Raw genomic sequence first — 144,179 nt, forward strand, 5'->3', positions numbered from 1 at the left:
CTACTAATTAGCTTGTCTACTGCCACATGCAAGTCCTATTAGGTTATAACAATCTTTTCCCCAAACCATCTATCTTAGTTACCTCTATGAAAGTATTTATATTTAATAAATTAGTTAACAGTCATATTGAATCTATCCGGTCACTCATACAGAGTTAAAAGGAGCAAAAAGGAATAGTATGTGTAAACAATGTTGGACTTGGTTTCAAAAAAATAGCCCCATTCTCAAATGTTTCTTTTTTTACTTTTTTGCTTCCACTATGGAGAAAAAATTCCTTGCAGTAGTATATTATATTTATTTATGTTCATATATAATATGAACTCTATAACTTAATTCATAAGTGAAACCCTTTTATCTAAGTAAGCTCCTTAGCTTAAGCACACATGCTATGGAGCATGTTTCATTCAATCCTGGTTCATTACTAGCTTCTAGACGTAGTTGCCAGTTGAGTTCACTTCTTTCTAACAGCAATTTAATAAAGCTGTCATCTGTATATTTTTTATTATTATTATGGTTGTTTTCTATGCTTTGGCCTATTTTAGAAATAATCTTAAATTTAAAACCATGTTCAGCATTTTGATCACAATGTCTTGCTAGAGCATTATCAGTTTTCTTCTTGTTAATTGCATATACATGCTTATAAATTCTGTCTCTTAAATGACAGTCGGTTTTACCAACATAAAATGCTGGACATTGTTGACATTGGGCCAGGTATACAACTGATCTTGTATTACAGTTATAAATTTCACGAATATGAAATTTCTCATTTCTAATTATAAAGCAATTCCCACTGTCTATATACCTACAATATTTACACACTCCACATTTATGTGTACCTGCATTATTCTTTTTAGCTTTATGGGGTGGGCGAAGGTAAATATAGCTTTAAAAAATAAATAAATAAATGGAGAAGAATGTGACCTGATAGGTCACTTCTAGAATAAGAAGTTATTTAAACATGGTTTTAATGTTGGTTTGTTGTCTGAAGAAGTCTGGATAGAATCCGGACAAAAAGCGCTTAACATTCATGGTTTTTTTTTTTTTATGTTTGCAGTCTTCATTACTAGTACGTGCTAGTATTTTTTATACTGTTTTTTAATTTGTTTACATAGTACTGGAAGTGTGTGAATAAACCTTTTGGAAGCACTACTGCCATTTGGGACTCAGTGCTTTTGTGTATTTTAACATCTCCAACATATTACTTCTTTGGAACAGTTAAATTTGGCAATTTTATTAGGAGCATAAAAAGCTCTATGCAGAAATTTCCAAGTGAAAATTTTCCAGGTTTGTAAATTAGAGGTTAATTTAATAGAATACAAGAGATTAGCTTTATTTTTAACAGATAAGTATAATGAATGCTCTATGTTGATAAAATTCCAATAATTTTGATTAGGGTTGGCCTTATAGTTAATTATAATTCTGTATAATTTTGATATTAAGTTTGTCCAATCAAATCCATTATATAAAACTTCATGCATAAAAAAATATGAGTTTAGGAATAGATTTAAAGGAGGAACTGTCAGTTATTCTGCATAGATCTTGGGCATAGGGTTGCAAGCTACTAAGAACTAGCCAATCTGAAGTTGATAAATCATATAAACTTTTTAACTGGTGTATGTCCAAAGCCAACCAATTTTTTTATACAGTGGAACCAGCATGCAAAGTTTTTAGATTCCCAAGTGTTAGGTGTATTTATATGAATTTTGTTTAAAAGGTTTTTAGTAGAACTAAAGGGGAATAATAACTCTAGCCATAATTTTAAATCAATATTATTAATGATAAAACTTCTAAATATATTGTAAATGTAATTTATATATTTTAAATTAGTAGATTTAGAAGAATTATATTGCATGTTGACACTTAGAATATGCCAAAGTTTATTGCTTTGTTCATTTAATGGCAACTTTTTTGTTAATTTGTTCTCATTTAAGAAGATAGTGGTGTATAAAGACTTCCATGCTGATGTAAATTTTGGATCAATCCATCTTATAAATGTTTTGATAATGGAAGCTTTAATGTAAAAATCTATGTCTGGGAAATTAATACCACCCAACTCCCAAGGTCTTATGTGATTAGAAAAGGCTAGTCTATTTTCTTTTGGAAACCAAAGAAAATTTATAAGAGTTTTATTTATTTCTTTTAGAAAATTTTTGTTGGGAATCATAAGAATAGCTTGCGCAACATAGTTTATTTTTGGGAGAAAAACCATCTTGATTAGTTGTAGTCTATCTTCAAATTTTAAAAATAGTTTGTTCCATTTTTCACTATGTGTATTTAAGATTTTTATAATATTGTTATAGTTTATTTTTAATGTTAAATCCATATTTTTATAGTATTATCCCTAAATAATTTTAGAGGAGGTCTGTTTTCCAATTATATGATTTATATTTAGGTGAGTATCATCTTTTTTATTTAATAACATGAAATTAGATTTTGTTTTGCTAACACGGAAACCTGAAATATGATAAAAGGCATCAGTTTGTAAGTCTAGTTCTTGTAAATATTCATCTGAGTTTATTAGAGTAAGGGGAATGTCTTAAGTGAAGAGCATTATTTTAGAATTAAATTGACCATAAATGTCAATACCTTTGATTTTAGGATTGTGATGAATTACTGACAAAAATATTCTATTGCAAGTGTGAATAAGATTGGGGACATAGGGAAACCTTGCTTTGTACCCTTAGTAATTACAATGGCTTCTGAAGTGAATGGACCGAATTTTATATAGGCAAGATTATTTTTGTAAATGGTTTTGATTAATGATATGAATTGTGTAGGAAAATTATACATTTCTAAGACTTTAAAAAGATAATCCCATTTTAGTGTGTCAAAGGCTTTTTCAATATCAAGAGCTACTATAAGGGCTTCTAGATTGTCAGTTTTTAGAATATCAATAATAGTTACTATTATCTGGATGTTATCGTGGGTGTGTCTATTGTAGATAAAGCATGTTTGATCATCACTAATAACATGCATTAGAGATGTTTTGATTCTACTGACTAGGATGGACATGAAAATTTTATAATCATTATTAAGTAGTGAAATTGGCCTGTAAGAATTGCATTGATTTGGATCTTTATTTTCTTTTTGATAGGGGTGAGTGAATATCTCCATGAAGGAGGAATTGTATTTTGCATATGAACTTCATTTAGAGCTCTATGTAATATTGAGATTGCAGATGTAGGAAGTAATTTGTATATTTCAATAATAATTCCGTCAATACCAGGAGCTTTATTGTTTTTACTTTCTTTAATTTTTTCTGATAGTTCTTTAGAAGAGATTTTTATTGAATATCTAAGAATATTTTTTCTGGAATTTTTGTTTTTATTTTTAATAAATCCAGGTCAAAATTAGGGGTATTATGAGGTGAATCTATATTTCTAAAATGCTCTGCAAAATGAAATTTGAAGTTTAAGAATAAGTGAACAGTGATCAGACAGGGGACATGGAATTATGGAAAAATTATTTATTTTCATTCTCAAATCTTGAACTACAAAGATTTTATCTATTCTGGTTTGGGTATTAAATCTGTGGTCACTATGTGAGAATAATAATAAGCTGTTTTTTCTGAAGCTAAACTTATCAATTAGGTTTAAATTCTCAGTCCATTTATTAAGAGATTTCCCTATGGGGTAGATCCGACAGGTCTTTTGTTAGTAGTCTCAGAGTTGTCTAAAATACAGTTAAAGTCACCTCCTATTATCAGATTACCTTTTGATACTCTATTAATATGGTCTATGTGTTCTTTGATTGTTACCACTCCAATGCCAGGAAACCAATATAAGTTTACTAGTGTCCAGGTTCTATTACCAAATGTTAATATTACAATAGCTAAAAGTCCATCTTTATCTTCATAATTGTAGATTATTTGAGGGTTAGTAACATTTTTTCCATAGTATTAAAACTCCTCTAGTTTTTTTATTATAGGAAGAATTAGATAGTTTAAAATATTCATTTGGATTCCATATATACTTATCATTTGTTTTAAAGTGAGTTTCCTGCAGAAATACCACCTGTGCTTTATTTAGTTTTAGATATCTTAGTAGATTGGACTTTTTCCTTGGATTATTTAATCCATTAATGTTTAAAGAAAGTAGAGTTAAATTTATCTTGATTGTTTAAGTTTAAAATGTATTAGTAGTAGACAAGGGTGTGTAATACTTGCATCAGTCAAAATATGTGTAACATTCTTGCAGGAATTATATTTTAGTGTCAGATTTATGTTTCCTGAAGAAAAATATAAATTTAACAAATACTGAGGCCAAAAAGGAAATGGAAGGTGAGTAAATAGAAATATTACATGCAGATATGTAAGCAATGACTCTAAAAGTCCCTCAAACAAACATGGAGTGAAAAACACTCCTAATCTGGAAAAACAAACAGTTCAACCAGATTAACCTTCATATCTAGATAAAATTAAGGAAGAGTGAATGTTACAAGAGCTCCAATTTATAAATTTTGGAGATAAGAAAAACATAAATCAAACAAATTAATAATATAATTATGTGAGTAGTGAAAGGAAAAATAATTACTATTAAATAAAAGAGAGACATTTATTGACAAATAAATAGTTCCTGTTATAATATAGAGTGAAATGAGTAGATCTTATGTCAAGTGCTATTAAACTATATTTTGGAGAAGAGAAATTGCCACTATGTTAATATTATTCAAACGTATTAAGTAATATAACTCTTTCTTCAATTATACAATATAATTTGATATTCAATAATTGCATAGATATTGAGAATTGAGAAACTAATACAAAAGCAGCACATACATGAATATTAATATGTCTCACGAAAATTATTTTTCTGTGTTTCCAAACAACTATAAATACAAATCCAGACTCAAGTTCCCCAAACCATAAATCTTATATTAATAAGCTGATAATTAAAGTGTAAAAAACATAGATTATCATTTGTAAATTTATTATAAATAAATTAAGTTAATTGAAATGAAGAATGAGAGGCGTAGAAACCTATGTTTAGTAGTGTCTGTGAAGGGAAATATTTTTAAGAAAAGTAGAAACCTATGTTTAGTAGTGTCAGTGAAGGGAACTATTTGTAGCTTGATACTGAATCATGTTGGCAGAGTTCTGTATAACTTGAATTCATAAAAGTAAAACAGTTCAACAATATTAAACATTTTCAACTTTCCTTACTTTTCCTATATACATTCAGAAAGATATGTATATAAACATACTGCGTTACATATTTTATATTTCACACTGTTTCCCAGAGACATTGTTCAGTAACATCATACTATATACTTATATGAATATTATCTCAGAGTTTAAGAGAAAAGAAACTATGTAATAATTAGATAATAAGAAATGACTCATTTATTCTGTGTTATAAATAAGTTCACAAATGCATTTAGGAGGCTATTTAGGTGCATATATATGTTAGGTTATACTTACCAGAGCCAGATTTAGAAACAGTGTTCACTTTATTATTTTACCTCTCTCTGTGCTCTAGCCAATTAATGCAACCCAAATTCTTACAATTCCTTTGAGCAATCTCTTGATACATAGTGCTGTGTCACTTGTTTAAATAGTAAAACAACTGCCAAATTTACAGAGATTAACTTTCAACACTCTCTGTCTTCATGAAACAGAGTGCAAGAGAGAAAGGAGGTGCACAGCAAGAATGCTCCATTAGTATACTCTAGATATCAAGTTTGGTGAGCACCAAAAATAGATATTAAAATCTCATATATTATTTAATATATTGCCAGCAACATTTTTGTAACAGATTATACAGAAGGCATAAAGTATATATTTTTTTCTCTAAACTGTGCACATAAAATAGACCTAATAAATTACTTCACTACTAGGAATTTTAACTCTTGTAAGGATGCATGACTAAAGCAACAAAAGAAAAATTTGCCATGGACTCCAAAGACAACCATAAGGCATTCTTTAGCTATGTCAAGAATCTAAGAGGCAATTCTCAGATCTGCTCAGAGTTAGTACAGAATGGCACAAAATACACTGAACTGACCGATATAGCCAACATCCTGGCAGACGGGTTCAGTGCAAACTTCACCCCCCTCTCACCCCCAAAAGAGCCCATAACTATACCAGAAGAATGTAGTGCCCCTGAAATCACAGACACTCAGGTTAAAACAGCCCTCTCCAAAGCCAAAAACACAGCATCAATGGGACTGGACGGTGTCCCAGGCTGCGTCCTACATGAGCTCAAAGATGAACTAACCCCTCACTTAAACACACTGTTTAAACTCAGCCTCTCCACAGGCTACATGCCCACAGAGTGGCGCACAGCAACGGTTATTCCACTCCACAAAGGTGGAGCCACACTGGACCCCGGAAACTATCACCATATAAGTCTGACTAGCTTGGTCTGCAAAGCTATGGAGCACATCATCATGGATCTCATTAATGGAGACATTGGAAACCTCCAAAAACTGGACCCTACCCAGTTCGGCTTTGTTAAGGGCAGATCATGCCTCCTAAACCTGGTGGACTTCTTTGACACAGTTACCAAGGCTATAGACAAGGGAAAGGTTGTCCACACAGCCTACCTAGACCTCACAAAGGCCTTCAACACCATTCCTCACTCAGGTATTATAGACAAGCTCACCAGCCTGAACATAAACCGCTACGTCATGAGATGGGTTGCCAACTGGCTCATGGGCAGAACCCACATGGTATGAGTTGTGGGAGCTAGGTCTGACTCTAAACTGGTTACAAGTGGCATTCCCAAGGGCTCAGTCCTAGGACCCCTCCTGTTTGGCATTTACTTCTCAGAGGTACAGGCAAGCACAGGAGGACTATGGCTGACCAAGTTCTTAGATGACTGCAAACTAGGGGCTATAATGGGCTGACACAGACATCCTCCAAAAGGGTCTCACTGAGACAGATACCTGGTGTCAAAACCATGGCCTCAAGCTAAATGCCAAAAAGTGCATAGTCATCCCCTTTGGAAAAAATCAAAGTACCCACAAACTACCACATAGGTGGTAGCCCCCTAAATACAGAAGATGTGATAAGGGATCTGGGGACCCAAGTAGATAGTAACCTCTCCTTTGATAATCACATTGCCAAAGTGATTAAAAAATCCCTCTATGTGGCCCACCTAATCACAAAAGGGTTTGCATCCAGATCAAAAGAGGTCATTGGGTCCCTCTATGCATCACTCATCAGACAAATCATAGAGTACAATGCCCCATTTGGGATGTACCTTACAAGACACCTGCAACAACTGGAAAGACCACAGAATTACCTCACCAAGAGGATCACTTGCCTCAAACAGATGCTCAATGCTGCTCAACTGAAGAAACTCCAGCTGTACTTGGTTGCATACCGCCCACTCAGAGTTGATCTCTGCCTGATATACAAGGCCATGTCCAACCCAGAATTGATGGACATGCTCCACCTAAAGAAAACCATATCCCCTCGAGCCACACGTTCCAGGGATCTAAACCTCACCACAACAATAAATAGGACATGCTGGAGGGATAGATTCCTGTCCCAGAGACTTCCCATGCTCTGGAACAAGATTCCAATCTACATTAGGCAGAGCTCCTTGCTAACCCTCTTCAACAGAAACCTTGACGAGTGAATGGGAAACCAAAAGTTTACCCCAGGGATCACTTCAATGGCTCTGCTGGACAGAGGCGCAGGGAACTAATCTAAGGGAGCAGCAAAAGCCAACACATTCCAGCTAGGCTTATAAATGCCTTCGGGCAGATAGCCTAGTACCTACCTATGAACCTATGAACCTATGAATGATTGCAAGGACGTATATATCGGTACCAGCACACTAAATACATCACTCAAAAGGCAAGAGATTGTGAGAAAACCTAAGGGATTTTGCCTGTAATCTGGTGTGCCTATGAAAATTGAGGCTAAACAACCGCAGCTCTAACTTGAGAAGAGAAGGGAACTAGAATAGTATGTAGAATCTTGAGTAGGCATCACAGAAAATGAGTTGTTCCTCCCCACATTAATACATGACGCCGAAGTATATTACTATTTAAAAAAATTGGCGCCATTGTTCATTGAGTGTGCGTAGTGCTAGGTTGTTTGTGAGCGCTTGAGAAGTTAAAAAAAGGTGTATGCATGTGCATATGTAGAAAGCCATTAAAATATGAAATATTACCATTTTCCATTAACGATGCCTTATACCAAAAATATATTAGTTTTTAGATAGAAATGAATATCAATAATCAAATTATGATAATTAGAATTAGTTTTAAACATTGCTTGAAATGAATAATAAATAATCAAATCATGTAGGAGGTAACATAATATAGTATTTTAAATCAGATACTATAATTTAAAACATTTTATAGTACTGAGTGTTGGTTTATGAATGATCTAAAGTAATTATAATAAAAGTATCCCTTTGAGTGTGAGACAATGTTCACTTTGTTTTCTTAAAATATGTGGTTAATAAAAAAAAAAAAAAAAGGATGTGGTAAGTGTCATTTGAGCCTGGTTTTCCTCATTTGCTATGCAAGGAAATGTTTCTAAGTGTCACATTAATTATATAAGCACTTTTCGTTGTCAGGAATAAATATCAGACTTGTGATAGATATATTATAGTAAGTATAAGTTTAGGCACAAGCATAAAAGTCTCAGAGTAAATATATAATGTAATAAACAAAATACATACTTTTTGAAATAAAGTCCAGTCTTTGAGAGATTTGGAAGACGGTATGCTTTTAGAATCAGTTCTTTGTTTCTTTTCCTTACATCAGACCAAGTATTTTTTTCTGGAGATCTTTTCAAATTGGTTGAAACAGACCAGTCCATTTCTTCAGGAATTGTGATGATGCTGTTATTCTTGATGTAGGTGGAAGCTTATTCGATGTTGTTAAAAGTTTTTAAGTCATTTGAGTAAAGAATTCTGATTTTAGCAGGATAAACCATTTGCGCTTTTATTTTATTTTGCTTGAGAAGTTTCACTAATGGCCATGTTTTTTTCCTTAATCCTAACACTTTTGCAGAATAGTCATTGTTAAATCTAATCTGACTCTGTTTATATATAATGGGACTTTTCCTCTAGGCCGATTTTAGTATGAGTGTCTTATCCAAAAAAAGAGAGAAACTTTACCACAATTGATCTTGGTGGTGCATTTGGAGAAGAGGGGATAGATTTTTCCTATGGCTCTGTGAGCTCTCTCTATTCAATTTGATAGTCCCACTTTTAAATCAAGCACTTCAGGAAGCCAGGAGTTCAAAAAGGTGATGATGTCTTCACCCTCAGATTTTTCTGGAAGACCAACTATTCTTATATTAATTCTCCTCTCTCTGTTCCCTAAATCATCTACTTTATTAAGTAGCCAGTTATTTTGGTGAAGTAAGAATTATGTCTGATTTTCCTCTTCTTTGAGCCTCCCATCTATGTCATTTAGTGATGTCTCCATATCAAGTAATTTATTTTGTTGCTGCTGTAATATTTCTTTTAATACATCTATTTGCTTCTGGCAGTTTTCTTTGAGACTTTCCAAGTTATCAGTAAATCTATCCATTTTCAATGACAGTTCCTGTAATGTGGAAGACATCAGCTGAATCTAATTTTTCAGAGTAGTTTCTGAGTGAAAATTCTTTGAGCTGGCCATTACCAAACAGTTGAAATGTTCTCCAGTATATTTTAACAGGAAAAACTCGATAAAATTTCTTGAAATTTGAGAGTTGTAGTTCTTAAGTTCCTTGATGTTATTTTACTATTTTTAGTTAAAGAAAATATTTTTTTCCTGTTTTCTAGTACTATTTTATGGAGCTCTTAAAGATGCTGCCTATCTGTTTGCCATCTCCTATGTTGTTTTTTTGATAGGTAGATTGTGCATTTTGCCATTTTACTGATTGTTGTCTGTTATTGAGGTAGGAGGTAAACTATTTGACAGAATTGGGGGAGCATCTTAGTTTTGATATTTGGTGTAGTAGTTTATGTGATACTGTGTCGAAAGCCTTTGACAGATCTAGTAGGATTACTGAGGTATAGAGGCCAGTGTCAAGAGCTTTGTTAACAGTATCAGTGAAAGAGAGCAGGGCTGTAATTGTGCTGTGCCCATAAATTAATACAATCAGGAAGGTGAATCAAAGAACTCATGCACGTTTGTATGGTTCTAAAATGGGAGCAAAGGACCTATGATTTGAAAACAGCCCAAAGGTAAACTTTATCCACCACTAATATGATGCATTTTCTTTAAATATGGGTTTCAATGCCATTTCAATGAATGTGAGTTTCAAAGGCAGAGAAGTTTTAATGCTAAGTCTGTTTTCATTGTGAGACTGTATTGCTTTGTTTATCAAATGTCTGTCAGTGTGTGTACCATAACATTTGAAATAAAAGTTTTAAATTAAATCCAAATATCTGTAATCATTGTAGAAATAAAGAAGAAAATAGTATGTACCCTGACAGGTTTGAACAGTGTTTATGGTAACTAGGGAGAAATAACCAAGTAATGGGACACTGGAATGTCTGCAGAGCTGGGGTGGCTGTGTAATGGGGATATGATTCATAACCCTGCCAAGGGCCCAATTTGACCATGATCCAACTCTGCAATGACTGGATAAAGTATAAGTGATGTATAACATTTCCAACTGAAAATATATCAATACAGTTTGTTTCATTTATATAAATGTATGATTGCCTATTTCATAAGTGATAATTTAATAAAGATGTTTCTTGTTTAAAAAAGTCAAGGCTTCAACCCTCTGACAGGACTGATATCCTCCAGGATGCCTCCAAAATGTAATTTTACTCTGGCAATATATCTAAGAATAGTAAAATACACCTGGACATTTTTCTGAGCTTCTGTTAGTGTGATATCTCAGTGTATTTTTGTGGTGTATAAAATCAGATAACTAGAATGATAGGTCTTTGTAAAGAATCATATTTATCACTAGGCTTCCACGAAAGCAAAATTAAGATATTTAAGTCTCAATTCAGGATTTCAAACTGTTTCGATTTGTCTGCATAACTGAGCTGCAAGGCATTTATCTATTTTTCCATGTTAGAGATGTATACTTACAAAAAGATTCAGATGTTACTGGTTTATTTTATGGTATATTTTGGGTGAGGCAGGGAACACTTTCATATAGTATGGCAAAATAAGTACTCAAACATTTCACCAGAACTTGAATGACTGAAGCCAGTTGGTTAAATATCATAGAATAAGCAAAGACTTGGAGTTAGTTAAACTTGTTAAGGGTACATGGGGTACCTTGTTACCTAAATAAATAATCAGACTCAGATCATTCTCATTTTCAGTTACAACAAACAGGATTCAATCAGAACAACTCTGAATTACAGTATCTACCCAGCAAAAAAGTTTTGGAGATGTGGTGTAGTGTCTAATTAAAAGTCCAGATCTGAGGTTGTGGTGGTCATGCAGAAAATTAAACTTACCTTAAGTGAGACTGCCTTAGATAAGGGTAGTTGTGCAGAAAAATAAGCTTACCTTACATGAAACTGCCTTAGATAAGAAAGAGAAAATAAATAACATTTCACAAGTATATATCAGAATTCATTTGGATACAAGATCACATTTGGGCAGACCAGGCTACATGTTACAGTCATTATTTGTGAGAGATTTTTGTGGCATAGCATTGTCCTGTATAAGTTGCAATGGGATAATAATAATAGGTTCATAGGTAGGTACTAGGCTATCTGCCCGAGGGCCTATGTAAGCCTAGCCAATAAGGTTCCCTGGCTTACGCCACCGAAGAAAGTTATTTTCCTGTGCCACTGTCGAGCAGGGCCACAGAAGTGATCCCCGGGTGTATTTCCTATTTCCCATCCACTCATCAAGATTTTTCTTGAAGAGTGCTAATGAAGAACTTTGCTTGACATAGGTGGGTAGCCTGTTCCAGAGTATGGGAAGTCTCTGGGACAGGAATCTATCCCTCCAACATGTCCTGTTTATTGTGGTGACAAGGTTTAGGTCCCTAGAGCGTGTAGCTTGGAGGGACTGGGATTTCTTTAGGTGTAGCATGTCCAACACCTCTAGGTTTGACATAGCTTTATATGTTAGGCAGAGATCACCTCAGAGTAGGTGATATGCTACGGAGTAAAGCTGGAGTTTTTTGAGACGGTCAGTGTAGGGAATCGGTTTGAGGCCAGTAATCCTCTTTGTGAGGTACTTCTGTGGCCTTTCCAGCTGCTGCAGATGTCTTATGAGGTACATTTCAAAAGGGGCATTGTACTCTATAATGGGTCTAATGAGTGTCGAGTAGAGGGGAACAATGACCTCTTTATTCCTGGATGAAAACCCTTTTATGATGAGGTGCGCCACGTAGAAGGACTCCCTGACTACTGTGGCAATGTGACTATCACAGGACAGACTACTGTCTACCTGGGTCCCAAGGTCTCTTATCACACATTCAGTGTTAAGTAGACTGCTGTCTATGTAGTAGTTCATGGGTACAGAGTTTTTACCAAAGGGGATGACAATGCACTTTTTGGCATTGAGCTTGAGGCCATGGCTCTGACACCAGGCATCTGTCTCAGAGAGGCCCTTCTGTAGGATTTCCACATCATTTGGGGACTTGATTATGGCTCCTAGTTTGTATTAATCTGTGAACTTTGTTAGCCAGAGGCCTTCAGTGTTAGCCGGTACTTCAAAGAAGTAGATACCAAACAGGAGAGATCCCAGGACTGAACCTTGTGGTACTCCACTTGTCACTGGTTTGGGGTCATATTTGGAGTGTGCAAATTTTACAGTGTGGGTTCTGTCAGTGAGCCAGTTGGCAACCCATTTTGTGAAGTAGGGATTTATACCTAGTTTAGTGAGTTTAGCTATAATTCCAGAATGTGGGAATGGTGTCGAAAGCCTTGGCGAGGTCAAGATAGGCTGTGTGAACCACCTTACCCTCATCTATGGCTTTAGTGACTGCCTCAAAGAAGTCGATCAGGTTCAAGAGGCATGATCTGCCTTTCACAAACCCGAACTGGGTGGGATTCAGAGTTTGGAGGTTATCAATGTCTTTGTTTATGAGTTAGTGTAGAAAAAACGACCAAAAACCAAGAAAAAAATCCAAAACAGCCTAGTAGAAGGCAGGAAACACACCAGCAAAGGTTCCACTGTTTAATTCCACCAAGTAAGACACGAACATATAAAAACTGCAGATTAACGCTCTTGACAAAATTGCGTTTTCGTCTCCAATGACAAAGACTTCATCAGATAATACTGAAATTAATAAATTATATGCATTATAAATACTGTTGTTTTTCAAAAAGTATCCAATCAGTCGATGTGCATCAAGAAACAACCAATCTGTTACTGCCTATCATGAATATTAAAAACACATATCATTAAAAATAAATGACCCAAATTTACATATTGTTAATAAAAAATACACTTTTAAAATATAAAATATCCAAGATATATAGAATTGATATTCATATCACAAAAATTGATAGAGTGCAGGAAAAAATTTTTTCTTTTATATTTGAAAAAAGACTTTTCTATTTAAGATAATGAGACACAAATTCATTGCAAATCATTACTTTTTATAAATGAAAAACACCATCTAGTGGTCGTGAATGCAAATTACAAGTAAAGGTTTTATATTTGTTGTTTGTTGTTTTTAAATGTCAGCAGATTTAATTTTCAGTACTGATGTTATTGAAACACTCTCATTTAAGCCTGGTTTTTTTGTAGCATTGAGAAAAATTTGCCACCATAATTCCCTATAGGCTACTCTTTCTTCCCATAAACCTCCCCTTAAATCCTTTTTGACCTGTTCAATAACAAAAAGTTGAAAACAGCTTCTTCACACTCTTTTGTATGCCTATACAGGGCATTAGTGTCTTTAGCCTTGGAAATCTCATAATAGTGTTCGTATATTCTCCTCCACAGAATGCGTTCAGTCTTTCCTATATAGAAGGAATTGCATTTTTACAAATGCTTATGTAAATTACCTTGGTCTCACAATTATAAAACCTTTGCTCTTTATTATTATGTTATTCCTACTAGGAATAATTATTTCAGCATTCGACATATATTGGCATTGGTTGCAATGACCACACTTATAACTACCTTTCTTTTCTTGTCCATCTATTCCATAACTTATTCTATTATGCTTTGATTGGGATTCAAAAATATTCTTTATACTCCTAGAATTTCTATATACAATTTTTGGCATCAAATTATTGATGCCATTTATATCAGTTAAAGCTAAAATGTTTTTCCATTCATTTCTAAATATTTCACTAACTCTAATGTTGGACACATTGTATTCCATAATTAAAGCTTGTTCAAATCCTGGTTCTTTTCACTACAAGTTGTTTTATTTTCTACCATTTGGATAATATTGCTTTGTCCCTTTATTGGCTGAAATTTGGTGTTTCTCCCCATTTCCACCTCATTTCTCAACTTCATTATGAAATTGCTTGGGTAGCCCCTTTCTTCAAACATCCTGGTAAGTAAGTTGCATTCTGCCAAAAAATCTTCACTAGCGCTGGTCATTCTACTACCCCTCACAAACTGACCTTTTACAATATTTTTCTTACAGTGTGAGGGGTGTGCGCTAGTGAAGTGAAGCAAGGAGTTGCAAAAGGTTTGCTTCCTAAAGATCTTAGTTGCAAAATCACTTCCTGTCTTGTATATTTCAACATCTAAGTATTGCAACTTCTCCAATGAAAGAGTATATGTAAATTTTAAGAAATCTGTGGAATTGTTGATATAGTCAAAAATTCGTAAAATTTGTCTACCCCTGCTATCCAAAATATGACTATATCATCCAAATATCGCCGATACAATGTCCAACATTTGTTGTAAATAGAATTGATTATATATTCATCCTCCCACTTAGCTAAAACTGTATCTGCATAAATAGGTCCACAAGCTGCACCCATTGCTGTGCCTTGGACCTGTTGATAGTATTCTCCTTGGAAAGTAAAGAAATTATATCTTAATACCATATCCACTAAACTTATAGTTACACTTTTTTCAGCCTGAGTCAATTTTGTATCTCTGTAAACCATTTCTTCAAACATATTAAGGCCTTCTTGGTGTGGTATACATGAAAAAAGATCAACTACGTCCACAGTGACAAATAGTAGGTCTTCATTATATAATTGTGAACCAATGCATCTTAAGAAATCCCAAGAATCTTTCAATATATATGGATTTTCACTACTTATGTGTTTTACCTTATTGTCCACAAATTTTGCTAAAGGAAGTGTTTTAGACCCTGCTGCCGAGACAATAGGTCTCAAAGGAGGGTCTTCCGCATTCTTGTGGACTTTAGGTATTCCAAATATTATTGGTATTCTTGGTTTTGCTAATGCAAAAATTCAAAGGTTTTATTGTCTATTGATCCTTCATACAATAAACTATCTAATAAATTGTCAATTTTGCAATATGCTAAATTTATTTCATTAAGTGAGACCAAGGTGTATTTAACAGTATCATTTATTATAGAATTCATTTTTCCTTCATATATAATATTTTCCATGAAGACAATACCGCCCCCTTATCTGGTTTCATTACTCTCAAATCTCTGTTGTTGCTTAAGTCATATAATATTTGATTTTCCTGCTTAGAAAGATTGAATTCCATAACCTTTTCTTCATACAACTTTCTAATTTCGTTTTCCAACATATTATCAAAATTTTTTATTTGAGGATGTAAGGGTGGGTTGTATGTACTTCTACGAATCAAAACTGAATCCTGAGGAGGCAGATTATACTTAATATTTGAATTGGTAGAAGCAAACAAAACACTGAAATTGATTTTCCTTAAGAAAAGCTTCATATCTATAATAGTTTTCACCAATTCACCCTTAACAGAGGGAATAAATTTGAACCCTTTACTTAACAAATGAAAATGTGTTTCAGTAGGAATAATATTGCTGAAATTGTAGATGGTAAAATTTTCAAAAGTATGCTTAGTACCATTAACTTCAATAGTATTATGATGTAACTCAGAATCAGGGGTGGGGTGTATTTGGACTAATACCTCCCCCTCCCCCTTCTCCCCCCCCTTTTTTGAAAATTTTGATATCCATCTTGTTTATTATAAGAATTGAACGAATTTCTCCTCAGGGGTGGGAATTCACTATCGTATTCTAAATGAACCCCTACCTGACCATCATTTTCATAATTTTCATCCAAGGTATCACCACTATATTTGTAATAATCATTTTCTTAAAGGGTGGTTTGGGATAATGGGTGTTATTCTCATACTCGTTTAAATCTCTTTTTAATTTACTTATTTTCCTTTCTATGACATCGCTGCATTTCCATTCAATATCATCCTTTACTTTATAGTATTTGTCCCTTTCTTCCCTAATTTGAAAAATAAGATCTCCCTTAATAAGTTGATCTAAAGTCTCTATTTCACTTTGCAACAATTCCTGCACTCTTTTGTTTTCTTGAATAATCAGTTTTAAAACTTCGAGACCACATTGGTTAAAAACTTTTGTTTATGAGTTCCATGATGATACGTTCCATGGCCTTGCAGACCAGGCTCGCCAGGCTAATAGGGCGATAGTTCCTGGGATCAGTGGTGGCTTCCCCTTTGTGGAGTGGGATAACTGTTGTTGTATGCCATTCAGTGGGCACAAAGCCTGATGCGAGGCTATGATTGAACATGGTGGGGAGCCAGTTCATTCTGAAGTTCATGTAAAATGCAGCCTGGGATGTTGTCCAGTCCCATGGATGCTAGGTTTTTGGCTTTGGAGAGTGCAGCTTTCACCTGCGTAGTTGTGATTACAGGGACTCGGAATTCTTCCTGTATAGATATGGGCCCTTTAGGGGGTGAGGGGGGGTAAAGTTATCACTGAACCTATCTGCCAGGATGCTGGCAATATCAGTTGGTTCTGTAATTTTTGTGCCGTTGTGCTGTAACTCAGAGCAGATCTGGGTGTTGCCATTGAGATTCTTGACATAGCTATAGAATGCGTTGTGGTTATCCTTAGAATCATTGGCAATTTTGCTTTCATAGCTAGCTTTGGAGGATCTTATAAGGGATCACAGCTTCTTACTGAGGCTGACCAGGGAGCTCCTCCACTCATGGGATTTTACTCTCTTTTGCAACAATTTCTTCCTTCTGTTGTAGAGTTTGTTTATGGCAGGGGCCCACCAGATTGGCTTCCTTTTTTTGGAGGATAGCATCTTGGTTCTGTTTGGTATAGCATGATCCATGCAGTCATGTAAGTGCTTATAGAGTGCATTTGTGTAGGATTCAGCAGTCATAACTGTACTGTCCATCTGCACGGGTGTCATGATGTTCACCTCTTCTGTCTTAAGAAGCATGAAGTTGGCTTTGGAGAAATTTTTTACTGTGGTTTGCTTAATGGGGGCTGGAGGCGAGATGTGGATATCAAGGGTGATTAGCTTATGGTTGGATCGGACCAACAAGGAGTTGACTTCAGGTGTGGAACACCAGTCACTCATCTAGGTAATGACTAGGTCTAGGATATTGTTGCCCCTGATGAGGGTGTGGATAAGTTGATCCAGGGCATTGGAGTTTATGAATTCCAGAAAGCATTGTGTGAAGGAGTTGGTACACAAGTAGTTTTCCCAGTTAATGGCGGGGTAGTTGAAATCGCCCATTATTAGGGTGTTGGGTTGAACCCTAATATTTTCCAGTACATCGAGAAAAGAGGAGTGGGAATCCTGGGGCATGGTGGGGGATCTGTAGCAAGCTACAATTTGGATTGCAATTTTGCCCAGAGTTAGTTGCACTTGGATAACCTTGGATGCATTATGTTGAGCAACTAGCCTGGAGGTGTGGATATCCTTAATGAATATGGACACACCTCCGCCTTTGGTGTTCCAGTCCAGGTTACACGGCCGAAAAGTGTGTTATGAGTTATAGCCTGGTAGTGTAGGGGTGCTCTCTGGAGCCTTGAACCAGGTCTCAGTCACTGCACAGATATCAATGTTCTCCATTTTAAGGAGTGCCTCGAGTGAGTGCATTTTGAGATTTAGACTTCTAGTATTGATTAGCATTACCCTCAGTTTTTGCTTGCCTGTTCCTGTTACGATGGTGAATTTGTCATTTGAACCTTACCTAAAAAAGGCACTACAGAGGCAGCAAGAGCCTTAGCCAGTATCCAGAATCCCAGGTGGACGGGTGCAGGCCATCTCTGGCAAAGCATCGCGGTCTGTCGACCATGTCATACCAAGCAGACAGATACTGGATCCCCTTAGAATGACACCAGAAGCTTAGCCAGTTGTTGAAGTCAATCATTTTGTCTTTGTACTGTGGTATCATTCTGGGTGATGGCAGAATTCTACTCAGGGCTAGGGTCATACCTGCCTGGGCTACAAGATCGGAGAGCTCTTCCATGTCTCTTTTCATGTAGTCCAGGGAAGTACATCTCAGTTCGTTCACACCAACATGGGCAATGACAGAGTCATAGTTGTACTTGTTGTAGAGTGACCTGAATGCATGGGTTACATGGTGGATCCTGGCACCCGACAGGCAGCTGACAGTAACCTTCTCCTTGTTTAGCCTGGTGAGTGGGACATCAGTGTGCCTGACTATAGAGTCACCTATGACTAGTGTGTTGGATATGTTGTTTTGCCTTATTGGCATGGTTGAGTGGCACACTGAGTCTGTGGGCTATGTGCCATTTGGATTGTGTTGTGGGGGGTGGAAGTTGCTTGCATTTCTGCTTTGGAGGTCTCTGTTGCTTGGGCAGATTATTATTGAGAGCCTCTGTGAATGTTTTTTTGTTTCTATGTGTGGATTTTGGTGGTGTAGATTTAGTGAGACTATGTGATAAGTGTGGTGTCATGCAAGTGTTTACCTTCTCCTCTTGAATGTCAAGTTCAGCCTTGGTTGGATAGAGCTTTACCTCCAGTTTGGCTAGATAAGTGCATCTTTCACAGGTTGTAGTGTAGGGTGGTAGGAGGAGAGGGTTGTCTGTGTACATGAGGGCAATTTCTGCATTGCTCTGAGATGCCCAGATTCATCAGATAGACAGGAGAAAACACTGGGAGCTGACCCTTGGACGTTTCTGAATAAAAAACTATTTTCCTCTAGATAATTTAGGAAAGTGATTACAAGAGCTGTTTTTTCTCTAAGCAAGTGAGGAAAGTAAGTGCAAAAACTGTTTTCCTCTAGGTAATGAGGAAGGTTGAGTGCTATAGTAATTAGTAGCTTATTTAGTGCTTACAACAAGTACTGAACAAGTGCTGAGCACGAATAAGCAAATTCAAGTGCTAAAACTAAGAATCTGTATCTGCACTAGACTAATTACAGGAAAGAAATAAGTGCAAATGAGGGCTTTCAAATCAGAAAGTTGAGAGAGATGGAAAAGATTGCCCAGATGGCCAATAAGTACAATTTCTGGGCTAGAACCACTCCTTATGTGGTAGACAGGTTACCTAGTGCTTACCACTCCCACTGACAAGATAGTATGCTTCCTTCCAACACAGAAAGGCTTGGGGGGGGCTCAGAAGCTTACATACAGTCCTGGATACAGCAAATCTGTATCTGGACTACACTAGTTACAGGAAAGGTAGGAAACAGGCTTACAGTTTTTTTTTTTTTACAGAAAAGTAGCTAAAACAGCAGTAAAAACAATTCAAATACAGTGCAAGCTAGCACACTTGAGTATGTAGCAATATTAGACCAAACACAGTTTAAAAAATACAATTAAATTAAAAATGACTAAAAGCACGTGCAGAAGGAGTGTAATAGGTGGAATTTGGTAAAGGGATGGGACTGGGAGGGGTGTCCCAGATCAAATCTACAGTGGGGCGGGCAACTGCAAAAGCCAGCAAATTTAAACAACAAACCAGAAATAGGGAGGGTGGGTGGGACAAAATACTTTCAGCAGAGATCTGAAAAACTATACAGTGAATCAAAAATAACAGTGCACAACTCTGAATAAAATTAGTCCAGCAACAATTTACAGTACACAATTCTGAAGAACCAAAACAACATACTTAGCTCTGTATGTTTCCAGATAGTTTGAAAGGAGCTCATTTAGACACAGGTTCCAGCAATGATATGCAGGCTATTAACTAACAGGTTCTATTGTTATGCAAGTAATCCTTCAGAGAGTCAGATGACACAAGCTGTAAAAACCAGTTATACCAACTTAAGACACAGTAGCAAATAGGGGGAGGTGGGAGAAAACACTTTCAGCAGAGATCTGAAAAAGTATACAGTGAATCAAAAATAGTGCACAACTCTGAATAAAATTAGTCAAGCAACAATTTACAGTACACAATTCTGAAGAACTACAAAATATACTTAGCACTGTATATTTCCAGATAGTTTGAAAAGAGCTCTGTTAGACACAGTTTCCAGCAATGATATGCAGGTAATGTCAGAATTAATTTTGTATGTAGTAGGCAAAGCATGTTACAGCACAAATGGACAATTGGATATATAAATTCACATTGCTGTTACCTCATTTATTTCAAGTATTATTTTATTATTTAATTGTTTTTTTTTTTGTCTGCGTATGTTTCTTTAACTAAGCTCCCACTACTGGGCAAGGCACATTTTTCAGAGGAGACTCAAGGATGTTAAGCACCCAGGACATGCAAAAATCAAAATAAAATAATAAAAAGCAAAAAGAAAAATGGTGATCCAAAACATAATTTGATATTACCATATAACAAGAAAAATTGCTATGCCTAACTTAAAATGTGTTTAAAATGCATATATATACATATATATATGTGTGTGTGTGTGTGTGTGTGTGTGTGTGTGTGTGTGTGTGTGTGTGTGTGTGTGTGTGTATATATATATATATATATATATATATATATATCTATATATATATATATATATATATATATATATATATATATCATATATATATATATATATATATATATATATATATATATATCATAGGTTCATAGGTGGGTACTAGGCTATCTGCCCAAAGGCATTTATAAGCCTAGCCAGAATGTGTTGGCTTTCGTCATCCCCTTAGATTAGTTCCCTGTGCCTCTGTCCAGCAGAGCCACTGAAATGATCCCCGAGGTAAACTTTTTGTTTCCCATCCACTTGTCAAGAGTGTTAGCAAGGAGCTCTGCCTAATGTAGATTGGGATCTTGTTCCAAAGCATGGGAAGTCTCTGGGACAGGAATCTATCCGTCCAGCATGTCCTATTTATTGTTGTGGTGAGGTTTAGATCCCTAGAGCATGTGCTCGAGGGGATAAGGTTTTCTTTAGATAGAGCATGTCCATCACTTCTGGGTTGGACATGGCCTTGAATGTCAGGCAGAGATCACCTCTGAGTAGGCGGTATGCAACTGAGTACAACTGGAGTTTCTTCAGTCGAGTTGCATAGGGCATCTGTTTGAGACCATTGATCCTCTTGGTGAGGTACTTCTGTGGTCTTTCCAGCTGTTGCAGGTGTCTTGTAAGGTACATCCCAAATGGGGCGTTGTACTCTAAGATGGGTCTGATGAGTGATGAGTAGAGGGGCACAATGACCTCTTTTGATCTGGATGCGAACCCTTTTGAGATTATGTGGGCCACTTAGAAGGATTTTCTAACCACTTTGGCAATGTGATTATCAAAGGTGAGATTGCTATCTACTTGGTTCCCAGATCACTTATTACGTCTTCCATATTTAGGGGACTACCACCTATGTCATAGTTTGTGGGTACTTTGTTTTTTCCAAAGGGGATGACTATGCACTTTTTGGCATTTAGCTTGAGGCCATAATTTTGACACCAGGTATCCGTCTCAGTGAGACCCTTTTGGAGGATGTCTGTGTCAGCCGGAGAGTCAATTATAGCCCCTAGTTTGCAGTTGTCTGTGAACTTGGTCAGCCATAATCCTACTGTGCTTGCCTGTACCTCTGAGAAGTATATGCCGAACAGAAGGGGTCCTAGGACTGAGCCCAGGGGAACACCACTTTTAACCAGTTTAGAGATGGACCTAGTTCCCGCAACTCTCACCATGTAGGTTCTGTCCATGAGCAAGTTGGCATGCCATCTTGTGACGTAGGGGCTTATGTTCAGGCTGGTGAGCTTGTCTATAATACCAGAATGGGGAATGGTATCGAAGGCCTTAGCTAGGTCTAGATAGGCTGTGTGTACCACCTTTCCCCTCATCTATAGCCTTGGTAACTGTCTCAAAGAAGTCCACCAGGTTTAGGAGGCTTGTCTCTGTTAATGCATTCCATGATGATGTGCTCCATAGCCTTGCAGACCAAGCTAGTCAGGCTTATAGGGCAATAGTTCCCGGGGTCTGTTGTGGCTCCACCTTTGTTTAGCGGAATACCCATTGCTGTGTGTCACTCTATGGGTATGTAGCCTGTGGAGAGGATGAGTTTGGACAGTGTGTTTAGGTGAGGGGTTAGTTCGTCTTTGAGCTCATGTAGGATGCAGTCTGGGACACCATCTGTTCCCATTGATGCTGTGTTTTTGGCTTTGGAGAGGGCTGTTTTAACCTGAGTGTCTGTGATTTCAGGGACTCTACATTCTTTTGGTATGGTTATGGGCCCTTTTGGGGGTGAGAGGGGGGGTGAAGTTTGCGCTGAACCTGTCTGCCAGGATGCTGGCGATATCAGTCAGTTCAGTGTATTTTATGCCATTCTGCACTAACTCCGAGCAGATCTGAGCATTACCACTTAGATTCTTGACATAGCTAAAGAATGCATTGTGGTTATATTTGGAGTCCTTGGCAATTTTTCTTTCAAAGCTCACCTTGGATGATTTTATGAGGAATCTTAGTTTCTTGCTGATACTGATCAGGGATGTCTTCCCTTCTTGGGATTTTACTCTTTTCTCTACTAGTTTCCTCCTTCTATTGTATAGTTTGTTTATGGCAGGGGTCCACCAGACTGGTTTCCTTTTCTTGGAGGAGTGAGTCTTGGTTTTGCGTGGGATGGCACGATCTATGCATTCTTGTAGCGGCCCATAGAACGCATTAGTAAAGGATTTTGCAGCTTGGACAGTGATATCTTTCAGCATGGGGGCTTTGAAACTTTCCACCTCGGTCTTAAGTAACGTGAAGTTTGCTTTTGAAAAGTTTTTCATGCTGACTTTCTTGTCAGGGGTTGGGGGCAGAATATGTATGTCCAAAGTAATCTGTTTATGGTCAGATCTAACCAGCGAGGGGTTGACCTGTGGTGTGGAACACCAGTCACCTATGTTGATGATGACCAGGTCCAATATGTTGTCACCTCTGGTGGGAGTGTTGACCAGTTGAACCAGGGCAAGGGAGTTAGTAATTGAGTAGTTCTCCCAGTTAATGTTTGAGTAATTGAAATCACCCAATATTAGGGTATTTGATAGGACCTTTATGTTTCCCAGTGTTTCCAGAAATGCGGAATGGGGGTCCTGGGGCATGGTAGATGATCTGTAGCAAGCTACAATTTGAATTGCAGTTTTGCCCATTGTTAGCTGTACGTGGATGATCTCTGAAGCATCGTGCTGTGCCACTAACCTGAAGGTGTGGGTATCCTTGATGAATATGGATATGCCCCCGCCTTTTGTATTTTGGTTTGGGTTTTGTGGCCGTAATGTATGGTATGAGTTGTAGCCTGGTAGTGCTGGGGTGCTCTCTGTAGCCTTAAACCAGGTTTCTGTTGCTGCACATATATCGATTTTCTCCATACTAAGGAGTGCCTTGAGTCCGTGCATTTTGAGGTTTAGACTTCTGGCATTGAGTAGCATTACCCTCAGTTTTGTGTTACTTGTGCTATTTACAGCGGTTTGTTTTGTCTTTTGAGCCTTGCCTAAAAAAGGCACTATGGGGGTGGCAAGAGCCTTGGCAAGTGTTCAAAACCCTAAGGGTGACAGGTGCAAGCCATCTCTAGCAAAGCAGCGTGACTTGTCGAGCATGTCATCCCAGGCAGACAGACACTGGATCCCCTTTGAATGGCACCAGAAACTTAGTCAATTGTTGAAATCGAGAATTTTTTCTTTATACCCTGGTATCATTCTTGGTGAGGGCAGGATGCTACTCAGGGTCAGGGTCATACCAGCCTGGGCTACGTGATCAGAGAGCTCCTCCATGTCTCTTCTCATGTAGTCCACACCAGCATGGACAATGACAGAGTCATATTTGTACTTGTTCTGGAGTGACCTGAGTGCTTGTGTTATGTGGCGGATCCTGGCACCTGACAGGCAGCTAACAGTAACCTTCTCCTTATTCAGCCTAGTGAGTGGGATGTCAGTGTGCCTAACTATAGAGTCACCTATTACTAGTATGTTGGGTATGTTATTTTGCCTTAAGGGCTGTGATTGCATGACACACTGGTTTTGTGAAATATGTGATTCATGGTTTGTGTTGGGGGGTGGAGGTTGCTTGGATGTTTGCTTTGGAGGTCTCTGTCTATATATATATATATATATATATATATATATATATATATATATATATATATGGGTCTCATTTCAATGAACAAAATTACATTTCTACAAAATGTAATTTTGCGAACACTTTTTCCCAAAAGTGCATTTTTTCGAAAATGCATTTTTGCAAAAAAGAAACTAAGTGAAAGCAAAAAAAACACACACGCAAAAAACAACACAACACTAACCACATTTATGCAGGGGGGTGAGCCCCCCCTGCACCCCTACACCCCCGCTACTTATATATTCTCACTCCGAGTTCACACTACAGTGTGAAGAGGGAATATTTCCTTATCCCGCTGTGCCACAATCTAAGCAGCAACCTCTGTTGCTGTTCGCTTAGCTGCTTTTTTGCGAAAATGCATTTTCGAAAAACTGTACTTTCACAAAAAAGGGGTCACCGAATTAAGTATCGTAACTATGGGTCCACTTTGTTTCACTGAAAACACACCACTGAAACTCATTTCATTGAAAACTCATTTCACTGAAAATCAGTTGCCTGAGCACAATTCACTGAAAGCACACTTCACTGAAAGCTCATTTGACTGAAACTCATTTTGGTGAAAGGTATATGCCCTGTTCCCCACTGTAGTGTGTTCTTGGAGTTAGTATATATAGCAAGGGTGGATGTGGGGGGCTGTGGGGGTGTGTGGGAGTTTAACGCTGAAAACCATACACATGGATACTTAGTTGAAAGAATATCTCTTTCCAGAAGATAATATATACCCAAACTATGTGGGGGTCTGTGCCCCCTACACCCCCCTTACTATATATACAAGCTCCAGGATTGCACTACATTGGGGAACAAGGCATCCTTAGAATGAGCCACTTTTTTAGTTTTAGCCCTAAAATCTGTTTCTTTGAGCACAGCACTTATTCAGAACTTGTTGTAAGCACTAAATAAGCTACAAATTACTACAGCACTCAACTTTCCTCACTTGTCTAGAGGAAAACAGTTTTTAGTACTTAGCACCTATCCAGGCATGTCTAAGGGTCATCTCCCGTTGTTTTCTCCTGTCTCCCTGATGAATCTGGGCATCTTGGGGCAATGCAGCAATTGCCTCATGTACACAGACAACCCTCTACTCCTACCACCCAAAACTACAACCTGTGAGGGATACACTTATATAGCCAAACTGGAAGCAAATCTCTCTTCACCCAAGACTGGACTAGACAGTCAAGAGGAGAAGGTAAACACTTGCACCACACCACACTGATCACATAGTCCCTCAAAACCTACACCACCAAAACACACACATAGAAACACAAAACACACACCTACATTTGCTGAGGCTCTCAATAAAAATCTGCTCAAGCAACAGAGACCTCCAAAGCAGAAATGCAAGCAACCTCCACCCCCCAACACAACCCAAATGACACATAGCCCACAAACTCAGTGTGCCACTCAACCATAGCCCATAAGGCATAACAACGTACCCAACACTCTAGTCATAGGTGACTCTATAGTCAGGTACACTGATGTTCCACTCATCAGGCTAAACAAGGAGAAAGCTACTGTCAGCTGCCTGTCAGGTGCCAGGATCCGCCACATAATGAACGCATTCAGGTCACTCCACAAAAAGTACAAATATGACTCTGTCATTGTCCATGTTGGTGTGAATGACCTGAGATGTACCTCTCTGGACTACATGAAAAGAGACATGGAGGAGCTCTCCGATCTTGCAGCCCAGGCAGGTATGATCCTAGTCCTGAGTGGCACCCTGCCATCACCCAGAATGATACCACAGTACAAGGATAAAATGATTGACTTCAACAATTGGCTAAGCTTCTGGTGTCATTGTAAGTGGATCCAGTATCTGTCTGCCTGGGATGACATGATCGACATACCATGATGCTTTGCCAGAGATGGCCTGCACCTGTCGCCCTTGGGATTATGGATACTGACTAAGGCTCTTGCCACCCCTATACTGCCTTTTTTAGGGAAGGTTCAAATGACAAATTCACCACCTTAACAGGTACAAGCAAGCAAAATCGGAGGGTAATGCTACTCAATGCTAGAAGTCTAAACCTCAAAATGCATTCACTCGAGTCACTTCTTAAAATGGAGAACATCGACATCTGTGCAGTGACACAGACCTGGTTCAAGGCTCCAGAGAGCACCCCTGCATTACAAGGCTATAATTCATACACACCTTTCAGCCACCTAACCTGGACTGAAACACTAAAGGCGGAGGCATGTCCATATTCAATAAGGATATCCACACCTCCAGGCTAGTTGCTCATCATAATGCATCCGAGATTATCTAAGTGCAACTAACTTTGGGCAAGACTGCAGTCCAAATTGTAACTTGCTACAGATCACCCACCATGCCCCAGGATTTCCACTCCTCATTTCTTGATACACTGGAAAATATTAGGGTACAACCCAATACCCTAATAATGGGCAATTTCAACTACCCCACCATTAACTGGGAAAACTACTCATGTGCCAAATCATTTGCTCAACATTTTCTGGAATTCGTAAATTCCAATGCCTTTGATCAACTTATCCACACCCCCACTAGGGGGAGCAATATTCTAGACCTGGTCATTACCAACATGGGCGACTGGTGTCCCACACCAGAGGTCAATTCCTCGTTGGTCAGATCTGACCACAAGCTAATCACCCTAGACATCCACATCCCGCCCCACCCCCCATTAGGGAAACCACCATAAAAAATTTCTCCAAAGCCAACTTCATGCTTCTTAAGACAGAAGTGGCAAACTTCATGACATCCATGCAGACAGACAATAGAGGTACGACTGCTGAATCCTACACAAATGCACTTTATAAGCACTTACACAAGTGCACGGATCGTGCTATCCCTAACAGAACCAAGATGCTATTGTCCAAAAAAAAGGAAGCCAATCTGATGGTCCCCTACCATAAACAAACTCTACAACAGAAAAAAAAGAGTAAAATCCCATGATTGGAGGAACTCCCTGGTCAGCCTCTGTAAGAAGCTGAGATCTCTCACAAAATCCTCCAAAGCTAGTTACGAAAACAAAATCGCCACTGATTCTAAAGACAACCACAAAGCATTCTATAGCTATGTCAAGAATCTCAATGGCAACACTCAGATCTGCTCTGAGTTACAACACAATGGGGGTTTATATCAGAACGTCAAAGGCTGTAAGTCTGAAGCTCAAAACTTCGATTCAAGCCTAGAAGAGCAAAAATATTGAACAGTAGAATGGAGATCGCTATAGAGTGCGGGAAGGGAAGATTTCCCTTTACTGCACTATAGTGCACTCTCAGAGTTGGTATATTTAAGTAGCGGGGTGGCTTGCCCCCCTGCATAGAGTGCTTTTTTTTTCTTTTTTTTGGGGGGGGTATTTAGTATTTTTTTTTTTGTAGATTCGATTTTGTCAGCTTTTGAGGTTTGCAGTTCAAAGTTGTGAGCTTCGGACTTATAAGCTTTCGATTATCTGATATAGACCCCACAATGGCACTAAATATACAGAACCAACTGATATTGCTAACATCCTGGCAGATAGGTTCATTGCTAACTTTACCCCCCTCTCATCCCCCTAAAGGGCCCATCTCTATACCAGAAGAATGCAAAGTTCCTGTAATCACGGCTACACAGGTAAAAAACACACTCTCTAAAACCAAGCACACAGCATCCATGGGATGTTGTCAGGCTGCGTTCTACACGAACTGCAGAATGAACCGACATCCCACCTAAGCACCATGTTCAATCATAGCCTCACCTCAGGCTTTGTGCCCCCTGAATGGTGCACAGCAATGGTTATCCCACTCCACAAAGGGGGAGCCACCACGGACCCTGGGAACTACCACCCCATTAGCCTAACGAGCCTGGTCTGCAAGGCCATGGAACATATCATCATGGATCTTATACACAAATACATTGGTAATCTCCAAACTCTGGACCCCACCCAGTTTGGGATTGTAAATGGCAGATCATGTCTCCTAAACCTGATAGACTTCTTTGAAGCAGTCACCAAAGCCGTAGACGAGGGTAAGGTGGTTCACACAGCCTATCTAGATGGCTTTTGACACCATCCCCCATAATCGAAACTCCTAATGATGTGGACATCCTACAAAAGGGTAGACAAACTTGTAACACCAAAACTAGCTGAGAGGCTTCGGTGGTGTAGAGATGTGTAAAAAAATATTATTAAGCCGATCCAAGTCTAATAAAGTTATATAAAACAGTTTTATTAAACCAAAAAAAAATAAATAAATAATAGTTAAATAATCAAAAACATCAAGCGCTTTCATCTCCTGTATAGGAGACTTTATCAAGATAGAGCATGTCCATTGAGACATTTCCTTTATAACATAAAGGTTAACTGGTATTAAACTTATGCACCAATCACATTCATTACTACCGAATAATACATATAACATGAGGTGCATTATTTAAAGATATATCTAGCCAAATAACTGTTTATGAAGCATAGTAACACCATTTACTTGCAGTACATAGAACTTATAACAGTATATATTATGTTGCCAGACATTGACAGTCTTACATAATCAACAGAACTAAACAAATTTGAGAAGTTATTAAAGCTTGAAAATAAAAACAGGTTAAAAATGAGCTAAAAAAAATATATATACATATATATATATATATATATATATATATATATATATATATATATATATAAACATATATAAGTAACGTCAGGGTCAGAATGCACATGAATATAAATATAGAATATAAAAAGTATGATATAAAAATGTATTCAGATAAATACTGTGGAAAATAATAAATATACATGTCTATGTGACAGATACATTCTAAAAACACCTATAAAAGCACTGATTCAATATGGTAAAATACTTAAATAAATACTATAAAAAAATTCACATCTACCTATACTAAAAATGCTTATAAATATTTATGTTTATAAATATTATGTGCAAATGTGAGATAAATAACAAATAAGTATATACATATTTCTCTATAAACCCGTATATGTGCTATTAAACCTATAGTACCTAATACTTGTTCTCACCTTATAACATTCAACATGTTATCTACCTATCTAGGGCTTTCAATTTCAAAAAAACAAGTGATTGAAATAGAATCATTCAGACCTGGCCAATGAGTGGCATTCATTCTCAATTGCTATAGAGTTTCATTCCTTTCCAAATATACTGGCCATGGTCCTCCCCTTGGGTTAGACTCCATTGGTTCTATCACAGCAAATTTAAAGCTATGACCTGGTTATTCATTACAGTGTCTTGCCAAAGTGTTAGTGTCTTTTCTTAGTTTTATACCCATCAAGAGTTCATAATACAGTTTTTGAACTTTCTTTCCATCTTTCCAGTATAAAAACAGGAACATTTACAACAAAAGGCACAATAAACAACTTTTTCTGTATGGTAACAACACTTTTTCTTTAAGAATCCTACAAAAGGGCCTCATGGAGACAGATGCCTGGTGTCAAAGCCATGGCCTCAAGCTCAGTGCCAAAAAGTGCATTGTCATATGATGAGGTATGCCATGTAGTAGGATTTCCTGACTGCTGTGGTGATGTGGTTATCAAAGGTGAGACCACTGTCCACCTGTGTCCCTTAGTTTCTCATCACACTTTTGGTGTTTAGTGTACTGCCACCTATGTGGTAATTCATGGGTATATGGTTTTTCCCAAAGGGGATAACTATACATTTCTTGGCATTAAGCTGGCACCAAGCATCTGTTTCTGTAAGGCCCTTTTGTAGAATATCCACATCATTTTGGGATTCAGTAATGGCTCCCAGTTTGCAGTCATCTGCGAACTTTGTTATCCAGAGTCCCTTAATGTTAGCCTGTACTTCAGAGAAGTAGATGCCAAACAAGAGCGGTCCCAGGACTGAACCCTGTCACTTGTCTGGAGCTGGATTTGGAATCGGCTACTTTTACAGTCTGGGTTCTGTCAGTAAGCCAAATGGCAATCCATCGAGTGATGTAGGGATTTATGCCCAGCTTAGTAAGTTTATCTATGATTCCAGAGTGGGGGATGTTGTCAAAGGCCTTGGTGAGGTCCAGATAGGCTGTGTGGACCGCCTTACCCTCGTCCACAGCTCTGGAGACTGATTTGAAGAAGTCAATCAGGTTCAGGAGAAAAGATTGGCCCTTCACAAACCCAAACTGGGTGTTTGAAGGTTGCCAATGTCTTTGTTTATAAGTTCCATGATAATGTGTTCCATGCCCTTGCAGATCAGGCTTGTCAGACTGATGGGATGGTAGTTCCCGGGATCCAAGGTGGATCCCCCCTTGTGGAGTGGGATAACTGTAGCTGCACGCCACTCGGTGGGCACAAAGCCTGAGGTGAGGCTATTATTAAACATGACACTTAGGTGAGGTGACAGTTCATTTTGTAGTTCATGTAGTACACAGCTCATGATATCATCTGGTCCCATGGAAGCTGTATTCTTAGCTTTGGACAGTGCAGTTTCTACCTGTGTGGCCATGATTACCGGAATTTGGCAATCTTTTGGTATTGAGATTGGTCCTTTAGGGGGTGAGGGGGGGTAAAGTTGTCACTAAATCGATCTGCCAGGATATTGGCAATATCCTTGGGATCAGTATATTTAATGCCATTCTGTTGTAGCTCAGAACAGATCTGAGCATTGCTATTTAGATTCTTGACATAACTATAGAATGCCTTGTGGTTATCTTTGAAATCTTTGGCAATTTTATTTTTGTAACTAGCTTTTGAGGATCTTATGAGGGATCTCAGCTTCTTACTGAGGCTGGTAAGAGAGTTTTTTGCATCCTGGGATTTTCCTCTTTTCTCCAACAGTTTCTTCCTTCTGATGTATAGCTTGTTTATGGCAGGGGACCACCAGACTGGCTTCCTTTTTTTGGAGGAGAGCATCTTGGTTCTATTTGGGATGGCACAATTCATACACGAGTGGATGTGCTCATACAGTGCCTTAGTGAAGGATTCAGCAGTCGAACTTTCAGATCCTGTCTGTGTGGGTGTCATGAAGTTTGTCACTTCTGACTTGAGTAGCATGAAGTTGGCTTTGGAGAAGTTTTTTACAGAGGTTTCCTTACTGGGGGGTGGGGGTGAGATGTGGGTGTCAAGGGACATTTACTTATGGTGAGACCTAACCAATGAGGGGTGACCACTGGTATGGAGCATCTATCTCCCATGTTGGTAATGACCAGGTCTAGGATATTGGAGCCCCTGGTGGGACAATGGATTAGTTGATCCAGGGCATTGGAATTTATGAATTCCAAGAACCGTTGGGAAAAGGTGTTGGTACCTGAGTAGTTTTCCCAGTTAATGGCAGGGTAGTTGAAATCACCCAGTATTAGGGTGTTTGGTTGTATCTTCATATTTTCCAGTATGTTTAGAAAGGTGTAGTGAGAATCTTGGGGAATGGTGGGGGATCTGTAGCAAGCTACAATTTGGATTGCAGTCTTACACTGTGTAAGTTGCACCTGGAGAATTTCAGATGCATTGTGTTGGGCAAATAGCCTAGAGGTGTGGATATCCTTGGTGAATATGGACACTCTTCCACCTTTAGTGTTTCGGTAATGGTTTGGTGGCCAAAAAGTGTGGTAAGAGTTGTAGCCTGGTATTGCAGGGGTGCTCTCTGGAGCCTTGGACCAGGTCTCAGTTACTGCACAGATATCGATGTTCTCCATTTTAGGAGTGCCTCGAGAAACTGTATTTTGAGGTTTAGACTTCTAGCATTGTGTAGCATTACTTTCAGATTTTGCATGCTTGTATCTGTCATGGTGGTGGTTTTGTCCTTTGAACCTTGCCTAAAAAGGCACTATAGGGTTGGCAAAAGCTTTAGCTAGTAACCTGAATCCCAGGGGTGACAGGTGCAGACCATCTCTGGCAAAGCATCGTGGTTTGTCGATCATGTCTTCCCAGGCAGATAGATACTGGATCCCCTTTGAATGACACCAGAATCTTAGCCAATTGTTGAAGTCAATCATTTTGTCCTTATACTGTGGTATCATTCAGGGCGAAGGCAGGATGCTACTCAGGGCTAGGGTCATACCTGCCTGGGCCACATGATCCGAGAGCTCTTCCATGTCTCTTTTAATGTAGTCCAGGGAGGTATGTCTCAAGTCATTCACTCCAACATAGACAATGACAGAGTCATATTTGTACTTGTTGTGGAGTGACTTGAGTGCATGCATTATGTGGCGGATGCTGGCACCCGACAGGCAGCTGACTGTAATTTTCTCCTTATTCAGCCTGGTGAGTGGGGCATCAGTGTGCCTGACTATATAGTCACCTATGATTAAAGTGTTGGGTACATTGTCTTGCTGTTGTTGGCTGGCACACTGGTGTTGTGAGCTATGTGTCACTTTGGTTGTGACTGCTGCTTGTTTTCATTTCAGCTTCGGAAGTCCTTGTTGATTGGGCAGGTTAATATTAAGGGCCTCCACATATGTGGATTTAGTGTTGCTATGTGTGCGTGTTGATGGTGTGGGTTTTGAAGGGCTATATGTTGCTTGAAGTGTAGTGCTGGTGTTAACCTTCTCTTCTTGACTGTCTAGCACAATCTTGGCTCTCTCAGCTTTGATGCTGGAAGCCAGGAATGTCATAAGTTTTATACCCACCTCAAGGATTGGATTACTGACACTGCAGTTAAGCATTAGGGGCTGTTGAACTCCTGAGTTAGTGATCCTTTGCATGAAACCTTAAACTGAGTTCTCATCTGCTTGAGCTGGTGGTACCATAAGTGGATGTAAATGCTCCCATGGCTCCTAGTGAAAAGATTAGGGGCTTTATTTATACAATTTAAACAAGTTATAATCCATAACATAAATAAACTACACTTAACAATATAACAAAAATTAAGACAAGAAATGGCTATTTGTATTTACATTTCCTTCCCATCACCCCACCCTTTATTTCACAACCACCTTTAACTTTTTTAGCATACCACACAGCCCATATTTTATTGTATAATTATTTCTGACATCTCATATTCCATACCATCCATAAATAACTGACTAGCAATTTGTAAACTCTATCAATTTTCTATTTATACTATCACAAATAGCTTAAAATGTCATATCCATGTTTAAATTGATAAATTTCCTAGTACTAAACACCCTTTCAATTGAATACCAAATGTCTTTAATTCTTGAACATTGTAAAAAAAATCCATAGTTTCTTCAACTTCATAAATATTACATTTTCTATCTTTTAGTTGTTTAGATTTTAAAACTGCCTTTGCTGGTAGTTTTTCAATAGTCAGTCTCCATAAAAAGCTTTAAGTCTAAACTATTTTAAATAATTCCTGCATTTCCATTTTAGCTTGTTGTAGTCTATCACCTTTACTCTTCCATACTTTTTCATAATAATATTTCTCCATTATATATTCATGCCATGCTTTGCTTATTTATACCTGCTTATTACATACTAATTTCCATTGTTTAATCTTCTCAGAATAATTTTGTTCTTCATTTATCAGAGTGTTCTTAATTTCATTATTCATATCTGATATCTCTTATATTTTATCAGCAGATCAGCAGCAATCTACTGACAGAATCATACTGTACTTTGTTTTATACATTGTCCAATAAATACACACACACACCCACACATATATATATATATATATATATATATATATATATATATATATATATATATATATATGTGTGTGTGTGTATGGAAGCCAAGCAAATCCAAACCTCCACCTTTCTCATCACACTATACAATACCCCGTTTAACAAGATTTAATCTTTATCCTCATAAAAAAGAAATATTATTGGCTTACTCACAACCAACTCATACTTAATCCTAAAAAAAAAAAAAAGCTTCTCATATTTCTCCCAAAGTCCCTTTCTCATCATAAATCATCATTTACCATCTCATCACGTAACAACACTGTCATAAACGTTGATATATACCAAATGTCTGGGTATTATCACTGACAACTAACTTAAATTTGATCTTCATATATTGAATTTCATTAAAAAAACTAGGACTACTTTACAGAAATAAAAAATTTCCCACAAATGATTCTAGACTCTCTCTTGCTTATGCATATCTTCTTCCTAGCCTTCTGTATGCCTCACCTAACCTGACCAACTTACAATAATCTCTAAAGACCAAGCTTGAACTCACTTACAACAAAATTGCCTGATTCGTAACAAATTACCCTTACAACTGTCATCATTGCCATCCATTACTAATTTTAAACTGGCTTGAATATCCCCATAATCTCTTACTCCCCCAGCTCTCCATTCTTCACTCACTCCATACTCCACAAACCCACTGCCTGCCCCCCTCTCCTCTCTCATATCCCTGCACACCCCCACCTGCTCTCTTTGTAGCGCTGATCAATTTCTCCTAGCAATCAATATGCCTAAAAAAAAACCAGTAGGACAACACCTATATAGCTACTCAGCTGACCTAGCATGGAATAAACTCCCACTGAGCATTAGAGATCTTCCCCACTCACACAGCTTCAAAAAAACATTAACTGAAACCCTACTAAAAACATGGATCTGTACATGTCTTAGCTCTAAAAGACTTATTTTATTGTGCTCATTCCCCACTTTTCTCTACTCTCCTATCCTTACACAAGCTTCTCCCATGTAAACTTTCTATCTGAACACCACTCTACTTGTACCTCTGCTTACTCACCTACACTTCCCTTCACTGTTTCTCTTCCTGCAATTCTTTTCATCTTACACCTACATTTCTACTTGCTTCCTCTCTTCTCCCTACAACTGACATCTGCACCGCAATCTACATAAGGTATAGATGAAGGCTTAATCTCACTAAATGTGTAAAACGTTTATCTTAAAACTCATGTATGCTAAAAATGTTTTGTAATTACTCCTAACTATAATTTTTAAATCTGTATGTACATGGGGCTCCCCCCCAGGCCTCAGCTGAAAATGAGCTCTTGCTCAGTCAAACATACCCGGTAAACAAATGTCAAATAAATAAATGTTCAGCAACTCTTCTTCCATGTCACAGATGAATACACAAACACTTCCAATATACTCCAATTTGACCAGTATAAAACTATGCACTATATAAACCTTTTTAAAGTAAGATAACTTAAATGTCTTCCACATATGAGTTGTTTCTCTAACTCCATCTCTAGACTTTACCCATTAATCAATAATGATTTGTTTTTATTTCCAAACTTTATACCTATTACATTAAATTCTGCTATTGAAAAATAAACTCTAGCTATACTCGAGCATTCTGTAAACTCTTATTTTATTTATTTTAGACCAGCTCAACTCCTGCTGTTTTCAATTTTAGTGATGCCTTCTTTAACCCAATCTTTTCCATTAGCTATAATGGCTAAGTGAACTGCATTAGCCATATGTAATGGAATCTGTACTGCCCCACTAAATAGAATTGCACCTTATCTTACATTTTTCTCAGCTTTTGAAATAACAACATTCATCACCAAGCAAATAGTATACCAATTAGTGGACACTCTTTGTTTTACCCCTCTTTTTATGTGAATCCCTTTACATCCATTTACATTCATTTATCACTGCATTTATGTAAGGATTATAATCTACAGATTTAGCAGTTCTAGCAAACCTCATCCTCAATCCATATTGTTCCAAAATTCCCACCATTATTTCATGTTTCACACAATCATATACTTTTTCTACATCACATGTAACCAACCTCATATTACTTTCATAATTTACAATTTTCTTAATAACTTCATTCAGAATAAATAATACATTCATACTGCATCTTCTTTCTATACCATAAATGTATTCTCTAATAACATTTTCACTATCTTTTCTATCCTTCTTTGCAGTATATTCAATAAAATTATAAGTTTTATAGTGTATGTTGTGTAGCAAAAACAATATTTGCAAAGTAAAGTGCTATATGTAATCTAGGTCTGCACTTTATGGAAAAGTCATGAAAACAGAAATACCACTTGGAAGAATTCATTATGGAAGGCAGTATTAAAATTACATTCATTCTAGTCAGGTTTGCAAACATTCATTTAGTGAAACAGGCAGTCATCATTTTTTCCCGCTCAGAGATTAATGAAGCATCAATCCATCAAAGACTGAAACATAAATACAACCCTTTGCCAACCACGTCCGAAAAGGAAAATGAGATGCGCCTGATTTACATAATTCAAATTATTGCCTAATCTGAAGCCGTTCATTTTCTAGGTGTCAGTATAAACGTGATGTAGGTATATATATGTTTTTGTGAGGAAGCAAGACTTCTTAATGTTGGGGCTGTAGAGGTCAAAGTCCCCAAAACACTTTTGTAGGGCATTGAGTAAAAAGTTGGAAGATAACAATGCAGGTACTATTATGTTTGCAACTGTGTATTTTCTTTTTGCACTGTAGTAGTGCTGGGGGTATGTTACACTGAAATGTTTTTCTAGGGTTATCAACTTGACATGTTTGAGGTTTTAATTAGTCACTTACCATAGTATGGATTTTTTTGTTTTGTTTTATTATATTTGCATTTTATGGTTGATCTGTTACTATAACTCCTGTCGTGCACAATTGGGACTTATGTAATAAAAGATGCTATGGAGAGCTTTATTGAATATTGTTAAGCAGAGGACCTAGGCACACTGGAGTGGCAAGAGGAAATCAGTACAATAGGTCCAAGGGTTCACACCTTTACTTAAAGCAGTCAAACAACCGTGTTTATTGAATTCACTGTATGACAACCAAATGCTATGCAACAATAGGTTAATAAACAGAGGTGGCGAAAGATATGAAAACACATGTAGAATAAACTTAAACAAAATCAGGTAATCAAAACATATTCTATGATAGCACATGTACAGAGAAAACACTGAAACATTATATCACACATTCCAAGCATAAGGCTTCCTCAGTCAATGTACCTTTATCTGCTTTATTTTGTGCACTCTGACAACTTTGTTTTCCAGACTAACTAGTCTTTAAAAAACACATTTATTTTTAGACAAATAGGTGAGCTTTGTTTTTGTGTGAACCAGACACCTTTACCAGTGATCTGTACATGTATATACTGACTGAGAGTAGAACTTTGCAGTGTTCAAAACAATTGTAGTTTATATATACACGTCATTCAACTTATCAGAGACTACTTGTCCTTCTTACTTCAATGACAATAGTAATAGCAGTAGAGTCAGTGAAACGATAAAACATGGGTCATAGGATCATAGGAAGTTAATAGGCTATTGGCCCTGAGTCCCTTACAAGCCTAGCCAAGAATTTAGCCCATGTTCCAACAAGTCAGCACCCTATGCCACTGTCCAGCAGGGACAAAGGTGGAATCCCAGGGGTGTATTTTCTGTTCACCATCCAGTTATCCAGGCTGCACTTAAAAAGGGTTAATGAGGCACTCTGGCTTATGTGTAGGGGGAGTCTATTCCACTAAATGGTGCGTCTCTGGGACACAAATCTGTTCCACCAACAAGTCCTATTGATGTCACAGACCAGGTTGAATTCACACGTGGGTTACTCGAGTGGAGCTTGACTTATAGATATGCAGCAGTCCCATCAGGGCAGGGTCTGAGATTGCTTTGTATGCCAGACACAGATCACCTCTGAGGAGTCTGTAGGAGACTGAGTAGAGAAACAGGGCTTTTAGCCTATCTGTGTAGGGTAGATGTTTGAGACCCTGGATTCTCTGGGTGAGGAATCTTTGTGGTCTCTCCAGCTGCTGCATCTGCTTTGTGAGGTACATGCCGAAAGGGGCATTGTACTCAGTAATGGGTCTTATAAGGGAAGAATACAGGGATGTTATGACCACCTTGTCCCTGGATGAGATACCCTTACTAATGAGGTGGGTCATGTAGAAAGCTTTCTGTACAACTGTGGCAATATGGTGGTCAAAAGTCAGTTTGCTATCAACGTGGGTGCCCAAGTCTCTGACAACTGATTGTCTGCTTAGGACCTTATTATCTTTCCTGTTTTTCTTTCCTGGAAAATAACCTACTGCATTCCTTATTTCCATTTTTTTTTTCTGAGAGGTACAGTATTTTAAAATAAAAAAAATATTCATACTGCTGAGCTTCATCAATGACTTCACTCTTATACACAAGGATGAAGTTTGACATGAGTCATAAGTTAAATGAACTGCAATAATCTTCCATTCCTACCAATCAAAAAGCCTCAACAATCACTGAGGTTAAGGATGGACCAGGTCTTGCAATATCAAATGGCCAAATAGCTGCAGTCCTATATTAAGTGTTAACTGAATATCACCTGTACTGAGAACATTTAAAAAAAATATATTTCTTAAGGAAAGACCAAAACATCACTTCTGCAAGGTAAAACTATGCTCCTGATCAAAAACAAGTTTCTCCTTCACTGTGAACTAGCAAACTGAATAGCGTGTTACCTGTTTTAAGTGCAAAAAGAAGGACAAGATTCTCTGTATTATTAAAGGCAACAATCTGGGTAAGAGATTCTCAGCTTGATAACTGGGAAAATGACTGTGAGTATGCCTCAGATAGGATAATTAAGGTAATATATTGAACCAGAAAAGTCACTGACGCTGAAGCTGTGCCAGCAATATTTGAGCTTGATTAGCTTTTTCCAGACTTAAATGACTTGGAAATACTAGCTGAAGTTCCAAGGGGGCCATAAGTCTGATAAGTGTTCCTATTAGCAACCTGACTCAGCATGACATTTCTGTAAGAAACTGGACAATTTGAGTGTTCTGCACCTGATTAAGCCACTCATCCTACGCTACTGATAGTGATGATACTGAAGCTTGTAAAACTAGCCAACAGAGAACTGTGATGTCAGCGCACAGAGCAAAGGGAATAATCAGTAATATGGCAAGTAATTCATTTGATAATGTCACTGCTAACAGAAACTGCAGTGACCTAGAAATCTCAACAGGCTGAATGAAAAACAGAAAAGATTATCAATCAAATGCTAACAGCAGTCACACGCATTTTCAATGAGCCTTGAAAATCTTGGCCAAACAAACCTATTAAAAATGCAGATCAAGTTAAAGTGTTAGCCAATTTGGAATATATGCATAACAATGTACTATCCATTGTACAGAGAATCGAGGGAGTAGGTATGTAAATTGTAAGACATGATGGGTGTTCATTTAGATATCATGTTCAAAGACAAGGGAACTGGGAGGCACAGTGGCAAAGGTTGACGGCAGTGAGACCCTGAAGTCATACATCAAAATTGATAATATTAATACCTGGATTACTTTTTGAAACTTATTAAATGAGCATGTTAACTATGAGTGAATTCATTTTTTAGTTTCAATATACAGCTAAAAGCTAGACTGTAAAACATGACTGCTTATTTAAAAATAAGATTTTATTAGACAGAATTAGGGAAAAAAGATCAACTTATTATCATTGCATGTGGTATGTATTTGTAAGGAAAGCAGTACCTAAGACTTTGCATACATCACAAGGTCTTAAATAAAAAGACTATTACTGAAACGCATGCTGTACCACCACTCCAGGGCACCTTTAATAGTTTTTATGGAAAGTCACTAATTTATCCCTGGGCAGGAGAAGAATTATTCTACCAGTGCCCCAGTGGAGACAGATATCATGTGATAGCATTTATAAAATAGTGGGTGTCCCCTTAATATGCTGAAGACTGCAGCACCCTATCAAGGATGGACTGGACAGTGCTATGGAATGCTTAGAATCACTGAGACACAGGACAGAATCTAAGCACATTGGCTTCATATCTGATTGTACTGACAATCTGACTGATAATGAAGTGTTGTTTGTGGCAGTAATAACTGATAGGCAAGAAGGTGCTAGTGGGAATGTCAGGAGATGTTGATGCAGGGCTAGAAGGGTGAAGGAAGTGACACCATGAGGATGACACTGAAAGGCATGTTTATAAACTCTGGCAAGAAGTAGTGAAATTCTCATTTCAGATGTGATACTGGCTTACATCCTTCTAAGTTGGGAACTGCTGATTGAGGGCTCAGTGTCTGTTATTCTAAAAGTGTATTAATTCTGGTTTATGCACTTGGGCTTCAGGCCAGTTGTTTTACATTAAGAGGGTTTGTGGTCTGCACTGTAGTGGCAGAACAGGTAGCTTACATCCTTCTAAGTTGGGAACTGCTGATTGAGGGCTCAGTGTCTGTTATTCTAAAAGTGTATTAATTCTGGTTTAAGCACTTGGGCTTCAGGCCAGTTATTTTACATTAAAAGGGTTCGTGGTCTGTGCTCTTGTGGGAGGAGAGGCTGGACTCTGCCCTTCTGAGCTAGGAATTTCTGGTTAAAGGCTTATAGTGCCTTACATTTGAACTGCTTCTACTGAAATTATTGGTACACACCTTTTGTTGTAGTATATCAGATAGATCCAGGCCTGCTGAATCTAGCTTTGTTTGTATAACTTGAGCACTAATCCAGGCATTCATACTTACTGCTTGGTAGTAACTACTTGATTAAGCTATCATTCTAAGTCTTCTTTGATTAAGCACTTGGGCTTTTTAGACCAGTTGTTTACATTAGCAAGGTTTGTGGCCTGGTCTGCACTCTTGTGGGAGGAGAGGCTGGACTCTGCCCTTCTGAGCTGGGAATTTCTGGTTAAAGGCTTATAGTGCCTGCATATTTGAACTGTTTCTTACTGAAATTGGTACACCTTGTTTGCTGTAGCATAGACTAGATCCAGGCCTGCTGAATCTAGCTTTATTTGTATGCTTGTTTGTTTGCTTGTTATTTCCCTGAAACGCTAATTCCACCTAAACGCGGCTTTTCAGTGCTTCTGTGGATCCCTAGTGATATCTGCATTGCTTACTGTACTTATTTCCTTGTTTCACTTGAAAGAAAGTTACTGTTTGTCATTTTTTGCATTTAAGTTACCTGTAACACATTGCATTTAAGTTACCTGGCAGTTGCTCACTAAAGCAATTATATAAGTCAGCACTAAAATATTAAAAGCACTACACCCTCACAAACTCCCCTTGAGTACCTCGTTCCCCATTGGCCCTTTTTTTCAATTATAAAGGAATTCCCAATACTATTCTAGCATGTCCAAAGGTCAGTTGTCAATCTCCTCTCCGGTCCAACTGGTGAATCTGGGAATCTTCAGGCAATGACTGCCTCATGTACACAGACAACCCTCTCCTCCTCCCAACAAATTCCAACACATGTGAGAGATGCAACCATATAGCCATACTGGAGGCTAAGCTCTCTCAACTCAGTACTGGCGAAACCAGTCAGGAGGAGAAGGAAACCACACTCACTACAATTCCAGTCTCACATAGACCTACCATTACAGCAAACCAAACACATAAACACACAAAAACATACTCAGAGGCTCTAAATAAAAATCTGCCTAAGCAGCAGAGTCCTCCAAAGCAGACACCCAAGCAACCGCTACCCCAAAACAAAACACGTGCAACACATAGCTCACAAAGCTAGTGTGCCGAACAGTCACAGCCCTTAAGGCTAAACAACACACCTGATACACTTGTAATAGGTGACTCTATCGTCAGGCACACTGACGTCCCGCTCACCAGGCTGAACAAGGAGAAGGTCATGGTGAGCTGCCTGTCGGGCGCTGGGATCCGCCACATAACACAAGCACTCAGGTCACTCCAAGGCAAGTACAAATATGACTCAGTCATTGTCCATGCTGGTGTGAATGACCTGAGATGTACCTCCCTGGACTACATGAAAAGAGACATAGAGGAGCTCTCTGAGCATGTAGCCCAGGCCGGTATGACCCTGACCTTGAGGTAGCATCTTACCCTCACCAAGAATGATGCCACAATATGAAGACAAGATGATCAATTTCAACAATTGGCTTAAGTATTGGTGTCATTCAAAGGGGATCCAATGCCTGTCAGCCTGGGATGACATGCTCGACAAGCCACGATGCTTTTCTAGGGACGGCTTGCACCTGTCACCCCTGGGCTTTCGGATATTGGCAAAGGCTCTTGCTACCCCCATAGTGCCTTTTTTAGGCAAGGCTCAAAAGACAAACCCACCTCCATAGGTATCACAAGGGATAAGAAACTAAGAGTAATGCTACTCAATGCCAGAAGTCTAAACCTCAAGATGCAAGCACTCGAAACTCTCCTTAGCATGGAGAACATCGATATCTGTGCAGTAACAGAAACCTGGTTCAAGGCTCCCAAGAGCATCCCAGCACTACCAGGTTATACCTCATACCATGCTTTTCGGCCCCAAAACTTGGACCGAACCACAAAAGGAGGGGGAGTATCAATATTCGTCAAAGATACCCACACCTCCAGGTTGGTGGCACAGCACAAAGCATCAGAGACTATCCATGTGCAACTAACAGTGGGTAAAACTGCCTTCCAGCTTATAGCCTGCTACAGACCACCCTCCCAAACCCAGGAGCCCCATTTGGCCTTCCTGAGAACACTGGAAAATATGAAGGTCTCTCCAAACACCATTATATTGGGCAACTTCAACTACCCAAACATAGACTGGGAGCATTACTCTAACTCCAACACCCTAGCCCAAAGGTTCCTAGAATTTATAAACTCAAACACTATGGAACAACTTGTTACCACTCCCACAAGAGGGGAAAACATACTGGACCTGATCATCACCAACATGGGGACTCTATGCTCCAGACAAGAAGTGTATCCCTCACTGGTAAGATCAGACCATAAACTAATCTCACTGGATATTCACATCCCGACTCCACCCCCTGCCCTGAAAACCACAGTGAAAAACTTCTCTAAAGCAAATTTCACACTCCTCAAAACCGAGGTGGAATCCTTCAAAGCCCCCGGGCCTGTGGAAAATATGGCCCAGACCGCAGAATCCTTTATAAACGCATTCTATGAACACCTTCAGGAATGCATGGATCACGCAATCCCAAATAAAACCAAGACCCAATCCTCCAAAGGCAGACGTCCTGTCTGGTGGACCCCAGCCATAAACAAACTATACAATAGAAGGAGGAAGCTACTACATGCTAGAGCAAAATCCCAAAAAGGGAAGGCATCTCTGCTCAGTATTAGCAAAAAACTACAGGCACTCATAAAATCGTCTAAGGCCAGCTTTGAGAGAAAAATTGCACAGGACACTAAGGATAATCACAAGGCTTTCTTTAGTTATGTTAGGAACCTGGGTGGGAATTCCCAGATATGCTCAGAATTAGTACAAAATGACAAAAAATACACCGAACCCACAGACATTGCCAACATCCTAGCTGACAGGTTCAGTGCAAACCCCCCCTCCCCACCAAAAGGGCAAATATCTATCCCAGCAGAGTGCTGCCCCCCTGACATCTCAGATGCTCAGGTAAGAGCTGCCCTCTCCAAAGCAAAAAACACAGCATCAATGGGACCAGACGGTGTCCCGGGCTGCGTCCTACATGAACTCCAAGAAGAGCTAAACCCAAACATAAAACTACTGTTCAATCTCAGCCTTACTACAGGATATGTACCCAAAGAGTGGTGTACAGCAACAGTGGTCTCTCTCCACAAAGGTGGTACCTCAACGGATCCTGGAAACTATTGCCTCATAAGCCTGACTAGCTTGGTCTGCAAAGCTATGGAAAGGATCATCATGGACCTCATAAATAAAGATATTGGGGACCTACAGACACTGGATCCTACCCAGTTCAGCTTTGTTCAGGGCAGATCCTGCCTCTTAAACCTGGTTGATTTCTTTGAAACAGTCACCAAGGCCATTGACGAGGGGAAGGTGGTCCACACAGCCTACCTGGACCTCGCAAAAGCCTTCGATACAATACCCCACTCGGGCATTATAGATAAGCTCACCAGCTTAAATATAAACCCCTATCTCACTAGATGGGTTGCAAACTGGCTCAAGGACAGAACCCACATGGTTAGAATTGCTGGAGCCATGTCAGACTCCAAACCAGTTACAAGTGGCATCCCACAAGGCTCAGTCCTGGAACCTCTCTTGTTCAGTATATATTTCTCGCAGGTACAGGCCAACACGGAAGGACTGTGGCTGACCAAGTTCGCAGATGACTGCAAACTGGGCACCATAATTGACTCTCCAGCCGACACAAGCATCCTCCAAAAGGGCCTCATAGAAACAGACAACTGGTGCCAGAGCCATGGCCTCAAGCTAAACGCCAAAAAGTGTATAGTCATCCCCTTTGGCAAAAACAAAGTGCCCACAAATTACCACATAGGTGGTAATCCATTAAGTACAGAAGAAGTAATTAGGGACCTGGGGACCCAAGTTGATAGCAATCTCTCATTTGACAACCACGTGGCCAAAGTGGTTAGAAAAACATTTTATATAGCCCACCTAATCATGAAGGGATTCACATCTAGATCAGGAGAGGTCATCGTGCCTCTTTACTCATCCCTCATCAGGCCCATAATTGAGTACAATGCCCCTTTTGGGATGTACCTTACCAGACACCTGCAGCAACTGGAAAGACCCCAAAAGTACCTCACCAAGAGGATCAAAGGGCTCAAACAGATGCCATATGCTGCCCGGTTAAAGAAACTCCAGCTCTACTCAGTGGCATACCGCCTGCTCAGAGGCGATCTGTGCCTGACATATAAAGCCATGTCCAGCCCGGAATTAATGGACATGCTGCACCTCAGAAAATCCAAATCCCATCAAGCTACGCGTTCAAGAGACTTGAACCTCAGCACTGAAATAAATAGGACATGCTGGAGGGACAGATTCATAACCCAGAGGCTCCCTTCACTCTGGAATAAAATCCCAGTCCAGGTTAGGCAGAGTCCCACGTTGACTCTCTTCAAGAGGAATCTTGATGAGTGGATGGGAGATCGTAGGTTTACCCCGGGTATCACTTCTGTGTCACTGTTAGACAGAGGCACAGTATACTAACCTCGAAAAAGGGTATAGCAAAATTAATTTAAAATGGGTGGCGAAAGCCAAACACATTCTGGCTAGGCTTATAAATGCCCTAGGGCAGATAGCCTAGTATGAACCTATGAACCTATGAATACTAGAATATAGGACAGAGGTCTAAACATCACTCATGCAGTACATGCACTTCTGTATACCATTCCTTTTCAAAGATATTATGGTGGCTACATGGTTCTATTATTATCAAGTAAGATGATCAGAGGAATGCTAAAAGAAATATACTGTGAAAACAGACTGACGTCCTGAACATGGAGGGGAAAAACAGACTGGGATGACAATCTTAATCCAAAAAATTCTGAGATGGGGGGCCAGTGGTTAACTCAAAATAAAGGTCAATGCAGGAAGGGAAAGGGACTCCCAGATGATTAAGACCATATTCAAATTTGAGATGTGAAGGAATGCTTTCTACAATGGGAGAAATGATCCTCCTTTCCTGTGTGTTACAAAGTAAATCAGGGAAGACATTTGAGGACGGGAGGTGTAGCTAGAGAAACAGTTATGTATAGGTAAGCTTATCTTTCAGACTGACTTGTTGGATAGAAAAATCGCTTTATAACTAGTCGGTCTCAAATATAAATAATTTGAAAACATGGTACAGTGGTAAACTCAAATAGTGAGCATCAAAAATAGAACTACAAGTATCCTAACAAATTAGTTTGATGTATTTGCTATATATCACAAATTATAAATAAGTGCATAAATACATTGTACATCACCAGGAGAATAGTTTCTTAGCCAGCCCTTCTGCATTGTTGGAGGATGGTGTTTATGAGTTACCTTTCTTAATGGAATGAAACTCTTCCAGGTCTTTCTACCATTTGCCCTAAAGTCATCAGAAGGAGCCAACAGCATCAGTCACAATCACTTACCCATCTAGTTTGTAGAAACATTTTTCCTATTTGGAGCACTTCAGTTTCTCACATCTATTTGGAGTGGTGACACCCGCTAATGGAAATTAATGGGTTTTCTGGAAGGCATTTAGAAATATCTCCCTTTCTAATGTTAAGCATACATATATCTGTTTTACTCATACATCTCTATATGGTTAAAATCTGCATCATTTTCTGCCTCATTTATGTATCTTTTTAAGAAGGCACACCATTCTCCTTTATGTGGGTTTAGATCAGACCAGGATAATTCATGTATTTTAGTTAAAATGTTACAATCTAGTTTAATTTGCAGTCTCCAGACCTTAGTAGCTCATCAATGAGTCTGCATCCATTGATAATGAAAAGCACATGCCTTATTGCCTAATCAATAATCAAGCAAGAGTTTGACATTTTAAAAGTTCATTGCTAGTCTAATTGGTAATGGCAAATTATTCTACTATGTAGCGCCATGTGCAAAAAAATCTCCTGTTTGAAACCTGAATGAAAAGTGTTTATTTCCACCATCAAGTTATTGTTCCTTGTAGCATATGGGCTAGTTCAAAAATAAGTCTTAGAATATTCACAAAGGCTTTGTTTCTAGAGTATTTATAAACACATAACATATCACCTTTAAACAACACATATCCATTGCTGAATAATTTTTATGTTTAGCAATCATTCTTTATAACCTATTTTTGATAAACTCTCTATATTTGTACTGAAGTGCATATCCTGTCATGTTTTCTAATCTTACCTAAATTACAGGCACAGAACAATGCTTGATGTGTGGAGTGGCCATAATTTTAAGTAAGGTTAGCATAATGTGTGCACATCTTGATGAAAAAGTATAAAAGATGTCATATATCACTAAATAACATTTCCTGGTTATAGTACATTTACATTTGTCATAAATGATGAGGTATCCACTGACAGCCCTGGATTTTTAACACAATCAACCACTTCTAAAATCTCACTGTTGAATGAATATTGATAGTATGCATTCAAATAGGCTATAGTGTATAGTAAATCAATCTTTTGGAGTGAAAACAGTATAATTCTGTAGTATCCCACAGAAATAAACAATGAAAATAATTCTGTAAATGTTCTTTATCTTCCATGCTTGTTAACGTTAACACTATATTATTATCAAACTTGCTGGTCTACACACAGTCAGGCAAGAGTAAGGATGACATAAATATATTAAACAAATACAGGTCCAAGACGCAGTCCTGTGCACCCCTCCCCCACTGTACCACGCTGCTATTGGACAAAATGCTCTCTACTCTTATTCTACATGCTCTGAACTCATCCAAATTCAAAATACTCCGTACTCTTATCCTACATGTTCTGAATTCATCTTAATTATTGATTCATTTGTATACCCATGAATGATATTCAGGCACAGTGAAGTTTCTAGAATAGGGAGATGCAGGCTAGAATCAAAAGTTTTTGAGCAGTCCATTGCTTGGTTATCATCCAATGTGCAAATTATGTTGCTCTAAAAATTCAGTATCTTACCCAAGATTCACTATTAATAAAGCCACATTGGTCAAGTTTGTTCCCTATGTGTGAATCTGATAAAATATTTCTTTCTGAAATTGAAGACTTTTCTAGTTAAGAAAGTTTTCCTCTTACTGCCAAAGATAAGCAATGTTGAAGTTAGTACATATAGACAGCAGTGGGGTGTGAAGGGTGAAGCTTCCCACCCCCATATAGGGATGCAGGGGGCTTGCCATGTCTGTAAGTTCAGTTGGGTTGGAATGCTTTGCATGTTAATGTTTTTGATCCATTTTCCAGTAAAAGCATTGAGACAAGTAATAATTCAAATAAAAGCATGTGCAGAAAGCAATAAAGGAGATAAGAGATAGGAATCTATCTTTTAATTTAATTTAATTTTAGCTTTACCAGCTTCTCTTTTGCAGCATTGTCTGGAGCAATACAGTGGTTTGTGCTATATAACCAAAACTATCTCTGTGTCACTTAATTTAGTAGGGGTGGCCATTAATATAATAGACATAATTAAACTAAAGTGCCCCACAAGAAAATTGCAACATTTTGAAATGTTAAGAAACATCATATAAGTGCCCTGCTGTGGACAATGTCAAAGTCAGTCTGCCATGATTTCTTCCACAGGGTACTGGTCACTGCTGATGGTTTGGCACTGATGCTAAATAAGTAAAAGAACATAAATATAATTATGACAAGATCAAAGCAAAAAATAATTAAGGTTAACAAACTATGGGAGCCATTTATAATCCGTCAATTATAATAGGCCGCAGAGGTAGCTACAGCTTGTTACAGAGGTGGTGAACAGGGAATATATCTCAAGATATGAACTAAGAAACTGTTATCAGCAGTAACAGTAACTGGTATCAAGGATTCATAATTTCACCATAATATTAAAAAGTTTTTGTAATAGAGATCCTGACTACGACAGTTAGTGAAGTCAGTGATTGAACTATCTTGTGAGGTCAGGTTTTCAATAATTTTCACAGTGAGAAGAACATTGAAAAATTTAGGCAATGTGTTATGCTACTAACCAATTAATCGCCAGTATTCATTCTTGTGTCCTTTCAGTATAGGGTCGATGTGCATATGTTGAGACCTTTAGACAGTGACTGTTTCTAGACGACTAGTGAATAGATTTATAAACACTTCAGTGAGGACCATTGCCAAGTACTCAACAGTTATGGGATAGCTTTCAGCCAGACATCTCATTTTGTTGGGGTTTGTTTGTTTGTTTTTGTATGATGGATAATTTTAGAGATATTTCATGTTTTTCTTTTCACAGAACTTCATCTTATCAGTAATGTAATATTATCTTCCTCTGCCCTAATGCTAAAGAGGTTACTCTGTATCCCATCCAATAAGAAACAAGGAGCGCTCTCCTTTAGATATCATGTCCTTTCTTCTTTATTCCATTCTTCCATAACTGTAGCTTATTCCTGAAATCTGATCACAGTCATCATGGTCAAATGGATGTCTTACTTCCACGTCTACCTGGTAGCCTTCTTTTCTTTCATCTGTCAGAACCACTTTGTTGTACTTAGGACATTGAAAGTAGGTTTGATTACCTACTACCAACAGCTCTCCGAAGTCTGTATCTCTGGCCACACATATGAAAGGCCATATTTTGAAGCTGGCTTCCAGTACAAAATGGTGAATGCAATCCAGGAGGTGCATCCAGTTCCTTAGTCAGACACTATCCTCTGGCTTATTTCAGTCTACAGCACCCCCAAGAGACTTCATAAACTGGATCCTATGAGTTACTAGGATTTATGGTATAATCAGGCAGGATATCTGATACAACTGCTGCATCTAGCTAATAGATCTTGGGATGTCAGAGAGACTGAGTACTTTCCCCAGTCTTATAATGATCAGACAACATACCTTAAGATTCCCCTAACACTCGCTTGCATCTGCCCACGTGATACTGTTAGTTAAGGAGTTTACATGTTCAAAGCCTGGCTGACTGAGCTCCAAATTGCTGATTACAATTCATTAAGCCCGATTAAATGCACTAAGCGTGTTCGAATTTCCTCATGCAGGACCCATGGTAAAGCACATCCAGCAGCTATAATGGATCTTATTATGTCCTCAGGTGATACAGACAGAGGATGGAGTACTGCAGAGGTTCTTATGTTTGGTTGCGGACAAACTCTAACCTAGTGAATATTACAGGTTGTCCCATTCAGAGATAAGGTTTAAAAACAATTCACTACAGTCATTACTTTGTCTTCTACAGATAAACCTTCCGAACTGTTTTGTACTGCTGACTAGTTGAGCAGCCTAGTCTGTTTTTTGACCTAGTGATCTTTTACATCTGTGCAATATGATGAAGTAGGGTCATTTTATAAAAAGGTAAACATTCATCTGTCTGACCAAAGACATGACTTCTGGTCTCCATGAGCCATTGTGGATTCTCAGACAGCATATCAGCCTCTCCTGGATAGTTTGAATTTCAACTCATACATGTTTACAGTGTCATAAAAAAGATTTTTGACCTGCATCCTGATTTCTGCAGAAGTGACCTCAGACCAACTAGGTGCCCGTTTCTCAGTTCTTAGTCAGTTCATGTGCAAATGAAAATTTTATTTTCCTTAAAAGTGGTTTAGTGATTACATTACATACAAAATAATCTTTTCACCACCATGATTTTTGAATGTGTTTGTACATCTTCAGGGTTCTTCAGAGGAATGATGGAAATTTAGTTAGAGTAATGGTTAAAAATCATCCCTGATTTTGGAACTTTGTTCTCCCATTATTTTTGGTTATGTCCAGAATTCTTGTGCAAAAAGTGGAGGTCATTCTTTGTAGTTTTGGAATGAAACTGGTGTTATCAATCTGACTTAAGAGGTATAGACTGGTTAGGAAATTTAAGATTTTAAGATTAATTTAATTTTATTATCTTAATTCTTTGTTGACTGGGTAGTCCCAGTAGGTCAGCAGAGTCTTTTCAGCAGAGACCTGAGGTGTCATTTATAGTAGTAGGAGACATTACATGTTTGTTTGGGCATTACTTAGGCCCCTGTCTGTCAGAAACAGCATATGTGTTCTTTAGTGTTGCTTTTGTTGATTGCTTTAGAGATTGATGAGGATAGGCATTGCCATTCATAGGCTTAGAAGGTCTCTGAGGTTTGGGAAGATGAAAACCTTATTTGTATGTGAGATTTTAGCCTCCAGTTTAATTGTGTATGTGCACCTCCCTCATGCAGTGTTTGCTTTTATAAGGATTAAATGGTTGTTTGTGAATATGAGACAATTCCTACATTATCTCAGGATGCCCATATTTACCTAGCTGGCTACAGAGTCATTTGAAAATTACATATCCATGTTGTTCGGATCTGTATTTGGTGGGGCTAGTGTTGGTTGTGGACTGGGTTATAATGAAGTCTCCTTGTGTGGTTGTAAGATTTGATAGTAGTGCTGTTTAATGAGCAAACTTGTCTCTGTGCAATGGCTTTGTTTTAACCACACTAAGTTGCAGGTTTCAGTTCTAAGGGTAGATTTATACATACAACTTACTTTCTGGCCATTTGTGTCTACACAGGACACTGTTAACCTGTACAGACTATCCTCTTGATGTAATAACACCAATAAATATAGCTTGAGAGTATCGTGCTACGACAAAACAATTTAAACAAACTACCGTGACCAGTTTCAAGTATTAGGGACCTTTAGAATGATTTAGAGGCAAAATCAACAAATAAATCAAAAATAAAGAAGTAGCACTCCAAAAATGTAACTGAAGTACAGAGCAACAAAATAAATCTCTTATCTACCAAGGATGGAGCAAGATTAATTTGGGGCCCCCTCACAGTGTGGCAAGGGTGCAAATCAAATAGGAGCTCAGGGAAAATGAGCAGGAGACAATTTGTAGTAAGGAAGATTTACTCAAATGCAATGCTGGTTTGCTGGGTGGGCATTTAGTACTGTGGATATATGGAAAACAATGGGCAGGAAAATGCTTCAGTAGGTTACACAACAGAATATAGCAATGACAGAGGGGAAGGAGGGACTTAGGAAGTCAGATTATCACAAGAAAAGGGTGGGAGGGGTGGAAAAGGGTAGAAGAGTTGGAAGAAAATAAAAATGGAGCTGTACACCTCTATGCAACTACTGCAATCCCACCACAGATTAAGGCACCAAACTCTGGAATGCAACTTTAAGCAGGTATACATAACTATAAAAAGTACTGAAGCAAAAATCCTGGAGCAGAATTCACAATACTGCCACTATCACAATCCTAACACCGTCTAAGGCACCAGACTATGTAGAACATTACCAGTAATGCTGTAATAAATGACTAAATGATGCTCAGATCTGGAGTAGTTCACAGTCTTGCCACAACTGTGAAATAAGCTACAGAATTGAGGCCCCAGACTGGGCTCAAATTTCAAAAAAAGCTACCTTTTACATGTAATTATACTTATGGAAATAGAAGTACAGTGTAATGTATAGACAATGTAACATCTTGTAGTAATACCCATATATATATATATATATATATATATATATTTATTTATATATATATATATATATATATATATATATATATATATATATATATATATATATATATATATTTTTTTTTTATATGTTATCTTGGGGTACTAGGGGTGACCTTGAAGTTGTACAAACTCTCACTGATCATCTTCACTGTAGATTCTACTCAGTGATCATGATGTTTTACAAACTCATTCATCATACTATATCTGGCTCTAGGAAACAAATAAGCATTAGTTGGTTATACCTACCCATGGGCTACTGCTAGGTGTACATAAGTTAAAACCTCAAATTCAGGTGATAAATCTATTGTGCAGTCTGTTTTTGGTTGATTATATACGTATCCATTGTAGGCCACTTCTTGTTTTGCATCATATTTTGCCAAAAATCCTGTACACATCAAACCTAGAGGTCACCCATCTCCAAGGCCTGTTACCCCACTGTCATACAAGATACATATACTACCAATCTGTCTCTGTTTATGTGTAGAGACTGGTCAACTATTAAATATACCAGTCAATGCACAGATAATAGTTGTATAATACATCTGTTTTCCCCTTGCCTCACAGCCTGCAATGGGCATGTGAATCCTTAAAGTGTAAACATTACAGCACCAGCTAGTATTATCCTGCAGAATGACATTTATTTCTTCATGGTCAAATGCTGTGCTAACCTGCTTAATTACACCAAGCTTATGTCATATGTGCTTATCTTTTAACGTCCTTTATTTCAGCAAATTTCCATTTTTAACATTATGGCTTTTCTAATGCAGTTTTAACTCTGGACATAGGTTTCCATTCTGTAGATTTTCAGTGCAACAGATCTGCCTATGATTTGGTACATGCACACCAATGGACTGTTCTGTACTGAAGTGTGTGTGTGTGTGTGTGTGGGGGGGGGGGGTGCCCTGCCGTACCTGTTTTGTCTGTAACAATTTTCATTCACAGAAAGTTAAGAGATATTAAATGGTCAATTTAAACACTGGTTACAGCCCTAAAATGTGACACCAGGCTGTCATGCATCATTTATGTAATGTTTAATATTTAAGTTTGTGTTTCTATAATCTTGGTATGGTCCAAACAACTACAGTCCCTTTTTTGTCTCCATCAGAGTAACAGAATCTGAGCAAAAATGTTCAAAATTCAAAGTCTGACCTGCAATGTTTTGTATGATTATTTTAGCATGTTTTATTTATTTACTAATGTTTGGACTACATGTTTTAGCATCCCATCTCAAATGTCTATTTACTCAACAATGATCAACTGCCTAATACAAGCTGTTTATTGTTGACATGTTGTATATTGCTGCATTGTGGTTGCTGTGACTTTGCTATCTAACCAATATATACAATGTAAACATACTGGTACCTACTGCCTCATGAGAGCTGCTTAGTACAGTAACTGCTGTACTTTTCTGCATGTCTTAAGAATGAGAGAGCAAATGTTTAATCTGTGTAACTAATCTACAGAAAATCTAACACAGCTGAATTTATGCACAAGGAATTATTAACTGCTGGACAACTACATTAAATGTCGCTATTGCTTTCAGATAATGATAGTTTGTACACACATATTTAACAGTGTACTACTGCTTGGTTATTTGAATTTCTTTTTTATGCTTATACAAAGCGTTCTCCTGTGGTGTTTTATCCAACTTATATCTCTAGTATCTAACAATACATCATTCCTTATTCAGTTCTCCTGGTACTAATACCATCTACATTCATAGCTTGGCTAATTCTGCAAAGTATGGTCAGAGACTGCAGAACACAATACCAAGGAATTTAGCTGCAGCTCACATAATTAAAACCCTCTGTTACGTCTGCAGCTGATTTGTTCCTATACCCGTAATTATGCATAAAACAAAAAATAAGAAAAATGTGAGTGAACTATAACACAGCACAGGATATGCTGTTCGTATGAATTAATCATTTTTACTTATAAACCCTTGTGGTAGCATTTAAGTGCATCCAAGATACACTTCCTACATATCTCTGTATGATTACACATGGAACTTCAGCAGTGATTACATCCATCCTCTTTTGTAAATGTTTAGTAGTGCTTGCAGTTGTTATTTTGCAGCTTAGAATGCCCTTATGAACCTCCTTTGTATAAAGTAGCACATCACCATCAAATTCAATTTATGTTTAATTACTTGTTTGTCTTTTTTAAAGTTTAAATATTATGCTGCTAGGCTACTGAACTATTCCAGACTAAAGCATTGCATACTTATCTTTCGATGTCCCTCCTTCCTGCAAACTGACACTTCTTTAAAGAAATGTATGCTATTGTAATGTAGTTTTAACTTTAAACTTTTCTTGAATTCTTACGATGTGGATTTTGACTATGGGAGACCACCTTAAGTACGTACCAACTCATTGTCTAGTACTGAAGTGCAGCGGTTGTAAAAGGCTCTGCTAACATGTATTATCTGCTGGCATTCTCATCCACCTGAAATTAGTAGTCTGTGGATAATATTCATAGGTGGCCTTCTGTAGTGCACAAGTGGAAAACAAGTCAGAAACTGTTGCTACTCTGCTGCACAGTGACTTGAAAATAAGCAGTGATGGTAGTTTCAAACAGGGCTGCCAGATACCTTTTTGAAACTCCGCCCTCTTACCTCAAATAATCAGCACCAAAACAGCCCAATTTATATAACAGTCAGCCCATCTATAACAAACACACCAAAATGGCATCACATGTAATCACGTGACTTCAGAGCATGACTTCTTCTGGAATACAAAAATAAGTAAGAGAGTTAGATAGCTACTATGTAAACAGTTCAGATTTTACACCTGAACACATTACATGTCTGTAGTGCTGACATGCAATTGAATTCTGAGAATTTAATAAAAATTTCATGCCAACCAAATTACAGCAACAAAAATCATAAACCAGTCCAAAAAGAACGCAACCCACAACTACTCAAAATTTCCAACAATCAACTTTTGAAAGCAGCCCAATCGGGCAAGAAAACTGCAGAACTGGCAACACTGGTTTCAAACTACACGCAAATTCTATATTCTGTGGGTGTGGCCCATGTAAATAAGGCCCATGAGCACTGTGGTGCACTGCTGGTCTTGTACAGCACAGAGATTCACAGATCAACATACTGTGCAATAGTGCTGAAACTATCTAAGTATATATGGTTATTAGTCTTCTATACCCATTTTAAGCCATGATAGTAACTGAGCAAGGGAAGCCAAGTAGAGCAGAGCTGCTTAAAACACAGTGTTTCTAGTGTGGTCAGTTTTCCCTGCTCAGATGACCTCTTGGATGAGAGCTTCTATGCAGGATTTGTTTGTATGTATGTGTGTGTGAGTGTGAGGAGAGGTATGCTTGTATGTATATATATATATATATATATATATATATATATATGTGTGTGTGTGTGTGTGTGTGTGTGTGTGTGTGTGTGTGTGTGTGTGTGTGTGTGTGTGTGTGTGTGTGTGTGTGTGTCAAAACATGAAAATTAGGTCTTAATGCTTTTTAGCCCCATGTAGCTGATGCACGACTTTCAATTTCATTATTGCTCAGCAGTGAAACATTGCATTCTGAGGAGGTGTCTATGAATCCCACTCCATGCTTAAGATTAAATATGGATTATACTCCCAATGTGCAACTCCATGTTGTGTTTAGTATTTTATTTATTGCTCCCGTGCATGTTGGCATGGCCCAAATAGTTGTTGCCCCTTCTCTATGCCACCCACTCCCAGGATGATTACATTATTTTGAATAGTTCTTCATTCATTACACAGTCTGATTCTAAGTTTTAGATGATTGGTATGTTTTTTGTCATTACTGTTGCTTGGTCTGTGTATATAATACAGCATATTTGCCCATCTCATTTCATATGCTTGTTTGTGCCCTCATTACCAACTACCCAATGTGGTCTGTTTATTATTGTTCCTGTGGCCAAGGCTGCCATTAAGCATAGGCCAATAAAGCATCCGAGTAGGGCACTGCTCTTGTGTTTCTCTTAGGGGAGCTTTTTGTGTACATGTTATTTATTTATTTATTGTAACAAAAAAAAACACTGCATTTCATTATTATTAAAAATAAACAAACAACAGAAAAGATCCACTTCCAAAGCACTAGCTCTACACCCTAGGGAGGAAGTGCCATTCATATAGCCATTCATTTTGTTGGCCTCCTGCTCATCCAAAACAGAAACTACCAAGCTCTACTAGATAGGGGCCAAGGGTACTAGCTGCTAGATCAAGGGCCTAGGGAACTAACCAAAGGGACAGTGAATACCGCACAACATGGCTGGGCTAATATATGCCTTCGGGCAGATAGCCCAGTACCTACCTATGAACCTAAGATAATGAATCAGGCAGATCACAGGCAGGAAACACCAATAAGTCAACAAGTTCAAAACTGAAAGTTAGGTGTGAATAGAAGGCTTGGCTAAAGCTCAGCGATGCCATGAGATAAATATATATGTTTTACTACTGTTACTGACAGATAACTTGTTGTTTGGGAAGGCTGGGGGCTGGCTGTTCCTCAGATGTCCCTGATTTTGCAGAGCATGCCTTATTTTGTCTAATTTGGTTGCCTTGTCCCTCATACTTCTCAACTGCCCTGATTTTGGCAGAATGTCCAGAATTTTGCCTCATTCTTATGTTTGATCTATTCCATATACAATTTGTATTTTCTAGAAAATTATTGAACACTTAAATCACTAAATAATGACAGGCATTTCATTTTCAGACTTCATGCTAATACAAGACATTTTATTCTAGCAACTTTTAAAGATTATATCAACAATATTTAAAACTGTTCCTGATTTGGAGCCTTTGACTCCCATCACTGTTTCATTATTTGCAGTTCTGAATTAACTGCAATTAACCAACAATAATTATACAAATAATGTCAATGCATGCAAGGTTTCTTACCACTATGGACCTATCCAGCATTGCTCTTGCACATCATTAGTCCCCAGCTAGGATATTACCCAGACATTTCCTAAGTTTGATATATTGATGAATGAGTGATAAGATCACCAGACTTAGTCATCATCACTTAAGTCTTGATTGTTTGAATATCTCAGCCATGTTGACCATTTCTCAATAGTCATTTGTTTACTTTTCCCACTTACTGACATTTCCATTTCCATTTTTTCAGTCACCTTATTATTCCCTTTAATTCCAGCACATTTGGTTCTTCTAGAATTTTCTCCCTTCTGTGCCCAATAAATAGAGAAGAGCAATACACAGAATCTCCGCCCTAAAAAAACAACTGACTTAATACCTCTTTGTAAGTCTCCAACTTTGGGCAAGTCCAGAATATATGTATCCAATATAACAACATCCCAACATTACATCTCCTATATATCTGGGAGACCTGTGCAAACATTCTATGGAGATGCGCCTGTGTATAGAAATTTCCATGCAGGTATCCTATACTGCCTGGCTCTTGTTGCATACTTTGCTAAAAGTAATACCCATGTTCCTCTCTCTTCTCCATTGTCCCTTATGCCAATTCTATCCCACAATTCTCTACAGCCAAGATACTAATATCATTTCTAAAAATGAATAATTCCAAGAATCTCTTCATAATAGCCATATATATCCCCCAGGTAATAACATTGCCATGCTAGAAAACATTCTTGCCTGGACAGTAAACAATATTAGAAATTAAACAATTATTCTGGGTGATAGAAACATAAACTGGCTAGATCTTACAAACCACTCACCATTATCTAATATCAACCTCTTCAACTTTACACAGCTTATCACAGATATAACCAGGCCTAGCAGAAGCAAAGACAGTGGCTCAATCCTTGATTGGATATTAGTCTCTAACGCAAACAAAATTGCAGCACCACTCACACTTGCTGCTTGCCTTGGTGACCACCGGCCTGCTTGAATTCTATGGAACACCTCCTCAACACCATGCCACCATCACTACAACCAAACAAGAAACCTAATCAATTTTAACCCTATAACCTTAAATGAAACTCTGAGAAACATAATTTGGAACATATGAAAAACCCTCCCCTTGATGAAGCTGTACAGTTCTTCAATACCTCTTTTCTTGACATCTTAAACAAACTAGCCCCACTAAGACAAAAATGGGTAAAAACCAACCATACCATATGGTTCTCCAGATCTACCAAACAAAACATGTCTGCCAGGGACAAAATGTGGAAAAAATGGCAAAGATATAAGAATCCTTCTGATCTCTTGCAATTTAGACAGCTTTGAAATCAAGTAAAACACCTAGTTATTATTGACAAAAAAAAATATTATCCAGGCCTCCAAAAGATCCACAAACAAAACCCCAAGAAATTCTGGAATTCTATATAATCTCTGCTAAACCCTGGTACCAAAAGCAACCCATGCCCAACACCAGATAAAACACCTAGTGAAATAGCAACCCTGTTCAACTCACATTTCATCAATCATACCTCATCGATACCTTACCCCAAGCCAACTGTAACTCCAACTCATCTCTACCAAACCTCTCATAGCATAATTCTACTATCCCCTCCCAATCTACCTTCTCATTCTCTCCTATACCCACTGCCACTATAACAAAACTACCTGTCAAACTGAAACCTGGCACTAATGCTCCTGACAATCTACCTCCAGAATACCTTCAAATGTCCGCTAAAGCCATTGCTTATCCCATAAGCATGCTTAACAGATCTAGTCAAGAGTGCTGTCTACCTATTATCTGGAAAAAAGCTTACATTGTTCCCCTTCACAAATATGGTAACAACACAGACATCTCCAGTCTTCTTCCCATTGCTATACTCTCCCCTTCTCTAAAATACTTGAAAAATGTATTCATAAGCAATTATTAAATTACTTCAAAATCAGCTCCTCTCCCTGACCAAACATGGTTTCAGACCAGGCCACAGCATGACTACTGCTCTTATATCCTTCATGGATACAGTCAATCGAGCTTGAGATGCTGGTAAAATGGTATCCTCATTCTTTCTTGACCTCTCTAAAGCCTTCAATACTGTCTCCCATCCTCTACTCCTCACTAAACTCTCTAATTTAGGCATTTCCCTTCCTTCTCTAAATTGGTTCACTAACTACCTATAAAACAGACAGCAGTCCACTAAATGGCAAAACTCCTTCCCCCATTCCTTGTCTCATCCACAGGCATTCCCCAAGGCTCCATTTTAGGACCTGTTCTTTTCAGTATTTTCATTAACAAGTTTCATTCCACTCGTACTAATGGATCGGTAGTACAATATGCAGATGAGTCAACCATTATCTGCTCTGCCAAATTTGAATGCCTTTACTTCCACTGAAACCTGGATGCTAACAATCATCTTGCCCTAAACCTCAACAAAACCGCAATGTTAGTATTTATTCCCAAGAAATCCACCCCATTAATAAGACAGATTTTATCATATATTCTCAAAACAAGACTACCACAGAGATTGCCTCTCATGCAAAATTACTAGGGATTATCTTGGATGAAAACCTAACATTTGACCTCCATGTGCATAATAGTGTCAAAAAAAATACACCAAAAATTAGGTGCCCTCTACAGACATCAACATTTTCTTAACCATTCCAGAAAACAAACCCTTGCCTTAACCTTTCTCCTGCCTTCTCTCCTATAATGTGTGCCTCTCCTAACCAATATCTAGTCTTCCCTAAAAAGCAAGCTGAAGTCTTGCTACAACAAGGTTGTCAAGTTCACAACCAATGCAAAATACTCCTCACATCACTGTTCCTCCTTTCAGTTACTTAACTGGCTTGAACTCCCACTTTGCCTAACTTAACTACAATTAACTATAGCACACAAAATCATTTACAATCTAACTGCCCAGCCCTCTTATCCATTTTAACTCACTACCACCCAAACAGACCATTCAGATCAGAAAACCAACTTCTCCTTGAAATACATAAACCAAAACTCCCAGCTGGCCAAATGATCTACTCATTCTCCATTGCTAAACTATGGAATGTTCTCTCTTAGCTATCAGGACTACTATAAATGTTATCTCCTTCAAAAAATCTCTGTGGCAACATCTTACCACCCTATGGCACTGTAGATGCCCTAATTCACATCCCTCCAAAACCTGATTCCTCATATTTCAACTAATATCACCTTTATTCACATCTTCCTTCCCTCTCATATGGCCTTACTACTACAGAAACACCTATTTATTCTACCTAATAGATACCCTAAACTCAATACTCATGCCTAGTAATATAGCACTGGCTTATTCTACTATTTGTTTCTGTAATAGAACTGCGTAATCTATTATATGCTTCTTCAACTGTGTTTGTACCTTGAATTGCATTTTTTTATTACTTGTGTTATAATGCATTTACTATTGTGTTTTGTACAATGTCATTTATTTCTACTAACTGTTTTGAAAAATATGTACATTCATACTAACTGCCATGTGGAGCTTTTCTCCCTGGGCTTGCACTGAAAATGGGCTCTTCCTGGCCCAGTAGACTTTCCTGGTAAACAAATGCCAGTAAACAAAATAAATAAATAAATAATGCCACCACCCATTTTTGGATTACTTTCAATTTAGATTAAGAGGTATATCCCTCATATTTTTACAGGTAAAACAATGAGGATTATAGTCAGTCAAAAGTGCCAGACATTGGAGTTGTGTGCTTCTCCTTAGAAAAATATTTGTTGATGCAAAACATGTCATACTAACTAAATGAATTCCAGTAACATGCTTTTTGGTCATTATTTTGACTTTGCAGGATTGATGGGATTTCTGTAAGGAAACTTGGAATACTTTAATGTTTCACTACTGTTTCCACAGAGTAAAGCTCTAATACAGTACACTGTCATTGATTATAGTTATAACTGCTGGATGGGAGTGGGATCTGTGTCAAAAGTAACTGACCCTGTTGTTGGTCTTGTCAGTCTAAAGAGTCACTATTTCACTTTACAGGACTGAGGTGTATTTGCAGGATCAATGTGATTTGTGAAGCAACTTGGAATACTTTAATGTGTGGCTATTGTTTGCATGGACGGTCACAGGGTTGAAATAGAATACATGGCTATCATTTTATATCACAATCATCTGAAACAAACACATAATTAGCTATAATGCATAAAGCAGCTATAATTGTTGATGGTGTCTGTACATGAAAATTACTATTTGCCTGCTGTTGCTTACTCATTATTCTGGTTTGCAGTATTAATGGTAAATGTGTGAAGTAACTTTGAAGTAAGTTGGAATACTTTAATGTTTAGCAACTGCATGGAGCAAAGGAGAACTACATTGCATTTTTATTTATTTATTTAACATTCGTTACCAGGAAAGTCAGATGGGACAGACCCCATTTTCAGAGAAGGCCCAGGGAGAAAGGCACCAGATGCATGTATTTCGAATGTGTGAGGAAATCAGAGCACCTGGAGGGAACCCACTTGCATGCAGGGAGAACATACACACTCCGCACAGAAGGCACCCCAGCCAAAAAGTGAACAGGAGAACTTCTTGCTGTGAGGCAGCAATGCTAACTGCTGCACCACTGCGCCACCAATGCCGTGTATATTTCAAATTTCTTCCCTTACAGTTTTTGTTTATGCCATCATACTTGGTCATCTTCTTCCAGATGTCTGAACTGTACACAGAAGTGACTATAACTGTCTGGTGAGGGTGGGGGATATCTGCACCCTCTTGTGATATGCTCAGTATAAATCACTTTTCAAAACAGTAAGGCATAAAATACATCTCAGAACATCCAGACTGTCAGAGCTTCTGGCGGCATTGTTGTCCCCGTCCCCCCCCCCCCACTCCAAGACTGTATAAGTGGATTTTGACACAGGCTTAGAAAATAGACTCTGCCCTGAAACCCAGGTATTCTAAAACTAGTTCTTCTCACAGATGTACATAGGAGGTCAATGTAGCTTGTGTGAGGGGCTAGAAAACACGTCTGTATTTCTTTAATTTTCTTTTCAAACCTCAGTGATGTGCACAGAGACAAACTTGTGTAGGAGCAGGTTACCTTCCAAGAGTAACAAGTTAGAAAGATCACTGTCATCATTTTTTTTTACTTTCCTCACAATCAAACATCATATGCATACAACAGGTGGGAGTATGAGGCAGGTTGCTACATTATATGCATACAACAGGTGGGCGTATGAAGCAGGATGCTGCATCATATGCATACAACAGGTGGGCGTATGAGGCAGGATGCTGCATCATATGCATACTACAGGTGGGAGTATGAGGCAGGATGCTGTTTTTGTATGTCTCACAACAGCTGGTTGAATTGTTATGTTCTATTTGTTTTTTCAGTTTTGTCCCAGTCTGACAGAGAAGTATACATACAGTGGCTGTCTTCTGCTGATAGGAAGCATACTTCGAGTCAGTATAACAGCATACTATTGAAATATACATGACTGCTGCCATTGTGCTTTCAGTTTCATCCCAGTTTAAGAACGAGGGGGACATGCACAGAAAGTGACTATTTCTTGGGTGGTGTAGAGAGGCAGGTACTATTCTGAGATATAATTTATGTATCCTCACAAATATTAATCTTCCCAGTTTTTTGTGAATTGATATTATGTCATTAAGCCATGGATACAACTTATTTTTTTCCTTGAAATAAAATAAAAAAAAGACTGAATTTCATTTCTTACACTTTTTGTTTATACCATCGTCGGATCAAAGGGTTGGGAAATTTTTCTGATATGCACATCACAGCATATAAAATCCTCATGGCATTTTGTGGCCTAGCTAACCCCGGACCCTGACTTAATGGAGTTATTTCCTCCACAGTCATCAGTGTGCAGTCTAGTCTCGTTAGGATGTGTTAAGTGAATGGATGAATGAATGAAGGCAGAAATGAAAAAAATAAATAAATAAAAGAGTGTGAGAAAAAGAAGAAAAAGTAATCTGGTTATTGTGGATAGACCAGGATGGGCAGAGGGGGCCATTTCATCCAAGTGTAGTCTTGGTCAATTAGGGTCTATTGAAAGAATGCAGGAAAAAGCAAAATTCAAGAATAATGCTGAATTTCTTTCCTTAATCAGGATTATTGTTCAGGCTATCATTAGATCAAAATCAGAATCAGAATCACATGTACTGGCCAAGTATGCATGCATACAAGGAATTTGACTCCAGTTTCAGTGACTCTCCAAGTATGAATGACATAAACAACATACATAGAACCATTAAGAACAAGACAAGTGACATACATGCAACTATTAAGAACAAGACAAAAAAGTAAATATACATATACATAAAACGTATGTATATACCTTGCATACATTACATATATACATATATAGATGAAAAGGTTAAAAAAACTTGAAATGCACTTCAGAGTATCTTGAATCCCCATCTCTTCTGGGGGCCTAGTGGCCCCAGTCCATTGGCTTAGTTCCCTTATTTCATCCACAGTTATTACAGTGAAGTCCTGGCCAGTTAGGTTGGGTTGGAAGGATGCAGGACAACTCAAAATTGAAGAATACGACTAAAGTTCTTTCCTTAATCAGGATTTTCAGGCCATCATTGGATCAAACAAGTTAATGCAAAAAAACTCTAAAATGCACCTCACAGCATCTAGGACTCCCGTGGCTTCTGGGAGGAGCCTAGCAGCACTCAGACTCCAGTGTAATGCAATTATTTTCTCCACAGTTATTAGGGTACAATTAGGATGTGCCGAATAAATGAATACAGGAAAATACTGAAACAGTACAACAAAATGTGAGAAAAACAAGAAAAAAGTAATCTACATCATGTGAGTACACTAGGATGGGGCAGGGGAGCAGTGAGTGATGTATGGGGGTCTGCCATGAAGCCCTTTGCCTAAGACAGCAGATCAGCTAAGGCCGGCTCTACCTGTGGCTCATTAATGAATTTATTTTGTGAATACACTGTATAACCTGTGCAGTTGAGCTAGATGGCTTGCTACCTGTTAGCCTAATGAGTACTGCTTGGTGCCATAATCATTGTTGTCTACTGTATGAATTAGAGGATTTACACACTTCACCTATTGTAACTAATGTAGAAGAATTTCAATGGCATCACTCAGCTTATGCACATAGAGTAATGATAAGCCAAAGCAGATGCCAGAAAACTTTTCTATAGCTGGTCAGATATAGGTAGCCAGTATTAGTTGGAATTAATATATGAGAGCATTCCACCAGAGGCAATATATAGTATTGTTTTCTGTGCTTTCGCAAGGTGTTTTAGTGTGCTGGTTTAACCTGCTTATACATTACTCTCTTCTCAGGCCTCTTTGTAGTCATATTGGCTAGAATTATAGCTTTGCTATCTCTACAGGGTAAGGCCAAAGAACACAGAACTCAATATTAAGGAATTTAGTTGTGATAGACATAACTAAATCACTCTACTATGCTTGAAGCTTGGACTTTTCTGTTCCCATTATTCACTCAGCATGGTTTCAGACCAGGGCACAGCACCACTACAGCCCTCCTCTCCTTCCTTGATACAGTTAACCGGGCATGGGATTCTGGTAAAATAATCGCTTCTCTTTTCCTCGACCTCTCCAAAGCTTTTGATACCATTTCCCACACTATCATCCTCTCTAAGCTATCTACCCTCCACATTTCCCCACCTACCCTACAATGGTTCAATAGCTGTCTCTCCAATAGGCAGCAATCCACCAAATGGCAACAGTCTTAAGCTCCCTTCCTCAGTACTTCTACAGGGGTACCCCAAGGCACCATACTTGGTCCTGTCTTATTTAGCATCTTTATTAACAACTTTCACACCACTCTTCCACGATGCTCAGTAATCCAGTATGCTATTGACTCTACAATAATATGCACTGCAAATTCCAACTCTGAACTCCAGCAGATCACCCAGAATGCCCTCACCTCTACTGAATCTTGGATGCTTAACAATCATCTTGCCCTAAATCCAAAAAAAAAACTAAACTAGTAATTTTTACCCTTAAGAAAGCCTGATTGAATCTACTTTTCTTCTCTCCCCTCCCCTGTTTCTTTTTCTCCTGCTTCCTTAACAATTACCCCCCATATCTTATGAACAACACTACTAAAAAGTTTTGCTAATGTTCTAATGCTTTAGATTTTGATTGACTTCACATGACCCCTACTAAAGCATTAAGACTTGTTTATTTCTTACTTCTACTCTAATGAAACCTTACATTGTTCACAATTTATTAATTTTTTCTTATCATGTCTTATTATGTAATGTGAAACTAGTCATTTTTAGAATATTTTGAATGTATTAATTCACTCATGTTGGAGCTTTTCTCCTCAGGCCTCTACTGAAAAGGGATATGTATCCAGCTAGACAAGCCCGGTCAACAAATGTAAATAAATGTAAATAAATAAATAAATATAAATAAAATAAGAAAACCACTCTCCAAGATAAAAAAAACTCTTCAGTATATAAACCCAAGACAATAGCACTATAGAAGTTGCCCCACACACTAAATTACTAGGCATTATTATAGATGAAAACCCAAACTTTGACCTACACATAAACAGTAACATCAAAAAACACACTAAAAGCTCGGTATGCTGTACAGGCAGCAACACTTTCTTAGCCTCTCTACTAGACAAACCTTTGCAACTATATTTTTATTACCCTCTCTCTTTTATGGTGCCCCTCCTCTCACTAATATCCAAAAGTCTACAAAATCCAAACTTTACATGTGTTTTATTTTTATTTTATTTTACATTTGTTGACCGGGCTAGTCTAACTGGATATTTGTCCATTTTCAGTAGAGGCCTGGGGAGAAAAGCTCCAAATTTTAATACAAAGTAAGAAATCAGTCAACCTAAAATTTAAGACAGTCCAAATCAGCATGCAGATATAAAAAATATAATAAAAAACTAAAAACGATAAAATATAAAAATGTTTTTTTTTTTTTTTTTTTTTTTTGAGATGAGCAGAGAAACAATATTTGAGATGTACTTAGAGTAAAAGAAAGGATAAGTGAGAAAGAGGAGGGGAAAAGATAGGAAAGGTATTGGAGATATAATAGGATGAGTAGAGGATTAGATGATTTTCATAGAGCTAAGAGAGTTAGTTTTAAGAAGGCAAACATGCACCTAAGAAGAGAGGAAAGAAAAGAAGCTTTTGAGTACTTGTTCAAAGGGTAAGTTTCCTGTCTTAAGGAGTGGCTGTGGAACTTTAGAAAACATTTATTGGGTTATTGGGTAGAGAAAGGGGAAAGGGAAAGGGAGATGGGAGACAGAAGGGCTAGCTAGTCAGGGTTAATACAGGGGCAGAGCCATTTGTTATTAAGTTACAATTTGAGATTCTTCTTGAAAATAGGAAGAGAAGTCAGGGATGTGATATCAGCAGGTAAATTGTTCCAGTGTTTCCCAACTGAGTTGGAGAATAAGCCATCTCCTGCAGTGTTTTTAGGTGTAGTAATGTTGATCAGAAGTTTGTTAGAGGAGCGTAGATGTTTCAGGTTATGATAAGGGGTAATAAGGCTGGTGAGTATTGGAGTTTTGGTGGGTTGGTACAGGGTTTTGTGGGCTATTACCAGTTGTTGAAGTATAATCTGATTAGGAAGTTCGAACCAGCCAAGTTGTCTTAGATTAGTGCAGTGGTGGGTTCTAAAAGGAGATCCGGTAGCAAATCTAGCAATGTTGTTGTAGGATATAACTAGTTTATTAAGGTTTTTTTTTTGACAGGTTGGTATAAATAGGACATGCATAGAGTAAAGTAGAGATTAGATGGGTCTTGGCTAGGGTAATTCTAGTAGTTGGGGTAAGAAATGGTTTAATTCTATATAGGGTTCCTATTTTTTTGTTCACACTTTTTATAGTAGAGTTAATGTGATTCTCAAAATTGAGTTTATTATCAATTGTAATTCCTAGTAGTTTTGTGGTTTCGGGGGAAATACTAGTATTGTTGTTTGAAGTGATTGAGAAATGTAGGGGTATTTGGTTACGTGTTGGGGAGAAGAGTAGAAGTTTTGTTTTCTTAGGGTTGAGTAGGAGGCAGCATTGGGAAAACCAATGTTCAACTGTGTTAAAGGCTTTTTGTGTAAGAGACTGAAGTTCAGCATGAGAGGTAGCTGTGCAGATAATAGTGGAGTCATCTGCATATTGGATACAGTTAGAAAAAGGGATAGCTGATTGAAGGTCATTGATAAAGATGGAAAAAAGAAGTGGACCTAAGATAGAGCCTTGTGGGACACCTAGGAAAATAGGAAGGTAGTCAGATATTGAGTTTTTCCAGAGTACTGCTTGTTGACGGTTTTTGAGGTATGATTGAAACCAAGTTAAGCTGTTAGGATCCAGTGATAGAGAATTGAGAATGTGGAGGAGCATTTTGTGATTTACCATCTCAAAGGCTTTAGACAGGTCAATGAATAGTGCAGAAGAAAGATCGTTTAAGTTGTGGTTAGTGTTGATGGTGTTTGTGAAGGAGAGCAGTGCAGTGGTGGTACTATGGGAAGGTCTGAAGCCATGTTGACAGCTAGCAAGTAGGTTGTTTTGGAGAAGATGATTTAGTAATTGTTTATGGATACATTTTTCTAAGATTTTGGCAATAGGGGATAACAAAGCTATGGGACGATAGTTAGATAGATCAATAGATTTTCCCCCTTTGTGTAGTGGGATGATGTGAGATATTTTCCAGATATCAGGGACAGTTCCTTCATTGATGGATCTGTTTATCAAAATAGAGATAGGAAAAGCTACAGCTTTGGCTCCTATTTGCAGAAACTCAGCAGGGAGTTTGTCTTCAGAGGGTGAGGAGGGCTTTAGTTTTTAAAGTAGTGAAGAAATATATGATGTAGGGATGGGATGGAAGTGAAATGAGAGTGGTGTATTAACGGAGAAGGAGTGCAGATTTGAGGTGTCAGGAGATAGGTGACACGCCAGTTTTGTATAGTATTTGTGAAGTAGGAATTAAAGGAATTAGCTATTTGTATTGGGTTTTCAGGGTTAGAGTCCTGTGGGTTGGGTGTGATTGTTTGGCCTGGGGATAGTAGATTATTAATGGTGGTCCAAATTTTTTTAGGTTCCTTATTGGATATTTGTTGTTGGCGAAGGTAGTAGTTCTGTTTATCAGATAGTATGGCTTTTTTTGTTTTGTTCCTACATTCACGAAAGGTTTGATGGTCAGCTTGTTTTTTGGAAGTACGCCATTTTGTCCAGTTTTTGTTTCTGGTTATGATTAGTTGCCTAGTATTGTTGGTTATCCAGGGAGCAGGTTTGGTTTTTATTCTAATCTTGCGTATGGGAGCATGCAGATCTAAAATAGATAAAAATGTGGAGTTGAAGTATTGAACAGCATCATTGAGAGGTAGTGACTTTAGAGGAGTCCAGTTACAGTGATGTAGTTGTGTGAGAAAGAGTTCTGAGTTAACTCTGTGTTACAACAGAATAGCCAAATTTGCCACCAAGGCCAAATTCTTATCCCACCACTGTAACTCACTGAAACAATTAGGTTGGTTGGAACTCCCCCACCATCTCTCATTCATCCAACTAACTACACCACACAAAATAATCTACAGACCCACAGACTGTCCTGCTCTCTCAAATCTACTTGCCAAATACCAACCCAGCAGGCAACTAAAATCTGAAAATCATCTACTTCTAAAAGTAGAAAAGCCCACCTTACCAGCTGGTCAACTGCTCTAATTCACTGTCGCCAAACTATGGAACTCACTTCCTCCTTCTATAAGAAACACAGGCAGCACCACCACCTTCAAACAAATACTGAAAAATCATCTCAACTCTTCCCGGCTATATACCTGCTCTATAACCTAACCTCTTCCTTCTCCTTATATGATAACTAAACTCCTATGTCTTTTTACTACTAGTGACTGATGATACTTTCTCCATATTTATTTATTTTTTTCTTTCATCACTTGTTGATACTGGTGCAATAATGCTGATTAATTTATCTCCATTTTTACCACTCTGAATTCATCTGGCAACCAACTAAATTCCTGCTTTTATGTATATATTCTGTATATGCTACTGTAATCAAACCAACTAAATTCCTGACTTATGTATATATTCTGTATATATTACTGTATCCACTATGTATAACACTGTTTCTACTTATGTACCAATTAATGTTTACATTTTTTTCTGCATCTATGTTCTTTGCGGAGCATTTCTCCCCGGGCCTCCACCAAAAATGGGCTCTTTTAGGCCCAGTGGACTTTCCCGGTAAACAAATGCAATAAATAAAAATAAATAAATAAAAATAAATGACTCTTGTATAAAAAATAATAAACTCAAAACTGAATAAGTTGTTGTTATAAATTAATCAGTTTTATTAAAACTCCAAATGGGTGCACCCCTACCGCTTTGCCAGGTCGAAAATTTAACAGTTCACAGATAGGAATATTTTGATGCATCTCTTATGATTCTTAATGCTAGGAGCATTAATAACATTGGAAAATGTATTACATTCCCATAAGACTGATGTTTCTATTGATTGTGTACCATGGTTAAAGAACAATCCTGTTTGATTACACAATGAATGCAACCAGCAAAGAATTTCAGCTCCAGATGCAAATATTAGGTAATGGCTGTATGATATAGCTTATGTTCTTCATATCCAGCTGTCTCCTTGAATATTCTGATAAAACAAACACTTAACACTGCACCATCTAGCATCATTTTGCAGAGCAGTGAATATGTCTGACTTAATTTTTCCATGCTGTGCTAAGCTACTTAATTATTAGAAGTTTCTGTAATACATGACAATTATGTTTAATGTGCTCCCTCCCGGCAAACTGATATTTTAATGCAACTTAGCCAGCCATGCTTTTCTAATGTATTTTTTAATATTAATCTGCTCTTGGTTTCCTATGCTATGGATTTTGACTGCAGCACCCCTAGCCTTATAGGTTTTGGAGCATGCATACAAAGTATTTTCTCTGCTCAGAAGTACAAGTGTGGGTACCTGTTGTTGCATTCCATATTCACACCCACCCCAGGACATCAGGCCTACAGTTCTGTTCTATACTCCCTCCTAATAATACATACATGTTCAAACACCACATAAAATGAACAAAATTCAAATAGCTTTCAAAACAATATATTCAAATAGAATAGTTACAATGTCTTTATTATTCAATATTAACCTAACAGACTATTTTGAATAGCTAGGACAGCACAATATTTCTAGCCATTTTTGGCAGTCAGAATTATATCATAAACATATTATAATAACAATACATGATCTCTACAAATCCAGTCTCCCATTTTTCCAAGAATCCCAAATAAGAAAAGAGCCATTAGTACATACTTACATTTCTAAATACACTTGAACATGAATGTGGGTCTGTATAAGTTTATCAAAGTTTGTATGTCACAACCAGTTTACAGCAGGCAATTTATTACCTCTCAATAGACTGTCACAATATAGCATAATATATTTAACTGAGGTGATCTGAAGTGTAATACTTTGCATGTGGCTGCAACCACCAGAAAGGCAACACAGTCTTTGTTCACAAAAGGTATTATTATTATTATTATTATTATTATTATTATTATTATTATTATAACTATTATTATCATTATGCATTTATTTATTTGTGCTCAAGGCTGTGGCTTCCATTCCCATACTAGGTAAATCCAAAGCTTATCTAAACAATCCTGTCTTGGTTTGTAATTTATTTATCTTTAATGTTAAAAAAGAGGCGCGAATGAGAGAGATATTGAGTAGAAGCTACTGTGGTGATGTAAAAGCTTTTGTATGACTTTTACAATTGGTACAGTCAGAATAGCAACTTTATTCTATTTAATTTAATATGTAGTTGTATACTGTTTGTGTGATTTTTCTCTTCTAGAAGTTTTATTTAAAATTTCTTTGAATTTCGTGGTAACTGATTTTGGTTATCATTTTCTTTTAGAATTCTTTATTCATTTGCAGCTAAAATGGATTGCTTAAACAAGTATGTCGTTAATGATTTGCTAAAACACAAGTATCTTGTAAAGTGTACTAAATGTTATGTATATTTAAAGGTAGCACTTTATAACACTGGTGATCTGTGTTCCTCATGTCAAAAGTTGGATGATTTGCTTACCTTTATTAGTAGTAAACCTAGACTTAATGATAACCATTGCACTTGTGCAATTGACACAGCTTAGAGCTACATATATTAATGACTGGGGTGGTGAGATAAATCACATTAGGCAAATAGAACACATTTAGGAAAGGAAGTATCTTACTCAACCCCTATCAAACAAGATAACACTACTGTTAACTTTGGAATTCTGGATTCAAGTATTTGGCAATCTGAGGATTCAGGCCATTTAGAAAAAATATAAAAAGAAAGAAAAGAAGTTCACAACAAATAACAAGGAAGAAAAAGAAACTGATTAATGTCCATAAAGCAAAGAGAATACATACTAAACATGACACTGCCTTGTTATGTAACACTCAGATTACAGGGAATAATATTTTTTTTTTGCTAGAAAAAACTTTAGCCTACAAAAACGCATCAGTTTTCAAAAGAGATGGTAAAAAAGAGACAAGGGGCAGCTGAAATGGAATAAACTCAAAACTAAGCATGAAATGATTTAAGAGCATTACTGTAGGAAAAAATGGCTCAAGCTATGGATGTACAAAGCCAGCTGGATGAGAGCTGTTTGCTTGTAAATGCAATAATCGATGAAAACAGTGGGGTTAATAAGACTAATGATGATGAAGGTAATTCATTTCTACTGATTGATAGAGCAGATATTATTGAATTAGAAGTTGAAGATTCTTCAGAACTGGTTAGACAACATATTCTTGTAATTGGAGAATCAATTATTAGAGGAACTGATACTTATATTTGCAGAGAAGATAATGAACATCAAATAGGGTTATGCTTGTCAAGAGCAAAAATAGAGGTTGTTTGAAGGTAATCAGAACACCTTCATGTAAGGAAGCATGGATCTGTTTTTACTCATGTTGTTAAAAATGATCTGATTAACTCTCTTGACTGTTAGTAGGGAATACAGCCCTCTTAGATGGCATAGCATGTACAGCTGTTAGGACATGTCTTACAAATCATATACAGAAAGGAGAGTAATTTTGCAGTGAGTGAAAAGATTTTTGGCTAAATACTTGCATGAAAAATGCCCTATTTAAAAAAATGGAAATGTGTAGAGCATCCAAGCCTAATTTTGGGCACAGATGTGTTTAGATAGGATGGCATGCTCATGCAAGATCAGGGAAGAGAATTTTTGTAGCAGATATTTTGCAATATTTGGCAAACAGAAGGCAGGATTTTGGCCAGCTTGAAAATTTAACAATTCACAGATAGAAATGCCTGATGCATGTCTGATGGTTCTTAATTCTAGGAGTATTAATAATATTGGACAATTTATTACATTCCCATTAAGACTGATATTATTATCGTTTGTGAAACACGGTTAAAGAACAATGACTACAAAGCAATATTTTACTGTAACAGACATTTCAACAAAAATTGAAGTGCCAGTGTTATGATAGGGATTAAAGATTATTCAGTGATAACACCAATTCTGTAGATTGTGTAAATGTGACAATAAAGACAACCCTGGATCAGATAACATGTGCTGAAGTGTATAGACCACCAAAATCAAGTGCCGATAACCTAAAGGAATTCATAATAATAGTGCCTGTGGTCTTAATTTTACCAGAAACAGACTGGAATAATATTGATTCAACAATATTAGTAAGGAAATTATTTGCAATGTGTGATCAGGAACAACAATTGTTTCAGATTGTAAAAAAGCCTACAAGGGAATAGAGCATACTAGACATTGTGCTCCTAAAGAAATTACTGTTACTTCAAGTCAAGTTTTATCACTATTGATGTGTAGCAATCATGGGGTTATAAAGGTGAATTTTTGATAGATAATTCTTGTAAACTAAAATTTAAATCAATTTACAGAAGATTAACAGCAGATTATATGGAAGCAAATCTAATTAGAATGATGTATTTAGGGGGAAAACTGAAAAAGAAATGTGGAAAGCTTTGAAAGAGAAAATTAATGAAAAAAAATGTAAAAAAAATTACATCAGGATCAAGGCACACAACTTCAGAAGGATATATGTCCGTAAGAGCAAGATATTTGATTAAGGGGAGAGAGACAAAAAATATAAGAAATGGAAAAGAGAACAAACTATAACTTTAAAAACTGAAATAGACAAACGAGAAATAGACAAACACGGGACAGCTTAGAGTAAGCACCTCATTGGTTCTTTTGAGCTTTTTTTAAAGTTGTCTCAGGTTTCACCTCTCTGTTACCTAAGAAGTTAAGTTTGTGAGTGCCTCTGCCATTTCACACTGAGCTAATCGAAGGAAGGACACTGAGCAAACTTGGATCTATAATAAATAACATTAAGTATCCTGTTTTTTTGCTTATTTATTTGAGTTATTTATAGCACTTTGTCTACTGCATACTTTTCTAGCTAGTTTCACTGTGTGTGAGGTATTAACTGGAAATTGTTCACTTTTATTAAGCATTTATTTGGGTTGTTTCATTCTGATCTCCTGCCAAGGACAGTGTCATATAACTTGTTTGCAGATAAAAGCTTTCTCTAGAGGCTCCTTTATCTGTTTAAAATGTTCATTTAAAGGTTCACTGCTGCTTTTCTGCTGTGAGAAACATTTCTGCAGTTTGTTTCCCACCCTCCCTCTGTATTTGTATGCTGTTCTTATAGTTGATGGCTTTGCAGTTGCCCGCCGCTACTGTAAATTTGATCTGGGACACTCCTCCCAGTCTAGTGTTATTACCTCATTCTACCTAATACAGGGAGAACATTTGAGAAGGCCAATCCACTTAGTTTCTGCTCCTCCTTTCTCTCTTTCCACTTAAAAAATAAATAAATAAATTCTAAGCTTATTTCCTGTGAGTAGTCTAGTCTGGATACAGATTTGCTGTGTCCAGGACTGTTTGTGGGCTTCTGAGCCCCCAAGCCTTTCTGTGTTGGAGGGAAGCCTTCTAGCTTAATTTTCTTTCTTAGAACTAGCCAGTTTTTTAGTTTCAACACTCAAGTCTGTTTCTTTGAGCTGAACACTTGTTCAGAACACGTAAGCACTAAATAAGCTATAAATTACTAGAGCACTCAACTTTCCTCACTTGCCTAGAGGAAAACAGTTTCTAGTATTTAACAAATAAGCACCTATCCAGGCATGTCTAAGGGTCAGCTCCCGGTGTTTTCTCCTGTCTACCTGATGAATCTCGGCATCTTGGAGCAATGCAGCAATTGCCTCATGTACACAGACAACCCTCTCCTCCTATCACCCAACACTACAACCTGTGAGAGATGCACTTATATAGCCAAACTGGAAGCAAAGCTCTCTTCACCCAAGACTGGAGCAGACAGTCAAGAGGAGAAGGCAAACACTTGCACCACACCACACTCATCACATAGTCCCTCAAAACCTACACCACCAAAACACACACATAGAAACACAAAACACACACCTACATTCACAGAGGCTCTCAGTAAAAACCTGCCCAAGCAACAGGAACCTCCAAAGCAGAAACATAAGCAACCTCCACCCCACAACACAACCTAAATGACACATAGCCCACAAACTAGTGTGCCACTCACCACAGCCCATAAGGCATAACAACGTACCCAACACTTTAGTCATAGGTGACTCTATAGTCAGGCACACTGATGTTCCACTCCCCAGGCTAAACAAGGAGAAAGTTACTGTCAGCTGTCTGTCGGGAGCCAGGATCTGCCACATAACACATGCACTCAGGTCACTCCACAACAAGTACAAATATGACTCTGTCATTGTCCATGTTGGTGTGAATGACCTGAGATGTACCTCCCTGGACTACATGAAAAGGGACATGGAGCAGCTGTCTGATCTTGTAGACCAGGCAGGTATGACCCTAGCCCAGAGTAGCATCCTGCCATCACCCAAAATGATACCACAGTACAAGGACAAAATGATTGTCTTCAACAATTGGCTAAGTGTCTGGTGTCATTCTAAGGAGATCCAGTATCTGTCTGCCTGGGATGACATGATTGACAAACCATGATGCTTTGCCAGAGATGGACTGCACCTGTCACCCCTGGGATTCTGGATACTGGCTAAGGCTCTAGCCACCCCTATAGTGACTTTTTTAGGCAAGGTTCAAATGACAAATTCACCACCGTAACAGGTGCAAGCAAGCAAAATCTGAGGGTATTGCTACTCAATGCTAGAAGTCTAAATCTCAAAATGCACTCACTCGAGGCACTCCTTAAAATGGAGAGCATCGACCTCTGTGCAGTGACAGAGACCTGGTTCAAGGCTCCAGAGAGTACCCCTGCATTACCAGGCTATAATTCATACCACACCTTTTGGCCATATAACCTGGACCGAAACACGAAAGGCGGAGACGTGTCCATATTCATTAAGGATATTCCCACCTCCAGGCTAGCTGCTCAGCATAATGCATCCAAGATTATCCAAGTGCAACTAACTCTGGGCAAGACCACAATCCAAATTGTAGCTTGCTACAGATCCCCCACCTTGCCCCAGGATTCCCACTCCTTATATCTTGATACACTGTAAAATATTAGGGTACAACCTAACACCGTAATAATGGGCAATTTCAACTACCCCACCATTAACTGGGAAAATTACTCATGTACCAACTCTTGTGCTCAATGTTTTCTGGAATTCATAAATTCCAATTCCTTGGATCAACTTATCCGCACCCCCACCAGGGGCATCAATATCCTAGACCTGGGTATTACTAACATGGGCAACTGGTGCTCCACACCAGAGGTCAATACTTCGTTGGTCAGATCTGACCACAAGCTGATTACCCTAGACATCCACATCCCTCCCCCACCATCCATTAGGGAAATCACTGTAAATTTTTTTTCCAAAGCCAACTTCACACTTCTTAAGACAGAAGTGGCAAACCTCATGACACCCATGCTGACAGACAATAGAGTTATGACTGCTGAATCCTACACAAATGCACTTTATAAGCACTTACATGAGTGCATGGATTGTGCAATCCCTAACAGAACCAAGATGCTATCCTCCAAAAAAAGGAAGCCAATCTGGTGGTCCCCTGTCATAAACAAATTCTACAACAGAAGAAAGAAACTGTTCCAAAAAAAGAGTAAAATACCATGCCTAGAGGAACTCCCTGGTCAGCCTCAGTAAGAAGCTGAGATCTCTCATAAAATCCTCCAAAGCTAGTTATGAAAACAAAATCGCCACTGACTCAAAAGACAACCACAAAGCATTCTATAGCTATGTTAAGAATCTCAATGGCAACACTCAGATCTGCTCTGAGTTACAGCACAATGGCACTAAATATACAGAACCAATTGATATTGTCAACATCCTGGCAGATAGGTTCAGTGTTAACTTTACCCTAAAGGGCCATCTCTATACCAGGAGAATGCAAAGTTTCTATAATCATGGCTGCACATGTTAAATACACGCTCTCCAAAGCCAAGAACACAGAATCCATGGGACCTGACAACATCCCAGGCTGCGTTCTACATGAACTACAGAATGAACTGGCACCCCACCTAAGTACCATGTTCAATCATAGCCTCACCTCAGACTATGTGCCCACTGAATGGCACACAGCGACGGTTATCCCACTCCACAAAGGGGGAGCTACCACGGACCCCAGAAACTACCATCCCATTAGCCTGGCAAGCCTGGTCTTTAAGGCTATGGAACATATCATCATGGAACTTATAAATAATGACATTGGTAATCTCCAAATTCTGGACCTCACCCAGTTCGGGTTTGTAAAAGGCAGATCATGTCTCCTAAACCTGATAGACTTCTTTGAAGCAGTCACCAAAGCCGTAGATGAGGGTAAGGTGGTTTACACAGCCTATCTAAATCTTGCCAAGGCTTTCGACACCATCCTCCACTCTGGAATTATAGATAAACTCACTAAACTAGATATAGATCCCTATGTCACAAGATGGGTTGCCAAATGGCTCACTGACAGAACCCACACTGTGAAAGTAGTAGACTTCAAATGCAACTTCAGACCAGTGACAAGTGGAGTACCACAGGGTTCAGTCCTGGGTCCTCACCTGTTTGGTATCTACTTCTCTGAAGTACAGGATAACACAGAAGGTCTTTGGCTAATGAAGTTCACAGATGACTGCAAACTAGGTGCGCTAATCAAAACCCCAAAGGATGTGAACATCCTACAAAAGGGCCTCGCTGAGACAGATGCCAGGTGTCAAAGCCATGGCCTCAAGCTCAATTCCAAAAAGTGCATTGTTATCCCTTTTGGTAAAAACTCTGTAACCATGAACTACCACATAGGTGGTAGTCTACTTAACACTGAAAGTGTGATAAGAGACCTTGGGACACAGGTGGACAGTAGTCTCTCCTTTGATAGTCACATCTCCACAATAGTCAGGAAATCCTTCTACGTGGCACACCTCATCACAAAAGGTTTCTCATCCAGGAAAAAAGAGGTCATTGTTCCCCTCTACTCGTCACTCATTAGACCCATTATAGAGTACAATGCCCCTTTTGGTATGTACCTCACAAGACATCTACAACAACTGGAAAGGCCACAGAAATACCTCACAAAGAGGATTACTGGACTCAAACAGATGCCCTATGCAGACCATCTCAAAAAATTCCAGCTTTATTCTGTCACATATTGCCTACTCAGAGGTGATCTCTGCCTAACACACAAAGCTATGTCAAACCCAGAGCTTTTGGACATGCTCCACTTAAAGAAATCTCAATCCCTCTGAGCTACACGCTTTAGGGACCTAAACCTTGTCACCACAATAAACAGAACATGCTGGAGGGATAGATTCCTGTCCCAGAGACTTCCCATACTCTGGAACAAACTACCTATCTATATCAAACAAAGCTCCTCATTAACACTCTTCAAGAAAAATCTTGATGACTGGGTGGGAGATAGGAAATTCACCCGGGGGATCACTTCTGTGGCTCTGCTCGACAGTGGCACAAAAAAATAATTTTCTTGGGTGGCGAAAGCCAGGGTACCTTTCGGCTAGGCTTATATAGGCCCTAGGGCCAATAGCCTAGTACCTACCTATGAAACTATGAACCTATGAAACATAGTGTGAGACAAGATCAAGAAAATTTACATAAAAATATTGGGCATACAGGAAACCATTTTACACCTAGATAAGATGTGGTAGGAGTGACTGTGTATAGATGCTAAAATTTATTCTCAGACACAACAGATTATAGCTGTATTCATAAAATCATATGCAAAGCAGTTTGGCTCCACAAAGGGGGCGATAATCTATCCTATTGACATCCAAATAACTTCAGATGCTGAAATCAATCTAGATTATGTTGAAAAAGAACTTTGCAAACTGGATCCAAACAAATCACAGGGAGAAGATGGAATTAGTAATCATGATTTTAGAACACTTTGGCATGAACTTACAGTACCATTATATCTGTTATTTACTAAGTTGTATAAATATGGGGAGATTTCTCAAGACTGGAGATATGCATTTGTTATACCTGTCTTCAAGGGAAAGGGAAATAGGACAAACCCAGAGTCATACTGACCCTTAAGTTTACTTTCATGTTGTGGAAAAATAATGGAGAAAGTGACATTGGAAAACAATATTGTCAGAATTTGAAAGGTGAGGATTTAAAACCATATATCAGCATGCATATGTTGAAAATAAATCTATTACTACCTGTAACATGATGCTTTATAGCAATGTAATACCAACTATGAATGAAAAATTGTGCTGTGGTGTAATTTGTATAGCTGTAACTTCAGCATTTGATAGGGTCATGCACAAAACACTGATCAATAAGTTAGAACAACTTGGTATTGATGTACTGTTGATAAGATGGATAACTGCATGGCTCACAAGTAGGACATGGCAAATATCATACAGCAGATGGACAGGTGAAATTCAACATCACAATCAAAGTGTCCCACAGGGCTCTATCCTAGGCCCATACTTGTTTATATTGTATCTTTCAGATCTATCTTTTTCATCTGAGGTGTTACAGACAGGGCATGCCTTCAAAAGAATTTGACAAAATTGACCATTTGGGCACAGGAGAATAATATGTTGATACATACATCAAAAACTAAGCATATGAGAATTAGAAGACACAAAATATAATATGAATATTTAATACAGCACATAATAATTGAAACTGATAATTCATTTAAGGACCTTGGTACAATGTTAGATCCAGCTATGAGTTTTTCTGATCATATCAAACAATTGGTTAATGGCAGTTATAGAACTATAAGTTGTATAAAAACATTTTTCAAGTCTATGAAATCAGAAATGATGCAGTCATTGTTTGTTAGTAATATTAGACCCAAACCTGAGTATAGTATAATAATATGGAAACTTTATAAGAAAGCAAAGATAGGTAAACTGGAAAGAGTACAGCAGAAATATGCCAGAGGCATCCATGGATGTGAAAATTTTAATTATGATGAAAGACTAAAATATCTGTACTTGCGCAGAGTCTCATATAAATATTTAAGAGGAAACCTTATTCAGGTATATAGGGCATTTAGAGACAAAAATACTACAGAATCATCAGATAACCTATATAGCAGATTCTGAAGAAGAGTCCCAATGGAAAAAATAATAAATCAGCAGGCAAAGGAGAGTAGTTTTGTAAGAATTTAATTCATTCTCAAGTCTTGGTGATTATCTTCATGAGTTAGACCCTGTTTTTTAAAAAAATTCACCAAGACAACACTGAGATGTAGATTGTGTTGTATGTAGCATATGTCATGGACAGAAGTAGGTTAAAAAATAAAAAAAGATAGCTGGGTGCACAAATCCAAGGATAAAAAAGTGCCCAATCCTGGTAGATGCATTGGTGCTAGGACTAGAAAAAATGACAGTGCAGAACCCTCAAGACACAGAAACATTCCTACATTGAGGCTAGGCCAGGGCCAGGGGTGATGCCCCCCCCCCCCCATTGTAGAAGGAAGTAGTAGCCCACAAAAATCACAAAAACTGACAGGCCAAAAAGGAGTCATAAAGATGATAGAGTGGACTATTGAGGATAAGAAAGAAATGATGTATTGGTAGTATCATCTATAATCAGAATTTCTGGACAGAAGATATACAAAAATATTAACAGAGAAATCAGAGGAAAGAAAAACACTTGCACAAGAAAAACTGTCAAACGCTTCAAATGCAATTTTGTGTTCATCAATGCAACAGAATTATGAAAAACATCGTATAGACCAAAAAACCTTGGGCCATTTGGGAAAAAGAAGCAAGTGAGGAAGTATGAAAATATAAAAAACAAAATCCTAGAGATTTATGAAAGGTAAGAAATATGGATATGGAAAGAAAGAGAGATCTGATATGATGCAATATTTATGCACTGGAGAAAGCCAAATTAATCAATAGAAAAAAATAGCCCCCTTCTCTGATGAATACAAGAAATTAATATTAAAATCTACAGATAAAACTACATATTCATTATACTGGAAAATTTTCACTTGGAAATTTTTACACAGAATTTTTGTCACTCCTAACAAAATTACAATTATGTATACATCAAATAGAATTAAATGCCGGAGATGTGACTCTGAAATAATAGCTTATTGCATGCATATGGTATATGAATGTGAAGTCATCTCCTTTTTTTGGAAAGACATTACTAGCTTTATTCAAGCTCTGTTGTTAGATAGATATAATATTTCTAAATCTTTAGTTTTATTTAATGGTCTGATTCCTGAGATAATTCCCAAAACCCAAATGTCTCTTATTTGGTCTATTCTGCTTATAGCCAGAATAGTAATTACTAAAAATTGGAAAAGTCAGGTTATCACCTCTAGTGTTGAATTCATTAGTATGGCAAACATTGTTTGCAGTAGTGAATTGCATACTATAAAGATGAACTTCTAATATTACATATTCATATACATCTTGGCTTAAATGTAAAAACTTGCTTGAAAAATGTTAATTGTTGTTGATGTATAACTTTGATGTATTTATTTATTTATTTTTATTTTTATTTTACATTTGTTTACCAGGAATGTCTGGCTAGACCAAAGGCCCATTTTCAGTGGAGGCCCAGGGAGAAAAGCTCCAAACTAACACAATTAACAAAATTTTGCAAAACTTTACAAAAAATTAAAAACCGAGATAATTTTTAACACTCATGGACTATCTTGCCAACATTTTAGAAAACACTTTTGTGAAAATAGGAGTATACAACAGAGTACATAAAACTTGGTATACAAAATCAAGAATGCATGTTATGCAAGTCAAGTATATAATGATAGTACTAGAAATTGAGAGGAAATAGTTTCATGAGCTATAGTAGTAGAAACAGAATGTAATAAGATATGCATGAAAGGGTAGTAAGAAATAAATATAAGGTGGTTTAGTGGTAAATGTTTTGGAGAGAGATTGAATAGATGCAGATAGAAAGTATTTGCAAGAAGGTGTAGAGTTACAGACATTATCAGCCAGGTTTGGTATCTGGTATTGATCAGCTGTGAACCTATATAAATAGTTATTTGCTTGGTTTATAATTGATTTGTTTATTTATTGTTTTAAAACCAAATAAAAAATAAAAAAGCAGCCCCAAAGATATTTGAAGAGACATACAGGGAAAGGCATCCAGATATGGAAAATTTCAAAATACAAACAATAAGATCACAAAGAGGGAACATAGAACAGAAGATTAGTAAAGTAGACATTAAAAAGTAGAAGTTGAAGTTAATGGAATACCTGTGAAGTGAAGGATTTAGTGTCAAACGTCTAACAGAGGTTATATCACATCAAGATGGAACAACAAGTCCCCAAGTAAAGAGAAAGATGAGTAACAGTAGACACCTGAAGAAGAAATGTGAACATGGGAAAGAAAAAGAGATTTAATATGATGCAATATGTATGCAAAGGAGAAAATAAAACTAATCAATACAAATAGAATTGCACCAAAGATATTTGAAGAGAAATACAGGCAAAGGCATCTGGATATGGAAATTTTACAATACAAAAAAAAAGAAAACAAAGAAGAAAAGTAGAAAAAAGGATTAGTAATAGAGAAGTTAAACATATAGAAACTGACATTAAGGATTACCTGCTAAGTGAAGGATTTAGTGTAGAAAATCTGACTCTGATAACACCACAGCAGGAGAGAGGAATGGGTCCCCAAATTAAGGAGAAACCTGTGGAGTAGGAAATATCTAATCAATTGCCATATGAAGATACTTTGGAGTCTTCTATAGGAAACCAGGACAACAGTTCAGTTGGAGTTGCACAGCAAGGAAAAGAACAGGAAATTGTGACAACTCCGATGCAGTCAATGTTGTGGAGTGATAGGCCAATGACTTCCCATATGAAAGAGCATGGGATGATGCAGGATGAAACTGAAGAGAATATGGTACAGGAAGATGCTCTGGAAGTTTCTGTAGCATGCCCGCAGGAAATGGATAGCAAAGCATGTGGCTTCAGTTTAGAAGAAAATGATCTAAGAGAAGAGTTGCTTGATGTAATAGAGATTGACAGACATATTAAGATCAATGAAAGGAATAGACTACAGAAAGTCAATAAAACACAAAACGTTAGAAGTTTGATAAAACAAATGAGTACAGTAATTAGGACTGTTCATAGAAACTCATGTGATACAACAGAAGTAAATAGGATATATTGCTGTGCAGCTAAATTTGTAACAGAAAAAAGTCTTACCACAAAAACACAGGGCAGTAAGGAAAAGGAAGGGGGGAAATCAAATGCCATCATGGAAGTATCAAATAGAGAAAACTATAAAGCAATTAAGATGAGAAGTGTCACTAACAGAAGAGTAAAGAAGGGGTAAAAGCTCAACAAAAATACTCAGAAAGATAGACATACATAAAAGCAATGTGCAGTATCAGAACAGATCAGGATCTATCATGCACTATTGCAAATAATAAACTAAAAATATCAGCACAGGCAGAAAAACTTAGAAGCAATCCAGATAAATATAAAGGAAAAGTACAAAACAAGCAGTTTACTGATAACCCAAAAAAGTTTTATAGAGAATTGGGAAACAAGGCAAAAGAAATTGAAATGCCACCAAAAAAAAGAAGAAATAGATGCATTTTGGAGAAATATCTCTGAAGATCCTGTGGAACCTAACAAAGATGCTGAATGGATAGAAGTAAAAGACGTAATAATAAGTTCAAATGTACAGGATATGAAACAGGATGAAGCAACAGCCAGAGAAATTGAAACAAAATTACAAAAAGCCCCTAAATGAAAAACTCCAGGCCCAGATGTAGTACCTACCTTCTGGCTAAAAGTATTATGTATTTATTTATTTATTTAATATTTGTTGACCGGGAAAGTCTGACTAGGTTCCACAGATCCTGTTTTCAGCAGAGGCCCGGGGAGAAATGCTCCAGAAACTGCTGTCACCGCTGCTCTTTTTTTCTTGCCCTTAACGTTTTAAGCTGTCTACTTAACAGATTAGGTCATGGCTACAATTTGGCTCCCAGAAAACAACAAAGCGTAAAGACTTACCTTCTTCTGTAGATGATTTAAAATTTAAAACTGTATAGTTCATCAGATGAGGAACTGAAAGCACAACTGCAAGTGGTCAAAACTTTTTTAGATGATATAAGAACATCAATTGGTCTTGATAACTGGGCAAAAGCAACTTTTAAAGCAGGAAAGCTGCAGCACCAAGATAACATCAGCCTGGGACAGGAATGTGATATAAAAATAACTTGAGCAAGAGGGAGTGTGTAAATATTTGGGAACTGATGAAGGATCAACAATAAAACATGAGCAAATGCAAATAAAAACTTAGGAAGATTTTAGAAGACTAAAATTAATACTAAAAACAACACTCACATAGGTTCATAGGTTCATAGGTTCATACTAGGCTATCTGCCCTGGGGCAATTATAAGCCTAGCCCGATTCTGTATGGCTTACGCCACCCCTTGATTTGAGTATACTGTGCCCTTTTTAAGGTTTAGTTTACTGTGCCTCTGTCTAATAGTGACATGGGAGTAATCCCTGGGACAAACCTACGATCCCCCATCCACCTATCGAGATTCTTCTTGAAGAGATTCAGTGAGGTGCTCTGCCTCACATGAACTGGAATTCTATTCCAGAGTGAAGGGAGCCCCTGGGTTATGAACCTGTCCCTCCAGCAAGTTCTATTTAATTCTGTGCTGAGGTTCAAGTCCCTCGAGCGTGTGGCTCTAAGGGATTTAGATTTACAACTAGGAATAAAAAGTCCAAGCAATAAACAAATTTGCTCTTCCTGTCCTAACTTACAGTTTTGGAGTGATTAACTGGCCCTAAAATGTTAGACTGGTTGGATAGGAAAACAAAAAGGATGCTTCAGACTTCCCAAATGATTTATAAAAATCAGTGTATACCAAGATTATATATTCCTCATTCCAAAGGAGGGATGGGCCTCCTAGAAACTGATTACATGTATAGATCTGCAATCATAGGACTGTATACATATCTGCTGACTTCAAAAGACCCAAACATAGTGAAAGTTTTAAAACATGAGGAGAATAAGTCTAAGATTACTCCCCTGCTTAGTTTAGCAGAAGTATATTAACCTGAAGTAGGAATGGAAATCAAACCAGAAGTAGATAAAAATCAGGCAGCAACTGAATGTCTCAAAAAAAAAAAAAACAAAAGAAAGAATATAAGGTGAATGATCAGATGAGAAGGCAAGAAATGTGAAAAATGCACAAATATAGTTGCAAGTGCAGAAAACACTTCGAACAACTTCATGACTATCAGGATCGAATGCAGGAATGCTTAAGGAGAGGTGAATTTAAACCAAAAGTTGAAAGGTTAACATTGGCAGCCAGAGATAGTGGACTACATACATATTGGCTTACAAAGTCTATTGAACATGTGGGAGAAACAGACAAAGGTTTTGCAAAACAGAATTGGAAACAGTTGCACATCTTGTTGCTGGTTGTGATATACTAATGGCAAACAACTGTAAACTGAAAGGCATAATAATTTGGCAAGACTGTTGCATTTCAGATTGTGCAAGCATTATAATATTGAAGTAGATGAAAAACATTGGAAACATGAACCACAAAACATTATAGAAATGGTGAAGTTTATATCATGTGGGATCACACATTACCAAAAGTTTAATAAATAGATGCGAGAAAACCAGATATAGTAGTCCATGAAAAGAAGACAAAAGTAACACTGATCATTGAAATTGCTACACCCAGTGACTACAGTGTCTTTCGTACAGAGAGACACAAAGTCATAAAATACCAGGATTTGAAGACAGAAATGAAGGCAATGTGGAAGAAGGATACCCAGACAGTTCCAATAGTAGTAGTAACAGGTCTTATAAAAAAAGAATTTACAATCTTATTTAGATATGTTACCAATACATGTAACTCTGTATGAATTCCAGAAGGAATCAAAATAGGGCACATTGTGAGTGCTACAAAGAGCACTTCTGGCTAACATCAAAAATTGAAACAATACTAATTTCATGAACTTTAATCATACTTTGACTTAAGAGTGGGTTCCATTCCCGTTGTGGTATTAGAAAACCAAAAACACTTGGAGAAATTAAAATTAAAGATTCTATTGAAATGAGAAGTGTATTAATTGGTCCTCCAAGAGAGTAGCTGACGCAGGGAATAAACTAACAAATTACATTAAAGCAAGCACTAGTTTAGATATGTTAAGAACAGCCTGGACATGTATTAGGGGAACAACTGTTTTGCTATATTGGTAGGTTAGAAGGGTGTTATTATCATATTTGAAATCTTTATATGTATGTAAGTATTACTTGAGGTTTAAGGTATCACACAATGAAAACTCTAGCATGGCTGTGATTTTCTTGCAGATTGTACTGAATGGTTTGTCTCTGTGTGTGACCTTTATATCCTTTGGTACACACACACACACACACACACACACACACACACACACACACACACACACACACACACACACACACACACATATATATATATATATATATATATATATATATATATATATGGGTCTACTTTATTTCACTGAAAGTTCATTTCACTGAAACTCATTTGCCTGTGCACAATTCACTGAAAGCTCATTTCACTGAAAGCTCATTTTACTGAAAACTCATTTCACTGAAACTCATTTCACTGAAAGTTATATATGGCCTTTTCCCCATTGTATTGCGATCCTGGAGTTAGTATATAAAGTAAGGTGGAGTGTGGGCCACAGCCCCCCACATTGGAGGGGTTGGGGGGTTGTAGCCCCCCACATATTTTGGTTATATATTGTTTTCTGGAAAGAGTTATTCAGTGGACTTGTAAGTATCCGTATCTATGGTTTTACACCCCCCCCCCGTTACTTTATATACTAACTCCAGGATCGCACTACAGTGGGAAAAAGGTCAGATATATATAACTTTCAACAAAATGAGCTTCAATCAAATGAGTTTTCAGTGAAATTACTAGGACCACTTCACTGAAAGCTCACTTCACTGAAAACTTATTTCTTTGAAACTCATTTCATTGAAAGTTATAAATGGTCTTTTCCCTGCTGTAGTGTGACCCTGGAGTTAGTATATAAAGTAAGGGGGGTGTGGGGGGCACAGCCCCCCACATTGGGGGGTGTGGGGGCATAGCCCCCCACATATTATAAACATTTTAAACTATACACAGTGATGCTTACAAGTGCAATAAATAACTGTTTACAAAACAGAATATATAACAAAGATTTATATAGTATATAATAGCAAAAAAAACAAAACCACATATTTTGTCTTGTAGTTCAAAAACTGTTACTAAAAAAACTATTTCTAAAAACAGTTGTTAAATTGATACATGGAACTAAACATATCTTATGGTGTAGTACCTAAAATCATGCATATCAAAATATTACATAAAAATAAATATACATTAAAATATAAAATGTTAAATATATGAATATATAAATATGTAATACAAACAAAAACTAGTGCATCATTTATCTATTATACAAAGTCCTGCCTGTAAAACTGATAATACTATAATGAACTTGTTATTTAATTTAATTTTGTTTTGTTTTGTTTTGCTTTACTTTATTAGCCCTAAATCTTAGGGCTGGTAAAAGTGATACATGGTTGTTCATCCCATGGGGTGTGGTTGAATCCAAGCGTAACTGCCAATAATTCTCTGAAACACAATTTGTTCTCCCAATCACCCCCTCTACTGTCCCTGGGGACCATTTCCAATATCCAAAATTTAAAATTGGCATCTGTACATAACATAGTATGTCTATAAAGTGCATTTGTTTCCTTTTTTCTGTTGACATCATACACGTGTTCATATATCCTCTGACGGAGATGTCTTTCCGTTTTTCTCACATAATAAGCCCAGCAGAATGTACAGTATGCTAAGTACACAATCCCCTTGGTATAACAAATGTAATATTGTTTGCTCTTAAGGGTAATTGGGATGGTGGGTAATAGTAAATCCCCCTTGTTAGCAATAAATGTACATTGAGAACATCTTCCGCAATGAAAAGTTCCCTTTTTGTTGACCGTTTCATCACTATTCTCCTGTCTGGTCTTCACAAAAATATCTTTGAGACTGAGACCACTTCTAAAGCTATACATCAAATGCCTGTCAAACAATTCTAGTCTATTGGGCATACTCTTAAACATATCCCATGTCTTGTCAATAGCCCTTCTCATCAGGGTTGTGTCTGAATTGTATGTCATAACTAAAAAAGGAGTAATTTCTTTGGTTGCATGAATCCCCTTATTGACCCCCCTATCAATTGTGTTATAACCATCATTCACTGTGTTGTGTTCTGAATTCAATAAGGGTATGAATCTTGTACCCAACCCCTTTATTACTTCCTCCTTTAAGGAGTTAATAAGAGTGTCAGTGTAACCTCTCTCCAAAAATAGTTTGTGCACATATTCCAATTATTTTATAAAATCTACATAATTGGATGTCATACTGGCCACCCTAACCATTTGTCCTTTAATGGTGTTCTTCTTCTGTAAAGGGGGTGGTTACTATTGTAATGTAAATAAGAGTTAGAAAAACAGGCCTTCCTGTAGATTTTCAACACATATTTCTCATTCAAAATGTATTTTGCAATACATACATCTAAATAAAGTGTCTCATCTATATTAAATTCATAAGTAAAACTAAGAAATTCAGTTGAATTGTTAAAAAATTCTATAACTTTTGGAATATCATCCTGGGTACCCTTCCAAACTATAAATATATCATCCAAAAAATAAAAATATCTAACAATATTGTCTATGAATGTGGAAGTGATAACATAATATAACTCCCAGTATAGCATGACTATATTGGCATAAATGGGGGCACATGCTGCTCCCATAGCCACACCATCTAACTGTTGAAAGATATCTTCCGGATTGTGTGTGGGACTGCCTTTATTGGGATCCTGTAAGCAGTGAAATTTTGAGTTATTAGTGCTTGGTTTTTGTCTCCGTTCATCAATTGTTTTTGGTGTTATTAGTACTTACCTTTAGGCCATAACCCCTTTCTCTAGGAGGGATAGACCGGTCAGTCCTGAGGTGAATTTGCAGGTACCCAATCACCTAGGTTCCATTTGAAGAATGATAGTATATTTCACTATTTAATATGGAGGGACATTGTGTTCCAGAGGTAGGATAGGCTCTGTGTGATGAATCATTCTCACCATTTCATTGTTTTTATCTGGTGTTGAAGATTTAGGTCCATGTTCTGGTATTTGTGAAACTATTAGACTTGTGAAAATGCAGGAGATCCAGGACAACTGAGTCCCTAATTGCATGGATGAGGTCTGCTTCATGAGTGAGCAATGTCATAAAATGTTAAAGAAACAAAAGGCCTAATCTGACATTTATTAAGAAGTCGGTTACTAAAATATGATCCAAATCATTAAGAAACATTAAAATAGTGTAGTAATATCTACTGTAGCACTCCAAATGGAAAGACAATTATGTGGTGTAAATTCACACCTGTCTCTACAGGTCTGGATATCTTTCTTTCTGTGCACTCTGTAGGAGGGTATGTTGATCTTACTAATGACACTCTGTGGCCAAACACAAGGGGATCCTGTCCTTATAAATGTGACTGACAAGGAATGAACTCAGGTAAGACCACACATATGCAAAATAAGAGGCTGAAGTTGGTACAGTAATTTCAGTTAATGCTAAGGAAGTCTCTGTCAAGAAATGAATATCAAACTGCACTGTTCATCCTTAGCATGCATCTGCTGGGGATGGAGTTAAACATATACTCCACATCGTCCTTGGATACCAGCAGCATATTAGTGAATGTCTTGGTACATAACCCAACAGCAGAGTCCATTGCTGTACAGGGTCATTTTGAGCTTGGTACAATAATAGGTGAGTACTGTGATTTGGAATTAGCTGTTCCTCTCAAAGTTGAGTTACCAGGAAATGTCATGCAGACTTAGATCACTGCCAAATGAGGAAACATGACCCATTTAGAAAAAGGAAATATACTTATTTGAGGTTAACTGTGATTACTTTACTCTGTCTAAGTCTTAAATTATACATTGTTGATTTTGAAAATATTTCTGACATGATTGAGGATAATGTGGAATTAATTAACAACTTGTTTTTCCATGAGTTCCATAAACAGGTTGGCAAGGCTAGGCAGGCATGCAGATGGAGATAGAATAAGGGAAGAAAGCAGTATGTGAAATGTTTAATCAGTTTAAGAATATGTCTGCAAGTGATGTCTATAATTGAGAAACTGACCTATATATTCATTGGAAGCCAAATGATGCTGTTAAAGGCTCACTATATATATACATTATTACAAAACCCACTACAATCTTATAAACATATTCAAGAAATTCTGGGCACATTAATGGAGAGGTGAATTATGAGACAGGTGAACTCTGCTGCTACCCTAAGTTTTTTTTGCATAGTCGTTCATTGAATATGAATTCCTCACTTGTGTTAGGACAAAAATAGTGATCGTTTAAGAAAACTGCTATGGACCGTTTAATGCAGCTTCCCTCTTCTCTAATATTTTCTGACTATCAAAATTATATATATATCCCTAGTGTGTGGGGTGTTTCATGTGGGGGGGGGGGGCTGCCCTTACAAAAAAAATATATATTCTAATCAAGACTAAAACTTTTGAGGGGCCATTAACAGAAGCAACCTATATATTAAACCAGCTAACGACTGTTAAAACCAAATTGTCTCTCAGAAAAGGGATCTGGTTTAGAAACAATGTAAATGATTTGTACTGGGAAATTAGATCAGGTAATCTAAACTGTCAAAACAGAAAACTACAGAATATTCAGTGTGTCAGCCCCCCAAGAACTCCTCATGTTTAAGGTGCCTTTGCAAAAAAATTAAGTTAGTATTATTCTGTTTAATTATTTAGTTTTGATATTACTTGCTTTTTTTTTCTTTATAATCACATCCACAAAACAATGTCATGGTAAGTATTGGACAATGACTTACATGCATCCCCAATGCACTATGGGTAATCATAACCCTTAGTTGTTTAGAAGACCAGCTTCTTGCTTACATTGTTGTTTCTCTACTACAGATTCACCTATATTAACATGTAATATAAGATATTCTACTTGCAAGACCTAGTAGACAACTTGTCTTTCTAGGTAGCAAGAAACCCCACTTGTGCAATTATCATGGAACTACAGTAGCCTATGCCTTAATTTAGGAAGTGAGGAATTGCATGTTCAATTTTCTATGATGTCATGGCAGGGGCTTTCAGCTTCAAGAAAACTTTGAGTAGGTTGTCATTATCAACAAACTAAAATGAACAAAAAACATATTTTTGGTCAAAAACTGAATAATTTGGCATCGCATATGGCAAAGAGGTCATATCCAACTTCGAATAGTTTATTATTTACACGGGTCTTACAAAATATCTGGACCACTTCAGCAAAGTCAGCAAAGAAAGTAAGCTAACACAGGATATCAACACATTCCTTGATTTAAAACTTAAAGAACAGCAGTAATTAAGGCTAAATCTAAAAAAAATGATAGAACTAACCCAAAAATGTTTGGATATCTGATTACACACACACACACACACACACATACACACACATATATATATATATATATATATATATATATATATATATATATATATATATACCACTTCAGCAAAGTCAGCATAGAAAGTAATCTAACACAGGATATCAACACATTCCTTGATTTAAAATTTAAAGAACAGCAGTAATTAAGGCTAAATCTAAAACAAAAATGATAGAACTAACCCAAAAATGTTTGGATATCTGATTACACACACACACACACACACACACACACATATATATATATATATATATATATATATATATATATATATATATATATATATATATACACCACACACACACACACACACACACACACACACACACACACACACACACACACACACACATATATATATATATATATATATATATAAACAATATCACTAATACAGATATTTGATTCTTCTGTCAGATGACAGCTAATCTCTAAAAAAGTGTTCAAGTATTTTCTCTCTCTTTCTTTTTCAAATGTATATATTATTATGGGGTAAAAGACAATGGGAAATTCAAAACATAAGATAACACACAGTCCACCCCAGTTCACAGAGGCTGCATAATGTTCATTACTGCTACCATCTTCTGTTGCAGAGAGATAAGCTACATGTTGCATACAATTAGAACAGACATCACTCTGTGAAGAAAGGGACTTCTGAATCAAATGATAAAAGTTGCTGTTTTTTTCCATTATAATGGACAAAGGGAGAACCTTCAAAAGAAAAGAATACGATTGTTGCAGATAAGTCAACCAAATTCTGCACATCATTGAGTGAAGCTACACTCAAAAAGAAAGAATAGCTTAGTTACCTGCATGGAGTCTTTGTTTTCTTTTTGCCAAGTTTCTAGCAAGAGAATGGATACTAACTTCTAAGACTCTCTGCGGTGAGCATTAAGTTCTGAAGTTTGCATGAACTAGAAAGATTTCAGGACTGTTTCCAACCCAAAACTTCAAGTGCCCTAAAGTACAGGTATGAACTGTCAGTGTTTAGCACACTGATTAAGTGCACAGCTAATACTGTTTTAACTGTAAATAAATGTTATTTATTTATGAAAAATTGTACTGATATATTTTAATAACAAACATACGAGCACTTGTATATATGTCATGAATTCTGTTTTCATTACTGAACCTACAACAACAAGCCTGGAAAGAAGGCAAAGCTATTTATAAGCCATACTTATTTTTCCTTCAGCTTATTTATTAATATCTTAATGCTGTGTTATGGGACTAAAGGCATAATTATTGCTAATAGAATTTGCCATTATATTTCTACCTATTCTGACAACAGCCTCCCATATCTTTGATACAACCCTAATTTCTAAACATACTCTCTCTCTCTCTTTCTCTGGGGACACAAAACTCAAAGAAATGGATATGGAATCAGATCCTTTTTCCTTGAGTTGATGCAACCCTGAAGGCATTACATTTAGATATCAGATGAGAGCAGTATCCACCCCAGTGGAGTGGAGTGGGGCTGCAGAACCCCTGCCAAAATACTTTAAAACTGTTAGTGTTGTAAATTACCACAGTAGTCAGCTGGGGCAGTAGTGCTAATATAACCAAGTAAAACCTCTTTTAACATACACAAATTATCACAACAGTATATAACTCAACCGATAGTTTTTACTCACTAATATTTCAGGATTTCCTCTTTTTATTAATAGTAAACACAGAGAGCCCTAGTGCTTGTCACTGGATAATTGATCGATGCTCAGAACATTGTACCTTAAAAGATTACAGGTGTCCTGTCATGGCAGCTAGACTCAGAGGAGAGCAAGAGGATGGGCATTATATTTTCCTCACTTTCTTGTTCTTCTTCAAGTTTGCGCAGTCTCTGAGTAGGTGTATATGATTTGTTGATATGTGGGCTTGCTTCCATGTTTAGTGTGCAGACAGCTTGCCCTGAAAAAAAGAAAAACTTTTTTTTTGTTTTTGTGCTGTTTGATCTTAGAAATATATCTGTGTTTTGACTAGTGACCTCTCAGGGTTTTAAAAGTTTTTAGGTTGAATAATCAGATGTTGATTAAGTAACACATGATAATTCATAATGGACCCATAAAAGGGTGAGGGGGGTGTTTATACAGACACATTCTACAAGTACAAACATCACCCCAGCAAATGTCCAGCCTTTCAAGGCAGGGAAGCAATACTTATAAACCTGAATGGAAAAGAAAAACTGCTATATTTAAGAAGTATCTCTTCAAATCCAGGAAAAGTAAAACATCTTCCTGAGAACTTGATCTGGTGACAAGACAACTGTACAGGTGAGATTTTGATCCTGGGGGACTTCAACTATGATGACTTCAACAAATCACAAATAATGTCAATGTGCAATGCCTTTTGTTATGATTCTCAACCAATAACTACTCCACTATGGAAATATTATAAAATAGTTGTTACCAGTATAATGAACTGGATTCTTAAAAAACAGTGTAAGTTATAACTTTAGTTTTACACCTGGGAGCACAGCCTAAATCTTATCATTCTGAAGATGATCAGTAAATGAATCTTAAAAAATGTGTATGAAAACTATTGGAATTAAGCTCAATGCAATAAACAAGCAATGCATTGTCCATGCAAATGTTATTGTCTTTTCCTTCAAATACTAGTCTCATTTCTTATAAATATTCTAACTTTAATCTCACCTTCTACACCAGGAAAAGCAGCAACACACTTCCTTGTAAGAACAAATCAATATGAGAACTCACAGTATGCAGAGATGCAGCATGGAGAACTTAAAGGATCTTTGGAAATGTTGCCATGCTTAATGCAGAGCCATAAACTTAGTTGCAAGGAACTACCTGACATGAAAAATAACTAATTCTCCAATCTACAGGAAGGAACTAAAGAATTCATCTGGCTTTTTGCTTGCAATAAATAATCTTCTTGGTAAAACTAAACCTAATGCAGACGATACAGTTGTTGTGTTGTTGTGTCTTTCGGCTTTTCCCAGTTAGGGGTCGCCACAGCGGAACTCCGGTCTGCAAATGATTGGCAGTAGATTTTTACGTGCCGAGTTGCCGACCCTGATGCACAACCTTCAGTGATGGTACGCCCATTCACACGTCTCCACACAGAAGATGCTCTAGCTGAGAATCAAACAGGACAATGTCTTACTGTGAGGCAACAATGCTACCGCAGCACCACCACCGCAGTTTTAATGCAGACAATACAGTACGTCTAACAATTTCTCAAGATACTGCAAATAAGTTTACTGACTTATTTGCTTATATTGGGAATTGCTGATTGAAGGCCCAGAGTCTGCTATTGTAAAAGTGTATTAGTTCTGGCTTAAGCACTTGGGCTTCAGGCCAGTTATTCTACATTAAGAGGGTTGTGGTCTGCACTCTTGTGGGAGGAGAGGCTGGATTCTGCCCTTTGGAGCTGGGAATTTCTGGTCACAGGCTTACTGTGCCTGCTTATTTGAACTGTTTCTTTCTGAAATTGGCGTGCCTTGTTGCTGTAGCATAGAACAGATTCAGGCCTGTCGAATCTAGCTTTGTTTGTATAACTTGAGCACTGATCCAGGCCATTTTTTTTTGTAGAAGGTTCCCCTGCACCCTAGTAGCAGGAGTGTGCAGTTAGAACTTGTCTGATTGAAGACTGCTGGCAGGGCTCAGTTTTTAGCTTTTTTTCTGGTTAATTGGGTAACTTCTTTAAAGCATTTTGTTCATTTTTCTATTGTTTTTATATATATATTTAATTGTACTTTATTCATCTGCTTTTACTGTATTTGTGTTTCTTCCTACTTTATTACTAGGGGCATTGACTACAACTCTGATCTGTGGTATATAACAATAAGTATCCTTTTCTGTGCATTTAAAGTGTTATTTGATTGTATCTGCTTTATTTTCTGAAAAACAAAACAAAACAAAAAAAATATATATATATATATATATATATATATATATATATATATATATATATATATATACATATATACTTGTTTCCCGCCTTTCTAAGCTATTATAGCCCAGTTTTCAGGTTAGTGCTGAATTCAGGGCTGTGTTACAAGTCTCTGTATTTGCCCATACCTTACTTGGATAGAAGGACGTTTCTCTGTTCACCTGTGAGAGAGGGGAGCTTTGAGCAGCCTATCTGTCCCTGGAGGAGTGGTTTCTGCCCAGAAATTAGTAGTTTATTGGCCATTTTGGGCTAATTTCTATCTCTTTCATTTCCCTGCTATAAATACTGCATTTGCCCAGTTTTGCACTCCAGGCAGCGCTGGTTAGCTAGGGTAAAACTATTCCTGGCTCCACAAAGTCTCCTCTTCAATTTTTCCCTTGGAACTAGAGAAACTATCAACTTAAGCACTCAAGCCATTCATTTCTCAGCCGGGCACTTGCTCAAAACTTATAGCAAGCACTTGTAAACCCTACCACTAGACCCTATTGTACTGTACAGAAGGATAAGGCTCTGTATTTGACCTTACCAGCCATCCAGTAAAACAGTTCACTGTACCAATTCAGGCATGTCCAAAGGGCAGTTTCAGGTGTACTCTCCAGTCCAACTGGTGAATCTGGGCATTTTGAAGCAATGTTACAACTGCCTCATGTACACAGACAACCCTCTCCTCCTACCACCAAACACTAATACATGTGAGAGATGCAATTACACAGCCAAACTGGGGGAAAAGCTCTCTCAAGCTGAGACTGGATCAGATAGTCAAGAGGAGAAGGGAAATACTTGCATCACACCACCAGTCTCACATAGACCTATTAAACCAGCACTGGCAAAAAACACACATAAATACATGAAAACATACTTGAAGGCTCTAAATAAAAATCTGCAAAACCAACAGAGACCTCCAAAGAAAACAACCAAGCAACCTCCACCCCCCAACACAAACCATCAGACACATACTTCACAAAACCAGTGTCTCATGCAATCACAGCCCTTAAGGCAAAATAACATACCCAACATACTAGTAATAGGTGACTCTATAGTCAGGCACACTGATATCCCACTCACTAGGCTGAATAAGGAGGTTGGTGCTAGGATCCACCACATAACACAAGCACTCAGGTCACTCCAGAACAAGTACAAATGTGACTCTGTCATTGTCCATGTTGGTGTGAATGACCTGAGCCTTATCTCCCTGGACTACATGAAAAGAGACATGGAAGAGCTCTCTGATCACATAGCTCAAGCTGGTATGACCCTGACCCTGAGAAGCATTCTGCCCTCACCAAGAATGATACCAAGATATAAAGAAAACATTCTCGATTTCAACAATTGGCTAAGTTTCTGGTGTCATTCAAAGGGGGAGCCAGTGTCTGTCCACCTGGGATGACATGCTCGACAAGCCACACTGCCTCTCTAGAGATGGCTTGCACCTGTCACCCTTAGGCTTTTGAATACTGGCCAAGGCTCTTGCCACCCCCATAGTGCCATTTTTAGGCAAGGATCAAAAGACAAACCCAGTGCCGTAAGCAGCACAAGTAACAAAAAATTGAGGGTAATGCTACTCAATGCCAGAAGTCTAAACCTCAAAATGCATGCACTGGAGGCACTCCTCAGTATGGAGAAAATTGATATATATGCAGTAACAGAAACCTGGTTTAAGGCTCCAGAGAGCACCCCAGCACTCCCAGGCTACAACTCATACCATACATTTCGGCCACAGAACCCAAACCGAAATACAAAAGGTGGGGGCATATCCATATTCATTAATGATACCCATGCCTCAAGGTTAGTGGCACAGCAAGATGCTTCAGAGATCATCCACGTGCAACTAACAATGGGAAAAACTGCAATTCAATATGTAGCTTGCTACAGATCACCCACCATGTCCCAGGACCCCCATTCCACATTTCTGGAAACACTGAGAAACATAAAGGTCCAACCAAACACCTTAATATTGGGTGATTTCAATTGCCCAAACATCAACTGGGAGAACTACTCAAGTACTAACTCCCTTGCCCAACATTTCCTAGAATTTATAAACTCAAATGCCCTGGTTCAACTGGTCAACACTCCCACCAGAGGTGACAACATATTGGACGTAGTCATCACCAACATGGGTGACCGGTGTTCCACACCGGAGGTCAACCCCTTGATGGTTAGATCTGACCATAAGCAAATCACTTTGGATATTCACATTCTGCCCCCACCCCCGGACAAGGAACACAGCATGAAAAACTTTTCAAAAGCAAACTTCACGTTACTTAAGACAGAGGTGGAAAGTTTCAAAGCATCCATGCTGAAGGATAACGGTGTCCAAGCTGCAAAATCCTAGCTGCAAAATCCTTTACTAATGCATTCTACGGGCACCTACAAGAATGCATGGATCATGCCATCCCAAGCAAAGCCAAGACTAACTCCTCCAAGAAAAGGAAACCAGTCTGGTGGACTCCTGCTATAAACAAGATATACAATAGAAAGAGGAAACTAGTACAGAAAAGAGCAAAATCCCAAAAAGGGAAGACATCCCCAATCAGTATCAGCAAGAAAATACGATCCCTCATAAAATAATCCAAGACAACCACAAGGCATTCTTTAGCTATAAATTAAAAAGAAACAACCAGACAGATAAAGTAAATTAACTTAAACAACTGAACAAACAAAAAAAACAAAAATAATACTAGCGTACATGGCATTTGAAAACAGTTGTTACATCAAACAAGTGAAGAAATGATAAAGGTGCATCATTAAAAAGCGCCATAAAAATCATTATCAATGCAGAAAAAAACAACAAGACAACTATGTAAAATCTAAACAAAAATTAAATAAAAATGCAGATTAACATAAAAAAAAAAATCCTAAAGTTATATATTTAAGAGGCTAAGAAAGCTAAAAGCGACGATGGTAGGTCAAAGATTAAAGCCTAATCTTCAAATTTTAAATTTTTTGGTTTATTACCTTCCCTTTTTTCAACCCTGTTCGCCCATATTAATGGGCTTAGCCGCTTTAGCCGCTTCTTAAGCATTCTTAAGCATTGTTTTTTTAATTTTTTATAATGATGCATTTGTTTAATTTTTTGTTGTATTTAGGATTGTGTTTTTTCTTTTTTGTCTTTATGAAATTGTGACATCACACACAGGCAGGTGTAATGAATGATTATTTTGCTCACACTTTTTCAAGTCTGATAGGTAAATAACAACTAAAAGTGCTTTACTATTTTCTGCAGTTTTTTATTTTTATGCCATTGGGATTTTTTTCATCAAGAAGACCCTGTTGGATTTATTCACTTGTAATTCGTGCTACAGCCCATGGTGCACTCATCACTTTTTTGTTTGATTCTTTAGCTATGTCAAGAATCTAAGTGGCAATGCTCAGATCTTCTGGGAGTTAGTGCAGAATGGCACAAAATACACTGAACCGACCAATATCACCAACATCCTGGCAGACAGGTTCAGAGCAAACTTCACCCCCCCCCCCTCACCCACAAAAGGGCCCAAAATCATACCAGAAGAATGTAGAGTCCCTGAAATCACAGACACTCAGGTTAAAACAGCCCTCTCCAAAGCCAAAAACACAGCATCAATGGGACCAGACCCAGGCTGCATCCTACACAAGCTCAAAGATGAACTAATCCCTCACCTAAACACGCTGTTCAAACTCAGCCTCTCCACAGGCTATGTACCCATAGAGTGGTGCACAGCAATGGTTATTTTGCTCCACAAAGGTGGAGCCACAACAGACCCCGGAAACTATCGCCCTATAAGCCTGACTAGCTTGGTCTGCAAGGCCATGGAGCTCACCATCATGGAACTCATTAACAGAGACATTTGGAACCTCCAAACACTGGACCCTACACAGTTTGGCTTTGTTAAGAGCAGATCATGCCTCTTAAACCTGGTGGACTACTTTGAGACAGTTACCAAGGCTATAGACGAGTGAAAGGTGGTACACACAGCCTACCTAGACCTCGCTAAAGCCTTCGACACCATTCCCCATTCTGGTATTATAGACAAGCTCACCAGCCTGAACATAACCCCCTACATCACAAGATGGGTTAGCAGCTGGCTCACGGACAGAATCCACACGGTGAGAGTTGTGGGAGCTAGGTCCAACTCTAAATTGGTTACAAGTGGCATTCCCCAGGGCTCGGTCCTAGGACCCCTCCTGTTCAGCATATACTTCTCAGAGGTACAGGCAAGCACAGGAGGACTATGGCTGACCATGTTCACAGATGACTGCAAACTAGGGGCTATAATTGACTCTCCAGCTGACACAGACATCCTCCAAAAGGATCTCACTGAGTCAGATACCTGGTGTCAAAATCATGGCCTCAAACTAAATACCAAAAAGTGCATAGTCATCCCCTTTGGAAAAAACAAAGTACCCACAAACTACCACATAGATCATAGTCCCCTAAATACGGAAGACATAATAAGGGATCTGGGGACCCAAGTAGATAGTAATCTCACCTTTGATAATCACATTGCTAAAGTGGTTAGAACATCCTTCTACGTGGCCTACCTAATCACAAAAGGGTTTGCATCCAGATCAAAAGAGGTCATTGTGCCCCTCTACTCATCACTCGTCAGACCCATCAGAGTACAATGCCTCATTTGGGATGTACCTTACAAGACACCTGCAACAGCTGTTAAGACCACAGAAGTACCTCACCAAGAGGATTACTGGCCTCAAACAGATGCCCTATACAGCTCGACTGAAGAAACTCCATCTGTACTCTGTTGCATACCGCCTACTCAGAGGTGATCTCTGCCTGACATACAAGGCCATGTCCAACCCAGAATTGATGAACATGCTCCACCTAAAGAAAACCTTATCACCTCGAGCCACACGCTATAGGGATCTAAACCTCACCACAACAATAAATAGGATGTGCTGGAGGGACAGATTCCTGTCTCAGAGACTTCCCATGCTTTGGAACAAATTTCCAATCTACATTAGGCAGAGCTCCTCACTAACACTCTTCAAAAGAAACCTTGACGAGTGGATGGGAAACAGAAAGTTTACCCCAGGGATCACTTCAGTGGCTCTGCTGGACAGAGGCACAGTGAACTAATCTAAGGGGGTGGCAAAAGCCAACACATTCTGGCTAGGCTTATAAATGCCTTCGGGCAGATAGCCTAGTACCCACTTATGAACCTATGAGCCTATAGGATTTAACAATATTCCAGGAACAAGAAGCCTGATAACAAACACGTAAAAAAAATGGATCACTGGCTATCCACTTTAGCAATCTTGATAGCATCAGTAAAGTAACTACTATCCAAACTCAAAGACTATGCCTCACTTGCATGGATAGCCTCCAATGATAAAATGTAAAGGCCCTAGTGCCATTCATTGTTACAGCACTAATAAAACATTTAAACATGAGCATTGTAACAGGCAAATAATTACACTTTTCAAATGTAGTGAGCCACATACCGTGGAAAAATGGCAGACCTCTCAGTATCTTAAGACTTTTTCATAAATACAAGAGTGTGGTCCCCAAGCACTTACTTGAGTGCATAAACTAATCTAGTCTGGTTATGACCACTCATCATATCATCATGGTGTCAGGTCTAGTTATACCATTCAAACTGTACTCCTAAAACAAATAGACTATGCATCTATACATTTTGATAAAGGCACGTATTCAGTAGCATTGTTTCTAGACTCCTCAAAAGCCTTTGACATGGTTAGCTATTGAAGTATGCTAAGAAGGCTTTGTTTGTTTCTCCATTAACCTTCACAATAAAGCAATAGTTTTAGCCCTGCAAAGCTGTGCATCCTTGACATTTACTTTTAATATAAAAGCTTTACAGTGATCATTTCCTGAACCTTACTATTCATAATATGTACAAACAAAATGCGTAAACACATCAGTGATGCATTACTATTTCAATATGCAGATGATTCCACATTCATACACTGCCAACAACTTACTAGTGCTTCAATATAATAGTTAAGATGCACTTAACACCCTTGTTCTAAATGAAAATGAAACCAAGTTACAAAATGGAAAAAATCTCCTATGAAACTCTGTTATCATTGAGCAGCATAAACATCCAAGCAACAGGGCCCTCTTAAGTAGAGTCTAACTGAAACCACCTTGGAATCAGTATTGATGGCCACCTAACATTTTAAGAATGTATACACAGTAAGACAACAACAACAAAAAAACTTAGAGCACTCTACAAAATAAAATATGTGACTCCAAATTCAAAGCATACCATTTTTTCTACCTACATTATTGTATGAAAGATAATCATCTGTAATTCTAAAAAAAGTGTACTGCATGAAATAATAACCATATCCAACAGCACAGCTAAATTAGCAGTGAATCAAGCAGCCTATTCACACCCACTGGCAAGTATTAAAGGATTTAAGCTGAATCTTCTTAGAAAGTAAAAAATAAATCCATATTACAAACTACTTAGTATATACCTATCTGTGTTCCAGTACAACTGCTATGCAAACATGGTACTTGTCTAATCGAGTACTTGGGTCAGCTCACTAATATGAATTGGATAAAAGCAATTCAGCTAACAAAACGGGACAGAACATCTAGTAATTATCCTACATTCAATGGAATTACCTTTCGCTTCATATATTATTGGTAATTCTTATGTCAGTGTCGAAAACAATATGCAAATAACATCTGCAATCATCTAATACTTTCATATTCTACAAAATTCTCGAAGCAATTTGAGCTCCTTGTTTCTTTATTCGCTTAGTAATAATTCTTACTTTACTATAAGTATTCCTATGTATTACTGCTCTCCAAAAATCAACCTATGACCCCATTTATTCCAGGCCTAGCTTTTTTTTTCTCCAGCATGTCATTCTATTATTCCTTATATATGTGCTCATAGTGCAAGGCATTCAAACCTCATTTACCATAACCATGCCAGGGCTGCTTATATACAATCTATACACCATGGGTTAATTTTGCCAACATCTTGGTCACAGTGTATCATAATTTTATCCTACTTTTTCAGTATTACAAGTCCCAGACATATTGTATTATTCTATACTAGCTAATAGTATGTATAAAAAAATTGTATTTTTATTTTTATTTATTTTATTTAACATTTGTTAACTGGGTTAGTCCAGCTGAGCCAGAAGCCCATTTTCAGTGGAGACCCGAGGAGAAAAACTCCAATGTAGTTACATACATAAATTCAAAAAATTATAATAGAAGCATATAGTGTGAGTTAATACATAGTAGTTATAGTGAAAACAAAAACAAAAAAGACAAAAAGAAAAAGTGAGCATAAATTTGTATATACAATACCATTTTTGGGGTTTACAGTTTACAGGGAGAAACATCACTAAGTGAGTACAGCATCAAATTAAATATAGGAAACATCTTAGACTGTGTACAGTCATATGTATGTTTGAGTCTTGGCAATTTGAGGATAGAAAAAAGGTGCAGGAGGAAACACACTAAGAATGTTAGTACTACTATAGTGTAGAAACATGAAACAATAAGTTATACTCTATGTAGAATCAGGAGAAGGTAAGAGGTAACATTATTAAATAAAGCTGAGCTATGTGAGAAGGGAGATTAAGGAAAGAGAGAACTGTGAGGGTGGTTGGGTAGGAAGAGAAAGACCTCTACCAACAGAGACATAGTAACTGGAAACCACTACAAACCCTAAATCTAGACCAAGCCATTGACTACTTCAGCAATATTCTCATCAATATCCTTGACAGACTCGCACCAGTTAGGAAAATAAGAGCCGAGGCAAACTATGTACCATGGCTAGCTAGGTAAACTAGAGCCCTTCTAAAGTCAAGGGATAAGGCTTGGAAAATTTGGAAGAAAGACAATACTAGCCTAGCCAAACAAAGTTACCTACAACTTAGAAATCAGGCCAAGAGACAAACTAAACTCGATAAAAAATTACTTCAATATCCAAAACAAACATTCAAAAGATCCCCCAAAGTTTTGGCATGCCATTAACTTTCTCCTAAAACCAGGGAAAACTTCCACTCCCACTCCTAACTCCATGAATGACAACAAGCACAATCCCTCCCAATTCAATCACCACTTCACAGAATCCATCTTAACACTATCCTCCCAACTATCCAAAAACAGCCCTATATGTAACCCAATCAAATGCCCTGACAATATCCCATCCTTGCCTCTGACAATCTACCAGCCAGCTTTCTAAAAATAGCTGCTGAATCCTTATCCTACCCTATTTCTATCGTTATCAATCGCTCCATACAAGAAGCATATGTCCCACAGCTGTGGAAGGTATCATACATTATTCCACTACATAAAGGTGGAAACTCTTATGAATACTCAAATTATCACCCCATTGCCATTCTATCCCCCTTATCTAAAATACTAGAGAAATGTATACATTCTCAGGTAACACAATTCCTAAACTCACACCATATCCTCTCCCCTACACAGCATGGCTTCCGACAACACCATAGCACAACCACCTCTTTGCTCTCTTTCACCAGTCTGATCAACCAACATAGAAATAATAATAACTTTGTATCTGCAATATTTCTAGACCTCTCCAAAGCATTTGACATGGTTTCACATTCCTTACTACTAGACACCCTGACATCCCTATCCTTTGCTGCTTCCGCTATAGCCTGGTTTAAAAGCTATCTGTCAAATAGGCAAAAATCTGTCCAATGGCAAAGTGTAGTATCCCCCTTACTCCCAACTACCATAGGTGTACCACAAGGCTCCATATTAGGCCCACTTCTTTTCTCCATATTTACCAATAACCTCCATACCACCACACAGCATGCTTCACTTATAGAATACGCTGATGATTCAACTCTTATCTGTTCAGCTCCATCACTTCCCACTCTACAACAACTCACCCAGGAATCCTTTAGCTCTGTGGAAAGTTGGATCACTCATATCCAACTTATCCTAAATACTAATAAAACCAAATTGCTACTTTTAACCCCCAACAAAACCATTTCCACCCCTTTATTCTTCACTATCTCCTCCAAAAATGGCACTATTATCTCTTCCTCTGACCATACCAAACTCCTAGGTGTTGAAATTGATAAAAATCTACACTTTGACGTCCACATTTCACAAACTATCAAAAACGTCATTAAAAAATGGGAACACTATATAGGGACAGGAAATCCCTCTCAAAACAAGGACAGATTACCCTAGCACAAAGCCACCTCTTGTCTACCCTAATGTATGATGCTCCAATTCTTACCCAGCTTAGAAAACTTGACCTTGCCAGATTCAAATCATGTTATAATAAAATTGCCAAGTTTGCAAACAACTCCAACTTTAGAACCCACCATTGCCAGGCTCTAAGGGAACTGCAATGCTGGAACTTCTCCAGCTACTAACCTATCACCGATTAGTCATTGCCTACAATGTGGTAATACATCCATAAAAAAATCCTGCACTAGGCCAAGTTCTCACCCACTATAATACAAATCGCCCTCTCCGATCTTCTGACAAACCCCTCCTCTGTATCTCTAGAGATGACAATACTGCAGGAAAAGCAATGTTCTCCCACTCCATAGCTAGAACCTGGAATAATCTCCCTCCTGCTCTGATTTCTGCCCCTACTTCTTCTCACTTTAAAAACTCACTTAGAACACATTTAAAGAATAAGTGGTGATGCCCATGTATTACATAAGTCCTCAAATTATTCCCCTTATATACCTCACTTCCTAATATACCTACTGTAATATATTTTACTGTCTAGTTCTTCTCCTAATGCTGATTGAATTTATGTACCTGTTCTGTTATTAACCACGTGTAACTATTTTTCCTGTATATATAGGTCTTATGTAGTCTGCTGTATACTGTATTTTAAAAAATTGTTTGAAAATTGTCTGTATACTGTATTTTAATGTATTGTGTAAAATTATACTTACTGTGGAGCTTTTCTCCCCAGGCTGAAAATGGACCTGTGTCTAGTCGAACCATCTTGGTTAACAAATGTAAAATAAAATAAATAAAAATGTAAGGTTGGGAAAAGATGAAAGGCTTATACTTTTGATTTGTCCTGTGAATAATGTACATTTATTGTTATCATGCATGCAAGATAAATATCACACAAACTGTTTATCTTTCTTACTATTACCCTGTTAACTTATAATTCTTTTTATTTTTGTCGCATTTCAGGGCTATACCTGAAATAGTAAGTTTTGAAAGAGTGCCCTACCCCATTTAAAATTTATACACACGCACATACACACACACACACACACACATACACACACACACACACACACACACACACACACACACACACACACACACACATATATATATGGGTCTATGTCAGATGATGGAGATTTCAGACACTCGTGATTCATACGGTCAAGACAAAAACTTGAACATCAAAAAAAAAAAAACACCAAAAATACCTTTTTTACATTTTTGCAGGGGGCAACCCCCCTGCTTTCCCATGTGGGGGGCTGTGCTCCCCATACCACTTCAAATTATATATATGTATATATATATATATATATATATATATATATATATATATATATATATATATATACCAACTCTGAGACCACACTACAGTGATGAAAATGGTAAACTTCCTGATCTCTACTATACTGCAGTTTCCATTCGAAAGTATATGGTTTTCAAAAACTTGATCATATGGTCTCGACCATATGAATTTTGGGTTTCTGAAAACTCCATCAATTGATAGGGACTCATCTCTCTCTATCTCTATGTATACATACACATATATACATATATATATATATATATATATATATATATATATATATATATACATACAGATATATATGTACATACATATATGTTTATCTATCTATATATATATATATATATATATATATATATATATATATATATATGTGTGTGTGTGTGTGTGTGTATCTATGCATCTATATATCTGCATCTACATATATATCTATATATCTACACACACGCACACACACACACACACAAATACATATATATATAAATATATATATATATATATATATATATATATATATATATATATATATATGCGGGTCTACTTTCATAGACCGAACGTGCGAATCGCCAACACACATGTTCCCGACCCCAAACAACTGAAAACACACCACACCAACAACTCAACATACCGAACACCACAACACCGACACAAAACGCCAACTACACATTGCACACAACAACATATCCACTAACCTTAACCTAAACCCTAACCCTAACATCCGACACTACACACTTACCCAACCCAAGACCCTAACCCTAACTCACTTAACACACCTCTAAACCTGAACACCGTCACTATCGCACACTCACCCTACCTGCACCCTAACCCTAACTCACTTAACCCACCCCTAAACCTCAACACCATCACTACCGCACACTTACCCTACCTGCACCCTAACCCTAACTCACTTAACCCACCCTAAAACGTGCAGCCCGTCACTATCGCACACTCACTCCACCCGCATTCTAACACTGACACACTTAACACTACCCTACACTGCTCTACGTCACTTCCACACACTTACCTCACCGGAACCCTTAGTCCGACACCACCGCACACTCACCTTTCCCACACCCTATCCTAAAATCCCTCACTATCGTACACTTACCTGTCCGCTCCCCAATACTACATCTTTCACTTTTGCACACTTACCGTATCGCGCTCACACGCTGCCGTTGTCGGTCTCTCAGCCGTCAGGATATCGCATTTTCGGTAACCTACCTGTTCGGTTGTTCCGTCTCGGTCTTCCGGGTGTCGGTGACGTGGTGCTTCGGTCTATGAAAGTAGACCCATATATATATATATATATATATATATATATATATATATATATATATATATATGTATGCATAGAGATAGAGAGAGATGAGTCTCTATCAATTGATTGAGTTTTCAGAAACCCAAAATTCATATTTATGTTGCCCACTTGGTGGTAAAGGGTAAGCCTTACCCTGACTGTAAGCTAAACGGTCCCTTTATAATTTCTTATTTTCACAACGGACTATGGAATTACATAAGTTGTCAATGTCCTTGAAAATACCTTCATATTTAAATTTTGAAGTCCCAAAGAAGTCATTGCTAGTTATTTTTTCATCCAATTCTTTGATATCAGAATATAGATTTTCCATGGTGGAACTGTTATGTTTGACTAACAGTTCCATAAGTTCACATCCATGGCTGTCAAACAGGACCAGTAATTCCTGATGTAAAAGGGAATGTAGAATCATACCAGTAGGGAATTTTCTGGCCCAGAGACCTTTCGGCACCTGCTGTAGTTTTAGACATTCTTTAAAATAAATATTTTTCTGCTGCAATTTACGATAAATGGTAAGCTTATTTTTAAAGTCATGTAAATGTGTCTAAAACTGTGCCATTACCTTCCACAAAACTGGCAGATGGTACACCCCCAGAAAGCCAAGTATCCAGGGGAAAAAGCAACTTGCCTCTCTTCATGCATATAGGTTCATAGGTTCATAGGTTCATACTAGGCTATCTGCCCAAGGGCATTTATAAGCCTAGCCCATAGTTATGTGGCTTTCACCACCCCTTTAGTTTGAATAAAACTATGCCTATTATTTTGCTGTGCCTCTGTCAAGCAGTGACACTGAAGTAATCCCTGGGGTATATCTGCGATCTCCCATCCATTGGTCAAGATTTCTCTTGAACAAGGCCAGCGAGGTGCTCTGCCTCACATGTACCGGGATTTTGTTCCACAGCATAGGGAGTCTCTGGGTGATGAATCTGTCCCTCCAGCATGTTCTATTAATAACCGTGTCAAGGTTTAAGTCTCCCGCCCTTGTGGTTCTGAGGGATCTAGATTTTTTGAGGTGAAGCATATTCATCAAATCTGGGTTTGACATGGCCTTATATGTCAGGCACAGGTCACCTCTGAGCAAGCAGTATGAGACTGAATAGAGCTGGAGTTCTTTCAGTCGGGCAGCATAAGACATATTTTTGAGACCCTTTATCCTTTTGGTGAGGAACTTTTGGGGCCTTTCCAGCTGCTGCAGGTGTCAGGTCAGATACATTCCGAATGGGGCATTGTACTCAATCATAGGTCTAATGAGTGATAAGTACAGGGGGATGATGACCTCCCTTGATCTAGATGTGAATCCCTTCATGATCAGGTGGGCAATGTAGAAGATTTTCCTAACTACTTTAGCAACATGAGTGTCAAACGAAAGGCTACTGTCAACCTGGGTCCCCAGATCCCTGATGACTTCTTCTGTGCTCAGTGGATTGCCACCTATATGGTAGCTAGGGGTAACCTTGTTTTTCCCGAAGGGTATGACTATGCATTTCTTGGCGTTTAACTTTAGGCCATGGCTCTGGCACCAGTTATCCATTTCTGTGAGGCCCTTCTGAAGGATATCTGTGTCAGATGTGTTTTCGACTATGGCACCCAGTTTGCAGTCATCTGCAAACTTTGTCAGCCATAACCCTCCTGTGTTTGCTTGTACTTCAGAAAAGTAGATGCCGAACAAGAGTGGACCCAGGACTGAGCCCTGTGGGACACAACTTGTGACAGGCTTTGAGTCTGACATGGCTCCAGCAACTCTGACCCTGTGGGTTCTGTCACTTAGCCAGTTTGCAACCCATCTTGTGATGTATGGGTTTACATTCAAGCTGATGAGTTTTTGATGATACCTGAGTGGGGTATTGTGTCGAAGGCCTTTGCCAGGTCGAGGTAGGCTGTATGGACTGCCTTTCCCTCATCAATGGCCTTGGTGACTGTCTCGAAAAAGTCAACCAAGTTTAAAAGGCATGATCTGCCTTTGACAAAGCCAAACTGGGTTGGATCCAAAGTCTGCAAGTTCCCTATGTCTTTATTTATGAGTTCCATTATGATCCTCTCCATGGCTTTGCAGATAAGGCTTGTCAAGCTAATGGGACGGTAATTTCCAGGGTCGGTGGAGGCACCGCCTTGTGAAGTGGGACCACAGTCGCCGTCGCCACTCCTTGGGCGTATCCTGAGGTGAGGCTAAGATTAAACAGCTGTCCTAACTGCGGGTTTAATTCCTCATTGAGTTCATGGAGCACACAGCCGGGGACACCATCCGGTCCCATGGATGCTGTGTTTTTAGCCTTGGAGAGAGCAGTTCTCACCTGGGTGTTGGAGATGTTTGTGGGGGCTACAATCCTCTGGTATAGATATCTCTCCTTTTGGGGGGAAGGGGGGGGAGAAGTTTGCACTGAACCTGTCAGCCAGTATGTTGGCAATGTGTGTAGGTTCAGTAATCTTCACATCATTTTGAACTAATTCTGAGCATATCTGGGAGTTTCCTCCTAGGTTTCTAACATAGCTAAAGAAGGCCTTATGATTGTCTTTTGAGTCCTTGGCGATTTTTCTCTCAAAATTTGCTTTGGATGATTTTATGAGAGCTCTTAGTTTTTTACTTATAATGATCAAAGGTGTCTTACCTTTCAAGGATTTTGCTCTATCTTGTAGTAGCTTCCTCCTTTTGTTGTAGAACTTGTTTATGGCTGGGGTCCACCAGACTGGACACTTGCCTTTATTACAAAGAGTCTTAGTTTTGTTTGGGATTGCCTGATCCATACAGTCCAGTAGGTGCTGGCAGAAGGCATTTGTAAGTGATTCAGCGGTTTGAGTAATGTTTACCACTGGCTCAGGGGCCTTAAAGGAGACCACACTAGTTTTTAGAAGTGTGAAGTCGGCTTTTGAGAAGTTTTTCACTGTGGTCTTTTTTATTTCAGGTGGGGGGGGGATGAGGACCTCCAGCGAGATTAGTTTATGATCTGATCTCACCAGTGAGGGGTATACTTCTGGTGTTGAACATTGTGATCCCATGTTCGTGATGATGTGATCAAGTATGTTTTCTCCTCTTGTGGGGATGGTGACTAGTTGTTCCATGGCATTTGAGTTTATGAACTCCAGGAACCTTTGGGCTATAGTGTTTGGGCTTGAGTAGTGTTCCCAGTCTATATTAGGGTAGTTGAAGTCACCTAGTATGATGGTGTTTGGAGATACATTTATCCCCTCCAATGTTTTCAGGAAGGCCATGTGAGGTTCCTGAGTTTGAGAGGGTGGCCTGTAACATGCTACAAATTGCAGAGCAGTCTTGCCTATGGTTAATTGCACCTGGATGGTCTCCGATGCATCATGCGTTGCCACCAACCTTGAGGTGTGGGTGTCCTTTATAAATATGGACGCCCCCCCCCCTTTCTTGGTGTTGTCCGGATTTTGGGGCTGGAACGCATGATATGAGGTGAAACCTGATAGTGCTGGGGTGCTCTCAGGAGCCTTGAACCAGGTTTCTGTCACAGCACAGACATCGATGTTCTCCATACTGAGAAGGGCCTCGAGTGCGTGCATCTTGAGATTCAGACTTCTGGCATTGAGCAGCATTACCCTTAGTTTTTTTCCTTTTTTGTGTTCTAGGGTGGTAGGTTTAGAATTTGAGCCTTGCCTAAAAAGGCACTATGGGGGTGGCAAGAGCCTTTGCCAGGATCCGGAAGCCCAGGGGTGACAGGTGCAAGCCATCCCTTGCGAAGCAGCGTGGCTTGTCCAGCATGTCATCCCAGGCAGACAGACATTGGATCCCCTTTGAATGACACCAGAATTTAAGCCAATTATTAAAGCTGATCATCTTATCACTGTATTGTGGCATCATTCTAGGTGAAGGTAGGATACTGCTCAAGGTCAGGGTCATACCTGCCTGGGCTACATAATCAGAGAGCTCCTCAATGTCTCTTTCATGTAGTCCAAGGAGGTACGCCTCAGGCCGCTCTCACCAGCGTGGACAATGACTGAGTCGTACTTGTACCTGCTGTTGAGAGACCTGAGTGCTTGCATTATGTGGCGGATTCTAGCGCCCGACAGGCAGCTTACTGTGACCTTCTCCTTACTCAGTCTGGTGAGCGGGACGTCAGTGTGTCTGACAATGGAGTCACCTATGACAAGTATGTTTGGTGTTGTATTTGGCCTTAAGGGCAGTGACTGCTTTGCACACTGATTTTGTTGTTTATGTGTTGTTTGTGTGGTGTATTGAGTTTGCAGTTGCTTGGGTGTCTGCTTTGGAGACCTCTGCTCTTTAGGTAAATTTTTACTCAGAGCCTCTGAGTATGTCTTAGTGTGTTTATGTGTTTGATTCAGTGGTGTGGTTGAGTTATGTGAGACTGGTATTGTGGTGTGTGTAGTTGCCTTCTCCTCCTGCCTGGTCTTGCCAGTCCTGAGTTGAGAGAGCTCAGCCTCCAGTCTGGCTAAATAGCTGCATCTCTCACAAGTGTTAGTGTTACGTGGGAGGAGGAGAGGGTTGTCCGTGTACATGAGGCAATTGTAACATTGTCTCAGAATTCCCAGATTCACCAACTGGGCAGGAGAGAACGCCAGCATCTGACCCTTCGACATGCTAGAAAGAATTATGAGTTGGTATGAGACAGAAAAGTAGTGGGCTTAGCAGGGAAGTGGGCACTCCTGGGGGTTTTGCTAGTGAGAGATTTGTATAATATAGGAGTGCTTGACCTGCAAAGAGAATGCTTATAAGACAAGGGATATGCTTATAAGACAAGTGCTGAGCTTTTGAGAAGAAAAAGCTATTTGGAACAAGTGCTGCACTTTTTAGTGAAGGTGTAAACTGTTTAGGTTCCTAACAGAGCAGTTCTAAGGGAAAAATTGAAGAACAGACGTTCTGGAGCCAGAAAGAGTTTAACCTTGTTTAACCGGCGCTGCCCGATGCTGCTCTAGTGGCAACTCCGCTAATCGGCTAAAGCACGTTAAAGCGTGCTTGATAGCAGGGGCTGGAAAGAAGCAGGAATAGACCCAAAACGGACAATAAAACTACAGTTTCAAGTCAGTAACCACCTCTACGGGGGACAGGGAAGCTGCTCAATGTTATTCACTGCCACTGATCAACAGAGAGACCCTCCTTCAGCCCAAGCAAAAATGGCCTCACAGAAACTTTCAAACAGTTCAGGAACAGCAAGCCTGTAACTGAACTTTTTTAACTCTCAGAAAAGTGGGAAAAAAGCAAAATTTTTTTTTTTTTTTTTTTACAGAGATAGCAGAGGTTCACAAGTAATATCAAGTTATAACAGTGCACTAAATGACCCCACACAAGAGTGCTAGGTCAAGGACAGAAAATATGCAAGTTTTAAGAAAAAAATGATTTAAAATTAAGTTCAAACAGGAAATTCAGCAAACAGCTTTTGGTTGTGCTCTAAATACAGCTACTAATACAGAAATCAAGTTTAACAAGCCAGAAAATGCTCAAGCTAGGCAGCTATGCAGAAAAACTTAGCAAATAAACAGAGAAAAAATACTTAAAATCTCAAAAGTGGCTCCCTTCTTCTCTCAGCGTTTTTTCCTCTTGGAGGGTGCTTCACCAACAGCCAACAAGCCTGAAAAGATGCCCAAACCATGAGGCAACTAGGTTTTAAGAGAGGAAGACGAAGGAGTTTTGGAAATGACCCCTAGTTGCCAATAAAACTACAGTTTCAAGTCAGTAACCACCTCTACGGGGGGCAGGGAAGCTGCTCAATGTTATTCACTGCCACTGATCAACAGAGAGACCCTCCTTCAGCCCAAGCAAAAATGGCCTCACAGAAACTTTCAAACAGTTCAGGAACAGCAAGCCTATAACTGAACTTTTTTAACTCTCAGAAAAGTGGGAAAAAAGCAAGATTTTTTTTTTGTTTTTGTTTTTTACAGAGATAGCAGAGGTTCACAAGTAATATCAAGTTTTAACAGTGCACTAAATGACCCCACACAAGAGTGCTAGGTCAAGGACAGAAAATATGCAAGTTTTAAGAAAAAAACGATTTAAAATTAAGTGCAAACAGGAAATTCAGCGAACAGCTTTTGGTTGTGCTCTAAATACAGCTACTAATACAGAAATCAAGTTTAACAAGCCAGAAAATGCTCAAGCTAGGCAGCTAAGCAGCTATCGCGATGATCCAGTCCCAGGCTGCCCAAGTGGTAATGACCCATTTGTAGAGGCTGTAACAGGCTGCCCTGGAGGAAACAGTTCATTTGTAGAAATAGTAGCAGAATTCCCTTCATGATTTCTCAATAAAACAGGTATATTGAGAAACTGAGTACACACATCCACATTAGCTGACTCTGCACTAGGTTTTGGAACTAATTGTTGAACCAAAAAAGTCAAATAGTTTACTTCCCAAAGGATACTACTATGCATTTTTTTGGCATTAGTTTTAGCCAATGGCTCTGACACCAGTTGCTCCTAATTTACAATCATCTGCATATTTAGTCAACCAGAAACCACGGACATTGTTCTTGATTCCCATCCTCTCACTTTATATACAATGTAATAGGGGGTACCCTCACCATCTTGTGTCTAGAGTGCAGGAGGAATTTATTAATAAGTGGGAGAATGGTGTATATGTTCCATTATTGTTCAGTAACACCACTGTGTCTATGTCTGATACAGGTATGGTCTGTGATTATAACCAGTATTTTATTGCAAACGTGAGCGAATCTGGAGATGGTAATGCACAAGGGGAAATGGTTAGTAACAGTCCACTGAATGTCAACAATTCCAAGAGTGTGGTTTGTCCTTTTGTTACCACCTATAGTAGTAACAGCTATATAATTTCTGACATACTAAATAAAAATTGGAACATCATTAAAAATCATGTTGATATGGTGGACTTAATGGGGCAATGACCTAATATTCTATATAGGAGGGGTCCCAATAAAAAAAAAAACTTTTTTGAAAGAGAAACAAATTAGTGAAAATGGTAAAATGACCCCATGTGGTATGTGTAATTAGTGTTGTCATGTATTCTCTGGTTCACAAACTAAAGTAGCTAACAAGACAATTTCTATAAGGGGAAGCTACAACTGCCACACCACAGGCTGTGGTTTACATTGCATTTTGCTTACAGTGTCCTTCTTTCCATGTGGGTAAAACCAAGCGCAAACTAGCTCAAAGAATTTATGAGCATTTTTATGAGGTTCCAACCAAGAAAGAATCCAATGCACTATTTCGACATCTTAAGATATTTTCAGATCATGTTTTTAAATTTGTAGTGGTGCATCAGGTTAAAATGGATTCCAGGGAGTTCCCTGGAAAGTATTTTAGAGCAAAAGGAAACCTGGTGGCAACTGTTGTAAATGCAAGCTTTCCCCCTGGTTTAAATGATGCAATTTCCATTTCCAATTTACTAAAGTTAAAGTTTTATGACAGATACTATTCCTGTCAGTTTAGGTAAAGGTTGTAACAGCAGAGAGATACATATGCATGTATATATGTATATATATATATATATATATATATATATATATATATATATATATATATATGTATATGTATATATATATATATATATATATATATTTCCAGCATAAAATTGGTTAAATGCTTAGGGCATTATTCTAGTGTTTCATTGGTCTAAAAGTTTTGAATCTGCTGATGTCATGTATAAATTAAATGTGTTTTTATAAATACTTTTGTCTGAGGAAGTTTGGAGATTGTTCTAAATGAAAGCGCTTACAATAAATGGTTTTATCTTGATTCAACTTGTTTGACTGAGCTGCATTTTCCAGTACTGGTTTATTCCATTTTGTTTTCTTCTGCTGTGCTGCCTTTTTAGTAAGGTTCCTGGTTTGTTGATGTTTGTTTTACACAGTTCAAAGCTTCTGGCAGTGCAGAGGAGAACCACCCCTGTTAACTATCATATTGATAACACACCCTTACAGTTAACCCAGTAGGAGTCTGTGAGCCAGTTGCCTATCCACTGGGTGACATACGGGTTTGTTCCTAACCTCTTGAGTTTCTCAACGATGCCTGAGTGAGGTATCATGTCAAATGCCTTGGCCAGCTCAATGTAGGCAGTGTGAATGATTTCACCCTTATCCATTGCTTTGGTGACTTTCTCAAAGAAGTCCCCCAGGTTGAGTAGGCATGATCTGCTCTTGACAAAACCAAACTGGGTTGGGTCCTGTGTCTGGAGGTTTACTATATCTCTATTGACAGTCTCCATGATAATTCTTTCCATGGCTTTACATATAAGACTAGCGACACTTATGGGTCTGTAGATTCCAGGGTCTCCAGATGGCCCACCATTGGGCAGAGGGATGACAGTAATCTAGACCCTTGACCATCGCATGTCTACAGTACTGAGGAAATCATTCTATGTCATGCAACTTACAAAAAAAGGTATGACATCTAAGTCCAAGGAAGTCACTGTTTCACTGTATTTTGCATTAATCAGAGCTATCATTGTGTACAATGCCCCCTTTGGTATGCACTTAATCAGGCATATCCAGAAACTGGAATGTCCACAGAGTTTCCTCACTAAAAGAATATAGGGCATATGTAAAGTGTCCTATGCAGACCACCTAAAGGACCTATCCCTGCATTCGATCTCCTACAGGCTTTTGAGGGGACATCTATGCTTGGCATACAGGACATTGTCAGACCCCACTCTGATGAACCTCCTGCATATACACAAAACAAACAGCACCAGAATTAGCCATTCTAAACACTTAAACCTTGCCTGTGATATGAATAGTACCTGCTGGAAAGACAGATATGTATACCAGAGATTACTCCTTCTCTGGAACAGGCTTCCCATCTCTGTGAAGCAGAGTTCCTCCCTAACACAATTCAAGTGCAACTTGGACAGTTGGATGGGGAACAGGAAATTCATCCATGTATGGGCACCTTTGTCTCTAATGGACACAGGCAACCTGGTTCATCTTCCAGGTCCCTGCTTGTAAATGTTTCATCTATCAAGCCCCTATTTACACTTATCAAGAGTATCAGAACTTACCAGATATATGGGATGTATGGCAGGGCTTAAAAAGGCCCTTGTCTGCCTAGTAAACACCTATAAAATTATGAGCCTATTGGTGTTCTGCATCATCAGGCAGTCATGTATATTTCCCAAAAACAATACCTAGGTATGGCCAATAAGCTGTGTGACAGCACACTGTGACAAAGACGGTGCACTTCAGTTATCCATCACTGGAAGATGTGCAGGGAGGTACATGAAGAAGGGTGCATTGCACACAGTTATTGGTGTGATGAAGGCTGGAAACCATTAAGTTATTATGGCCTCTGATGTGCTTGTCCATCACATACCCAGTAGTTCTGTTGTATTCAAAGGCGTAGTTAGCACTATGACCATATGCTGGTGGATGTATCACTTACCGTCTACCCCAGGAGATAGGTCACATACCTGTTGGTCTGATTATAGGGTGTGATATCCACATTATACTTGGGTAGTGTGTCAGTTTCTTGATTCAATAAATCCCTCCATGTGTCTCATCAATGCACGTGTTTGACACAGCATGTGCATGTCATCTGTGATGTCTTTCAGATAACTAATGGGGAGAAAAGGGCCTAGCAGACAAATCTGATGTACCAAACTAATCACTGGACCTGAGATATATGTCATGTCACACATTTCAACATGGTGAGATGTCACATATGTCATACACTGGTCTACCCACTTGGTGATATAGCTGTTCATGGCCACATATGACAGTATTGATTGAATGCCTCATTGTGGATTTCTGTCAAATGCCTTTGACCTGGTCAAGTTCCATAAGATGATTGTGTTGTCATCATGTATGCCCTTGATGAACTCTTTGAGGACATCTATCAGATGTATCAGACCTGATGTAGCAGTAACAACTCACCCATGTCTGTTGCACACACCTGGAATATTACTAGTATACATGTAGAAAAAGTCCATGCTGACATGTTTCTACCTCACAGTTTAGGAGATGCAGGATGTCCCTATACATGCATCTATCAGGTGCTGTGTCCCTAACTGAGGTGGATGCATGTTGATCTACACCATTGTACTGGAACATAGGCCATGTACAGTGTGTGTTGAACTGTGTATTCAACTATATCAGGAAGGTGTATGTGCTGGGGTCACACCATACATGATCAGTTATGTTGTTACAACACATGAATTCTGTGTGATAGGCCTGGATGAAGGTAAGGCAGTGCATACTGCCTGTTGTCAACTGGCCTTTGGTTTTGATACAATCACACATGCAGGTATTATTGAGGAAACCACCAAGCTGGGGATTAAACCTTATGTCAGCTGATGGGTAAACAATTGTCTCACTGAAAGAAAACATCATGTGAAAGTTAGTGAATCAGTCTGTACCAGTAGATCTGTCACCACTGGCAAACCCATAGGATCTGTGCTTGACCTCTCACTGTTTGAACTCTATTCCTAGACATTTCAGCCTAAAGTATATGGCCTTTGGCTTACCAAGTTTGTTAATTCTTCCATATTGTGTGCAATCATTGAGTCCAGCAATGGTGAAAACAGAGTACAAGAGGAGCTAACACCCACAACTGAATGGTGACAAAGGTACACACTGTCCAACAACATACAGAAATGCATGTTTCTAATGTTGTCTGTCTGAAAAGTGGAGTTTCATGCTAATCACAGCATTGGCAATAGTCCTGACATGCAGAAAACTAGTGATGCAAGCACTGGGAACACATTTAGATAGCTAATCCAAATGTTGACCACCAAGTGTCCACACTGCTATTGAAAGCCTTGACCACCAAGTGTCCACACTGATATTGAAAGCCTTGACCACCAAGTGTCCACACTGCTATCGAAAGCCTGTGTTGTGCACATCATAACTCATGCCATCATATTGAGATGTTAAGACTGTATTGCGGCACTGTAGTCAAACCTTATTATAATACTAATAAAGTATACTGCGCATTTTTACATGTACCTCACCAGACACGTAGCAGCTGGAGAAACCACAGGGATTTCTCAAAAAGATAACACAGGGTCTACACACCATTCCATGATTTATGTGGATGGATTAAAAAGCCATGATACTATAACCTTTACTGTATTTAATGAGGTGACTTCTGTCTGGCCCCCAGGCCAGTTTCTTTCCCTGTCCTGGTGTGATTACTGTATTAGATACAGCTGTATTCTTCAACAGTAAAAACTGATAGTATGGGAAGAATATTAGCTGAAATTGTGATATAGCGGGTGACATCAGCAGTGCCTGTTGAGAGGATGTCAGTGTCCCATATGATGGTATAAAATGCTCTCTATAATGTCAAGCAACAGCTCACACACACAGACACACAAACAGTTGACAGGAGTAAGAATAGAACCCCTACCTATCTAAGTACACAGATTACAGAAGACAGTACTTTACACAAGCACCATTGCTCACGTCCAGCTTAGAGTGTGTCAGACAACACTTTATAGCTAATGACATCAGCAGTATCTGTTGAAGAGAAGATAACAGTGTCCCACATTCTTGGGTAAAATGCTCTCTATAATGTCAAGCAACAGCTCTCACACACACACACACACACACACACACACACACACACACACACACACAGATGCACACACACACACACACACACACACACACACACACACACACACACACACACACATGCACACACACTTACACACACTTACACACAAACAGACACACAATTGACTGGAGTGAGAATAAAACCCCTACCTAAGTACACAGACTACAGAATATGGTACTTTATGCAAGCACCATGGCTCAAGTCTGATTTGGAGTCTGTCAGACAACACTTAATAGCTAGCAATGTCTGTTGAGGATCAGATGACAGTGTCCCACATTCTGGCATAAAATGTTCTCTGTAATGTCAAGCAACAGCTCTCACACACACACACACACACACACACACACACACACACACACTTGACTGGGGTGAGGATAGAACCCCTACCTATCTATGTACACAGACTACAGAACACAGTACTTAATGCAAAGTGCCATGGTACAAGTTTGACTTATACAAGAATGCAGATGACCTTATAGTAGATGACATCAGCAGGTGATGTGGGGACAACAGGTTGTGAGGGCTGTATGAAATGGATGTGTACATATGAGAAAGTATCAAAATACTGGCAATACACATAATTTGAGAAGTAACTGCATGGTACACACATCTGCTCTACTGTCTAGACACAGACACACACACACACACACACACAGCCAAATGCAGTGAGAATAGAACCCCTACCTAAGTATACAGACTACAGAACACAGTTCTTAAAGCAAGTACCATGGCACAAGTCTGATTTATACAAGAGTGCAGATGAACTTATAGTAGATGACATCAGCAGGCCATGTGGGGACAACAGGTTGTGAGCCTTGCATAGGCAGATAGCTTCATAGATTCATATGAGGCTACTAGCCTAATAGCACTAGGGTGTTTAGAAGTGTAGCTGTGTAAAAACACAAGTACCCTTATTGAGCATTGTTGGAGGATCATTTTTAGCAGAGTATGTTTGTGAGCATCACCAAGTGGCCCTCTCCATGAGGGACATAATTGGCAGCCCAGAGGTGACTTTACAATCAGCCAACCAGTAGTAAGGTTTGAGCTTGTACAGGGTCATTGAGGAGCACTGCATCACATGCAGTGGGATCCCATTATAGTGGAGTGTGAATCATTGTAGGATATATCTGTCTCTCCAGCATGTTCTGTTTATGTCACAGGCTAGGTTGAGAACCCTGGGGCAAATTATAGTTGCCCCACTTGAATTGCAGATATCCATCATTTCCAAAAGGACAGGGACTGAGTCTGCTTTGCAGTGAATGCCACCTCTCAGCAGCCTGTATGATACTGATTACAGTGACAGGTATGTCAGTCTTTCCATGTATGTCATGTTTGTAGGCCTAGGAGTCTCCTAGGCACAACCCTGTGTTCTCTACAATTGCTGCAGGTGTCCGGTGAGCTACAGGGAGATGTGGGAATTGCATTCCATTGTTGGTGTGACAAGGGTAGAGTACAGAAGAGGTATGACTACCCTGGTTTTGAATATGATGTCCATATGTATGATGTCCGCAGTGCAGCTTGTGTGTCTCACCACTATGGGCACATAGTGATAAAAGTGTACATTGCTATCAACATGTGCTCCCAAGTCTCACAATGCTGTGTTTGAGCTTGGGGGGTGCTATGTATATCATAAGTAGCAGGGGGTCTTCAAAGGTGACAAAGAGTCATTCTATGCTTAAAGTTCAGTCCATGAGTTTTTCACCAATCATCAGTCTATGTCAGCCTCTACTGTAATATGTTACCATCATTGGGGGACTCTATAAGAGTGCATCCAGTTAACAGTCATCTGAAAACTTAGTAAACATACCCCATGTACTGGTGCCTGTGCTTTGGGGACATATTTACCAAACAGATGAGGGCCCATCACAGATCATTGTGGTATTCCACTGGTGAGTGTGCTAATAGTGGAGGTGCAATCCCCAACTTTGACAGTGTGTCTTCTGTCATTGAGCCAGTTGGCTATTCCTTTAGTACTATATGCCCTAATTTCCAGATGGTAGATCTTCAATATGAAATATGACTAGGGGATAGTGTCAAAAGCTTTGGATAACTCAACATAGACAGTATATCCTGTTATCCCTCATCCAGGTCTTTGGGATCACTATCCAAGAAGTCCACAAGGGTCAATAAGCAAGATCTACCTTTGGCAAAACCAAGATGGATAGGGTCAAGTGCATTGAAGGTCCCTGTAGATATGGTCCATGTTGATTTGCGCAGTAGCCTTGCAGATAAGTCTTTTAGGCATATGGGTCAGTAGTTGCAGTTCAACATGTTACTAGATTGTTGAGCATTTCACAACATTTGATATAACATTTTGTAATGTAGTTGATATATGTGTGGAAAAAGTGCTGAGACCCCAAGGTTGTAGTGCTTGGTGGGGTGCCAACACATGCATGTATTTTAGATATATCACATACAGTTACATATGGCCCTCAGTTTGTAATGTTCCTGTATGCAATTTCATGTCATACAAATGGAATGGACAGTAAACAGCAGAAATACAGCATAATATAAACATTTCCATAGCGTGGCAAGCAGCAGGTTTTTGCAATGGTTAGCAAACTACATACACATGTGAGATACATGTTTGCTCATAGTTAATCAGTGTGCAAATGTCAGCCACATTGCCATTTGACAATTAGTATTGAGTCAAGAAAATACACCTGCTGCTTAACTGACTCTGTGGGCAGCATGTGCTAATGCATTGATTCATTGCTTTTTTATGATGAGATGGTACTGGGTTTGAATACAGGTATAGCTAATACTTTAAAATAATTTCCATTACAGAGTGATAATACAATAATATGAATTGTTTATATGAGATATGTTGCTGTGTGTTTGCATAAAGGATCTAGGTTAAGTGGCATTGCTCTGGTACCTCAGCTTTTGCTGCTGTTGACTGTTGGTGTGCAATTGGCACCTCCAAGCAAACATGGAGCCCAAAAAGTGAAGAGATCCATTGCATTTCCAGCATTACTAAAGTCTGATAATTAGTATTCAGTCTGTGGAATACACCTGCTACTTAAGTGACTCTGTAGCAGCAGGCGGTGATGCACTAAGTACAAGGAAAAAATTCCTTTTTGGGGCCAGATGGTACTGGGTTTGAATACAACTGTATCTAATACATAGAGGCCATGGAAAGAATAATCATGGATCTGATAAATAATAACATAGGAAACTTACAAACACTAGACTCAACCCAATTTGGCTTTGTCATGGGCAGGTCATGCCTACTGAATCTGACTGATTTCTTTGAGAAAGTCATTAAGGCCAAGGATGAAGGGAAAATAGTACATACCACCTAATTAATCCTTGCCAAGACATTTGACACAATTCCCCACTCAATTCTTATAACTTTAAAATATTCATGTAATACATTATCTAATTTATTATTATGTACTAAGAAAAGCAAGATAGTGATTTGTCATGTGAACATCTCAATAACACAGCGACTTCTTATTCTGATTCTTTGGGGATAGGTTGCACTCGTATGGAAATTCAAATGATTGTGCATTTTCAAGAACTTAGCTAGAGTTCATGATTTAATGAACAAGGATAAACCAGTAACATTTATGTTTAAAACGTATTAATGCTCTTCTGAATGATTTTATGAATGATCAGCATTTTGCAAAAGCTGGGAATGTTGTGGTACTTATTAATGAGCCCATACAATGATATTTAGCAATGGTGTTGGGGGGGGGTGTTGATAATAAATCCATACAACAATTTATTTACAATTTGACAGATGAAACATTGGATGATGTAGAATTAAGTGTTTTAAAGAAAGGCTTAACTTTTATCCAACTAAATGTGCAAAGCTAATTTCTACAATATGTGACTTCAAGTTACACATTCACAGATTAAATCTGAAGTACATTTTGTGTGACATAGCATGCTTAAATGAAGAATTTAGATATAAAAAAAAGAAGTGTGTTTACCCCCACTGTTAACAGAAACAATTTCAGTGTTTGAGAAAAATATGCAGAAGAATTTAAGAAAGTGGTACACTCCAAATCAAAAAGTACATTTTACAAATGTAACTTATAATGAATTGAAGGTACTAAAAAGGTTAAATAAGGAAGAAAGTATGAGATAGATGAAAAGCAGATAAGACTGCTGCAATACAATTTATGAATACTTTATTGTATGAAAAGAAGACAGGCAATATGCTGAAAACGATTATATGATTGCTGACAAAAGATATTAATTTAGCCTATCAACAGATATATTTGGTACTTTCAGATTTAGTACATAACAATAAATTAGATAATACATCACATGAGTATTTTAACGTTACATTTCCAATATTAGGTTATTTTTTTTTGAGATACCTAAAATGGAATGCTGCAGGCAAAATGCCCATGATACACAGCAGCCACAGCTACAATAGACTCTACTCCACAATGCCAAATGTAGCTTTTGCATAAAAGCCAAAAGGTTTGGCTTTTGCCACAGCATTCTAATAATAAAAAATATAAAATAAGATAAAATTCTGGAAAGTAGCATATTCCTGTGATACTCCGGCATTGAAAACAAAATACCACTGTATAAATAAACTACATCTTTCATAGCAGTGAAACAGTATATATGTCATATGCAAATAAATATAAATTCTAAAAACAGGCACCTTGTAGGCTGAGTTCATTTCTCAAGAAGGTCTGTATGCAAAATAAAGTAGGAGAAAAGCACTAAAAAGACTTGCATTTGGGTTATTTGTTTTTTTCCCATCAAGTACTAGCTATTTTCAAATTTTAACTGCGCCTACAAGGTGTTTGCTTTTAGTCTGTTTGCTGTTACCTTGTATGAGGTTCATTGGATTTGGTTTTAAATATAAATTCTAACGGGAAAGGTCAATATTTTCCTACAGAAAAGAAAAGCTAAAACTCATAAATACCACCTATAAGCTAGCGTACTGGGTTTAAAACACAGCAGTAAATCACCTAATCCCTACTGTTTATAGCAACTCCTCTAGCTTAGACTAGCAGAAATCATAGTTTGCATTTATAATAAAGAGAGGAAAAGTTTCAGGCTTGTTGAAATGCATATAAACATAACGGGAATTTAATCACTTATTTATTTACTGGCCCTTGGAAAGCTTTATGCTGGTTTAACTAGAAAACTGCGAACAGAAGTGTGTTACTGAACCAGAAAGGGAAACTAGGATTCTCCTATCCTAATACCCCTCCCATACCTCTGACGTATGTAAGGTTATTTATCTCCCTGAAGGTCCTGCCATTTTTAAACTACTGCTGTGCTTCTGAACCCAGTCGGCTACCTCTAAATCAAGGTATGTTAATGCTGTTGTTTTTAAATGTTTAACTCTGTATATATCAATATGCGATAATCAACTGAGTCAAAAGTGCTGTTTAACTGTTGAGCCTATGTGTTTTCTTTGTTTTAAATGGAGATAAAGCAGTATTAGAATACTGGAATAGGAAATCTCTAGGCGACAGCGTTCTTAAAACGCTAGTGATGTTTAACCTGGAAATTTGAACAGTCACCGAGAGACGCGCATATATTTTTTGATGATATCCCTGCTCTAGCAGCCTGTTCATACCTGTAAATATCTTGTAGCTGCAGAGTATTTAGAGTGTTAATGCTGTTGTTTGTTGTTTGTTTAGATTGTAGCTGTAGTGTATTTAGATTGTTTCTACTGGCAAACGGACAAGGTCTTTCTTTCTCTAAACTGATGTTTTAACTGATATAAGGGCTTGGCTGAGCGGTTATCTAGAGATACGCGCTAACTGCCTTGCATTTAAGGAGTAATTTCCTTGTTAAAGAATGCCATTTTAAACTTAATTCAGTTGCTACTAAACTAACACCTGAAATACTCAATGTGGAAATGCTAGAATATTTGCTGTTGAAACTGTATTGTATAGCAAATTAAACGGTATAACCTAGACAGAAGTGTTCTAAAGTAAGCATTGTCTTCCTGTATTATATCTCCATTTAGAAATTCTCCTTTAAGCCCCCACCTGGCTATAACCAATAAGTCCTGCTGTTAGGAGGGTCGCTCTACTTGCTGTGAACATACGGAAGCTCTAGTCCGCAGCCCTGCCATAACTACAATTAACGGGAAAGGTCAATATTTTCCTACAGAAAAGAAAAACTAAAACTCATAAATACCACCTATAAGCTAGCGTACTGGGTTTAAAACACGGCAGTAAATCACCTAATCCCTACTGTTTATAGCAACTCCTCTAGCTTAGACTAGCAGAAATCATAGTTTGCATTTATAATAAAGAGAGGAAAAGTTTCAGGCTTGTTGAAATACATATAAACATAACAGGGGAATTTAATCACTTACTTATTTACTGGCCCTTGGAAAGCTTTGTGCTGGTTTAACCCCACTCCGTTGTGCTCACCCTCGCTGCGCTCGGGCTCGCTCTGCTCCCCACCCTGCCCCCTTATCCCACCCGCCCCCAGTACTCCCACATTTATAGACACCTAACCACACCCCCATACCTATTCTTCCCGTACATAGCCACTCCCCCAAATTCTCCCTCCGCCTACCTACCTAAACATTTACATCCATCTAAGGCAATTTACCATCACCCTAAGACAATGAATTGTACTCCTCCTACTATTTTAAAGCCAAGACTCAAAACTATACCTTTCATTTTATCGCTCTTAATTACACTATATTTGCTAACTAGATATGAAGTTCTAAATTACTCAGGATTCCACTACCCCAAATACCAAACTAGTACCCCCTTAACTTTACTAGGTACTGAATATACCACCCTCTATCTGGCCTCAAATATCACTAAGCCTACTTACCAGTATTTTAACAGTACTAACCAAAAGCACCCTAAATCCAAATATGGTCTAAAACTACTATTTAAACTCATGAAACTATTAGAGTACTTAAGAAAAAATATAACTAAAGACGGTGACATCCATCCCAACCCAGGCCCATCATCAACCCCAAACTCTGAAACCCCACCATCTTTTCCCAGGTCATCTACCTCCCTCCTATTTTATCACCTAAATATAAGAAGCCTAAACAATAAGGTACACAACCTACATGCCCTCTTAGCTACTCACCTTCCTGACATAATATGTCTAACAGAAACCTGGCTTAAACCTTCTACTAAAGATAATGAGATCCTTCTACCTGGTTATAATACATTTAGGGCTGATCGTACAAAGATAAAGGGAGGTGGGATTGCCGTATTTTACAAAAATACACTCAATGTCACACTAAACCCTACTCAACCACCCAAGACCTCCAATGCTGAAATACTGTCTCTAAAACTACAACTCAACAAACAAAAAAGCTTAAATCTAATTGGGATCTATATCCCTCCTGGGAATAACTCTGACACATTGGAGAATGCTCTAAATTGGTTAGCTAACAACTGCCCTCAAGAAACTATAGTGTTGGGTGATGTCAACATTGATTGGAACCTATGCCTATCGGATTCCAACCCCACTCATATAAACCTCCATGGATTCTCTCAGACTATATCCTCATCCACCAGAATAGGTAATTCCAACCAAAAAGAGAGTATCCTTGATTGGATACTCATTAATACTCATCCCCATATGTATACATCTGGAACCATTCCCAATGACCTCAGTGATCACCTCATCACATATATTAGAAAAGACAAAATAGAAATCTCTAAACTGCCCATTTACAGGTCTGTCAGGAATAAGAAAATGTTCGACCTCACAAAATTTCAAATGGAACTTAAATCTTGTAATTGGTCAACGCTAAAGTATCTTCCCCTGGATGATGCTGTAACAAATTTTAACTCCACATTCCTAAGCATACTAGATTCTCATGCTCCAAAAAGATCAATCAGAATTAAAGCACAAATAGTACCTTGGCTAACAAAAGACTCCATATCAAAAATCAAATTCAGAAACAAAGCATGGGACAAATGGCGTGCAATAAAGTTACCCCTAGACCGCATTAAATTCCAACAGCTAAGGAATGAGACTAAAAAGGCCATTACAAATGACAAAAAGGATTACTACTGCCAACTGCAATATAAACATCAAAACAATCCTCAAAAGTTCTGGGTGGGCTTAAATAATCTTCTCCAACCGGGTAAATCCAACACTCCAACCCCAGGAACATTAATTGATAAAAGCCCAATAGAAGTAGCAAATACATTTAATACTTACTTTACAGAGATTATTCAATCCTTAGCCAACCAACTACCGGCTACCAGGACCTCAATAACAGACCCCATATCTAAGTCACTCATCTCCCTTAACCTCCAACCTGTCTCCACTTCCCTCATCCGATCCTTATTGAAAAAGGTAAGCCAACTACCCTTTCTGCAGATCTTCTCCCAGCTGAATATCTGCAAAAAGCTGCAGATGTCATAGCATATCCCATCTCAATCCTAATTAATCGGACCATAACCGAGTCCACAATCCCCTCAATATGGAAAATATCCTATGTTATACCACTCCATAAAGGGAGCTCATCCACAGAACTTTCAAACTATAGGCCAATAGCCATATTGTCACCACTTGCCAAAATCATGGAAAAATGTGTACAAAAACAACTTCTACACTGTCTTACCCAGAATAATCTACTAGCCAATTCACAACACGGATTCAGACCCCACCATAGCACAACCACTGCCCTCCTCTCTTTTACTGACACTATTAACCATAACCGGAATGATAAAAGAATATCCTCGGCTCTCTTTTTGGACTTGTCTAAAGCCTTCGATATGGTTGACCACCAGCTACTACTCCACACTTTGAAAACCCTGAACTTAGACAACCAAGCCATAAACTGGTTTTATGCTTACCTGTCTGATAGGCAACAAGCAGTACTCTGGCAGAATAAGCTCTCGCGCCTATTATCTAATACCATAGGGGTTCCTCAAGGCTCTATATTAGGACCTCTTCTCTTTTCAGTCTTTATCAATGACCTCTATACAGTCATCCCTGAGGCCTCTTGTATTCGATATGCAGACGACTCTACATTAGTATGTTCTGATACTTCCCCAGTTCATTTGCTATCTACAACCCAGCACATTTTTACTGCAGTAGAAAATTGGCTATCAGGGCATCATTTGATCTTGAACCCAAACAAAACCAAACTACTACTCTTCCATCCAACCCATAAACCCTCTCCCTTATCATTTACCATACAATCCAACAATGGGAATATCATCTCCCCAGACGCCTATACTAAACTATTAGGAGTTACCATAGACAATAAACTTAAATTCGACATGCACATTAACCATACCATTAAAACAGTAAACAAGAAACTCGGGTCATTGTACAGGATTAAAACTTTCCTAACTCCAATTGCCAAAGTGGCCATTTCCCGCTCACATCTTTTCTCTACCCTTCTCTATGCCTCTCCTGTGCTTACTAACCTTAACAAATCCGACCTAAACAAACTCTCATCTTGCTATAATCACATTGCCAGATTTGCAACTGGTATGCCCTATAGAACTCACCACTGCACTAACCTAAAAAACCTAGGCTGGATAGAACTACCTAACCTTCTCCAGATGAACCAACTCATAGAAGCTTTTAAAATTCTCAAACAACCTGATAACACTCCTGCACTGAAAAATTTAATTCTTCCCTATTCCAATCTAAGCTGTCTTCGCTCATCAAATAGGCAACTTGTCCAAACAATCAAATCCCATAACTCAGGGGGTGACTCTCTGTTTGCCAATGTCATTGGAAAAATATGGAACTCCCTCCCCTGTAACCTTACTCTTACTACCTCCCTGGACCAATTCAAAAAGAAACTAAAACTCCATTTTAAGTCACATTGGCTTTGCCAGTGCTCCAACCCAGATTAGCTCTCCTCACTTAACCTAGATCTCTTTCTCCCCATACTTATCCTAGTTTAACAACTTAACTTTTATCTTCAAAAGACCGAACAAAACTTTTCCTTGTCCAATCTCTAACCATATCTGTAACCCCTAAACTTCTGTTAAAAAGACAACCTAAGGTATGAACCTATAACCTTAAACCAGAACATTGTATAGTATTCAAGCTCAAAGGCTGCTATTGTCCTTTAACCTAACACGCTTTATAATATTTGTATAGGAACCATTGTATGTTTTCTTTGGATAGCTATTGCTAGATTGTTTTTGTTATGATATATACTGTATATCTTTCTCCTTAACTGGACTACTAAATGTAATAATATGTAATATTGAACATGTATGTAACCTTCTGACATTATGGAGCTTTTCTCCCTGGGCCTCCGCTGAAAATGGACATGTATCCAGTCGGATTATCCCGGTCAACAAATGTAAAATAAATAAATAAAATAAAATAAACAGCAATGACAGGTAACCATTTGAAATATCAAGAAACACTAGAGGAAGTCCTGAAACACGGAGAATAAATAGCCAAAAATCATCCTCTGGATCCAAGATGAAATACTATTTTCTTGGATGAAGTTTTGAAGGACATGGTTACGTTACAAACAGTTGGCATTTTTTTACATTATTTGAAGCAAGTCTTTTGGAATTCAAGGTAGTCAATTGCCACAGTAGATGTAGAGTCTTTATATATTTGAAATCCCAAGGAAAGTGGATTGTTTTTATTTATTTTTATGTCTTCTTTCAAATTTTGATACTCAGTTTACTGAAATTCTTATTAGTTAACTAATTTACTTTTAGACAGTAATTATTTTTATTTCAAATATTATAATAAATTTTATAAAAATAATATAGTATATACTTTCTATAAATGCAGAGTAGATAATATATGTATTATGTAAATGATAGTGGATATAAATTTGGAAATTCTAGGAGTTGTTTGAATAATAATACTCATTTTTTAAAGTTTACATTTTAGTGGTCTAGGACTATTATTAATTTTCTCGATACAAATTGGGAAGTTGATAATAACACTAGGCTAATTAATGCAGGTATTTACAGGAAACCAGAATTTGTCAATATGTATCTTTATGCTATCAGTACCAATCCAAAGCATATAAAAAAGATCATGATTAAGAATCAAGGTGTTAGAGCATCCAGACTCAGCAGTAGGAATAATAAGTTTATGGATGAACTTTAGAGACTGGAGAATAAGTTTATTGAGAGGGGACAGATTAGATTTCATCAAAGGAACCTTAGACAAGATAGAGGAAGGAAGAAATAGCAAACTGTGTCCTTTATTAAAAGAATTAAGGTTAAAGTATTATAAGAATGAAAACAGTACTGAGGATTTCTGTATGACTTGCACTTTACTTTATTGTATAGATGCAGGAGAATTAAACATTATTACAGCTAACTGGAAAATAATGAAGAAAATGCAGATATATTTAAAATATTAGGTCAACAAACAGTGAGAATTTAAACAATATTTTGGAAAAACATACCTATAGTAGAGGTGAAGAAAAAATCATGACCTCGTTGGTCAGATCTGACCATAAGCTAACCACCCTAGATAATCACATCCCACCCCCATCCCCCATTAAGGAAACCATGGTAAAAATTCCTCCAAAGCCAACTTTATACTTCTTAAGACAGCAGTGGCAAACTTCATGACACCCATGCAGATGGACAATACAGTTACGACTGCTGAATCTTACACAAATGCACTCTATAAGCACTTACACAAGTGCATGGATCATGCTATCCCAAACAGAACCAAGACGCTATCCTCCAAAAAGAGGAAGCCAATCTGGTGGTCCCCACCATAAACAAACTCTACAACAGAAGGAAGAATCTGTTGCAAAAGAGAGTAAAATCCCATGAGTGGAGGAGCTCCCTGGTCAGCCTCAGCAAGAAGCTAAGATCCTTTATAAGATCCTCCAAAACTAGCTATGAAAACAAAATCACCACTGATTCTAAGGACAATGACAAAGCATTCTATAGCTATGTCAGGAATCTCAATGGCAACACCCAGATCTGCTCTGAGTTACAGCACAACGGCACGAAAATTACAGAACCAACTGATATTGCCAGCATCCTGGCAGATAGGTTCAGTGATAACTTTACCCCCCCCCCTCACCCCCTAAAGGGCCCATATCTATACAGGAAGACTGCAGAGTCCCTATAATCACAACTACACAGAAAGCTGCACTCTCTAAAGCCAAAAGCACAGCATCCATGGGAATGGACAACATCCCAGGCTGCATTTTACACGAACTTCAGAATGAACTGGCTCCCCACCTAAGCACCATATTCAGTCATAGCCTCACATCAGGCTTTGTGCCCACTGAGTGGCACACAGCAACAGTTATCTCACTCCACAAAGGGGGAGCCACCACTGATCCTGGGATCTATTGCCCTATTAGCCTGACGAGCCTGGTCTATAAGGCCATGGAATGTATCATCATGGAACTCATAAACAAAGACATTGGTAACCTCCAAACTCGGGACTCCTCCCAGTTCTGTTTTGTGAAAGGCAGATCATGCCATCTGAACCTTATTGACTTCTTTGAGGCAGTCACCAAAGATGTAGACAAGGGTAAGGTGGTTCACACAGCCTATCTTGACCTCATCAAGGCTTTCAACACCATCCCCCATTCTGGAATTATAGATAAACTCACTAAACTAGGTATAAATCCTTACGTCACAAGATGGGTTGCCAACTGTATCACTGACAGAACCCACACTGTAAAAGTTGCAGACTCTAAATCTGACTTCAAACCAGTGAGAAGTGGAGTACCATAGGGTTTAGTCCTGGGACCTCTCCTGTTTGGTATCTACTTCTCTGAAGTACAGGCTAACACAGAAGGCCTTTGGCTAATGAAGTTCATAGATGACTGCAAACTAGGAGCCACAGTCAAGTCCTCAAATGATGTGGACATCCTACAAAAGGGCCTCACTGAGACAGATGCCCAGTGTCAGAGCCATGGCCTCAGGCTCAATGCCAAAAAGTGCATTGTCATCCCCTTTGGTAAAAACTTTGTACCCATGAACTACTACATAGACAGCAGTCTACTTAACACTGAATGTGTGATAAGAGACCTTGGGACCCAGGTGGACAGTAGTCTGTCCTTTGATAGTCACATTGCCACAGTAGTTAGGAAGTCCTTCTACGTGGCACACCTCATCACAAAAGGGTTCTCATCCAGGAAAAAAGAGGTCATTATTCCCCTCTACTCATCACTCATTAGACCCATTATAGAGTACAATGTCCCTTTTGGAATGTACCTCACAAGACATCTGCAACAGCTGGAAAGGCCACAGAAGTACCTCGCAAAGAGGATTACTGGCCTCAAACAGATGCCCTACACTGACCATCTCAAAAAACTCCAGCTTTACTCCGTAGTGTATCGCCTACTCCGAGATGATCTCTGCCTAACATATAAAGCTATGTCAAACCTAGAACTGTTGGACATGCTGCACCTAAAGAAATCCCAATCCCTCTGAGCTACATGCTCTAGGGGCCTAAACCTTGTCACCACAATAAACAGGACATGATGGAGGGATAGACTCCTGTCCCAGAGATTTCCCATACTCTGGAACAAGCTACCCATCTATGTCAAGCAAAGTTCCTCATTAGCATTCTTCAAGAAAAATCTTGATGAATGGATGGGAAATAGGAAATATACCCCGGGGATCACTTTTGTGTCTCTGTTCGACAGGGGCACAGGAAAATAACTTTCTTGGGTGGCGTAAGCCAGGGAACCTTGTTGGCTAGGCTTACTTAGGCCCTTGGGCTAATAGCCTAGTACCTACCTATGAACCTATGAATGAGAGTGAAAAATGTACTTTTTACATGTGTTTGTATGACATGTCATTTCATTTACACTGGCAAAAATGTTTACTTTGACAGGCTAGGTAGAAATTATGAATAACCAGACAGGTTCATTTGTAATTCTGAAAAAGCAATACATATTGGTATGTGCCTGTCATTTAACTGTTTTTTAAGCAAATAAAATAAAGAAGACATTTTTTGGGAAGATACAAGAGCATATTAATGCCGTTAAGAATAGAAATTATACAAATGTATTTGTAAACATTCAGTCAAATATCAGTCTTTCAAGAAGTTTTTATTTTTTGTATTAGACTATGTACAAGAAAATATTACAGGAGTTGATTTTAATAGTATTTTGGAAAAAATGTTATGTCAGATAAGATTGGATGCAGGAACCCCACCAAGCTTAAACAAGACATTGAAGTGTTTATTGAATGAATCTTGAATCATTTTTACTGGTCAATAGTGGATGTGGGCATGATAAGTTTTAGTATTTAATGTTGAGTGGTTGATTCATGTATTTTCTGTAGAAGTCTTGTCTGGAATAGAGACAAAAGCAGTAAACCAAAATGTATTTTAGTGTGGATTATTGGTGGACTGTATTGTACAAGAGCTTCTAGAGAAGAAATTCCATTAGAATGCTCATCGTTGTGATTTCTTTGATTTTACATTCTGGGAGGGTGTGGACGTATTTCGGCTGGAAAGTTTAAACAGACTTTAAAGAAAGATGTATAAAAATAATGGAATTCGTTAACATGGAATAAATAGGAAATATCACACAGTTATAAATTTCAGTAAGTAATTTTAAATGTGTTTTTTTTTTTTTTTTTGGCTAGGCTTATAAAGGTCTGCAGATTAATTGCTTAGTACTTACCTATGAGTATATCAACCAAGGTCTTCCAAAGCCAGCTGTGACTCAGGTAGAGATAGGAAGAATGTCATCCAGTTATGTGCATGTACATCGAGCAGTAACCCAAAAGAAAGATCTGCCACATTATGAGATGTTTTTATATGCAGTAAGCCACTGGTAGTTATGTTGCTCATAATCTGTTCAAAGCTAAATTTTGTGAGATAAAAGAGGGCAGCAAGTTAGAGACTATAATTTTGAGGTACATAACTAATTGCTGTATTTTGAGTCTGATAAAAAGCAAATAATTATTCATATTACCATCTTATTCCTGTAGGTGGAAATTACGACGATCGCTGATGATTAAATGGGTTGGGGAAAGCAACACGGAAGTCTTTGCCAGTGAGTCAGCATGCATATCACTGATGACACTCCTACATTATGTGCTTGGACTCCAGAAATGTCACGACAGGCCTGCATTGGTCCCATGGCACTTACTGCAAACAGTAGGGAAGTTTGTCAATGTCTTCAACAAATTTCCACCATGAATTATGAACAATACATTAGGTCTTACCTGTAAATGTGTCATGGTTTGTAAGACTAATAAAGACAACAAAAAATAAATAAAATTGATAGGTGGGGATGAACAAATAAAAAGGAATCTGTATGCAAAAGACAGACACCATTGCAGCTTAAAAGAAATAGAAATGCTAAAGGAGGGAATAAACAGAAATATTCATTTAAATGTTGATCGGCAGAGGACAGCTCTCTCAGGTTCTAAAATAAGCATGTGAGAATGTCATCACACGTGTCAAGCTGAGCATGCTTAGTGATGCCCATTATTTCACTAGGCAAAAGCAGCCCAATTTTCAATAATCAGCCTGACTTTCAGTGAAAAAATAGCATGAACTCTACTAAAGAAAGCATAATATGACCCTATTTTTGATTTGGGGAAGTATTTTTTTAATTTTACAAAGTTTCTGTCTGGTTTTCAGAGTCATCTGTCTTGTCTGTCCTTTGGGATACTAGCCTGTAACTGAGCAAGGAGACTTAGAAAATGTGCAAAATACATGATGTAATCTCATATGCTCATAGCCACTATGAAGAATGTGAAAGAGCAGGAAGCAAGTAGAACAATTATTTCTAAAAGATCATGAATTGTGTCAATGCGGGTCTTATGCATAGAAGTGGGATTAGAAGTAAGGAAAAATAATGCAACATTTTGTCATTGTGGCTCCATATAGTTGCATTGGGATGCTTTGAGCTCCTCTGCAGCCCTGAAATATATCAGATTATGTCCAAGAGAAACAGTCAACTTCAGGTACCAGACAATGAGAAGGGACATCAGTGCAGCAGATCCTGTTGAGGGAATAACAATTTAGTTTTAAAACCTAAATTAGCATCTGGGTTGACAAGGGATGAGTGACTTCACTTCTAACAAAGTGGGTGAATTCATCTCTAGCAAAGGACCAGCCACCAGTGGTGTACCACAGGGTTCTGTGCTGGGCCACTTACTGTTCAGAATTTATTTCTCAGAAATGCAGGCAATCTTGGACAGCCTTTGACTAATGAAGTTCGCTGATGATTGCAAATCGGAAGCTATCATTGAGCCCCAGTGATGTTAATATACTGCAGACAGGGTTAACACAGACAAATAATTGGTGCCAAAGCCACAGATTAAAGCTAAATGCAAAAAAATGCATTATTATTTCCTTTTGGAAAGCTAACATCCCTACTAATTACATTATAGACAGCACCCTTCCAAGTGTAAATCCAGTGGTACATGATATGGGTACTCAGGTAGAAAGCAATCTGAACTTTGACCACCATGTATCCACAGCAGTAAGGAAATCCTTCTATGTGGCACATCGTATAAGTAAAAGCATCATGTCTAGATCTAAGGATGTTATAATTCCATTATACTCACCCTCATCAGACCAGGAATTTAGTACAATGCTCCCTTTTGCATGTACCTCAACAGACACTGCAACAACTGAAGATAGCACAGAGTCAACAAGTCTTACCTGGAAAGACTGAAAACCTTGTCACTGTATTTTGTCTCCTACAGGTTGCTAAGGGATGACATGTGCCTGGCTTACAGGGCAGTCTCTGACCAGACCCTGATGGAAATGCTACACATACATAAACCAAACTGCAGGAGGGTCACTCACTACAGGGATCTTAACCTAGCCTCTGATATCAAGAGGTAATGATGAAGAGATAGATACATCTCCCTTGAGACTGCCACTACTCTGGAACAAGCTTCTAGTTCAGGTGAAACAGAGCCCCTCCCTGACCCTGTTCAAACACAACCTAGATCAATGGATGGGTGACCACAAATTCACTCCTGGGGTGCTGCCCATTTCCCTCCTGGAGAGAGGAAGTCTAGGAACTTCACTCACCTAACCACCGACAATTGGGGCAACTCGGGTTAAATATGACTAGGCTTGTAAGGGCTCTAGGGCTGTTAGCCCAGTAACCTTCTATGAACCTATGAACCCATAGTATGAGTGTAGTATGGGTCACTGCCCTTCTGTTGAACTGAATTTTCAGGAATGAATTTGCGAATACCAGCCAGTCATCGAGGCTGGATTTGAATTGTGCAAGGTTGTTGCTTTGATTTATCTGTAGGAGGAATTTGTTCCAGAGATGGGGAAAGTTTTGTTTATATGTTGGTTGACATTTAAGTCCTTAGTTATTTGTGGAGTTCTTCCTCTTGCAGAGATGCAAGTGTTTAAATAAGAGACTGAGTATAGGGATAAGGCATCAAGTCTCTTCTGGTAGTCCATGGTTTTAAGATCAGTAATCTTTTAATTAGGAACCTCGGAAGCCTTTAAAGTTGTCTGACATATCTGTCTTTGAACCGATATATGCCAAGGGGAGCATCATACTTCATAATTGTCCCAGTATATAGAAAGATGGTAACATATTTTTGATCAGGATGATATGCTCCAAGACATTATTTGTGACACAGGAAAATAATTTTCTTGGGTGGCAAAAGCCAGGGTACCTTTTTGGCTGGGCTTGTATAGGTCCCAGGACTGATAGCCTAGTACCTACCTATGAACCTACCTATGAACCTATGAATTTTCTAACTATTGACAAAATATGGTGTTCAAATGGGAGGGAATTACTGACCCAGGTAACAAGATCTCTGACTAATTTTTCAGTTTAGAGTGTAGTATAAGCAATGCTGTACATTGATGGAAAATTGCATTTTCCATATTTATCAATACTGCATTTTTAAACTTAATTTTAAACTCTTGTCTGCACACCAATAGTTAGTGCAGCTCACCTCCTGTTGTAATAAATTGGCATCAGAGGGTTCACCAAAATTGCAGTCAACTGCAAACTTAAATAGCCATAGAGCTAGCGTAATGGTTTGGAGATCTGAGAATTATATGCCAAAATATACGGTCCCAGCACTGATCCCTGAAGTACATCACTAGTTACCCTTTTACTTTCTGAGGAAGCCCTGCTACTTTAACAGTCTGTGTTGTTTCATCCAGTTTGCTATCTACCATACCACATAATGACCAATGTTTTAGGCTCTTAATTTATATACAATGGCAGCAGGGAAGGATGGTGCCAAATGCATTGGTCTGATCCAAATAGGCTGTATGGACAGAATGACCATTATTTACTGCTGCTGTGAATTTCTCAAAGAAGATGCCTAACTCAATTCAAGTGTAACTTGGACAACTGGATGGAGAACAGGAAATTCATCCTTGGTTTGTCACCCATGTCTCTAATGGACATAGGTAACCTGTAAATGGTTCATATCCCAGGCTCCTGCTTGTAAATGTTTCATCTTATAAGACTCTAACACTTATCAAGGATACCAGAACCTGTCAGAGATTTGGGATGCATGGTTAGGCTTAAAAAGGCTCTTGTGGTTGATAGTCTAGTAAACACCCATGACCCTATGAACCTAAGTTTACTAGTTTAGTGAATATAATCTACTTTTGACAAAACCAAGCTAGATGAAGTTTTGGATACCATTGTTTATGAAATCAGATGTGATGCATTCCATAGCCTTGCAGTTAGATAAGTTCAGGCAAGTTGTTCTATAGTTACTGGGGTCTGTGCTGTGGAAAATCTCATGGACAGGCATTAAAACAGGAGCTTTTCATGCTTCTAGAACATACCCTGAGGCTAAGCTTCTGACCAAGAAGGTTTATTCCTAAGGAGAAAGCCTCATGGGGTAATCAATGTCAGAAGGAGATTCACTGGCATGTCCGATAGCCCTGACAGTCATTATTGCTAGTATTGCTAGTATAAAGTGACCATGTTTAAAAATGGTGCTCATTACCTTTTTTAAACAAGTCCATTGTAGAGTAATGCATCATTCTGCAGATGCTGAGTTCCTTCGGCCCATTTGTTGGGATTGTCTACACATACTCACATTCTTACTTATGTATTACTTATTTGTGGTTTGTAGAGTGGTGGTTATCATGCTATTTGTGTGTGTATGTGTGTGTGCTTGTGTGTGTGCATGCATGTGTGTGTGTGCATATGTGTGTATGTATTTATGTAGGGAATGAACAAATCAGTTGAGTGAGGAATGCTCTTGATTGCTATGGTGAAGAGGGTCAAAAAATTAAATACTAGATCATTTGTTCTAGGAGGAGACAGAGTGTTTTGTAAATAATTTGTTGTAAGCTGCTGTGTATTCATACTATGCACACCACTACGTTATATGACTTTCTTTCCATAAACAGAACATCACAATGTAAAACTTGATTTAATATATTGTTTAAATGCCTTGATTTGTGCAACAAGTTTTCCTTTCCATTATTAAATATTCTACTGCATGTTTCTATAATAAAAACGCTGGCTCTCAAATGTATATATTGGTTAACAAATATTTACAGTTTATAGCAAATACTGGGTAATATTTCACACAAATTATTTTGTCTTGCAGTCCTTTTTATGCCTGATTACTAAAATACTTGCCTGTAGGATGGTATGAATCTTTGTATACTACAGCTATGAGGTTTATGGAGATGTTCATCATTTGATCACTGCTGCAACAGCCTTAGTTATATGGGTTATATTCTGCCTAGGATATAACAGTCAGCTAGCTAGCTTCCAAAGCTTAAGGGCTCCTTCCACTCATCCAGACCATTAACAGTTCAAAAAAACACCAAAATCCAATAACAAAGGAAATCGTTGGGGGAGGTGGGTATTATGATCGGTTGCCAGTGGTTTCTGAACAAGAACAGATATTTTTTGTTTCCAGATATTCAGAGTTTTCTAGAGTTGTTGAAAAAATTCTTAAACAACTTTGGCATGTAGTTTGTGATGACCTGACTATCGGACACTTGTTTCCTAGCTGTATTACTTTTTCCTATAGTAGATATAATAATTTGAAGGAATTGTTAAGTAGAAAGTTGGAATATTCTACTGATATGAATGTTGGTATGCAACGTTGTGGTCGTTGTTCGGTATGTGATAAGGTCAGCAACCTGCATGGAAAGAAAATAAATGGAAAAAGGTATTTAGCCTTTGAGAAATTTGATTGCTCATCATCTGGGGTCGTGCACATTTTAGGATGTGATTGTGCCAGGTCTTTATGGTATGTGGGACAAACCACCAGGAAGGTTAAAGTTCATATTTTAGAACATCTAGGGGATATCAGAAGGGGTAACATGGACAGTCCTGTAGCATCTCATTTTGTTAAAATGCACAGTGGTAATATTGATGGGTTTATTTTTAGTGTTTTGGCTAGACCACACTCTTATGCAGGTAACTTTAAAACTGAATTAAGCAGATTAGAATACAGAATGATTTTTGGCTATCATACATTACATCCGATGGGAATGAATTTGGACATTGGTATTATAGTCTGATTGTCAGCCAGTTGTATTTGATTATACATGTTTAGGATTGTATTTATATAGTTATGTGAATGTTTTTATCAAGTTCAGCATTCTGTATTTAGCATATTTAATTAGTTTAATTTAGTTAGAGTGTTTTGTATTATAAAAATTGCATTCAATGGCACTTTAACTGCTTGTATATCAAATAGCCAATTTTATTGGCTAATGATTTAATGATTTAATTGTTGTGGATATATAAACAAGATGTTTTTGCATGATTAAATGTTCCACTGAAGGCGAATTGCCGAGGTACCAGGACGTGCTATTAAATGGATAATCTTCTTCATCTTGTTGCTTGGTTTCCTTCGTTATTGGATTTTGGTGTTTTTTTGGTTTAGAGGTGTCTTTTCAGTTTTGTGTTTTTCATTAACAGTTCAAGCAGGGCCTGAGAAAATCAACAGTCTGAGCATCAAGCCCTTCAGATCTTTCCTGCTGCCAAACAGTGTTCTACATGTGGGCTTTCAAGGGCTGATGGTCAGCTAGCTTTTCTTCATAGCTAAGCAGATAAGCTCCATTCTGGAAAAAAGCTTCCACTTATATTTTTTTATGAATAAAATGGTACATTTTGTGAAGGACTGTCTATTTTTAGTTAGGTTTCACTGTTGTTGAGAATATCTCGAGACATTTCTGTGAGCTGAATCAATGTGTTCTATTTTACTATTTGGATTGCAAACATCAGACGTAATCAATTTATAAAGTGTTTTTAGAGGATGGGTAACTGTTTTTTTTTTGTCATTATGTTAATTTTTAGAAACCTTGCTTATGGATATTTGCGTGTTTACTGACTGTTGTTGGCATCACAAAATGCAATTCAGGATTCTTTTTTGTCTTACTGTGGAACAGATTACCATATTTCTCAGTTCCTTCTTTCTCTGGACACAAGATAAAGGAAATTATTTAACAGCCTTTGCCACTTTAGTAGACTACTCATTTGCCTCAATCACAGATGGGTGAACCTGCTGTTCCCATTTTTGGTCTAATAGTTCCTTGGTTTCTCCTGGTTTAGTCCCTTCTGCCACTATGAACTGGAGGACAGATGTGTTCTCTGTAGCTGTTGGAGTGCCCTCAGAAGGTATGGTAGAACCACTGTAAGAGATTCCTCAGTCTGATAAATACTTGTTTTCTATACCCAAGATTTGGCCCAGCAGTGATTTTTTTGTCACATCACTCTGCAGCCATTTATCTAGTAAATGCTAATCACTCTCTTTCTGATAAGTATGGGAAAGCTTTTGATAGATTTGTTTAAAGAATATGTTCGTATTATTCTTCTCTTATTTTTGAAATTCTTAATTGTCAAGCTCACGTTTTTTCTTGCCTTTTTTCAATATATGAGGAAAATTGCTGCTTTTTCTTATCTTGAGGCTAAACCATCTGTAAATGCTTATAACTCAGTTGGTTTCTCTTCCAGAGCAGCAGTTAGTAGGCCTGTTATGACAGGATTTGCAAGGTTACATTCTGGAAATTTGCCTGAAGGTATAAAAACTGAAGTTGAGAATTCTCCCCTTGATACAGAAGTTGCTTTTTGACCACCTGCTGCTAAGAATCTGAAAGAAAATGTGATGAGGGAGGAAAACTTTGATTCAGTGAATGATACATTTTCAGCCTTCCTTCTCCATTGTGTTTAATATTCCATTCCTATTTCAGGATCCTTTTATAAAAAGAAAATTAAGCAGATTCAGTAGTCTTCAGGCAAGCAGACATTCAAGAGGTCAGGCCAATAAGTTTTTTAACTATCTACAAATCCCCCATCTCGCAGTCCATATTCTCCCTATTTCTGGATCTCCATTTCTCTCTTATATCTCAGTAGTCCATTAGGGGTTCTGTTGACTGTCAGGATCCATACCTTCTTTTTAAGGAATCCCTTATCATCAGCCAGATCTAGATTTTTTATTTCCTCCTGCCTTTCAAAATCTGCTGGCTGTTGGGGTATTAGAACTTATCCCCTCTCTCTCTCGTGTTGAAAGGTTTTTATTCTAGAATGTTACTAAAAGAACGCTACTTCATGGAGACCACTGCTGGGTCTTTCCTTTCTCAATCAGCTTGTGGAAGTTCCAAATTTCAAAATGCTATCTCTTTATAACCGGTTACCTCTTATTTCCCCTTTGAATTTTTGGTAATGTTAGATACAAGCTATGCTTGTCATCACAGGTCTATAGCCACAGTTTTCAAACATTTGCTTTTGGAGGTTTTCTGTGTCTGAATTACAGTTTCAGTATCTGCATAACCCTTTAAGATATGCTGTACTCCAGGGGTATTCACAAAGTGTCTAGCTCCAGTGATAGCTTGTTGCAGACTGCAAGCTATTCACTTTTTTCTTAATAGGGTGACTTGCTTATCTTTGCAAAGACTGTTTTAATGCGTCAGGAATTTCTCACTGATATCTCCTTCACATTAGAACATAAAAACATCTTATCTTATTCCAGCCCACAGAATGCTACTGCTGGGGTATCTTCTGGAAGGTTTATGTCAGAATATTGAGTTTTCTGAAACTCAAATTTCATAGTCAAGATCACATGTTCGACTTTCCAAATACTTAAATGAAACAAAACAACAAAAATCTAAATTTTGCAGGGAGGAAGTTTCCCTGCAGCCCCACATGCAGCCTGAAAATTATATTTATCAGCTCCATGATTGCACCACAGCGGGGGAAAGAGTAAATTCCCTGAGACTCACTGTACCAAGATCTCCATGGAAATGCTCCAAGTTTTTGGAAAGTGGAACATATGGTCTCGACCATATGAAGTTTGAGTTTCCAAAAACTCAAATCATCTGACATAAATCCCTTCTGGATAGTTCCATTAAAAGAACATTTCTCCACAGAATAAACTAGACCTGTTTCTTGATTTATTCCTGAGTCTTTCCACTCAGTCCAGCACTTCAGCAAAGGAATTTATCAGGTTTTAAGATGAAGACTACTTGTGATTCTCTTGATTCCTCTAGCCAGACTCCATTTAAAATATGTACTTATAAAAACAATAGCAAATAAAATCTGTTTTCTTCCAACATCAGTGCCCCTTGACCTTTCAAGTTCAAGATAAAGAATTTGCAAAAATGGAACTGTTTTTGAGGGTAGACCAATTTTGTCAGAATTTAGGTCTCCCATTCTTCATTCTAGCTCCAGTACAGCCTTTAACAAATGATGCCTCAAACTTTGCTTGGGGGACTGTGTCTTTGGGAGTATAAGTACAGAGTCTTTGGAACAAAAATGAAGTCCAAAACACTTAAACCTCCAAGAGATGTTGGCAGTAACAAATGCAATCATTTCTCTCAATCATCTGTGGTTCCCTCAAGCGTCACTAATGATCATGGACGTCATCACAATGAAATGGTACAAAATAATTTTGGGGTATCCAGATCTTACCATACATGCATATTAACCTAGTAGCCTGATATATACTGATTCTGTATAAGCGCATTCTACAGGAATTTTACTTTCATTCAAAGCAAAATCTTTGTGGCAGACAAGTTAAGCAGGACCAGAAAAGACCCTCATGAGTGATTTTATCTACTTATGGGGAACATATCATGTATACCCATTTCGCCTCCATTCCCAACAAACAATAGAAAAATGTTTGCTCCAGGACTACTTGTGAGCAGCCTGGAAAACAGATACATTCTCTTTCTTGGGCTGGAAAGTTCTTGTATGCCTTTCCATCCTTTCCACTGGGATCCATTGTCATTCTTCACATTCAGTTGGACTCAATAAGATCTTTGTGGTGATTCCCTTCTGGTCAAGGCAATAGTGGCTCTCCATTCTTTTGTAAATAGTTAAGGGCTAGTGCTACAAACTTCCTCACAGACTGGACCTCCTCACATCAGACAGGGATTGCTCGATACCTTCCAGCATGAAACATCTTTTTCAGGCTGCCTGGGTGATAGAAACTTAATACCTTTTACCACCTTTTTTCTGAGGACATGTAGCACTTATTATAGGAGGTGAAGAAATCCTGAACTAGAAAATCACATACAAACACACACGCACACACACACACACACACACACACATATATATATATATATATATATATATATATATATATATATGTATATATATATATATATATATATATAGAGAGAGAGAGAAAGAAAGAGAGCGATTCACTTTAGTACATCGAAAGCCCATAACACTGAAATTCAAAACATTGATACCAAAATCTTGAAAATTCAAAACACTGAAAACTCAAAACATTGAGTCCCATAATATTGAAAATACATAGGAAACCAACATTTAATATATGCCAGCACAACTGCATACAGAAACAAATAAAAAACAAACCATATTACACTTCTCCAACTATAAGCAGGACCTCCCCTTCACCCCCTGCTACTTAAAACTATATAATTTTCAGGATCGTACTATACAAAACAAAATGGCAAACATACCATTCTGTGCTTCATGACTGCCTGTTTAAACTGTAAAAAACTATCCTCAACCTTCTCTTAGAAACACTTCTTCACAGTTAAAACATTACACGTTACTATATATCTCTCTGATACCTACCTGAGTTTCATAGGTTACCTCAGTCATATTCCCTTCTTACTTGCTATACTACAACATAACACATCTTAGTGTAGTGTACTGGGATCTTGGAATTGATATATTTAAGTAGCAGGGGGTGTGGGGTGCAGGGGAGCTTGCATTGCTTATATATGAAGAAGTGTAACATGGTTTGTTTTTTATTTGTTTCTTGTATGTAGTTGTGCTGTAATTTAGTACAGGTTGCTTTCCTATGTTTTTTCAATGTTATAGGATTCAATGTTTTCAGTTTTCAGTGTTTTCAGTTTTCAAGATTTTGGTCTCAGTGTTTTGAATTTCACTATTATGGGATTTCAATTTTCTAAAGTGAATCTATATACATATACATATATATATATATATATATATATATATAGATAGATAGATAGATATATATAGTACTTATACATATACATAGATACATATATACATATTAGCTTATGCAAAGATTTTCTAGTTGGTGCCACATTAAGATTCAAGACCATTTTAAGCTAGTGTTTCTCTGGGTTAAAAATATTTATATGACTTCATTCTTTGGCCTTTCTTATCTCTCTGTTAAGGTTTATCTCTAGGCCTTTTCAGCATGTCTGCCCATGAAGCCTCCTATTTCAATATAATCTCATGTTAAGCTGTTTTAGATAGGGGTTTTTACATATCTGTTCACCTGCAAAGCAGGTGTTTCCTTCTTGGGATCTTAATTTTGTTTTGAAGATTTTTAAAACATTTTACAAACAATGTTCTATATATATACTATACTGGGAAGAAATATAGGTCTGGGATAACAGGAAAAAAAAACCTTTATATTTACAGAGAGTATTAGAAGTTAGGCTGGAAAAAGCAGTGCAGTAGGCAGGTACAGTTCTGATTGCAGATAGAATACAGAAAGTCAAATTAAATCAAGATACTATCTATTGTTCCATTTGAACCAGCTCTTTAGACTGATTTGAGGCTATTATCATGGAAAACAGTGTTACTGATTGCCCTGACCTCTACAATAAGAGTCCCTGAGTTGTAATTTCTATGGTGAGTCAGTCTTATCTCATTTTCCCCAAAGCGTTCTTCATTTATGCCTAAAGTGGTATACAAATTTACTTTCAGCCAATCTACCCATCTCCCTTTCATCTCTCCAGAACCTAAAATAAAGGAGAATGGTTCTTTCTTATTCTGGGTATCCACAGACAAACCAGGAACTAGTTTAGCAGAACTAAAGCCTTCAGAAATTCTGACCAGTTTTTAATTTCTGATGAAGGAAAGAAATAAGGACTAGTGTAAAACTAGTAATTTCCTAATAGTTGTCTCATCCTATT

This window comes from Protopterus annectens, chromosome 2.part1, assembly GCF_019279795.1.
Source record: "Protopterus annectens isolate FY-2018-M chromosome 2.part1, PAN1.0, whole genome shotgun sequence".
Classification (NCBI taxonomy): Eukaryota; Metazoa; Chordata; order Ceratodontiformes; family Protopteridae; genus Protopterus; species Protopterus annectens.